Consider the following 144179-nt stretch of genomic DNA (forward strand, 5'->3'; position numbering starts at 1 on the left):
CTAAAAGATGCTACATCCTCCGAGCTCAAATAGTATCACGTGGGAATGCACCGCTAACAAAAATAGGATACATGGCTTTGGTCTGTGCAAAGCGCAAAATACCAGATGTTGTCACCAAGGAGATAAATGTCACACTTCTCTATTCTGTCTGCCCTTTACTCAGTCGAAATTCATTCAAAGTTTGCAGTGAGCAAGACAATCATCAGAGTTGTGTTTCCTGGTCTTTGTACTAACTCCTTCTGGTCTCTCCCACCCCCCACCTTTGCTCCATAAAAGGATAGGCTTTAGGACTTTGCCACCCCCTTTCCTGCCAGCGTGGCCTGGGTGCTGTCTGCAGTGGTGAGAAACCTCACTCTGGGCGTTGCGAGAGACCATTCCGTGCTCCCTCTGCTCCAGCCTCAGGCACGCTCTCTTAGGCACATCCCGGTGATAATAAAACCACTATTTTGTAACCCCAGACTGCCCTACGCACTGGGGGGAAAAATTCCCCAGGAGAGACTCTGCGTTCAGGGAACATTTTGTCTCCCTGCTTTTCCCAAGGGCATTCTGGGAATGGGAAGTTTGGCAAATGTTCTGCTTCCTCCTTCCTTACCCAGAAATTATATATATATATTTGTTTTGTTTTGTTTTGTTTTGTTTTGTTTTGTTAGGTCAAGGACTTACAGCTCATCTGTCAGGTTTCACAGCTTCAGGGTTGGCAGTCCTGAGGATTTGGATGCTGGGGGAGCTTGAAAACTTTCCTAGGCCAACACTTAACCCTTTGCAAGTAATGCTGTTGTTCCAGGCTGAGTCCCTACTTCTGGGTGGGGCCAATGGCTGGAGACCCTCTAGGGAACAGCTTGAAAATGGTTTCTTCCTCAAACACGGTAAGTGGAGGCTTAGGGGAAGGGTCAGTCACTTTGTGCTATCACTGTCAGAGTCCTTAAGTCAGTCCCAACTCATCCTGTGGCCTCTTAGAGGTCAAAGGAAAGGTGTGTGTGTGTGTGTGTGTGTGTGTGTGAGAGAGAGAGAGAGAGAGAGAGAGAGAGAGAGAGAGAATGACTTCTCAACAAAACCCAAGAGCCATACTTTTGAAAAGAGACAAAGGGAGAAGCTCAAAGACACAAAGGAAGGTGCATGCTTCACCCCTCCTTTCTAAGTCCAAACTCCACTCTCTCCTGTCCTGACCACTCACAGTAACAGTGGAAATCAGCCCTTTGCCATCAACCTCTCTGTTTGCGAAGTGGTTGCAGAAAAAGACAGGATGCAGGTGATGTTTGTTTGAGAACCTTTAGGAGTAGAGACCTTAAAGAGAACTAAGTTTATTTCTTCTCTAACAGATATTCTTTCATTTATGTCCAGGAAGAGTAAGCCATAGGCATCCAAATTATGCACTGATTTTAATAAGCTCAATGAAGGATTGTCGTGCAGGCTGTCATGCAGGGTCTCTGGTCCCGTTCCCCACATAAGAACGCAGGACATGGTAAGGCCAAAAAGGAACACCCACGGAGCCATAGATAGGGGAGTCATACCACTATAGTCTTGCTGGCAGCTGGGCTGGAGACACAGGAAGCAGGAGCCACACTGTGCCGTCCTAACTGCAATCCGCGCTTGCCAGCCCCCATTTCCTGCTAGCGTAGCCACAGCAGTTATATTAGTGGCCAATGGCTCACTGGTTACAGCTAACAACCAACTAGCCACAGCTGATGGCCATCCAATCACAGTTGATGGCAGTTTACTACCTGAGCCAGCACCTTTCCACATGAGGCCGAGAGCCTGGAAACTGCACTCCTGGCTCTGTCCCCACAAGGATACTGATCCACTTAGCTTCTTTGGGTGTCACCTACCTCCTAAGAATGATCTGAGGAAAAATAAGGACTGCAGTTTAAGCTAATTTCCATTCACCTTTTATCCATTTGGCAAACTAACAAGTAAGCAGGTGTTGCTTCCTTGAGTAACATCTCCTTCTTACAGGCTTAAGTCCATCTCTCAGGCACATTTTATTGTCTTTTTGTCATTTCATGAATGTTATGCTATTTAGAGAGTGTTGTCATAAAAGAAACAATGTGCAAGAAACATACAAAACAAATGTTAAGGAGTAACCCTGGACAATTATGAATAATGTTATAGAGGAGAGTTTTATATACGCTGGAGGGCTAGAATCAATCTTCTCTGAAATTGCTTATTACTCTGAGCTTTTTTTTTTTTTTAAGAATTGTGCTTACTACAGATGAAAAGGTAAACTGTGCTTTGAAACTAGCAGAGTTGAAAATAGGATTATAAACGAGGAGAAATTACAAAGCACAAAAAATTTAGAGCCATCTATAGCACACATCAAATTTACTACTGCTTATAATTTTTGAAACTGCACAGGAAAGCTATGAAGAGTGATTTTGTGTGTGTGTGTGTGTGTGTGTGTGTGTGAGAGAGAGAGAGAGAGAGAGAGAGAGAGAGAGAGAGAGAGAGAGACTGAAAACACTCCATTAAGAACAGAAAGCTTTATCCCATTTTTTTGTCTTGCCTTTGCAAGGTCCATTTTTTATAGGCTTTCCTATTTTGTCTCCTCTGTGATTATTTGCAATTATTAGGCAAGTCACTTACTTTCTGACCATTTCAGCCCTACTATGGATAACTGAAAAGTTTCATTGATGCAATTTTTCCCCTTTATTAATTAACAAACATTTATTAAGCACTCCCATATATGTTGTTATTGAAGCATTTAAATACAAACTACGTAGACATGAACTAGTCCAACTAAATTATATAACTTAGAAACCTAGAGTTGAAAGTTAGATTCCTCCTTCCAGAAATTTATTGAGCATGAATACTACACATTGGGAATCTTCTTACATGTATCCCTTTTGTTTGGATACAGCAAGATTAGCTGTCAGTAAAACATTATTATTTCTAAAAAACTGCTCATATACTACATGTTAAACAGATAGTAACAGTAATATATGGAAATGTATTGAATCCCATTGCTGGAAGCTGGGCTTTTATATCCAGATAAAAAGATCTAAGTACTGAGTAGCACATTTCTAAAAATTCAAAGATTATCTTCCATTCAGTATGTAATGTCTTCCTGACAAAATTCCAAACTAAACCTAAGCTTTGACTTCAAACACACTGAATTATCTTCAGTAGGATTAAAAATCACTATAAAATAAAATACCCAGTCTAAAATACTACATAATATTTCAGTTCCAAGGTCAAGAAATTGTCTAATTTGCATTTAACATGAAGTAAAGAAACATTTATCAAAATAGTCTCTTTGCAGAGTGTTTGGCCTCTAGAGAAACAACAGGGGGAAAGTCCACTTCCATTTTTACAGTCAGGGCTTGTCAATGGTCCTAGAAAGGCAGGAAGAAAAAGATACAGACATGAAAATCCCGACTTCAAAGCAATGAAACCTCACACACATTCAGACCAAATTGCTCTTTCCACCTAGCTGGCATACTTAGGCAGGTATCATTACACCCTGTTAGTGGATTAGGGACAGCTGTTTAACGTCACATGTTACTATTTGAATTGTATTTCAAGGCTGGAAAGGACCTTGATTCATCCCATTTAATTCCCTCATTGTTAGAGTAAAACTAAGGTCCAAAGAAGGGAAGTGACTTTATGCAAGGTGACATAATTGGCAAGTGGCAGAACCGACACCAGAAGTCAGGTTGTTTCAAACCTAACGTACCTAGTACATTTGGCTGGGCATAAAAACAAATCACCTGGGGTACTTCAAAATTCAGGTGTCTGTGCCCCATCCCCAGATATTCTTGTTGGGCAGAGCTGGGATGGTGCCTAGGATTTACTGACTGTTGATGATGACACAGCTGGTCCAAAGATCACTCTTGAAAAAAATCCTTTAAGATTTTTCTGAAATAAACTGTTAAAGTGGTATGAGAATTATTTCAAAGCATAGCTTGCAAAACATTGTTATTCTCCCCACTGTTTCTCGGATACTCATGTGTTCATATAAAATGCACAACCAACAAAAGTTGAAGTCTGTTGACTATGCAGACATGACTTAGATGATCACAATGAGCTCCTAAAATAGGTGGGAAATCTGAGACTTTGATCATTCTTTCATGACACAAGATTACCCAGCTACCATGTTTCCCCAAAAATAAGACCTAGCCAGAAAATCAGCTCTAATGTGTCTTTTGGAGCGAAAATTAATATAAGACCCGGTCTAATTTTACTATAGTATAAGACTGGGCCATAATATAATATAATAATATAATATAATATAATATAATATAATATAATATAATATAATATAATAAATACCAGGTCTTATATTAATTTTTGCTTCAAAAGACGCATTAGAGCTGATTGTCTGGCTAGGTCTTATTTTGGGGGAAACACAGTAATATGTTTCTAAGGTAATGGGAGAAATATTTCATTCCAAGAAACATTTGAAAGTACAACATTTTGTAAACATTAAAGTTTTTAAACATAATTAAAATTTTTCAGTTTTGTTGAAGATTTGTTATGTAATAATGTATTCCCTTATTCATTCAATGAATATTTACTGACTGTCTACCAGCCAGGCCTTTAATTAACATCTGTTGTTTGGGGATAGAGCCCCAGAGAGCAGTTTCCAGGCTCTCGGCCTCACGTGGAAAGATGCTGGCTCGGGTAGTAGATGACCATCAGCTGTGACTAGTTGGCCATCAGCTGTAACCAGCAAGCCATTAGCCACTGATATACCGTGTTTCCCCGAAAATAAGACCTAGCAGGACAATCAGCTCTAATGCGTCTTTTGGAGCAAAAATTAATATAAGACCTGGTCGTATTTTACTATAATATAAGACTGGGTCTTATATAATATAATATGGGCTTCTATCATATTATATAAGACCCAGTCTTATATTATAGTAAAATACGACCAGGTCTTATATTAATTTTTGCTCCAAAAGACACATTAGAGTTGATTGTCCCGCTAGGTCTTATTTTTGGGGAAACACGGTAACTGCCATGGCTGAGCTAGCAAGCGCGACTGCTGTTAGCACGAGTGTTGGTTGGTTGGCAGAGAAGTGGATGGCAGATTGTGGTTCGTGTGGCTCCTGCTTCCTGTGTCTTCAACCCAGCTGCCAGCGAGAATATAGTGGTATGACTCCCCTATCTATGGCTCCGCTGGTGTTCCTTTTTGGCCTCACCATGTCCTGCGTTCTTGTGTGGAGAGCAGCACCAGAGACCCTGCATGACATATGGCACAGCGAGCAGGGTGCCGGCCAGAATTTTCAAAGGGGTAATGGAGCAGTTTATAGGTATGAAAGCTCAGTTTCACGAGCAGGAGGGTACGGCATTGGCCAATCTCCGAAGGATGGTGGAGCAGTTTGTGAATACGAACACTAGGTCTCAGGAAGCCCATGAGGAGTGGCACCAGGAACAGGAAATGCAATCTGACTGGGAGAAATGTGACCCCTCGGTGAATTGGTGGTCCTCTTAAGCCACCGGATGGCATGCCGCCCTATTGGCCAAAGTAAGTGTCATCTTTCTTTTGGTGGTCTGCTGCTACCGTGGGCTCCTAGAGTTGTGGACATTTTACACTGAGGCCACCACCCACTCGGACACCTGGCACGGCGAGCAGGATTCTGGCCATGTAGGAATGGTGTGTGACTCTGGGCAGGAGGACAGGTGGCCCCCACACAGTGTGCAGTACCTGGTAGCTACTGTTCTTAGGAGTTGGACCCCCAAGGAGGGGTGGGAGGACATGGATGGCTCTCCAGCCAGCGTGGAGAGGGCCCTGCAGGTTCTGGTTGAGCGGTTGCCGGAGGACGCGAGGGGTACAGCCGGCCATGTGGGCTGGATGTTCCTCACTGCATTGCATTGTAGCACGGAAGACTCACTTAAATAGCCCAGGTACAGGACCAGCAGTCCCGGTGGGAGGCGCTGGAAGCTCGGGACTGCCAGTTAGAGGAGATTCTCACCACATTGAGTCATAACTCAGGGGACGCGCTTACTGGAATAGCCCAGGTGCCGGACCAGGTGTCCCGGTTGGAAGCGCTGGAAGCTCGGGTCGCCTGTTAGAAGAGGGGCCCCACAGTGGAGACTCTGAGGCAGAGGCGTACATGAGTGGAGACCATGTAGCTCCCAATCCCCATGCCCAGCCCATCATGAAGCAAAAGGTAAAGCATGAGCAACATTTGGGCCCCGGGGGCATTGATGCCGGCAACCCAGCTGTGACTGAATTCACAGCCTACACCCTTTACACTCCCACTGAGTTGCAGGAGCTGGGGAGGCGGTGCCGACAGGGCCCTGGAGAGCCAGTCTCGGCTTGGCTGTTACATTTATGGGATGAGGGGGCAGACAGCATTCTCTGCCCCCAGGCGAGATGAAAAAGCTAGCCTTCATGATGGTGCATCCATCCTTGCGACAAAGGTTACAGAACTGCCATAGGTTGGCCCCAAACCAGGGCAACCACACTCTCATGGAGTGGCTCACTGCTGCGGTACTCGACAGGCTGGCGAGCTGCCAGACACTGTGAGGCAATGGCAATCGTATACTGAACTTAAATCATCCGTGAAATGGGTATGAGATATGCTATGTTCAACCCTAATAGGTGGGGGCCGGATGATGAGCTGTTTACAACCAGCACGAGAGATCTGGTTTTGGATACTGCACCTGCAAGTGCTTTTGGATCCTTGGGGCAGCAGATCCATGAAGTTACCACCGCCATTGACACCCTAGGGGATGTTGACAGCTGGTGGCAAGGGAAGTTCAGATAGGAGGTCTGAGAAGTCAAGACCTGGAAGTCCAAATCAAAAGTAAGCGGGCGAGGTCACGGGCCTCAGACAGTAACACGCACGCAGATATGTTGTGATCTTGTAGCAGCGGGGGTTGATCAGGAAAAAATAGACTGACAACGCAATGCTCTCTTGTTGGAACTTTGGAAACAGTTGCGTCTGGAACAGTAATTCTGGCGAATCCTAAAGGGGAAGTCTGGGAAAGTGCGACAGGTGTCCCTCCAGGACTTCATGCAGCTTCTTGAGGCCGACTCCTTTCAGCTTGATTGGGAGGGGGGAGGGGCAAGGTACCGGGTCAGAGGGGAGGAGTGGGAACTGGAGACCCCATGTGGAACTATCCATACATTGGTCTCCTTCTAATGTGCAGAGGGTTTTGGCCCTAGTTGATACCGGCACAGACTGCAGTCTTATTTATAAAAACCCTGGCTGTGCCCAGGAGGTCTGGCTGTGCCCAGAAGGACTGGCGGTACCCTGAGAAACTCTGGCTGTGCCCAGAAAGTAGGTGGACATTAAGGGACACCCCCTGGAACATTGCCTGACTGGACTGGAACTAATTTCGTGAACTGGGTTCCTGACACAGAGCCCCTCGTGGAAGACGCTTGTTGCATAGATTGTGAGGCGAGACCCTGGGGGGTGGAGTGTGGGGACAGAGTCCCAGAGAGCAGTTTCCAGACTGTCGGCCTCATGCGGAAAGGTGCTGGCTCAGGTAGTAGGTGGCCATCAGCTGTAACCGGTTAGCCATTGGCCACTGATATAACTGCCGTGGCTGAGCTAGCAAGTGCGATTGCAGTTAGCAAGGGGTTGGTTGGTTGGCAGAGAAGCGATGGCAGGTTGCGGATCGCGTGGCTCCTGCTTCCTGTGTCTCCAACTCAACCGCCAGCGAGAATATAGTGGTATGAACCCCCTATCTATGGCTCCGTGGGTGTTCCTTTTCGGCCTCACCATATCCTGCGTTCTTGTGCAGGGAGTGGGAGCAGAGACCCTGCCTGACAGTTGTATCTTAAGTATCTTCAAAATGTCTCCCGAAACAAACTTGACAGTTAACTGGAAAAGGATACTGCAAGTTGTGGGAGTCAGGCAGGGAGTTCTATTATCTTCCACAGCAGTATTAATGATTATAAAACATAGACAAATGTTCTGATATTATGCTATGAACTTTAATGTTTAAAACTATTTTAATTAAAGAAAACCTGCACAGGCAACATAACAAGGCAGTAGTTAGAATCATAGTTCACTGAGAGAGAAGATCACGCTTCAAAGCTAAGATTTATATTCAATCCAAAAATTCAATTCTGATCATAGGCATGTGTTTTACATTTAGTGATATATACTCCTTTAGGAATGCTCTGTGGCAAGTAACAAAAGCATATATGAAGCTTGAATGAAGCAGGTCACAAATTTTAATTAACTTTGATGAAATGCCACAGATTATTAATTTTAACTCAATTGAGAAGAGGCGGTTACTATCTCTAAATCAAAGATGACCCCAAAAGATCCACCAATGTGCTCGTAGGTATGTATGACTATGCTGTCGTTTTAGATTAGATTTGTTTGTTTATCCTCCATCTTGGTCAAAAAATGATTTAAGGCAGTCATTTCAAATTAAGGTTTGATCTTCAGACTTTTTCAGATAAAATAAAAGAAGTTGTTGGATTTCCATCAACAGATTCTCAGTTGACAGGCCCGATTCTGCCCATGGCTTCACTTTATTTTCTGAAGAGCACTGCAAAGGATTCCAACTTCACCTATGAAGAAAAACAGATGAGCCACTCATATCATCAGCAAACACCTTTCAAGTGTCCACAGTGTGTGAAGCAGTAGGGATCCGTGGGATGTAGACATGCTCTATCTAGACCCCAACCTTCCAGGAGCTTACAGCTTAGCTGTAGTAATAGAATTAGGGCAGTTATAGCACAGGTAATTACAAGTTTTAGGAAGTGGTAAAGCTATTAATTAATTAGCTTCCTCTTTCCATAGGCTATTTCTCAGGGAAGGAGTTAATAGTTTTCTCAGGAAAATCACTAGCTGTTGTTTCTCTCTTACGTGACCATCCATAGATGCTTGTAAGGAGCTAAACCACTGAAGCTAAAAGTTGGTTCATACAAACTTCCTGTGTCAGAATCACCTGGGATCATCTTACATATACAAACTCCCAAGTCTTACCACAAATTTAATGAATTTAGTCTGGGGCTATGACTCAGGACTATTAATTTTTTATTAGTCTTAGATGTACAAAAACAACATAGCGATTAGACAGGGACGATTAATTTTTAGCTAGCTTTCCAAGTGACTGACACACACTGGGTTTGAGAATGCACAGTCTAAGCAGACACCTCAGCCTGCATTGCCAGACCGCTGGACTAGACATGATGGAGCCCCTTTCATTCGTGCCATGTTCTCACATGCCAGGGGGCCACAGGGACACAGTCTCTTCATAGAAGTAGAAGGGACCTTGGAGACAGACAAGCCTCGCTCCCTCCTAGATCCTGAAGACATACAAGTACAGAGAAGTGGAGCTTTACTTAAGGTCACATAACTCCAAGAGCCCTTCAGTTCTTAAATTTGTTACTCTGGGATTTTCAAGATTCCCTTAGAAACAACAGCCTATGGAGTTATTTTTGCCTTTTCAGGGGAAATAAGACAAAGAGAGAAAACAGCTATGGTCTGACCCCTCCTAATCCATCCCTACCGCTGGAGCACTAAGCTGGCCTCTTTGGTGAATAGATCTATTCCAGCTGAGTGTCCAATATAGAGTCTATTGGGGTGAATCAGCTTTGGGCTTTTTCAAATGGCTGATCACTAGTGGCCATAACTATAGGGAGTGATTATAATGGCCAAGGCCAGCTCTATGTATTAGAAGTGGCCTCAGGCAACGTCAGAGGAGTATTAGAGGGATATTTGAAGCCTACCTGCCCTTTTAAGCTTTGTTAACATTACAAAGGAACCCCCATGTGACCTAGAATTCCTCCCTGCTGTCTCTGTCCTTTGGTGTTTTTGTCCATTTACTCAATAGCTCTTAAGTGTGTGTTACAGGCCATTGAGTTAGCCCAGACTTCCGGCTACCTTATGAATGAGTGATGTCCACAGTGCCCCATCCTCAACAGCCCTGCTCAGCTTTGTAGACTCATGCGTATGACTTGGTTCAGTCATCAATTCAAATTGAGACTGCAGCCAGGAAATCAAAAGGAGGCTGAGACTTGGAAGGGCAGCAATGGAAGAATTAGGAATGACCACTAAGAGTGAAGCTGTGTTATTAGAGACCAAGGCTAAGATCATTCATACCCTTGTATTCCCAATTACTATGAATGGAGGCAATAGTGTGACAGTGCAGAAGGCTAATAGAAAATAATTTGATTCATTTGAAATACGGTGTGAAGGAAAGCTCTACAGATACCCTGGACCGCCAGAAAGACAAGCAAGTGTGTCCTAGAGCAAATTAAGCTGCTAAGTACCTAATATAATTTTTAGGAATAGGGCTAAGTCCTGGGGATTTACAGTGAACACAACATGACCTTCTGCTCAGGTCTAGCTGGGGAAATAGACAAGTAGACAATTAAAAAACATATAATGATAAACATTCTGAAAGAGGGATCTGTGGGAATTCCAAGGTGTAGGATGGGCACCCAAATCGGTGTTCCTTCCTACAAGAAGAGAGATCTAGGAAGGACTGAGAGGATAAACTGGAGTGGGGACCTTGAAATGGGAATGGTAAGAAGACTATGTTAAGAACTGTAGGGGCAGAGGCCAGGAGCCAAGAAAGAGCGTGGGAACTCACAGTCGTCAGTGCTGCTAGAGGGGAGTTTAAAGGGCTAGAGAGAGAACTGGGCAACGAACACAATAACACTGTGATTTTTTAAAGAGCCACTGTTATAATATCCTCATTGCCCAGGAAGCGTGGAAGACCAATCGATGAGCTACTAGGTGGCTGATAAAGTAGACAGAACTTTTCTCTTAGGGGGAGATTCCAGGCAAAATAATATCCAATGGACACTTCGAGGAAAGGGGGTGGAGACGCAAAGGAGGAAGAGGAACGTGGCAGTGATGAGCAAGGATAGAAAGATGGTATACTGGTAGGAAGTGGGGTGGCATCTTGGAAGGTCAAAAAAGAAAAAATGCACAAAACAATGCTGAACGTTTTGTCAAGTTTTTCTCCTTAATAAGCCAGCAGCCTACCTGGTGGTGCTTTTCCTCTTAGTTCAATATTTAATATATTTCTTACTGTTCCTATAGTGAAGGTAAGAAAACACAAGCCTCTATTTCCGGAAAAGAGGGTGGTCTCAAAGGGGGTAAGTTACTTACTGTTGATGGAGTCAGCCAAAATCTTAAGCTGCTGGGTATTGTCCAAAACCTCAATCCTTTGGGTGTATGGGTCATAACGAACTGAGAAAGGCCGCGGGATTGTAGCAGCAAAGCTCCTGAAACCAAAACCACAGATCTGAGGAAAGAGCACCATTTTGGGAAAAATCATCCTAAAGGATTTCTCGGTGGCATTTCACTTGGCTATTAGTAGTAGCCCTGAAACCTCGCTAGAACAGGAGGTTTAGAAGCCAGGCTGAGAAGTGAAATGGTGTTTTAGTGAGGTCCTCTTGGGGACGCTTTGTGTTCTGTGTGTGTGTCAATGTGAATATACAAACAAATGTATGCATTAATGTATTTGGTCACCTACCTCCAGAAAGAAAGAGGTAGCTTACAATAAAAACACATAGACCATAAGGTCAAAATTCTCATCATCCATTAAAATAAAAAGAGTAAGTAAAATCCAGCTGAAGAATGTTATAGAAAAAAATAAGCTTTGACAATCAGTGCAGCGGGGGAAACACAACTCTCAAGAGTTGGAGAAAACACATTATTAATGAAATTTAGCATGGCTCGAGTGCTTCCTGTGGGCCAAAAACTATGTTAAGTTCTTCCGTCCTGTAGTCTTCACAATGATCATTCCTATTTTAATCTTCCTAAAAACCTTAGGAGGAAGGTGCTGTTATTATCCCCATTTTACAGATGAGGAAACTGCGGCTTGGGAAGGCTAAGTGACTTCAATACATGCTGAAGCTGGGAAGGGACCCAGGTAGTCTTACCCTGGCCTGTGCTCTTCACCTCCCTGCCTTCCCGATGCATTGCTGCTGGGTCTGGGAGGAATGCACCGTGAGGGCCGTAGGAGGCACATCAAGCAATATAATTAACAAGCTATTCCAAAATGTCCTATAAAAGGCAAAGACATCACAAATGCTATTTCTAAGTTGGCTTCTGGTGACAGTAGAAGCTGCCAGAACTGTGGAGACAGTTATAAGGGAGGTTAGTAGGGCCCGTCAAGTTTGGCAAGAGTGGTGGGGCGTAGTGACTGGCTACCCAAGTTCCAGAGCCAGACTGCCTGGGCTCCTCTCCTGCCTCTGCCGATGACAGCCTGGTGGCCATGGGCACGGGGCTTAATCTTCCATAATACTGGAACAAGAGCACGACCCCCTCAGGGGGTTGTAGCAAGTGCAGTCATGGCTGAGTACTGATTTCAAATAAGTTGGTTGAAGAAAGACACACAAAGGTGAAATGTGGGTGAGGATTTGAAGGAGGGCGGGGAGCGAGTTATACGGGTGTCTGGGAGGATAAAGTGAACAAGCGACTTCCCCAGGGGTTAGAAGATTTCAAGGACTGATTTGGCGGAGGGACCTCTGTGGCCACCCGTACCCAGGAGCATTTAGTGGGGCTGCACAGAGCAAGGATCGGGTGGCAGAGTGCTCTGCAGGGTGGAGCACGTCCAGACAACAAGCTGTGCAACATCATCCCGCTAAGGGGCCCCTCCCAACAGAGGGTGGAACGGGCAAGGCTGGGGAGGCCCTATCTGCTGCTGTGGATATGGAGTGCAGCTCCTGGCCAGCCACCCACAGATCAGGGGCACCAGGTCGAGTCAGGAGGTCCCAAGCGCTGCTGACCCACCTTAGTCACCACCTCACCTCACTTTCTCCTTGGCATCATTAAAACTCTCGGCCACGTAATACAGGGGCTGGAACTCTGTGATTGTATACTCCTGGGTGGCTGTCTTCTCCAGCTCCAGGGGGAGGAGCTTCGGCTTACCAGACAAGCAGTACTACAGGCCCCAAGCAGAAAGTTCACGGTTAAACCAGGGCCGGTGGTCCCTGCTGCATCCTATGGGTCATTTGTGCATCTTCTCCCATCTCACCCTTATTCCTCTCACACCACAGCCCAATTATTTTGCATATGCTGGATCCTACCCTTCATAGCCCATCTAAAACCCCCAGGTAAGATAGAGAGAAGTAATTCACTCCAACCATTTTCAAGTAAGGTGATCAACAATGTGAAAGCCAACCACATTTTCTGGCACGTGTTTGTAAACATCTGTATGCACAGTTCAGCCTTGGAATCTGGAGGCTCCTGTGTCCTGGAGATCTGTGTACTTGCAGTTCAATTTCTACCTTCTTTTTTTTTTTTTTTTCTTTTTTTTTTTTAAGGAGGGCGCAGCTCACCGTGGCCCATGCGGGGATCAAACCAGCAACCTTGGTGTTATCAGCACCACGCTCTAACCTACTGAGCTAACCAGCTGCCATTCCCCCTCCCCCAATTTTTACCTCTAACATCCATAGTCATGATCAAGTCATAGCTGCTGAGAAACCAATCACTTGAAGTTAAGCCCCTGGGTTGAATTTCAAATGGATGTACATGGGGTTTCCACAGCGCCAAGAGAGAAAGGATGGTTGGTTGTACCCACCACTTTAAAATCCACCCTTGGTTCCTGTTAGGGTCGTACCTGTAATTCACCAAAGGATGACAGGAGCCCAGCACCATAGGCCTTTATGGAGTCTCCTTGCTTGCAGAGCCCAAACTCTACAGTAAACCAGTAAATCTGGAATAAAGAGTCAAATTGAGAGCACATCCCAAGGAAGGGGAAAGCAGCAGGTGCCCTAGGGCCAAGGGTAGGACTGCCCAGCTGGGAGTATGTGCAGTTCTGTTCTCTGAATCAGTGTGACCTGGGGTCACTTCTCTGTGTCCTGTGCTTCTCCCTAACTTATCACCTATTGAATCAAGAGTCGGCTGAATGCAGGATGTGATAGGAAGTGTGGGGGATGGGGGGAAAGGTATTGAGGAAGCCCCAAAAGGACACCTCCAACAAGTTCCTCTCTCGTGACAGGAATTCCTCCATTCCCCCATGCTTTCTTCTCTGTGCCATCACCTACAGATGCGAGTCTTCAGCCCAGAGAGGTCAAGCAACACGCATACAGTTATACAGCAAATCAAGATCAGATCAAGAACCCAGGACTGTTCCCAGCCCAGTATATCAATAATAAGATACTTTTTCAAAAAATAAATCAGGTTGGTGATGAGTACTTTTATCATTGTTACAGCAGGTAACATGACACTCTTTCTGAGTTTATTTTCTTCTTATGAGTGAGGGATTCTATCAAGCTCTGCAGCTTCTCTGAAAATTGCTCATTGCATCTCTACAGCATCCGGCATTTAAAAATTCACATTCACACAAATTTTAACTCTTTAGATCATTATGATACACTGAGATGGGTAGGCTAGAAACTAGTATATCCCTTCTTAAAGAGAAGGCAGCAAAAGCCACTCGCTCACGGTCTCAAAGAGAGCTGGTCAGTGAAAAAGAACCTGCTGGGAGTTTTTGCCCTTCTGATAAGTTGAATTCATACACTTCTAAACTGATACATTTTAATGATAGATTTGCATGCATTTGTGATCCCTAATTCCATATAAAGTTTTATTTTTCATCTTCCAGGCTAAGCACACTGTAAGAAATGTGGCTTAGAGGCTGGGGAGGGACCACTCAAGTTGGAAAGGAGTCTGTAGGAAGGAAACGCCCTGCTGCGCAGAGGTGCTAATTCCAGGCTTCAATGGATGAGTGCCATCACCTTCACTGGGGGGAGGGAAGTGTTTGGTAAGAGGGGGAAAGCCCACCCCAATTGCTACCTTATGTATGAAAAGGGAAAGTCCCCAGTGCTGGCTCTGCTGCAAAGGCAGAGAGTATATATTCCTTCTTCAAAGCCATGAATCGAGATTACTCCCCCCACACACTTTATGCCCAGGAGTTCTCAAGGGCTATCGTTACCGCCTGTTGATGCTTTCAAGGCACTCTGTTTAAAATCCCATGTAAACATCTGCATGCCATTGATTTCAAAATCAACCCATTAAGGAGAAATCCAAACGTGAAATTTCACTTATGCAAAGACGACCTAGCGCATTCTGATTTTCTTCCCAAATGGCCTGGCTTTCAGGGGAGCATCAAAGTTTCAAAGACCTGAGGGCGACAGCCTATAACACTCCCACTGTCCACCAAGAAGAGAGGGGACTTACCGTGGCAAGTTTCTCAACGTACTCGTCAGGTGCACCCAGAGAGGCGAGGCCAATTTCCTGTAATTGTGGAGAAACAGAGTCACGGGCAGGCCTGGGGTCTGCCTATCTTCAACCCTTACCCTCAGTCTCTATCTCGTACGTGGCCACAGGGAGGTGAGAGTTGGCCAGATGCCTTCAGAAGGGCCCAGAGTGACCCTGATTGTTCTGTCAAGTCTCCCTAACCACACATCATAGAATCACAGATCTCCTGGGGGAAACCGTTCCCTAAGAGTTTGTCCTTTGTATTCACTTTACAAATGAGAAAGCTGCGGCACAGAAAAGGGAGATGATCTGCTCAAGGTCAGACAGTACTTTGTGTCTAAAGCTTCATCTCTTGATTCCAGCTCGGGAATTATTCTCTCGCAGCAGAAGTGGAACTTTCCTGGAGCACTAGATGGGTCTTAGTCACGTACGCTGAAGACGCCACAGGAGAACTGCAGACATGTGCTTGACATCTATCCAGGTATGTATAGTTGGAGAGTCAGAAATGCCATGGACCACTTCTCAGCACAGCTCCAACTGCAGAATGTCTGGTGGTCTCTTTGTCTCTGTTACAGCAATTCCGGCAGCCTGCCTTGTATCAGGCAGTGTATATATACAAATATATACTTTTGTCTTCCCTGCTATATCCATTCATTCATTCATTGCAAAAATATCTACTGAGTGCCTTGTATGTGGCTGGAGGTATACAAAATTGACAAAGGTCCTTGACCTCGTGGTGTTTACATTTGAGTGGGTGGAGATAGACAATAAATAATAAGCCTGTACACAGGTATGTTGGAAGGCAATAAGTTCTTTGGAAAGAAGAAACAAAAGGATAAAGGGGCAAAAGGGATGGGGAGTGCCAGAAGAGCAGGGTGGGGTGTGGGGTGAGAAATGTGTGAGTTTAAAGAAGGCTCCAGGGTAAGCATCCTTGAGAAGGTGATATTTGAGCAAAGCCTTGATGGAAGTGAGGCTGTTGGCTGTGCTGACATCTGAGGGAAGAGCCTTACACAGGCCGAGTGTACAGTCAATGAAAAGCTCTCTGAGGAGAAGAAATATTAGTTTGTTCAAGAACAGAGAGGGAGGAGTGTGGTTAGAGCAGAGTAAGAGGGTGGGGAGAGTGACAGGTGATATGCTCAATCATGTAGGACCTTTCTGGCTACTTAGGACTTAGGATTTTCCTCTCAGTGAAATGGGGAGCCATTGCAGGACTTTGAGAAGAGAAGTGGCAAGATCTGGTTTATCATCAAAGACTCACTCTGGCTGCTGTGTGAGAGTAGGTTGTAGAGGGGTCAAGGGGAGAGGCAGGGAGACCAGTTGGGAGGCTACTGAAGTCACCAGGTGAGAAATGATGGTGCCTGAGATCAGGTTGGTAGAAGTGGAGGTGATGGGCAATGGCCAGATTCTACACGTATTTTGAAGGAAAAACACACAGAATTTTCTGGAAGGTTGGTTGTATGTATGTGAGAGAAAAAGGAGTCAATGATGTCCCTCAGGTGCTTTTAGTTTGAGCAACTGGAAGGATGGAGTTGCCATGAACTAATATATAGAGGGCTGTGAGTGGAGAAGGTTTGAGCAGAAAGATCAGGAATTCAGTTTTGGACAGGATGAATAGAGATCTGCACTCGACACCCAAATGGGGATATTGAGTAGGTGGTTAGATATGTCAATCTGAGTTTTGAGATTAAAGTCAGTGGTGGAGACTGGGATGTGTTCAACGTCAGGGTAGAGACAGTATTTAAGCCATGAAATTAGGTGAGATGACCAAGGAATTAGTGTAGACACAGAGAAGGACTTAAGAATTGGACCCACTTTGAAGCAAGAGGCCACATGGTCTTCATCCCTGTATTCCTGCCTGGGCCAAACCCAGAGCCTGGCCCAGATTATATGCTGAGAAAATGCTGTCTGAGTTAGAGTAATTCAGATACTGCCTTAGCCCGGCTCTATGCTCCTGCCCCTTCCCCATCTCTGCTCCAGACATGCCACATTCCAAGTCTATCAGAAGCCACTGATACATCCAAGATCACAACAGTACCCTGTTCTAGTTGTCACCATTCTTTGTTAGCCCAGAGCTTGCCTAGAACAAGAGGTCCCGAGATTCCTCTGTGCTCCATCCCCACCCCATCTGTACTCTAGTGCGAAGCAAATACTGACTTTACATCCAACAGGAAGGTGCTCCGGGGACTTTCAAAATGGTTCCCTGCCTTGGGACTGTCCAGGTCAAAGTTGGAACTATGTGACACTTGATGGCCCACAGCTTCTGTCTCTTGACTCAGGTAATTGTCCACTCCTCTGTGGGACTCCCCAAAATGGAAATGGCTTCAGGAGGATTGGGAGTTAGCCTCTGACTGGGTAGAATAGCTTCTGATGGTGAGAACAAGAAGTTCCTATTCTCCAAGGAGAAAACTGATTTTTCTTTGGGCTCAGTAACAAATCCTGGTTTTAAATCTTCCCATGTAATCAATGACATCTTGGCAGCGGGAACCACACTTCTGAAAGCCAGATGGTCAGCAATAGCCTCAGTCCAGTAGTGATACTTCCACAGTCAAAGTTCAACCAATCCCACTTCTGAAAGCCCAACAATCTCTGAATTCCACATTTCCCCACACCCTACATAAAAGCAACAATTTTGTTGGTTTGGCGTGGCTATGTCTTACAAGTACAGTTCTCTCTTACTTAGCAAACAGTTAATTCAGCTTTTTGTTTGTTTGTTTCAGATAGTAAGTGGTAGCCTCTTCCTTCAACAGTGGAAATATTTATTTCTCCCAACTGAGGGAAAATGCTTATAAAGTTCACACAATTCCATTACTCTGAAATTTATACTTGGTCCAGCATTTGCTCATGGGTCATTCCCTGTGGTCCTCATTTATCTTTCTGAGGAAGAAGACTGGCAGGGAGGATTTTTTATTGATCCACTTCTGTGGAGTCTGAGGCACAGGATGATGGCCTGGCAATTTGCCCCAGGTCACACAGCTGGTTGGTGGTGTGGTGGTGTCTTCATGTGCATCTTCAACAATCCTGTGACCCCACCTACCCAACCATGGTCCTAGGCTGCCTCTCAGTGCCCAGAGAACATAAGTAGAATTCTTTCACTGATCCAGAAAGGATTTTTTTTTTTTTTTTTTTTTTTTTTTTGCTTGCTCACCAGTGTGACCAATGAATCAAGGTCTAACCTGCTGCTTTGATGATGGTGGTAAGATGTTTGGCTCTTTATACTTTGCCAACTATGAGTTGGGCTGTTGGCATTGAATTCTTGGCAAATATGATCTTACTTAATGACAGCATATACAAAAATGACTGCCTGACAAGGTAGAAAGTGGCAAAGGCCCTAAAGGTGTTAGGAGAACTTGACAGAGGTACGGTTACTTCTACAGGAGGACCAGGGAGGCTTTCATGATGAAAAGGTTCTTAAACTACAGTGGTAGGACAAGTCACTTTAGCAAATTCAACAGTGTAATTCAGATGATGATTGATTCACCAATCCCGTGCTGTGGTCCCTGGAATGTGTATTTAGCCCTCTGCATGAGACCACACAGCCATCTCATGTGGGAGCACAGAACAGTACCTTGCAGCGGACATGAGGGCCCCTCATTAGGCTCAATTCATTTGAGCAATCCAAGCCTCAACTCTGTAGCTCTAAGGCTGAAGAGATCCATTCCTTACCTGGGAAAACTGGGCAAAGCTGGGATCTGAAAACAAGGGCACGTGTCCCAACAGCTCATGGCAGATGTCGCTGAAAGACAGAAAGAACAGAGCTTGGAGAGGAGGAGGGTTACAAGACAAGCCAAACTCAGGCTTTCTACAAAAGAATGGGCGGGAAGAAATGAAGTGACTTATTCAGGTTTACGACCTCACTCCTAAGAATAAGTGAAATGTGTAAAACTCGGGATCTGATGATGCCAGATATAAGAGAATGGGAAGAAGAGGAAGGAAAAGTAAAGGACAGGGCAGGAGACATCAGCCAGGGGGGTCTTAGGTGTATGTCTAGTGGGTGTAGAACAACAGAAGGACCAATATTCCTATGGGCATCCTCCCATACACCTGAGTGAGCTGTGGGCCATGAATACTTCCCATCCCAAGTTTTCACCCTGGGAGGATACAATGTGCTCAGTTATTTCCTGTGGGAAATTAATATATATATATATATATATATATATATATATATATATATATATTTGTTGTTTTTTAAATAGTGCCATTCCTCCCTTATTCTGGAGTGGGCAGCAGTCAGTCAGGGAAGAAAACATACATTTAATACTTTATGTGCCAGGTCTATTAGGAACAGGTCTTTACTGATTTATAGTAATGAACTTTATGGGCACAGAAAGACCATTTTGGATGTCCCGCTGACTTTCTATATAAATTGCTTAAGTTCTACCTGTTTCCCCAAAAATAAGACCTAGCCAGACAATCAGCTCTAATGCATCTTTTGGAGCAAAAATTAATATAAGAATCGGTATTATATTATATTATTATATTATATCATTATCACATTACACTATACTACATTACATTACATTACATTACATTACATTACATTACATTACATTACATTACATTAGAGACCCAGTCTTATATTATAGTAAAATAAGGCCAGGTCTTATATTAATTTTTGCTCCAAAAGATGCATTAGAGCTAATTGTCCGGCTAGGTCTTATTTTGGGGGAAACACTGTAGCTGACTAAGAAGATAGATAAAGGCAAAAGTAAGCAGCATAGTGGCCAGCCTTATCTACAGCCAGCCAAAACACAATCTAGGCAAAAAAAGCTTAGAATCATCTATGCATGTATTTAGGAGATGTTGAGATAGTTTTGTGCCATTTGTTCCTGTTCCCATTTGGAAATTCACAGTTCTGACTCCTACAATCCCTCTGGAACTTGAATGTGACCTCTCCTTCCCATAGCCAGGAATGGTCTGACTCTTTGGCTCACAGGATGCCCAAATCTCCAATTAGTATGGTCTATTTGAACAGAGAAAATCCCCTGCAGAGATGAACTCTTCTCTTTGTATCAATCAAACAATCTAGGCAACTTGTTCTATGGGTCAGTCCACGATGAACCCAAACCTCATTCCTGGAGCAGGGAAAGGTGGCAGTCACTGCGGCTGGCAACTGGTAGCAAGAGGACGATACTCACGGTTCGGGTGTGTACATGGGTTTGGACCCATGTCTGATGTACTGCGTGCAGTGGAAGACTCGGAAGGCCAGGCCACCCAGGAAATCCCGGGAGGAAAGCAGGCCAGCCACAGGTCGGAGGCGGAAACCAGTGCAAGCTAGGAAGCAAAGGAGAAAGAAAACTCAGAGCCCATCACAGCAGAGCCAGAGGGGCCTGAAGACCTGTAGGTAGGAAAGCAGTACACCCAGCTGTTCAGGAGCGTGGGTGCCGATGCCAAGTGGACTTGGCTTCAAATCTCTGCACCAATTCTTTCTCGTTGGGGGATTCAGGTGAAGTAAGTTCACTTCTCTGAGCCCCCATTTCCTCGTCTGCAAAATGTGGATAAACACTTCCTAGGATTATTCTGAGACTCAAAAGAGCTAATGAATAGAAAGTACTTAGCACAGAGCCTCGACTTTGGAAACCTCCAATAAATTCAGCTTTCAATATTGTCTGTGAAGGTGGAACTTTTATTCCCTACTCCTCAGGTTTCCAGAGTGCAGAGGGAAGTTTCACTCCATTTCCCAGGAAGGAAAAGTATAATAGGAGCCCTTCCCGCTTCTCTCCTGCACCTCACACAGTCCACCCATGGGGAATAATAACTTCTCTGATTGGAGTCTTTGGGAAGAGGGACGAATATTCTCAATTTGACCCTTTCTTCCCTTTCTCTCTTGAGTGTCCACAGAGGAGCCCACCCTGGTCTGCTCTTGACCATGCAATGGGCTATACACTGTGCCAGTGAATTGGCAAGTAGGTTCATCTAATCTAGGGGGGAAATAATGGGATGTGGCTGCACATCTCCACCACATTCTGTAAGTTTATCAGTAAAAAAGCTGACATTTTGTTCACCATCTCTTTGGTTCCTATATCTGACTCTCAATTTATTTTAGACTTAGGAGGAGAAGAATAACTACACTGGCCCTAATATAATAACTAACACTATATGTTACCTATCATGTGTCAGACACTGTTCTAAGCACTTTATATACAGAATGTACCAAAAAAAATGTATACACATTTTAAGAAAGGAACAAACTGTATTAAAATTGTAATACTCAATATATACTGATAACAAAAGATGAATACAAACCAAGTGTATACATTTTTGGAACCCCCAATATACTAATTAATCCTCATAATAACCCGATAAGGTAGCTGCTCTTATTATCCCCACTTTACAGATGGGGAAGCTGAGACCCAGAGACACAGAGAGGTTAACTTTCTCATCCATGGTCACAGGTACAGACAGGCTGTCGTCAGAGGCTGTTCTCTTAATTTCTACTCTAGAACTCTCCAGCTGCTAGTGTTACTGTTTTCTTCTCCTTGTTACTGGCCATGGCAACATGGGTAATTAGCCAAAGAATGTTTTTAGGACCCCTTGTCCCGCCTATGTTCCCTGGACCTTCAGGGTGAAGTTCACTCTGCTTGAGCTCTCATTCCCCTATTTACCTGAGAAGTAAACACTCTCTACATGGAAGGGACCCAAAAGGTCATCTAGCCCCTCCTCAATCTATCCAAGCTGCCACTTCTTTCTCTGCCACGTATTAGGTTGGTGCAAAAGGAATTGCAGTTTTTGCAATGATTTTTAACCTTTTAAACCACAATTACTTTTGCGCCAACCTAATAATTTCCCAGGCCCCTTGCCCCAGAGCTGGCCATATCATCTCCACATAGCTCAGAGGCATAGAAAGTTTTTCATTTCTATAAACCTGTGGCCTGTCCTCTCACTTTCCCTCACTCTAGCTGGCATATCATAGGTGTTTAATATGGGTTAGTTGCTTGTTTTATTTTGGTTGTGCTGAATTGACCCCTCCTGGCTGACAGGAAAATACTTACCTGCCCTGGGAATGATGTGGAGAGGCCGGTCTTCCCAACAATGTATTCCCCCCCTGAGTTATTCAGATTATTCTCGGTGCAATTCAGCCCAAATGCACTGAGCACCTACAGCACTATGCTGGGTATCTTTACATGTAACATTGCTATGAGACGGCTAAAAGGCTGACACAGACTCCATTTGATAGATGACCGAACTGAGGTAGGCTCAGCCAACTAGAGGAGGTCACAGCAAGAGTCATGCCAGATGGATGCATAGATTTAGGGCTGAGGGCTCTTAGCACTGCCTCAGAAAGAGCACACTTCTTACACAAACACACACTACAGACATCTCATAACATAGCACATCTGCAAGGAGTACCCTGACTGTATAGCCTGGGCTTTGAGTATGAAAAAAATACTTCTTGGGGACACGGATAATGGAAAAGCAATGCCTGGTGCCTTTGGGGGGGTTGGGTAAGAGTGAGTTAACGGTGGATGCTAGAAGGAAGGCAGAGCAGAGCGTGAAGTTCCCTTTTCCCTACAAGAATCGACCTGCAGGCATTACCACAAACACACTCACACTGGCCTCCATTTACTTGTCTTCCCCTCTCTCACCTCACTTTTGACCCTGACGTAGACTTACTCTGCAGAAATTGAGAAACATCTTCCAGCTGGGGAATGTTATCTTCACGGAAGCCACAGTACTTTTCCAGAAGTGGGAAGATGTGATTGTGCTCATAGCAGGCGTGGGTTTTATACAAGGACTTCAGGGTCTTCAACACCAACCCCCACGTTTTCTTTTCTTCCTCTGAGTATTCCACTCGAGGGATGGGCTGCCCACTGGAATACAGGCATGAGATATTTGTCTCCAGCAGAGCAGGTACAGAGGGGAAGGAGAAGGAACATTAGCAGAGGGAGAGGGGTCCAGAGTCTGTGAGCAGCCACCACCCAGACTCCAGGGGACTTTGTAAGTTATTTGAAAGAGGAAAATTCCACTTCATGATGTGGGACACATTCAACTGATTTAGTTAAGCAACAATACAAGCTCTCACCTCACCAACTGCACCAAGGATTTGCTCTCACGCTGGGGAATCATTTGGTCTTTCTGCACCCCTATCTCTCCAACTGTTTACCTAAGGTGGGAATTCACTTACCATCAGGAGCCAGGCAGGTAATGTAAATGTGTCAAGTAGCAGGTGTAGACATAGGAGAGTGGGGCTAAGACAACTGAAGAATGCAGCCTCTTTCTAAACAAAGGCATCCAAGTTCAATGAAAGTATCCAAGTTCAATGAAAGTTTTGTATTATGTCAACTAAAGCAATTATATCTTGGGTTAATGCAGATTTAATATGTGCACCAGGAGTCTGAGACCCTTGTTTAGTGGCCGTACACTTGCTGGATTTTATATCTCGGCCCTTGGGAAGTTATAAAGGTGTTTGAATGCACGCGAGGGATAAGATCTGCTCACCTAACATTTTCTGCTATGACCTAACAATTACAGGAAGCTTGTTAAACTACATATGTTGGCCCTGCCCCACAGATCCTGAATCTAGATTTCAATAAGTTCCCACACTATAGTTTGAGAGTCATTAATCTGAAAGGTCCCTTATGAAAAACATCTAAGAATGAGCTGTGTTCTGAGCAGTAAAAACAAATGAAAACCAAAGAAAGCCTGACTTGAAAGCCCAGTGACCGTTCTCTGGGCTGCAGGCCTGTTTCTTAACAGGGTACAGAGTGTCTGGCACAAGATGAGACTGTTACCTGAGAATAATGCATCGTCATCATGCTCCCAACTAGGGCCCTCCTGCCCTTTCAGAACTGTAGCTCATCCAAGGACATGACAACAAAGTCACTGTTACGTTCCACAGAGGTGGGTGGGGATTAGCGGGGAAAGACAGATTGTTGCTTAAGCATTGAAAGCAAGACAAACTCAGAAGGTCCTGCAATGGCCAGCCGGGATTGTAAAAAAAAAAAAAAAATCAGGTAAGCCCCTGCTAAGGATACAGCTTTATTTCAGGGCTAAATGCTGATCAAGGAAAAGAACAGGCTTTGGAGAGGGACTGAGAGGGGTTCAGTGCGTGGCTCTGCCATGTCTTAGCTGAGTGGCCTTGGGCAATGTAGTAAACCTCTCTGAGCCTAGCTTGGGCCAACTATTCAGTGACACATTTGATCAACTGATCAATATCCTGGGAGTCTCTGATTCATGACGCATGGGTTTGATCCCCATGTGGAACAATTATTGGGGAGGGGCCAGAGACCTCAATGTGGTGAGGCTGTTGGTATGGAGGGTGGCTGAAGCCAGGGAAGGCGGCCAAAGTTGAGTCCTGAAAGATGCTACAATTTCTGAGGCCAGAGGAGGCTGAGAAGAAACCTCATAAAGGAAGGAGAGAAACCAGCAGAAAGTAATATATGTGAAGAAGTGTGGTCTCCTGATTCTGAGAACCCACACTCAGGAAAGTGGCTGAGAATGACTTCGGAGTTAAACAACCCTGAGTTCAAAGCCAGATAATGCCACCTACTAGAATGTGACTTTGGCAAGTTACTTAACTCTTTTAAGCTTTAGTTTTCCCATCAGGAAAATGGAGAGTTATTATTACGATTAAATGAAATAATGTAAACAAAGCATTTAGCAAAGCCCCAGACATAGGATGGAGATAATAATTGGGATCTATTATTATTGAGTAGCTAAAGAAGGACTCTTGTCTCTACCTGATTGGATGGTGCCCACCTGACCATGCTAGGGCAAAGATGGGGACAGAGACGAGAAGTCACCATGCTCTGTGATGCCTGCTTGCCACAAGCCAAGTCCCCTAGGGGCCTAGATCTGACCATGGTCAGCACGGTCCTGATCCTTCCGCTACCAGGAGTCATTCAGAGAAGGAAACGTTCTCATTTTCTCTACAAGTCCTTCCATTTGAAAGGTGACTTTGTATGTTGTATACAGAGCCCTGTCTTCTCCTTTATCTCCCTCAGATTCTACCAAAGTGGTGAAAGTACCATTTTCTCAGCATTCTGGTCAACTGTTAAGTTTCTTCCTGGGCTTGTTCATCGTTTCTCATGCCCTTAACTTGGGAGTGGAGCTCGGGCCCCAAACACTGCGGTTCCAATGGCAGCATCTCTGCAGTTCCTGAGGACTCGAAATAGCACAACAGTTCTCTTCCTAGATAATGTATTTGGTATTTGCATTTTCCTTCAGCTAAAATAGGGTAGAGGAGGTGCCTAGAATCCCAGACAGAAAAAAATCAACTCCTCCAAAAATTGCCCTTCACAGCTGGGTCAGATCAGACAAAAGTAGAACACTGAGGCTGGGCTCACCTGAAACCTCATATGATTGATTATTTCAGTAAAGCAGCCGCCTCCTTCTTGAATATAAATGATTCTCTTTTTGCTTCTCCCATGTTTAACATGGAGAATACCAGAGGCGGTTTTATTCAGGACTGAGGCCTTTTAGAATGACTCCAGACATCACTGCGTAATTATGTAACAAAGCTTGGGCGAGAGCTGGGCCCTGGTGCAGTGGGTAATTGTGTTTGGTCTGGCAGCATTTTTTTTTAATACATGTTATTAAAGGGAGGGTTTAAACATACACACACACACACACACACACACACACACACACGGCAGGATTCTCCACGATGGTATTTTCCAACCGTGGGCAAGGGAAGGTAGGCTAGGAATGTGGTCTTCTTCTTCCATCCCAACCATCAAAACAGACTTACTGTCGGTAGTTGTAGGCTATGTCAGCAAAATATTTCCGTCTTTCTCGGTACACAGGATCTTTAAAACCCTAGGAGAAAGCAGACACTTAATATCTCAAGCGGCTTTGGAGGGAGAGGCCTAGCGTACCTATGCATGCTTTGAATGGGGGCTCTTGAGTTTTGACAGTACATCTCTCCTTCTGCTGGTTATACCCTGAAGAGAAAGCCTCAGTTAAATTGTGGGTAAGCTCTCCCACCAACATCATGAGTGACACATTATTAGCAACACCTTCAGTTCAGTATGAGCGTCAGGGCCACAGGATTCCAAAGTGCCAACAGTGTACAGGTTTCATCTCATCCACAGCATTTCTAACTTGTGAACTTCCTGAATTAGGCAAAGCCAGTAGGATAGATGTGTATGATGAAGACATGTAATAGCCACTGAGGGTTTGATCAGTGTGTCCAGCACTGCCTCTTGCTAACTTCTTGCTAGACAAACAGTGCATGCATACTGCCATTGCAACTTTTAAAAATACCATTTATTGAGCGCCTACTATGTGCCCCCCTGTGTGTGCTAGGAGCTTATTCAATTTATAACTCTCACAACAAACTTGTAGACAGTGGCTTTCAAGAATCAACAGTGGCTCAGAGAAATGGCGTCAAAAGGAGTTGAGGCCACGATTTGACTCACCCAGTTCTGTGCTCTTTTCACTACACATCAGTAATCGCCAAACTTTACAACTTGGCAAAGGCTCAAGGAACTGAGAACTCTGTCCCAGTACATAAAGAAGATGATAATTGTTTCTTCTCTGAGGTTGACTTGCAGCCAGCCTTTCCCTGGCAATTCATCAGCTGCACATTTCCAAGTGAAGAGGACACATGTGTCTTTCCATGTTGGGAGGGGGAGGGTTGGGGGAGCATACCTCTGAGTCAGAGGTGATCCCAATTGATTAAATGGGCATTTCCCCTGTTTTTTTCTAGGAGGTTTATAGTTTCAGGTCTTGCATTTAGTCCTTAATCCATTTTGAATTCCTTTTTTGTAAGTGGTGTAAGTGTCCAATTTCATTCTTTTGCATGTGAATATCCAGTTTTCCCAACACTATTTATTGAAGAGACTATCCCCATTGAAAATTCCTGACTCCCTTGTCAAATGTAATTGACGGTGTATGCATGTTTATTTCTGGGCTCCATTTCTCTTCCATTGGCCTATGTGTATGTTTTTATGTCAGTACCATACTGTTTTGATTACTATAACTTTGTTACATAGTTTGAAAGGAAGTGTGATATCTCCAGCTTTGTTCTTTCTCAGGATTGCTTCTTGATATTGGTCTAGGTAACATTTTTTTTTTTGGCGGGGTGGATATGACACCAAAAACACAAGCAGCAAAATGAAAAATAAACTCATGGGAATATATCAAACAAAACAACTTCTGCACAGCAAAAGAAACAATCAAGAAAATGAAAAGGCAATCTGTGGAATGGGAGAAAATATTTGCAAATCATATATCTAATAAGGGGTTAATATCCAAAACATATAAGGGACTCATACAACTCAATAGTCAAAAAGCAAATCTGATTTAAAAATGGGCAGAGGACCTGAAGAGACATTTTTCCAAAAAAGATATATAGATGCTCAACATCACTACTCATCAGAGAAATGCAAAACACAACCACAAAGAAATATCACCCCACACCTGTTAGAATGGCTATGATCAAAAAGATAAGAGATAAGTAATTAGTTAGGATGTAAAGAAAAGGGAGTTTTTGTGCACTGTTGGTAGGAATGGAAATTGGTGCAGCCACTATGGCAAACAGTATGGAAGTTCCTCAAAAAATTAAAACTAGAGCTACCATATGACCCAGCAATCCCACTCCTGGGTATTTATTCAAAGAAAATGAAGTCACCATTTTGAAGAGGTATCTGCACTCCCACGTTCACTGCAGCATTATTCACAATAGCCAAGACATGGAAACTACCTACAGCTTCACTGATGGGTGGATGGATAAAGAAAATGTGATAAATACACACACACACACACACACACACACACACACACGTATATATTATTCAGCCACATGAAAGAAGGACAACTTTTGAGAGCATGGACTTTGATAGCATTATGCTAAATGAAATAAGTCAGACAGCGAAAACAAATACTGTATGATCTCAATTATATGTGGAATCTAAAAAAGCCAAATTCCTAGACACAGAAATGGTCCAAGCATTGCCAGGAGCTGAGGGGTAGGAGAATCAGGGAGATGTTGGTAAAAAGTGTACAACTGTCAGTTATAAGGTGAACGAGTTCTGGGGGATCCAACATATAGCATGGTGACTATAGTTAACACTGTATCACACATTTGAAAGTTGCTGAGAGTAGATCGTAAATGTTCTCACCACATCCACACAAAAAGGTGATTATGTGAGGGGATGTGTTAATTAACCACCATATACATGTGTCTCAAGTCACCACCTTGAATTTACACAATGTTGTATGTCGATTACATATCCAGTAAAGCTGGTGACTCAGATATTAAAAAAGATATTTTTCAAAAATAATTCTTGTAATATAAATTATAATAAGACAAGAGAGAGCCTGGTGTCATCACAGTAGAATTTTGCTTTGGTCCCTCCAAGCATTTCCCAATAAGCTGTGTCATCTACCACGTTAGCTTGCAATTTATCTGTTCCACCATCCTTCCAAACCAAGGCATTATTGAATCAAAAATAAAGGCTCATATCATGGAGCATAATATTTAAAGGAGTCTTTTAAAAGGATAAATATTCCCTGGTTCTCAGATACTGTTTTTTTGTTTTGTTTTGTTTTGTTTGGCTGGTTGGGTTTTTTTGATGTTGTTTTTTCTAAATCAGGCCCTACTAGTAATGTGAAATTAAATTCTATTATATTTCATATACATAATGTCATTTCATCTGAGGATCTGTGGCATAGAGTCTAGCATACGGAAAGAACTACAAGCACTTGTTGAAAGACGAAAGGAAGCAAAGGATGGAGAAATGGAAGGAAGGAGGCGGGAAGAGAGGGAGGCAAGAAAGGAGCTTCTTAGTTTATTTTCTAGGATATATTTTGAAAAATAGAGAAATCCAAATGTTTTACACTGGAAAATAAAAAGTAAAATTACCAGACATTTTTCATTCTAACTGAAGTTCCAGATAAATTAAGGTTTAGAAAAGAGTTAATGACATGATTATTACAAAGTATAACTATTGTTTTCCCTAGCACACTGAATGGTTTTGAATCATTAATTACAGGGGGAAAAGCTTAGGAACCTGAAAACTTAAAACTACCATTGGGTCTGTTCTACTGGGTGAAGATAAATTGCTTTGGGATGATGTGATAAGAAAACTGGGCACTGTGATTGGATTTCCAAGCAGCACTAACACACCCTTTTAGGAACCTGTCTACCTACTGGGCTACAGGAAGGACACATCTCCACACTTAGAACTCAAAATACAAATGTCATGTTTCTCAGTTATGAAGGCTTACTGTTACAGTCATCCCCACCTACCAGTTTTATTAACAGTCAGTAGTAAATAGCTTTCTCCAGCTCCTATGCATGAAGTGTAGACTTTCACACTTGCAGGTGCCCTCGGGAACATCTATTTCTGTATTTTGATCTAGATCTATAGAGGGTGAAGCTCATAGAGCCAGTGGCGCAAGGGCCCTTACCTGCAGAACCAGCACCTCCTCTCAGGTTTTCTGGTCCTACCCAAGCTGATGAGTGGAGGTTTGAGGGTTGAGGCAGGAAACCAAGGAGACAAAGAAGAATTCCCTTAACCAGTGGATTTCCACCTCATCCTGCTACCTCCAGAAATGGGACGTCCATTGTCATTTCTCTTCCCCATTAGACCCTTTATCTTTAATCTATAATGTACTTTGTCTAGGTAGTTTAAATATTTTTCCCAGTGCAAAAAAGCTTAATATAAAATTGTATATCCAGTAGGTAGCAACTACATCAGAGAAAATACATCAATACGTAAGTGAAGTGATAAAAGAAATACACCAAAGTCTAACAAATGTTACAAAAATAAGAAACAGTAACTACTTTAATCTCCTATACTAATCTTCTATACTATGCTTCTGACGTTTTCAACTGCGAATGTGGATTTCTTTTATAATTGAGAAAAAATTAATAGTAAAAAATCCATTTCAGATCATTATGGGAAGTGACAGCATATTCATACATTTAGATATAGCAACACACACATGTATAATATGTCACACAGATTTTCTACATGGGAAGGTTTCTAACCATTGTCCTATCCAGCTAAGAGTTGCTAAGAAGTTCATGATCAGCCTCCAAGGGAACCCCACCAACTAGGCTGCATGGACTTTGGGCTTTTGCTCTCTCTTACCCATGACAGAGAGCTGTAAGCTTGAAGTCCATCTCTCGGGGATTTGGCCTTGCATCCTTCGGGCTGCCAGGTGACCACAGGGCTCCTGCAGCCACGTGAGTACACTCTGAATTAAGCTACAGTTGGTCATGACTAATCATCCTGCCTCAATTTAGACTAATAGCAGCAATTTCAGTAGCACTGCATGTAATTTATTTATAATCACCCTGTCTCAATTAGGCTAATAGCAGCAATTTTGGTTGCACTGCATGTAACTAAGTATATTTTGACAGGAAAATATATTGTTGGTGAAGGAGGGATGAGGGGAAGGGGGAGGAAGGATGGAACAACGTAGAGAGAATTCTACAGAATGCAATGTTATAATATCACTTGCAGTCTACGTGCGATCACTTTTCTTAATTAGAATTTTTGTTACCTGAGAGTGTTGAAGTGTGTGATTTTGTTTTTGTGGGAGTTTGGGGAGAGGATAACTGAGATCTTTACTTCATCATTGCTTGATATCGTGGCTGAGGTCAAACCTTAGAAATGCCATCTTTAGACTAGTGAGAAGAATAGGGTGGTGGTGTTTTTTTAATTGTTTTTTGTTTTGTTTTTTTTTAAGTTTATTGGGGTGACAGTTGTTAGCAAAGTTACATAGACTTAAGGTGTACAATTCTGTAGTATACCATCTATATATCACATTGTGTGTTCACCACCCAGAATCAATGGCTCACACACCTAAACATAAGACCTGACACAATAAACTGCATAGAAGAAAACTTAAGTACCAAACTTATGGACCTTGGGTTCAAAGAAGATTTTATGAATTTGACCTCAAAGGCAAGGGAAGTAAAAGCTAAAATAAATGAATGGGACTATAGCAAACTTAAAAGCTTCTGCACAGCAAAAGAAACCATCGACAAAATAAAGAGGCAACCAACTGAATGGGAGAAGATTTTTGCAAACAGTGCCTCTGATAAGGGGCTCATATCCAAAATATACAAGGAACTCATACAACTCAACAACAAAAAGACAAACAATTCAATTTAAAAATGGGCAGACGACCTGAAGAGACATTGCTCCAAAGAGGACATACAAATGGCCAATGGACATATGAAAAAATGCTCAACATCACTAATCATCAGAGAAATGCAAACAAGAACAGGGGTTTTAAAGTAGGGCAGGCTGGGTTGGATTACTAACCCATTCAGTCGCTAGGAACATGGCCTGAGGTTGGTCAGTTCACCTCTCACAGCCTTAGTTGCTTCATCAGTAAAATGAGACTGTTAATGGCAGCTACCTCACAGAATCGAGAGGAGTAGATTAGGTAATGTAGGCAGGGCATCAAGTAAACTGAGTCTAGAGGACACACTCAAAAAATGATGCACTTGTACAATATGGTGGAAAACCAAAAGCTGAGAAGTCTGGTTCAGAGCATAAAAAGGATATACTCTGAAATGGGTCACTAAGCCCCATCACCCATCCTTGGGGTTTTTAAACAGCATCTGTAGAATTCTTATCTTGCTATTCATATTTCATCTAGGCCAATAATGAGAGCCTTTTTTGCATTCCATCAGTCCCATGCCAACTGGAGGAAAGACAATACACAGGAGAGGTTCAAAGTGGTATTTTTTAAGTATCTACCATTGCCATCCTGTAGACACAATAGCCAAAGATTTGCAACCAACAGACAAAGGCAGTGCTGACCACGCCCCGTTCCCTTGCCCACTCTGCGTTGCTGGCCATGGTCACCACCAATAAGACCAAGAGTCCTGTTCAGGAAAGGATTCGGATACCTGGTTGCCCAAGCCAGTTACCTGGGAGTCATTGTTTTACTACTCTCCCCTCTTCCTTCACATCCAATAATCAATTTATGTCCATTCTTCCTTCCAAAAATCTTGAGTTTGTCCTTTTTATTTTATTCTCTCACTGCTATCCCTTAACTCAGGCCCCCTTCCTTTTTTTGCCTGGACTACTATTAACTGCTTCCCAAGTGGCCTTCCTTTGTCTCTTCTCCACAACTCCCCCGATTCACTCCAGCCTAAGTAAACTTATAAAATGCAAGTCTGGTGGGGCCACTCCCCACCTTAAAAACTTTCAGGGGCTTCTCGTCACTTTTAGGTTAAAGTTCAAAATCTGTAACATAGATTTGGCTCCGCCTACATTTCTCTGTACTGAACTACAATTGCCTACATATCATGTCTCCAAATTTGTCCAGATTGGTCTTATTTTAATTATTTAAACACACTGTGCTTTTTCCCACACTAAGGCCTTCACACATGCTGTTCCCTCTGATTGGAATACTTTTCCCCACTCTCTCAGGCCAATAAGCTACAACCTGGTCTTTCAATAGTGGCTTAAACTGTACTTTTAGAGATCTTTATTGACATTTATTGGTTTTCCTCTAATTTGCTCCCTCAGCAATCTGAGTGTTTCTCCCTCTAGACAATCATACTTGTTAATAATTATTAAACTCAGGAATCTGTCCTATCACTGAATTTTCAGTGCACGGCATACTCAGCACATTCCTGAGTAAGCGCTGTTAGAAAACTACGCAAAACTTAGGCAAAAAAATGACTGTGTCCCTTTTCAATGTCATTAGATCACTGTTTAACAAGTTCACTGGGAACTCTAGGGGCACGTGTATTTGCTTGATATGCAATCGACTACCTAGTAAGGCCCAAACTCTTCAAAGTTAGATGCTGACTTACCAAAGATTGATAAATTGCAACACTTACTTTTTGATCAAACTGCAAATGATTCCTGTCCAGTAGACAAGAGGTCACTCAGAGGAGTTATGTCTTTATTGCATTACAGGACATTAATCATTTGTGTAGCCATCTTTGTGGTCTTATTCTGGTATTCTAGTTCTCAATAACCATATATCCTTTGGTCTCTTATGTCCTCCCTCACACCACCTTTGTCATCCTGCTGGGTCCCTCACCACTCAGTCAATGGATCATTGACAGATGTCCACTATATATACCTATGTGACAGTTGTTTCTTACTTTGTGAAAATTGCGCTTCAACAGAGCAACTTAGTAGAAAAGCAACAATCTTTGATGACTCAACTGTTGCCTCACCCTTAGGATAGATTCTGTCAGGGCCCTACCCTATGCTGGAGAAGGCTAGGGTGCAGAAGAGCAAAGGAGAGAAGTATTGGAAACAGAGTTCTGCTCTTGGGCAAGAGTAAGGTTCTTGTTGGTGAGTAGGACAAGTTAATACCTACACCTGGAAAGATGGAAAAGTAGTAGGAAAGACTTGGATGAAAAGGTAGAAATAAACACAGAGGAGTAGTTGTGTTGGCCGACATTTTCTCCACCAGGAGGTCCCTTTGGGTACAGGTCTTCACCTAGACACAGGTGCAGGTATTAGGGAAACTGAAACAGGGAGCAGTGGGGTTAGGGGCTGTGTGGTAGTGGCTGCTGCTGCTCCCCAAGCTCTGCCCCGCCTCCACCTTTCAGAGAATACTGTTGGACTACTTTTCTCTGTCTCCTTTGCAGTCAGTAGTGGCCCTGAGGGTGGCTGAGCTGTAGTCAATGGAATTTGAGTGGGGGGGATGTGAGTCACCTTCAACCCTGGCGCATAAAACCTCCCGAGAGCAAGTCTCACTCTCTTTTCCATGCACTAGCAGAGTGCAGAGGGCTCCACAGACATGGAGGAGGGTGCAGCCAGGAGGTGGAAGGCCACGTGATCTCTGCAAGACTGTGGGGAGCAATTTCCCTATTGACTACAGGGAAATAACCTTGCCTCGGGTTAAGCCATTGAGATTTAGGGGTTGTGTGATAAGCAGTTAGTCTACCCTGGTCGGTAGAGGGCTTCACTCACATCTCCCTCTTTTCAGGAGCCCCCCCTAAGCGTTCCAGTCCACAGTGACCTTGGAACTGTGCATAGCACATATGATCTGACTCCTTAAACCTGGTGTTTAATCAGGTACCTTTTTTGTGTCATGACTAAACCAAATATTACCCAAATTGTGTTCCATGGAACACTACCCGTCAAGATAATATTGCTAGGGGTTAAAAAGGGGTTCCATGGGTAAATAAGTTTGAGAAACATTAGGTTAAATAGGTCTCATTTTTGGAGGACTTCCCAAAACCTCTAATGAAATAATGGGACTTGTAAATGCTGAAAATTGGGTCCTAGAACACAGGATTTCTCCCTCTGATCACGAAATTTTGTTTCACAGACTATAGTTCGGGAAATATGCATATAACACTTTCCCATATATATATATATATACACACATATATATATATCTTATGCCTCCTATGAAGTTGTCAGTCATAAAGTAGTGAATTTATTTTGAGCTGATACTCTGTGCTCAAAGTATAAATCACAGAGCACAATGTTCTACAGCATCAGCGTGAAAATCACTGGGCCGAGGGAATAGGAAGGCTTTAGGGAGGCCAAGATATATGAGTTGGGCCTTAAAAGGGGAATAGAGGTTTTCCAGCAGGAAAAGAGCAGGTGAGAGGATAAGGAAAAGCATCCCAGGCCCAGGATACAACATGGACCGGAGCTGGGGAACGGTCAGACAAAGGAGTCACTTTCAGAAATGGAAATCAAACAGACCCACCTGGATTCTGCCTGCCAGGCTTATGGTTGTAACCCAGTCCCCTCTGCCATCCCTGCGGGAAAACTGACCCCCTTCCTCCCTGCACCCCACCCCTGGAGGGCAGGGGTCATGTCCTTTTAATCATTTCAACCCCTTAGCCTGCACATGGCCTCGGACACGGGTCACACACGCGTGAGGCCACACAGCCCTCTCTGAGATGTCTCGTCTGAAAATGAGAGATGACAACCCTCCCAGGGGTTATAACACTTAAAAGTTGTAAATGCAGGTATTTAGCAGAGTGCCTGGCATACAGTCGATGCTCAGGAAATGTTAGCTCTGAAAACCATTTGCTTAATAAATGTTTGTGAAAGGAAGAAAGGGAGCAAGGATGGAGGGGTGGGAGGGGGGCAGGGGAAGCTCGCCACAGAGGGAAGAAAGCGGGATGCACAGACAGGAGTACAGCTTTCCTACTTCATTTTCCCACTACAGGAACAGGGAAAGGCAGATGCCCTTCGCCGTCTGTTTCAGGGACAACCCGCCCCTGGCCTCATTTCTCAGAGCAGCTGTTTTGGAGACCCTGAAATGAGATATTAGGTCAAATGTCGGCGCATACTGCCAAGAGCAAGGGGTCAGGGGAAGACAAGCTCATCCTGAGAGCCAGGGGACAGAGTGGAACAGAGGGTTCTTTGAACAAAAACACCCAAGCCTCTCCTCACTCATTGAGGCCAGGGCCTGTGGGGCCTGCAGGGCTGTGGGGAAGCGCCCTGGAGGGTTTACTCTGTCCTTGGCCATCAGTTCCCAGATCTGATGAGAAGCCACAAGAGAGAACACAGAGAGCCTGGCCCCATCTTCAGGGGGACTGTGTACCTGGTAAATTGCATTTTTATGACAAAATTCATGACACTGAGAGGCCAGGAAGCCAAAGATATGGGCTGGGTCTGTAAGGAGAAATTAATTCCAGAGTTTTAAGGTCAGCCCATCTGCCTCTGAGGAGACGCGAGGATAAAGAGATGGAAATGGCCGTGTCTGTGGACTGGTCTCTTCTCCCACCTCCCCAGACGAGTAGGCAGTGCTGTCAATGGAAGGGACGTGGGTCGGGCAGGAGGCCTGCAGTGGGTAAGAGCAGAAAGGTCCCTGAAGGGCCGATCCCATGGACTGGGTCAGAGGCATCCAGACAGCTTTTCCAGAGAAACGACGTCTTTGGAGATGCTTTGCTATCTGGGCCCACAGCTGAGAGGCCCCAAACACAGACCTGTCAAAGGGGATAGTTCACCACTTACTCAGCTGTAAGGACCCCCATAGAAGTGAGGTGAAAACAGATTCCTGAGGAAATGCAGACGCTCCCATTGAGTTATGCTAAACCACTGCAAATGAAAACAGCTTTCAAGTCATTTAAAAAGATTAAGGGATTTCAGGTGTACAATTCTGTATTACATCATCTATACACCTGAAATCTATGTAATTTTACTAACAATTGTCACCTCAATAAATTTAATAATAAAAAAAAACATTTCGGCAAGGACCGCTGAAGTGTCTAAAAATCCTATTCTACTAGGAGAATTTACCAAACACAATGAGCAATAAAATCAAATTTAAAATGAAAAAAAAAAAAGATTAAGGGAGCCATTCACCTGTGTGAGGAATGGAGGACAATCAGCCTGATGGTGGCACGTCTCCCCCACGAAGGCTCTCAGACTGGCATTGAGCCCAGCCCAGGCTGCTCCTCCCCAGGACCCTCCCCCCCAGAGAAAAGGGGGATAAAATCTCCCCACCCTAGTCCTCTACCCAGAAACCATTAAAGGACCCACTCCCTGACCCACAGGACACAGGACAGCCTGCGTTCTCTGTCTGGTACGTCATCAGGCCTTTAAAAATCTGATCTTCATACCTAACGCAACAACCAGCCATTCTAAAATATTCTGGCTCTTTCAGGACTCGGAGCTTCTGCGTATACAGTTTCCTCAGCCTGTCATGCTTCCCATTTCCTTATTTGACTAGCATCTTCCACTCTGTTTGTAAGATCCAGTTCCAATGTCAACCATCCCCACGCCCAACTGGACCTGGCAGAGTTGTTAATACAGTTTACAGTTTCCCAAGCACTTGAATGAAACCTCTGGTATCGTACAAAGTTGGAAATAAAGATGATGTACCCATATGTGTGTGTGTGTGTGTGTATGTGTGTGTGTGTGTGTACACACTTACATACGTCTATTACTACTCTATATAAACAATAGTTTCTGGATGGTAATCCATATTGGCTCCAACAATAAAAAAGACCATGATGGTGAGATGGGTAAGTAGGCGCTCAATAAATGATTGTTGTACAAGCAAATAAATAAAGACACATTGCTCCAAGGGAGGTGGGGGCTAGGGGCAGGATGGGGGAGGGAAGAACGGGGACCATCTCATACGCGGCCCATGGACTCACGGGGTGGTCTGCATCCAGTTCCGCTCCATAGCTGAGGATCTGGTTGGCAAACTTGTCGAGCTCTTGAATGGTTCTGGGGAACCAGGGCACTGCAACACAAAAAGACAAAATCCTGAGCAGCAGGTTGGCAAAATACGGCCAAGGGCCATACCAAGGTCAGAGGTGTGGGGTCAGCCCCAGTTAGTCAAGTCAATGGTGGTAGCAAGTGGGGTTCCAGATAACCCCCACATTACTGTGACTCAAAAGTTAAATCCCATTTTCCTTGGAAACTAATTTTATGACTTTTTAAAATTTCAGCTTTATGGAGGTATAACTGGCAGATAAAACTGTACGATATTTAAAATGGACATGATTGTGATTTGATGTACATAAACACTGTGAAAGCATTCCCCCAGCTAGTTAAGGAACACATCCCTCACCTCACACGTATTTATCTTTTTTGGGGGGTAAGAACATTTAAGTTCTACTTTCAGCAAATTTCAACTATATAACTATGAACCATAGTCACCATGTTTTACATTAGCCCCCCGACCTTTTTCACCTTATGCTTGAAAGTCTGTACCCTGTTACCAGCCTCTCCCTGTTTCCCCCACCACCAGCCCCTGGCAACCACTTATCTACTCTCTATTTCTATGAGTTTAACTTTTTTTCAGGTGTCATATAGACGTGACACCATGCAGCAGTTCTTTCTCTGTCTGGTCAATGTCACTTAGCACCTTGGAATCTAATTTTAAACCCATTCCCAAGCATATTCAATTTCCTGGAGATTTTCTCTGAATTATTTCAAAATTCGTCTCCTGCCCACCTATCGTGATCGAGTAGCTTTTGATGTTTTTCTTTCGTAGCAGAATATTACATGTAACCCCAGAACACACATCCTACAAAGCCAGAACTGTTCTAGCGTAAGCAAGGAGGAGCCCAGGAGACCCACCTTCCTATCACATGTCTCCTTCCCAAAGGCCCCAGGCTTCCTGGCAGAGTCATTGGATGGCAAAGCCAATGTGAAAGCCCCTGGTGAAGGGGAATGAATAGAGTCAGGTAGCCTGGGATTTGATGGTGCCTGGAGGAACCTAAGAACTTGTGGGCTTGCGTTGGGAGCAGCAGAGTGGAGGAGAGGATGGATCCTGAGCTGTGCAGCCTTCAGTGACTGGGTCCTGCAGCGGGAGGAACCCTGGTGTTGGGGGTGGGGGGATAAAGACACCCTGGGGGTGGAAATGTCCCAGGAATGATCAGAGACTAGGACGTTTTAGACTGTGAGTTCCATGGGAGCAGGAAGCCTGCGTGCACTGTAGTTCCAGTGCATAGAGGAAAGGAGGGAAGGATGGACGGAGGGAGGGAGGAAGTCCGATTATGTTAACATGTAAGGCATTAACCACAATAGCCCTCGGAGTGTCAGCTCTGGTCTAGCTGCTGTCCTGAAGTATCTCCAGAATTAGGAAGGTATTAGGACTCCTGTTGTGCAGATGAGAAACTGAGCATCTGATCACCTCAATAACGATTTTAAGATTACACAGGAAGTAAGAAAGTGGCAGATCCAGAAAAAAATCAGAGAGCAAACGACACAGTAGGGAGTTGTGAAATGAGCCCAAGGCACCCCTCATTCTCCTGAAATGAGGTTTAGGTGACAAGATGCTGAACTTGCAGTCCGTCAGGTCTGGCTTAGAATCCAGGCTCCACCTACCTCCTTATCCTCTCTCAGTCCAAATTCTCTACAATTGTGAATAATAGTACCCACAATACGAAGAATAGCAAACATTTTTTGAGGCCTTACCATGTTCCAGGCACTGTGCTAAGCATTTTTGATGGAATGCCTCTTTTAGAATGAGCATCGCTGTGAGGAGTAAATGAGAATGTAGGCAAAGGGCGCATCGCAGCCCAGCGTCTGGCCCATAAAAGGTAGCTTTCCATCTCATGCTCCTTATTTCTGATTCTGGCCCTGCTAGGTAGGGCCGAAAAGAACGTGTGTGCCATCTAGTGGCCAAACTGGGGAACTGTCACTCATGAGCTATACGTAGAAATATCAAGCAAGAATCAGCCACATTCCAACAAAACAAGATGCTTATCTTGACATCATGAATAAAGGATCACATAAAGCCTTGTTTCCACAGGTATGAGGTACTAAGCTCTCTACTGCCTATGTCAGTAATAAAAACTAACACTGAGTACTGTTCTAAATACGTTACCTATGCGGTGGGTACTATCAGTCTCCCCAGAGCACAAATGAGGAAACTGAGGTACAGAGAGGTTAAGGGGCAAACCCAGATAACACTGCCAGGAAGCAGCAGCATCAGGATTCAAACTCAGGCCTGGCTGACTCCGTGGTGTCAGGTTTTGACCGTGAGTCCAACCTGCCCCTCACAGGAGGGTGGCGCGCTCGCTGGTCAGGAGGGCTGGTCAGGGGCCAGGACTGTCTGATTGTCTTTGCAGTTTCCCACCTGGAGGTTTCCATGCCCCCAAAGGCCAGGCCACATCTCAAGATAGGCTCCCTATGATAACGCTGACAGGAACAGACATTTCAGGAGTAGTTCCGGCTAATGCTTAGATGGCCCTTGCTGTGTGCCAGGCACTGTCCTAAACACTTTCATGTACTACCTCACCCATGACAAACAGGGTGTTACTACCTTCAGTTTACAGATGAGGAAACTGAGGACCAGGGAGAGTAAGTCTCTTCACAGACTTCCTTGGTCCCAACTGCCAGACTTTGGAGTCTGGGATAACTCAGAGCCCTGCTCTGCTCACGTCACATGCAACCTGGCTTCCCACTTTGTCACCTGAACTTCTCGCCAAGCTTTCCTTTCTTCATGAGACCAGTGCTTGGACTTGCACAATGGATCTCTGTCATCAGCACTGGAAATGGGGTTTCTCCCCACCCAGGTTTGGAAGAACTTGAGAAAGGACATGCCATTGCAGTCAGAGCCAGGGCTGTGATCTCCTCTGAGACCCTTCCCGTTTCCCCATCACTTTATTTCCAAGGCATCCCTTCACCACTCATTGATCATCTCTCTTTTGCCTGGGAATCACCCATAATTCCGGCAGTAACAGCTTCCCCCAGACACAGGCCAAGCCAGCCCCCCTTTCTTGCTGTACCACCTTCCAACTCGATGGACCCTTAGACTTGCCAAAGGAGATCCCACAAATATGTGCTCAGCAGCTACTACTACCAGGCACTGGACGTCGAAGGGTGAGTATGATGGAGTAGTCACCCCTGTCGTCCTTAAATTCTAGCAGGGGCAACGAAAAATAAGTAAGAAATAAAGGTAAATATATACCAATGCCAGGAAGTTCCTGAAGAAGAAGAAAGCAGTGTAAGGAGATGGAGAAGGATGGGGATACTAGTTTACATGACATCCTAAGGCTCTAGACCCCAAACTAGGGGCTTGGTGACTTGACACTGCCTTGCCATAACTCAAGGGGATCTGGATACCCAGGGTCCAGCACTAGTCCAGAGCTGGTTCCCTGTGTCTCAGCGACAGTCAGTCTGGCAACAGTTAAGGACCTGGGCAACAGAGCCAGACAGCCTAAGCTGGAATGTTGCCTCTGCACTCACTATCTCTGGCACCCAGAACAAATGATTAAAACGTCTCTGTGCCTCAGTCTTCCCAGCTGTCAAATGGGGGTAATTATAGCACTATAAAGTACTACTTTATAGGAACAATATGAGGTTAAATGAGTTACTATATGTGATTTGCTGAGAATAGTACCAGCACATAGTAAATACAGTTGACTCTTGAACTGCACATAGATTTGAGCTGCATGGGTCCACTTATATGTGTGTATTTTTTCCTAATAAATACTGTAATTGTATTTTCCTTATGATTTTCTTAATAACATGTCTAGCTTACTGTATTGTAAGAATACAGTATAATACATATGACATGCAAAATATGTGTTAACTGACTGTTTATGTTATTGGTAAGGCTTCCAGTCAACAGTGGGCTATTAGTAGATAAATTTTGGGGAGTCAAAAGTTATATGCAGATTTTCGACTACATGGGGGAGGTCAATGCCCCCCAACCCCCATGTTTTTCAAGGGTCAACTGTAATCTTACTGTTCAGCTAGAAACTCCAGGGATTTTTTTTTTTACTCTGCCCTTAGCTCAGTATAACACAGAGAACAGAGCAGAGTCTTCCAGCGAAGCTAGGAAGTCTGCCACTTATTTTTTGTGTAATTAAGCAAGTATTGTATTTCTCAGAGGCTTAGTTTTTTAATCCACAAAATGGACACAAATTATCTGTCTGATTTCATTATTGCATGAATTAAATACTGTAACCAATGTGACACATCTTAGCACAGTGACTGGCTCACAGTAAGTGTTCAGTGCTAACCATGAGGGTGACACAAATTATAATGATGATGATAAAAAAAAAAAAGAGGTGGGGGGAAGAGGAGGAGAGGAAAGAGGGGAGACTAAAGTCAGGAAGGTGGTGGTCAGTCCAGCTCAGATTAATATCTAATCTTGGGCCTCAGTTTCTAATCTTGGGCTTTTTAATCTTGGGCCTCAGTTTCCCCTCCACAAAAAGTACGTTGTTGCATTTATTTGTTGCTGCAATTCCTTTTGGGTTTCATATTCCGAGACCTGTAGAATGTCAGTGAAGGGCTGAGGCTGGCCAGAAGACACATGAAAATACACTTCCAGTCCAATCAGTGTGCCAAACTCACTTGTTTCTGGAAGCATAGTTACTACATTTGTTCAGCGCCCAAAACGCATTGCCCCTACCGTTTCGCTTTTTCCTGTCATCAAAGAAACAAGGTTCTACTCCACAGATAGAAGCCTTTGGGGCCCCACCTTGATTCAGAGCTGTGTGCTGGCTGTTCCCTAACTGAACGCCAGAGGGCAGCAGAATCAGCATATTTTTCAGCTCTGGATGATTTTTTCCCCCCTCCTCCAAAAGGAAAACATGCCACATAGCTGGGTTCAGACCCTTTGGGAGGGAAAAAAAAAATCAGAGAACTTGAGACGTTTGCGAAGACTCAAAGGATTCAAGTCTTGGCAAAGAGGAGACAAAGGTCGAAGCAGCTGACAAAGCAACAGGCTGTTGTCACAGAGTCTGGGAGGGACCCCCGACAGTACTAGAGGGGAGCACACCCAAGAGCAGGGACCTCCAGAGGCTTCTGTGCCCCCATCGTCATCCAGGAAAGGCCCAGGACACAGCAGGCTGGAGAAGTGGCAAAGTTGGTGGCTAATCACATAGGCTTTAGAGCCAGACTGCCTGGGTCCAAATCTTGCCTCTGCTGCTTCATAACCTTAGGACTTTGAGCAAATTACTTAACCTCAGTTCCTCAGTGTCCTGCCTATAAAATGGCTGTAATACTCGTATGTGAGGATTTAATCAGCTAATGCATGAATAGTGCATAGAACAATGCTTGGCATAGAGCAAGTGCTTTGTAAGTATTTGGTGGTATTATTATCATTATTATCAAGTGATAATGGGTGACAGGCCAGTACACACTCTCTCCAGGTGGCAACCCAGCCGTCCCTTTGAATGTATCCATCCTTCCTTCCTCAGACCCTCGCTGACCCGAAGGCGTTGTCTCCCTAGGTATGCGTCACCCAGGTAGAAGGAGGACCCGAGCCAGGCCTAATGATTAAGAGTTCACCAGCTGTCACCTTGGAGAGAAGGGAAGAGGCCTAAGGAAATGAGACCCAGGAGAGGCAAGTTCTGGTTGTGGGGGGTGAGGGATCAAGGTCCTGACATGCCTCACTTCCTGGGGAACAGGCGACTTGAGCAGCGCTGTGAAGCAAGCAGTGTGGAGACACCAGGTGCTCAAGGCAGGGAGACTGCAGAGGACCCCCGACAAAATCAGGACAAAGCCTTTACATTTGTGCCTACGCTTGATATTGTGCAGAGGGTGTGCGCATCCTGGATTGGAAGCCAGCAGGTCTATGTTCAAGTTCTCTCCCTCCCACCCACAAACTGACTTTGAGCAAGTCACTTGATGCCCGAGCCTCTAGCTTCTCATCTGTGAAATGGGTGAGGCAGCCAATCCCTTGCCAGCCTCCTGGATAGGGGTAAGAAGCACACCACTCACAGGTCAAGCTGTGTGGTCATTACACTTGAAACACACACTCACACATGCAGAGACACTTGTCTAGTTAGGTAAGTAAGGTCACACAGCCTGCTGGTGGCAATGCTGCATCCCTTCCTTAACAACTGGGCTCTTCCAATTTTCCCAGCCAAAAAAATTATAGCTACCTACCTTTTCTTCCTTTAAAGTTACATTTTTTTGAGAGCGTACAAGCTTACGCTGCACCAGATGCTGTGCTCAGCACTCCATTGTCTGTTTTCATTCTTGAAGCAGTCCTTGGCTGTACCACTATGATTTCTGCTTTACTGATGAGCAAACTGATGGCTCAAAGTGATGGAGGGACTTGCTCAGGATCCCTGAGCCGGAATTAGACCTCTGCAGCATGTTTACTTAACCACCATGCTGAGCTGGCTTAGAATAGGTAGGGAGTGTGGGGGCCCTCGATTTTAGATTCCTGTTCTCCCACCTGGAGAGGGAAAGGAGGTGATGAACTCAAACAGGGATCTAAAGGGATTTGAAGAGAATCCCTAGGACAGCCCTGGGTCCTCCCACCTTTCATCCCAAACCTTTAGGGCATAGTTTTTTAACACCTAAGGTCTTGGCTCCTTAAAGACACCTTCACATTCCCTTTCTCTTCTTCAGTGAAGGTGGCAGGCTTCTCCCCTCACCCCGTCTCACTCACAATGCTGGGAATAGTGACTGACCCCAGTGACCCAGGCCTCTGTTTTGAAAAGTTAAATCAGATTAGTTCATTAATGACCTTTGCAAATACCTCAGTGGTGGGCTGGCCTCTGCGAGCCCTGTCATGGCCTCACGGGCTGCTGGGCTTGGTGGTTAATGAATGACTGGGGCAGGCTGGTGCAACAGAGGCCGTCTGTGAAGCCAGAGGCACCCGGGGCGGGGGGGCAGATCATTAATAAATATTGATTTGGTTCTGAGGGAAGCAGCCCGCGGGAGAACTGGCCCTGGACACCCACGTCGTGGTCTCATTAAGTCGGGGTCAACTGCTCAGCCCGGACGCCAAGGGGTGGCTGGCTCAAGAAGGCTCCCGAACCAAAGACCCCACAGGCCTGGCTGGAGCCTACTTCCTGGCCAGTGAGTCAGAGAAGGGCTCTTAAATTTATAGCAGTTCAAGGTGCAGACCGAGTCCCATCTAACCCCCTCCGTCCACCAGACGTTCACCAGCCCCAGGGCTTAGCCAACAAGGCACCCAGGCTTGCTCCAGACTTCTGCCTCCAGCCTGTCTCAGGGAGAGCAATAAATCCTCCCTTTCTCAGGCCCAAAATAGAAAGATGTTTTCACCCCCTCTTGCCTGGCTCCTGGATGTCTCTCCTCCCCAGGCAATGGCCTCCAGCCCCCAAGAAAAGCAGTGGCTGTGCTAATCACAACACCTCCCCCTAAGAGAAAAGGGATGGCTTGCAGACATCCTGCAGGAAGAAGACTTTTGAAGGTTACATTTTCCTCTTTTAAGGAGCCTCTACTTTCTTTCTAGAGAAGGAGCACCCTTCAGGAAAGTCTAGGCAAGAATGAGTGAGCCAAAAGCTGGCTAATGCTGCCAAGCTCTTTCCCTCCCCCTCCTGGAACGGGCAGGGGCCAGGCATGATGGCTTCAGCACCTACTTCTATTATTGGCAATGGGCAAAGCATTTGACCTCTCTGTTCACATGTTAAAATGAGAGTGAGAACCAGATGAATAAAAGGGATCCAGCTATGAAGTAAAGAGTGAAAATGTCTTAAAATGAATAAATGGATGGAATAAATAAATGGATATGAGTGAAATAATGAATAAATTAAAAATGACCTGCAAGGTCATTTATTCCAATCGCAAATCTAAATTGGAACTGTCTTCCTAATATCCTTTTTAAGATGTCACATATCTCATAAATATATCTTTTGGCAGGTTGCCCACAATATCCCCAAATACAGAATTCTACTTTCTGAGCGCTCACGTTGCACTGAGCTCTCACCACTGGAGTTATGGTCAACCTACATTGGATCAAAGAGAAGACATCTAAAGCCTCTTCCGTAGAATATCCATCACCCCCACCCCCCGCCCCAGGATCCCTTCCTTGGCCCTGCTGACTTCAGAGGGCCCTGGCCAGGCCTAAGATTAAGAGAAAGACTTCACCAGCCATCATCCTGAAGAGCAGGGAAAAGTCAAGGCAACGAGACCCAGGACAGGCTAAGTTCTAGGTGTTGGGGGATATGGGGATCGGTTAAAGCAAAAGTCCCACCGCCAGTGGCCAGGACTTCGACGCATCCAGCAAGCATCCAGGTAGATGCAAAAAGCCATCGATCCTGTGTGTTTTTACAAATAGGTACTTGGTCTCCTGCAGACACAGAGCCACAAGCATCTACAGCCCTGAGAGACACCCATGGGTCCAAGTGAAACGCATGGGAGATGGTTTGGAACTGAGAGGAGGACAGAGGGAAGAAGGAAACAACAGAACAGAGGAGCAGAGAAAGGGAGAAAAGGCAGGCAGGCACAGGTGGTGGGAATGGGGAAACATTTGACCACCTGGACCCACCCTCTCGCCTTAAGCAGCTTTCTCTAAAGGTTCCCACCTCTTTGGGAATCAGAAAATCTTCTCTCTTACATGAAAAAATATTCATGTATACACAGTGTACCATTTTGCCCACAATCCTAGGAGCTTTTTAGACTCCTCCAAGGAATGCTATCCTGCCTCCCCCAGCAATTGATCTGAAACTTCAACCTTACCATGACCCTATTCAGGGCAGCACTAATGAAGCAAAAAAGAGGAAACTCAGGAGGGCTGGGAGAGGCGCAGGGTGTATAAGAGTGGAGGAATATGTATAACAATGTTCCTTTGTCTTCTCACAATAATTTTTTCCCTTAAATCATTTGTCATGCAGGGTCTCAGCTCCCGCTCCCCATCTAAGAACACAGGATATGGTGAGGCCAAAAAAGGAACACCCACGGAGCCATAGATAGGGGAGTCATACCACTATAGTCTCGCTGGCAGCTGGGTCGGAGACACAGGAGGCAGGAGCCACATGGTGCGCAATCCGCCGTCCGCTTCTCTGCCAACCAACCCACAACTTGCTAGCCACAACCCGCGCTTGCTAGTGTAGCCATGGCAGTTATATTAGTGGCCAATGGCTAACTGGTTACAGCTGATGGCCATCTAGTCACAGCTGATGGCCACCTGCTACCCGAGCCAGCACCTTTCCACGTGAGGCCGACAGCCTGGAAACTGCTCTCTGGGGCTCTATCCCCACACCATTGCTTTAGGAATTTATCTAAATAAAAAAGACAGATAAAATCCCAATTGCTTCCAGGCTACGTAGAAAGAAAGATAGATAGATAGATAGATAGATAGATAGATAGATAGATAGATAGATAGATAGATAGACAGACAATAAATACATGGCCCTTCTGCTGCCCACAGAGCAATCTGGACTCTCTTTGCTTCCACATCAGGATGCTTATAATCAACATAACTTAAACAAAACCTACTAAATGTCCATTGACTCTTAGAAAATAACTCCCAACAGTTAATTTTCTCAAAAGGTAATGATCCTATATACCCCTGTCTAGCCAAGATATTGTGTCTGTCTGCTTTTCTTGGCTGCAATCTGTCTCCACGTAGGAATTTTCCCTCCCCCTCTAAATGCAATGTCATGCAGGAGACTCAAAGGGAAAGGTAAAAGGATTAGGAGATAGATCGATGGACGATATTAATGCTCTTTCATGTTGGGTTGAAGGAGGATTTGGGGTCATCAGGAGAGAGAGTAGCGGGAGAATAGCCCTCAAGTATTCAAAAGATTTTCTGGATTAAAATCCTATTAAACGTACATCAGCTTCTCCAGGAGGCATTTTAGAAGTTTGGGGTTTCTTTAACGTGTCACCATAATTAAGCTTCCCTTAAGCTGTTTTGGGTGGAGAACTTTAGCAATTAAGAAACTGAAAAGTTTCATTTTCTATCACCCACATGGCCTTTTGAATGGTTTAAAAACTAAGTGGAAAGTGGTTTAGCCTAATTGATTTGAGGGGTTCACATCTCCCACTTCAACCTGCTGTCAGACTCGCCCCTGAGATCTGAGCCCTTCCCTTAGAAAGGGCATTTTGTCAGTGAAAAGAATCAAAGGTTCAGATCTCCAATGATGCTTTTCTTCCTCTAATCATTCTCCCACTGAGTTCTACAGAAAGAATAATTCTGCAAAGGGATGGTTGTTGCCCCTAAAAAGATCTATTTCTGGGCCCAGATTCCAGTTCACAAAAACTATCCCAGAAACCCACAGGGCCCGTCTCTCTCTGCAGGTGCAAGGCCGTGCTGTTTCAGCATCCCCTGCATCCATAGCCGCTGTTCTAGTACATGGCAATGAAAGTCAGGAAACCGTGTCAGGTAGGGGCAGCCAGTGTGGGATGGGGTAACCAACCATCTGAAGAAATATGGGTCACAAAACACGTGTTGTTTTAAAGGGTTAGTCTTAGCAATTTTTCTTCACTAGGTAGACTGTCAACCCAACTTCAAATATTAATGTCCTCCTATTTTGAGCCCCACCAGGGACTTGCACCTGTGCTAGGTTTAGCCTCTCATAAGCCTCACGCAGACGACATAATACCTCTGCATGAAAATGTGGGCGTTTTCACTTTCACACTTGCTGGGTCCTTAAACAGTGGAAAAGAGGCCAAGTTCCACAGCCTTGTCCCATTACAGCACTTGTCCCTCATACTGTATTTACTTCGGTGTCCCGCTGCCCTCCTCCGCTTGCGAGCTCCTTAAGAAAAGGCAGTGTTGACCCTCTCTCTTTCAGCTCCTAGCACAGCGCCGGACACAAAGCCTCACTCAACACACACCCACAACTGCACAGAATTCACTCTGTGCCTTAAGGCAAGTCACGGCCTCTGTCCTTTCCAATGGAAAATGAAGGAGTCTGTTGGGCTGCGTGACCTCTGAGGTCATTTTCCAGTTTCAGAATCTCTGAAAAAGTAGTTGTGTGCAGGCTGGCTTTTCGTGAGTCCTGTTCTCAATGCTCCACTGGTGTTATTTCATTAATCCTATGAGATAGAGACTCTTGTCACTCCCATCTCATCCCGTGGGAGATTGGGAAGGTCAACAATTTGCCCAAAGTTACACCAAGTGTGGTGCGCCCTGGTCGCAGAGTCTTGGCTCCTTACTATTCTTCCATGGCCCATTAAGTACCTCCTTTCTGAGAATCCAGTTCAGGCTGCCAGCCATTCAGCTGATCTACATACATCCTCCCTTACCCCCAAGGGGCTGCGTGCCTGCCTGTCAATTGCTTTGATTTCCTATCCCAGGGCCCCAGCCCCAGCTGGCCGGGCCTCCACCTGCTCCAAGCAGAGGCAGAGCTTGGCCCCGGGTCCAGCAGGCCCTTTGTCCTGAGAGCCTGCGGCTCCTGTTGGGAGCAGGTGGCCGGAAAAGCAAAAGAAGACGATCATCAGGGAAGCAGCTTGGAAGGTGGAAGGGGGAGGAAGGCAGATAGGGTTGATCGCAGGAGGAATTCCAAGTTCCCACCCACAGTGACCTGAGCCTGTGAGCAGGGCTGTCAACCCTCGGCAAGGACAGGTCCCTGGGACCTCCTCGTCTGGGTGACAGCCACAAGAGGACGAGGGCAGGAGAAGAGAGATCTCCTAGGAAGGCCTTGGAGCTATCTTTTAGAAACTATTTCAATGGCCTATGCAAAGAGGTGAGTCTTGTCTCATTTTAAAGCATTTCTGCCTATTAAAATGCTATTTTCAGCTACAGAGCCTGAAATCCTTTTGATGTGAAGTCTTCAGTGTTTTCACACACACAAAAAAACAAAAAAACAAAAAAGCACTTGATTTTACAATAGAAAAATTATTTTATTATTTAGAAAAACAAATAATTCATCTCAACAATTGCACTCCTAAGTATTTATCCAAATGAGCTAAAAACTCAGCCCACAATAAAACCTGCACATGAATGTTTATAACAGCTTGATTTATAATTGCCAAAATTTGGAAGCAACCAAAATGTCCCTTGGTGGATGAATGGATACACAAAAAGTAGTACATCCATACAATGGAACATTATTCAGTACTAAAAGCAAATGAGCTATTCAGTCACAAAAAGACATCTAGAAACCTTACACACAAGTTCTTAAGTGGAATAAACCAGTCTTAAAAGACTACATACTCTGTAATTTCAACTATATGACATTCTGAGAAAGACAAGTAAAGATAGTAAAAAAAATCAGTGGTTGCCAGAGGGACCGAGTAAGGAAAGGAGGGAACCAGTGGAGCATGGGGCATTTTAGGGGCAGTGAAACCATTCTGCATGAGACAGTTATGCCGGATACATGACATCACCCACTATTGTCAATCATCACGTCATTATCTGCAGTTGTCAAAACCAAGAGAACTGGGGCCGGCCGGGTGGGTCAGGTGGTTAGAGCTCCATGCTCAGAACTCCGAAGGCTGCCGGTTCGATTCCCATATAGGCCAGTGGGCTCTCAACCACAAGGTTGTCAGTTCAACTCCTCGAATCCCGCAAGGGATGGTGGGCTCTGCCCCCTGCAACTAAGATTGAACACGGCACCTTGAGCTGAGCTGCCACTGAGCTCCCAGATAGCTCAGTTGGTTGGAGCGCGTCCTCTCAACCACAAGGTTGCCGGTTCGACTCACACAAGGGATGGTGGGCTGCGCCCCCTGCAACTAGCAATGGCAACTGTACCTGGAGCTGAGCTGCGCCCTCTACAACTGAGACTGAAAGGACAACAACTTGAAGCTGAACGGCACCCTCCACAACTAAGATTGAAAGGACAACAACTTGACTTGGGGGGAAAAAAATCGTCCTGGAAGTACACACTGTTCCCCAATAAAGTCCTGTTCCCCTTCCCCAATAAAATCTTTAAAAAAAAAAAAAAAAAAGAGAACTGAATAAAACAAAACATGATCTCTAATGTCACCTATGGACTTTAGTTAATAATAATATATCACTTTGGCTCATCAATTATAAAAATGGACCACACTAATGCAAGATGGCAATAACGGGGAGCTGGCATATGGGGGGTGGGGAGAAAGAGGGCACATGGGAACTCTGTACTTTCTGGAACTCTGTACAATTTTTCTGTACACTTAAAACCGCTTTAAAAAACTAAAAAGTGTATTAAAAATAGTTCATCTGAATAGGCTTTGTATCCTAAAAAGCAGTCACCTTGCTCCTCTCTATTCTTTTCAGGATAATCTTAATCATAACACAGCCCCTTACGATCATTTATCCAGACAGGTACTATTCTGGGCACTGTTTATAGCTGATCTCATTCAAGCCTCATGAAAGCCCTTAGAGCCGTTTAAGGGACTTGTCAGGGGTCTCAAAGTCAAGAAGTGGAAGAGGCAGGACTTGAACTGAAGTCTGCCCGACCCCAAACCTATACTTGTAATGCCTACACTTGATTGCTCTACTTGACTGCCTTACTGTTCAGGGGACATCAACGCGCAGCATTTCAGCCAGTCGATTCGGAGGTAGACCAAGTCTTGACAACTCCTCAGTTTAATCATTTACTCCCAAAGATTTGCTCAGCACCTGTGTTCTAAGCTCGGGGCTAAACTCCGAGGATGTAAATATAAGCAAGAGACTCCTCTGCCTGTAAGAAGCTCCTAATCTAGTAGAAGAGAAGAGAAAGAGAGGGACAATGACAGTTGAGAGCCTAGGAACATGGAGCCAGCCAGTCCCCAGCCTCAGAATTGGCATATGATGAGGACACGGGGACAACCCTCTGGTTGGAACGGAGATAACTACAGAATTTGTCTTGAAGTTGTATTTACATAGAAAGCACCCTGGATACCCTCATCATTCCACTTCTGCAGATAGGAGATTGAAAGCAGGATCATGCAGGAATGAAAATTGTATAAAAATTATAGCAACAGAAAGAAAGTGACTAATAAAAGAAATAGCTGTCCGGAGGAAGGGGGCAAGAGCTAACATTTATTGAATGTCTAAAATGTGCTAGGCATTGGTCTAGGTCCCTAAACTACACTCTCTTCCCTAATCCCCCAGAGGTATTCCAGGGTACATATTAATGTTGCCATTATTTTAGGACTAGATGGTAGAGTCACTGGTGTTGCAAAATTCCTCTGTTGCTCACCTGTGTCTTTTATCTTGTCTCGGGACAGCTCATGTACGGTGGCACCAATGTCATGTCTCAAGATCTTGATGATTTTGGCCAGAGCAGGCACGCTGCGTTTGTCCAGGTAGGTAAAAAATTCATACTCATCTTTCTTTGAACGTGAAGGTCTGGACTCAATGTGGGTCAGGTTTATATCATTCTCCTAGAAAAGAGAATTGGGCATGTGAAGGGGACAGACACTGGAATTAACACAGACCAAACACGCAACACAGTGAAATGCAGACAGGGGAGGAATGGGATTGTTTTTGTTATTGCAGTAAAAGAAAGTCCTTAAAGTTGCACAAGCTGTTTACTTTTTTTATTTCTTTTTGGAACAAATGGCATGAGGTGGGGGAAAGAAATCCAATGCTGCAAGATTTCATCACATGGCCATCAGCTGAAGGCCTAGAGTTACAACCATAGGATATTGATTTGTTTCTAATGTCTAGGACAATGGTTGCCAAAAATATTCACATAGGAAAAACCCCCTTTCCAAAATTAAATCCCATAGAATCTCAATAATAATATCTCAATAAATCAAGAATATAGATGCAACATCGTTCTGCTTGAAGAAGATCCGCCAGAGTCAGACTTATTGGGTTTCAATCCAAGTTCTGAATTACATTGGCTATGAGACCTGAAACGATTTGTTTTCATGTTTCTAACCCTGTGTCCCCATCTGTACTTTGATGGTTTTAATGGTACCTGCCTTATCAATTGGTTGGGAACATTGGACGAGCTGTGCACGCAGCCAGGGACAGGGTAAATACTCAGTAAAAACGATCCAATATAATTACCACTGATGTTTTTATATAATTACTTTTCATTCAAATATGCAACAAACGCATCTGTAGCACCTACCAGGCACCGATTACTCTTCTACATGGTTGGGATACTTCAATGAACAAAACAAATGTACTTCCCATTATACAGCAGACATTCAAGTTGTGGGGAGACAATAAACATAAAAGATAACTGATTTATTTATTAGTTTATCATGATAAGGGCTAAGGAAAAAATACAAGGCAGAGCAGAGTGGAGGAGACAGGCAGTCCTGGCGGGAGTGGGGCAGATGGCAGTATTTAATAGGGGGCACACATGAGGCGTCACGGAGAAGGGGAGATTCGCATACGCGCTGCTTTTATCAAATGCCTTAAAAATGATCATTACTGATAGTTACTCAAGTTCCATGTCTTTGGTTGGTGATATTTTAGCTTAGGGGTTTTGTCATTAAAAAAGAGTCATTTACTTAAATTGGCCCTCAAATTTAAATGCATGGCAAGTTATCTGCTACTTATTCAGAAAGTCTGTGATTTCATGGATAGTAATGTTCCTTGTGAAAAAAACTAAGGAGTACCCCCTAGACTTTATTAAAATAAACAAATAACACAGGTTACCCCAAAGATAAAAATGGACAAAATGTACCCTGAAAAAAATGTTGAACTTCAATAACTCCACAATTTCTAGAAACAAAATTCATCAACCCTATAGTTCAAGAAGTGTATGGTGTGTTTTTTTTTCCCTGATGGTTAATGGCCTGTGGTTAAAGACAAACAACATGGACAATTACGACAATGGTACCGTGTCACTTTGACTATCACGTTACAGCTTAGAATTCTGTTCTGTGACCTCCCCAACAATCCTTTGAGAAGGTTAAAGGAGATGGAAAAAATGAAATCAGGAATGAAGATGCTTTGCCAAAAGTGGAAGGACAGAGAGGCCCATTTTTTCTAACTTCAGAGTCACCGGTCTTCTGACCACACTGCCTTTCCTGCCAGGGAAATAGTGAGCATTACCCAGATACCACCTTTTGTCATTATTATGACTCTGATGCCAAGCACACAAAAAATGAAAACCTCTGGATGTAGTAAGCACAGTAATAAATAGCCCCCCGCAGGCACCCTTCCTGCTCTTTCTTCTCATAATCCCCAAGGGCACATGACGGAGTCATTATCTGGGAATGCCAGATGCACAGCACAGACCCCTGGCAGTGATGCCAGGTTACCCGACAGGAGGACACCGACTAGAGAGAGAGAGGCCGGGGAGGAGGGAAGGCCAGGGCGATAGCATTGTCTGAAGCTTTCCAGGCAAACACAGGTAACTTCCTAAGCAAAGCAAGGCATAATGTCATCGTTCTTGGCACAGGAAAAAAGAGACTGGGTAAGCTCCACCTGCTGTTTACCTAAATTGAAACTTCAAAAGGAGACATCGCCAATGCCTGCCTTGTGGAGAGCAGAGACTAGAGCAAAGCCAATGGCCAGACTGGCCATAGCTCTACCGAGCTGCCGAGCTGCCGTGCTGACTAAGGGAAGGCAGTGGTGTGTGTGTGAGGGGAGGTGTAGGGTGGAAGAAGGGAGGGAGGCTGACCATAGGCTGTTCCTGTGCACCACCCACACCCCACCCCTGGCAACAGCACTTCCAGAGGGAAGCTTCTGACTTTGGGATTAGCCATAAAACAACGTATGCCCTAAGCCTCAGTTTTTACAATTTTGGAGGTCTAATTTACAGGGACATTTTTTACCAAAATTTGTAAACTAAAGCAATTCCCATAATAGGGGAATGGTTAGGTGGACAATAGTATCATCATTCAGTGGAGATTTTAAAAAGCAAGCAATACCACCCTGCATAAAATAAAGTGGTCTCTAGATAATGGGCCAACAGGGGATTTTGTTTCCTTCTTTCTATTTTTTTTTAAACATAGTTCAGTTTTGCTAAAAACAACATTTATTACTTTTATAGTGAAAAATTCACTTTACCTCTTACATGGTTATAATGACAACCAGTTGGGAAAATACTTAAGACAGATATAGGTGTACGATAATTAAAGCATGGTTTAAAAAACTATGCCCAGTCTCCCCCCAAAAGACTAGAATGAAATACATCAAAATGAGTTATGACAAGATTATATGTAACTTCCATTTATTTGCCAAAAGTCTTATAATATTACCCATACAAGGGAAAGAAAACTATAGCTTTTAAACGTGAGTGAAGTTTCTGGCTAAGCACACCCAGCCAAATTCCTTAAACTGTTTCTTTCCCATTTTAATCAATTTGTCAATAATTAACTCTCTAGTTTGTCATGCAATTTCTCTATTGCAGTTTTTCCAGCTTATCAGTATAGATACTTAGAGACCAATAATTGTGGTTGCTAAGCAAAGCTTTACAAATGAACCTCCAAACCTGATTTTGATTATAGTTACCTTTTAGTAAATCAATTTTTATTTTTAAACAAGGGCTCTGTGTAGGTTTACAGATTGATCCATACACACTCATCACATTTCTGGGGGAAGGATAAAGAAAGAACTCTTTCTGGTGCGGGGTGGCCAGTTAGCTCAGTTGGTTAGAGCACAGAGCTCATAACATCAGGGTTGCCAGTTCGATCCCCACATGGGCCACTGTGAGCTGCGCCCTCCACAACTAGAGCGAAACAACTACTTGACTTGGAGCTGATGGGTCCTGGAAAAACACACTTAAAATAAATAAAAGTTAAAAAAAAAACTCTCTGTTACTCCATGTGGACATCTGGGAGGAGGCAAGGAAGGTTTAGAATTAAATATTTCAAAGACAATCTCGTGATCTAATGGTTAATTTATGCATAAAAGATAGCTGTGTGACACCTTGATAGTGAGAACTCTTGAGCAGAAAGTGTGGAGCCCAGAGAAAAGAAAAGTGAAATAAATAGTCTATTTTAATAAAGATCGATCAGAAACCCCTTTCTTCTCCCATCCTTGAGGAAAATCTTTTGAAAGGGGAATTGGTCACAAGGGAATAAAACTATAAATACACAGAATTCACAATGGTGAAAAATGGATTTGTCCTTCTGGATATTTTCTTGACTTCAAGCCTAGGGCCCTTCCCTCTCCTTCTCTGTTTCATTTCTTGAGGAAAGGAGGATGGTAGAGTGAAACAAGTGTGGGCTTTGGGTGGAACTAATTTGAGTTCAAATTCTGGTTCTGTTACTCACCACCTTTGGATACATTCTGAACTTTTGTTTGTTCGTGTTTAAAGTAAAGATAGTAATATTACCTGGTAGCTTAGTGAGAATTAAAAAGAGAAAAGGCACAATTTTGGCTTCATTCATATGTATTCAGTAAGAACTCATTATACTCTTCTGCCTCTCTCAACTTGGTATAGATACACATTTCCCTGGGAATAGAAATACATTAAGTTTCATGCGTCATTTTACCCTTTAATGTTTACTTTGCCCTAAATTTTTCCCAGCTCCTTTCCTGAGAGCATGTTTCAAAAAGGAGAAGGAAAAGGTGAGCATATTTTCAGCTGAGACTAGACTGGAATGGGAGGACTTCTTGGACCATTGCATGCTGCTGCCTTAGAGGAAGCATCAAAGACATTCACTGAGAATGTCCCAAATCATTGGTCTCAAGTCAACAGACAGGAGCTTCACATGACGCACCCAATCAAGCACGTTCCATGTGCCAAACATCATTCTAGGTGCTGGGATACAACAGTGAACGAAGTAAGAAAATACCCCTAACCTCCTGGAGCTCACAGTCTCAAAGGAGAAAAATATACAGTAACTGTGATAAGTAAAATATAGTCCTCGGATGGAATGGGGAAAAATAAAACAGGAAAGAGGGATCAGTTATTCCAGGTGTGCAATGGAGGTGCTATTTTAAACAGTGTGGGCAGGAAGGACTCAACAAATAAACAGGCGACATTTAAGCATAGACCTGAAGTCAGTGAGGGAGCAAGCCATGAGGGAACAGCAAATGCAAGGGTCCTGGGGTACGATAGTGTACAGTATGACTGAGGACCATCAAAGAGGCCAGAGTGACTGGGGCAGAGTGAGCAAGAGGGAGGGCGATAGGACATGAGGCAGAGAAGGAACTGGCAATGGACCAGAGAAGGCACTGTTGGCCATTACCTGCACTCTGGTTTACACTCCAAGTGACGTAAGACGCTACGGGAGGTGATCAGGCAAGGGAGAGATGTCCTTTGATTCGTGTTTTAAAAGGAACACTCTGGTAGCTGTTGTAAGAATAGATGGTAGTGGAGCAAGGGCAGAAACAGTCTGGATGCTACTACAGTATTGGGGGTAAGAAATGACAGCAGCAAATATTAGAGAACAAGTCTCATGGCGGTGCAGGCAGGGTTTCTGCTACATTTTACTGATCTTCTCTTGTGACAGGGCCAGCAACAGCACCGATTGATCAAGAGTCTGGAAATTAAATCTACTGGGACGAGCAGCCTTTCAGTAGGATTCTCACCCTGGAGACCATCTTTTGGGATCCTGTACTTGCTTGCTCTGGAAGTGTCTCTGTTGTAATCTCTTGGCCTTTTCGTCCTCAGTCTTCTCCGTCTTTGTTATTTGTTCCCCACCCTCCCTTCCATGTAGTTGGGGTTGCACCTAACTCAGAGGAGACCCCTTTCTGGGGAGGGCTGGGGGAGTAGCTTAATCCAGATTCTTTTCAAGTCTTTAGAGAAAAAGGACTATCTTTTTCTTATGTTCCTCATTCTATACCCTGTCTCGCCCCCAGAGTAATAAAATCAAAAAGGCTCTGTGGCCTGTTCCAGCCCAGGCTACCGCAGGACAGTCAGAACACACATGCCATTAATGGGCCACAGCACTGTGTCTAAATGGTCACAAGTGTGAGATCTAACTGCATAAAGCAAGTTTGAAAAGTAAGCTCTGTGTTGCTATTTCTCAAGTGTGCCCAGCTCTGAACTGTTCAGCAGCTAAAAACAGGGCCGGTTGTCCATTTGAGGTTCTTCTGGTCAAAAAATAGGTCATCAGACCTGTGCAAAGTGTTTAGTGCAGCTCCATCTGTATGGACAAACGCTGGGAACCATCTAAGTAACCATCTTACAGCTCATTACTGAGCCACTTGCACCAACAGGAAGTGAGTAAGTTAGAGCTACACAATGGAATAGAGAGAGGGGAAAGTGAGTAAGATCTGTATAGACAAATCTCAAAAATCATGTTCACTACCCTCTCCTCAAGAAAGAAAGCTACCGGGTGGCCAGATGGGTCAGTTAGTTAGAGCGTGAGCTCTTAACAACAAGGTTGCCGGTTCAATTCCCACATGGGATGGTGGGCTGTGCCCCCCCCCCGCCCGCCACTAGATTGAAAACAGCGACTGGACTTGGAGCTGAGCTGCGCCCTCCACAACTAAGTTGAAGGACAATGACTTGGAGCTGATGGAACCTGGAGAAACACATTGTTCCCCAATATTCCCCAATTAAAAAAGCAAAAGAAAGAAAGCTACCAAAGGAGAGTTACAATATGAGTACAATGTTAAGAAGATTAAAACTTGCAAAACTATGCCATGTATCACAAATGGATACCTATATATTACAAAGTACAAAGAGATGCATGGGAATAACATATATTAAATTTAGATTAATAGCCACCTGTGAGGAGGGAGTATATGGGGAGGGGTATCCAGCGACATTAGCTATTTTTACGATATTTTATTTCTTAAGCAGGAAGCTAGCTACATGGTTCTCTATCTATATTTCAGGATTTAAATAAAATGAAAAAGTCATCTGGGTTTTAAGAACGTTTTTGCTCCAGTGGGACTCAAAGCTCTTCTTACTCTGATTAAAGTAGAAATGTTCCCTGTAAACATTTTACTGTGCACCTATGCCCTGGACCTAAGGCCACAAAGGGGTAAAAGCAACCCTCGTGATTCACTGTTGGTCCTGTCCTGCTCACCAGGCCCAGAGGTCACTGGCAAGCCTTAAAATCCAAACTGTAGAGTAATGAACCACGTATCTGCCTGGATGTCCCCTCTGCTACCCAGCCTCTGTCCCCAGGAATGCTGAGATTGGCAGGCGGGAAAGGATTTGAAGATTTTGTGAACTGACCACTTGTTTATTCTCTCACTTCAAGTCATGTGTCTCTTTGTTCTGGAATTTACTTCCCCCTGCCTCTCCCCTGGCTAACCCCTTCAGTTTCCATTTAAACATTGTCTGCAAGAAACCACTCCTGGCCAACTTTATCTCAAGGCTGGGTTAAGAATGCTCACGGAAACCTGAGCCCATCTAAGGCCTGTAGGGCGGACAATGCCTGGCTCACCACAGTCTCCCCAGCACCTACATAGGGTCTGATGACAGTAGATACTCAAAAACTATTAACTGAAGGCATAAATGAGAGAGTCTTAGCTCACTGAATATCTGGTGAGGGGAAGGCATGGGTCATCGGGGCAGAGGTCAAGTGCAGGCAGTGAATGTGACAAACAGACTATGCCTTTTCCGTGTGTTTCCAAAAGACCATTCTACTGTGCAAATGAAGGGGGAATGCTGAAGCAATGTTTATCTCCAAGTGTCTAGCCTTGGGCAGCGTGCTTCATCTAAACCTCAGTGTCTCCATCAATTCAGTGATGCAAAGAGAACATACCCCTGCACTTCAGAGCTCCGTATATCTGCTGATTTGCGTGAACTCACAAATATACCACAGTAAGGTGAATAGTGGAGTGCTGGTGGAGGAAAGGAGACCTCTTCTTTGCACCTTCCCCAAGGAGTCTGCTTCTAATCTTATACCCATTACTAAGCCACTTGCAGTAAAGATTCAAGAGACCTTTTTTTTTCTAAAAGAAAACACGGGACATGAAGTAGTGGAAGCTAAAAACTAGAGAGTTATGGAAAATGTTTCAATAAATCCATAAAGAATTGAGGGTTAGAACAATGTACTGAGGACAGTGGGACATTTGTAGGTAGTAGGTAGAGGTTTCGGTCTGTTCCTAATATAGTTGGAATTTGGTCCCAATTCACTAAAACATCTGCTTCTTTGCCCCCCCCCCAACACATATAAACGTAGCACCTCTGTGTCTCTATTATAAACCTCAGACCCATTGTGTTGTGTTCTGATGTTGTTAGTGGTTGAGGTCTCCAAAGCCACAAGCCCCTGGGCAAAGAAGGTCATGTCTTCATGGAATGGTGACCTGGGAGCTAATCATCTGAGAAACAAGATGGGCTCTCCGGCAGGGCATGAAACCTGGCCATCCTGGGAGAAGCCTGCCCTTACTCTGCAGACCTCTCTTGTTCTCTGAGGAGCCAGGATGCCTTGTATGTGGTGCTCAGGGGCTAAGAAAGCTTCCATCACGTGGAGTACACATTTTCAGAACTACTCTTCAGAATGTAAAGGTTATGAACTTGAACTGCATGTTAACACAACTATATCTCTCAAAAACATTGCGTTCAAAAACTATATGTAGCAATTCTTACTGAACACTTACTACGTAACTCCTCGGAAGGTTTTACATGTATTCTTACGTCATTTACTCCTCAGAACTACCCTTTGAAGCAGACACTATTATTATTCCCTTTTTACAGATAAGAACTGAAAGCACAGAGAAATCAAACAACCCTCCCAAAGCCACAGGCCTGTCTGCCCAGAATCCGTGCCCTTGAACTGACTCTGTGCCCTTGAACTGACTCCAAGAGGTTTCCAGACAATGCGCATAGCATGGTACCTATCAATATCAATACAGCTTTGTAAAGGACTGGAAGGAAATATACTAAACTCATAAGAACGCTGCCTCGACCAGGAAGTTTGTAGAGTGACAGGATTGAGGGGTGATCAGAGAGGACTACAGCTGTATCATAAATGTTCTAAACATTTTTAACAAACAATATGTTAATTTGTAATTTTGGAAACCATAATCATACATGAAAAAAATGAAAGTGAATATGTCACAATGTGGACAGTGGTTGATTGCCAATGGTGGAATTATGGGTAGTTATTTTTCTTGTACTTCGACTCATTGTTCAATTTGAAAAATAGAAAAAATACTTGGTTACAGATTCCCCTCCCCCTAGAGAATGGGAGGATGGGGCCAGAATATTTGCATTTTTAACAATCTGCGGAGGTGTTTCAGATGTGCACAGACAGCTATACTTGGCAGAGGTGTGGGGGTCAGAGGGAGCTCACGGGCTTTAGACCCCGAGAGCCAGAGTTCAACCCCATCTCCACCCACCACACATTAGCCGTGGTCGCCTCTCAGAATGAAAGTTCCCTCATTCATGGAGTAATTAATACCTTCTTCACCGAGTTGAATGAGAATGAAATGAAGCATCATCCGCGCCTGGCTTATCACATAATGTGGCTCCACAAATACTAGAATGAGATTTTTTCTTGCCTTGGTACTTTGAATGATTATAACTTAACTCTGCATTTTGCCAGGCTGGTAATAAGGATAGAAGGTTTGCTGGCCTGTACAATGTCTAGTGCAACTTCTGAAATAGGTCCGGGGAAAAAAAAAATCAATACACACTCATAGCAACCCTTTCTCCAGTCACCCAGTACAGGAACCTCTGTTTCCTCCTCGGTAAATGCATATAATAACACCACTTATTGACCAGGGCAATGGAAATTTTAAATAATGCTTTAAAAAGTTACCCCAGATGGTGAGTACACAATGCAATATACAGATGATGAATTATAGAATCGTACACTTGAAACTTATATAATGTTACCAACAAATGTCTCCTCAGTCAATATTAAAAAGTTCACCCAGAGTTCCGCCCGCCCCCTCTCCTAGGATACATTTCATCCAGTCTGAGTAATTTAGTTACTTGTGGTTTATGTATTAAGTTGAAAACCCTCTCTTAATTTACTATTATTTACTTTATTAACTCTGACTAAGGCCTGACCTCTCATGGGGAAAATGCTGATTAACTGCATAATACAAAGGCTAAAATACTAGAAAGGAACATTTTACAGAAATATTATTTCTCATGAACAGCTTGTCATTCAGAGAACACCCTATTTCTCGTCTCCACTCATTGCTTGCTGTCACTCAAGCTGACATTTCCCCTCCCCACCCCCTTCTGGGATAGCCAAGTTTAAGTTTCCTTAATAGACTTTATTTTTTTAGATCAATTTTAGACTTACAGAAAAATTGAGAGGCTAATACAGAGAATTCCCATATACTCTACACCCAATTTTCCTTATCATTAACGTCTTCTATTGATGGTGAAACATCAATAACCGAATATAGATGCAGTATCATAAACTAAAGGCTATACTGTACTTGAATTTCTTTGTTTATTTATATCTAATGTCTGTTTTTCTGTTCTAGGATCCCATTCAAGATACCATATTACATTTAGTCATTATGTCCCTTAAGGCTCCTCTTGGCTATGACAATTTCTTAGCTATTCCTTGTTTTTGATGGCTTTGACAATTTTAAGGTATACAGGTCAGGTATTTTGTATAATGTCCCTTGATTGGAATTTGTCAGATTTTTTTTTCTCATGGTTGCACTGGGGTTATGGGTTTTAGGGAGGAAGAGCTCAGAGGTAAAGTGCCATTCTTGTCACATCATCTCAAAGGTACATACTATCTACATGACTTATCACTATTGATGGTGACCTTGATCACCGGGCTGAGCTACTGTTTGTTGAGTTCTTCACGGAAAAGTTACCCTTTCCTCCCATTTTCATACTGTTTTCTTTGGGAAAAAAAAATCACTCTATGCTGCCCACACTCAAGGAGTGAGGAGTTTTGCTGTCCTTCTTTGAGTACAGAGTGTCTACTTAAATTATTTGGAATTCTTCTGCAAGGGAGATTTGTCTCTTTTCCACTTACTTATGCATTCAGTCATCAGAGTTAATTTTAATAAAGAACTCGAGGTAAAAATTAATTGGCTCAAAAATATTCCTTCTTAAAATCCAGGGCAAAAGGGTAACAGAAAAGTCTTTCTTTTGCTTATATTTAAATTTAATTTCATTCCTAATTGAATACTCTAATATATAAAAATGTGGGTCTGTAGAGGATATAAGGTGACTCAGCCAAGGTTTCCTGACTGAGGAAACTATCCAGGGCCAGAGAGAAATATATACACTTAGGGAAAATAAGCACTGCAGTTAAAAGTGCTAAATATATATATAAAACAAAGAAGGAAACAAGTGTTTTGGAAAACTGAGAAGGTAGTAATTAATTCAAGAAAAGTTTGAGAAAAGAACTCTGAGGCCTGGGCTGGCTTCCTGGGTGTGCAAGCAGTAATTCTGAATGATTCTGATTAGGAATGCAGAATCTGAAACTCAGAGAAAATGAAAGACAACCACATAGTCACACAGTTGGTTAATGTAAGAGCTAAGCTGAAAATCAAGTCTTCTGATTCCAGATCCTATGTTCACTGCATCCAACCAGAAAATGACACAGAAGTCAACGATGCCATTACCCATGGCAGAAATGAATAAATCTCTTACCTCAAATAAGCGCAACACTTTGGCCAGAGCACCAATTTCTTCTTTGAGTGAGAATATCAGTGATATGGCACCATTTGATCCGGCGTTGTCTTCAATATAGCTTGTTTCCTACAGGATTAAATGCACTTGGTTAAAATGTTTTCTACAGTTTGCTATTCATTCCTGTGAAATGTGCAAGGAAGAGTCCATCATGAACTTCTAGTTTAAGCATTGGAATACAAAGAGCTACATATATTCTATACAGAAGTATACAGTGTGGTGGAAAATAAATAGTCAAGGGCAGTGATATTTTCAATTATGGTCCTAGGTCAGATTTCAACTTTAGGAAGCTTCAATCATTCACTGATGTCGCCCATCACCCTATATTCAACACTTTTAATGAGCACCTACCAAGTGCCAGGGCTCTAAGACATACAAAGATGAAAAAGACAATGCCCCATCCTCCAGGAGCTCAAAATTTGGCTTAATAGACACATAGTAAACCAAATAACAACAACAACAACAAAAATCCTTAGAGGTGGTTCAAAAAGCATCCCAAGAAAACGTTGAACAATATATGAAGGAAAGTCATAAAAATAGAACACATGCAGGCTTTTGAGTCTAAAGACCTGGGTTGGCATCCTCTCTTTTACTTACCAGCTGGACCACTTTAAGCAAATCATTTAGCCTTCTTAGTGTCCTTACCTGTAAAATCATGCTAATTATAAGCTCTGTCTAAATGGTATTCAGATGAGAAAAGAAGATAAAATTGTTTAAATAGAATATTAAGAGAAGTCTATAAAAATGATGGAAATATTATATATATATATATATATATATATATATATGCAGGAATGGCTTCTTAGCCTTTGGCAAAGGTCTCAAGGAAGCAGTAACTTGTTCTTATATACTAGGACCTTAGATATCCAATTGTACAAAAATAGTCACACAATATATAAAAGTACACAAATAACCTATTAGAAGGTAGGTATCTTAAACAAAATAGTGAAGAATATCAAGGATCTAGCACTTTCTACATGCATGTAACAGCAAATTACAGTGGGATTATGGTTGGCATTCCAGAAAGTTTGCTGAAATCTTTTAAAATTTTTATATTAAATTTTGTAATAAGATATAAAGTTCTATGTGTGCCTACAAAGAAGCAGCATGTCCCTAAAACTGGAAAGAAACAAAATGTGCTGAAGAATTGCTTTCTTGTACGCAAGTTAAAGAAATTAGTGGAATGGGTGTTACGTTATCTCAGCGAGAAGGCTGTATTGGTCAGGTTCTGTCAGTGACTTTGCACAATAAACCCTACAGAAATACTGATGGCCCTTAGGACGAAATTTTTTCAATTCAGAAAATTCAGATTTTCCCAAAAGCTCACCCGAAACAGAGGAGTGGGAGAAGAACCAAAATTATCAGTTGGTATGATTAGAACTGGAAGACTGAACTGGAAAATTGAACAGTTGTATATCCCTATATGAACCATGATGTTATCTTTCTAAAAAAATTTTAATACATCATTTATTCAGAATCTATAATATTGCAGGCATTATAATAAGCACTTGATTTGGATGATTCATTTAATTTTTATAACAATCTAGAGAAGGTAGGCTTTATTAATCTCCAAGTGTCTCCTTTCACTGATGACAAAATGAAGCCTTAGAGAAGTCAAATAACTTACCCATAGTTACACAGTTAGCAGTGGACCTAGGATAGGAACCTAGGCCATTTGATCCCAGCGTATTATCTACAAATCACAACTTCTTACAGACCCTACCCTGCCTTCTCCGTCTTTTAAGCCCTGCCAAAGATATGCAGATGAGTTTCTGACGTCAGTCTTCTTCCTACCACTGAGCCCTTAGTCCTTCCTGGTTTCCTTGCAATGACAAAGAATGTCCCTGTTTCTAGTTCCCTTAGCAACATTCTCTTATCCTGTTGGCTTCCAAGAAAAGTAACATATTCCTGAAACGTCTCCACAGATGTCACCGAGGACTGGGGCAATTCAGACTCAAATGCATCATGCTCGAAACTCCATCAGCACCAACTTCCCACTGCTGTGCATGTCCAGCCAATCATCAAGTCCAATCTGACCTTCTGCAGACATGACTCTAGAAGTCAGGTCCTTCTGTTCCCATTGCCACCATACTAATCCCAGCTCTTAGCGATCCACATTGATTCAGCCCTCACAGAATTTGGCTCACATCCTTCTACTCAGAGTTCCTCAGTTTCCCCATGGCCAGCAGGATCAAATACCTCCTGATATTCAAGAGTCTCCTGAGGCCCAGCCATAGGAACCTCCCCCGAGCCCCCACAGCAAACTTGTTTCCTCCTTGCCCTTTCAACTCCTCATTGGGGTAAATGCATGGCTCCCCTCTCTCTCCCCCTTCTAAGGAGCTGACTCAGGCTCTTAAACATCATTCTATACAATTCACTCTGCTATGAACATAAGGTCCATATATTAAGGCCTTAGTTTCTTCCAAAGCAAGGGCTTTACTCTAGTCTACTCCCCAGTTACTCAGTACGACTCCTTACCCATGCCTGCACCCATTCTCCCCAAATACTTCCTAATCAGGGTTTCTCGGTGACTGTTTCTTAGATCGCCACTCTAAAATGACCTGGTGATTCCTTGCTCAAAGACAGATTCCTGGGCTCCTCCCAAACCTATCAAATCAGAATATCTGGGGTAGGATCTTAGAATCTGCATTTTCAAAAGCATCCCAGATGATTCTTAACCATGGCAGATTTTGAAACCACTGACAAATATACATCCTATTTTTTAAATTATGACTTTTCCCAAATGTGTCTGCAAATTCACATTTACTGTACAATAAGTCATTCCTCTTTGATGTTCTTAATAATAGTACTAGGGCCTGCCATTGCCTGAGTACCCATTATGTGCCAGGAGCCATACTTGGTACTTTTCACAGTGAATAAGCCTCATCATTGGCAGCAACTAGCACAGTTCTAAGAGTTTACATGTAACAGCTCACTTAGTCCGCACAATAGCCCCCATGAAGCGGGGGCTTTAATTTTGCAAATGAGGAAATAGACTCAGCAAGTTTAAGTGGCTTTACAAGGACACAATGAGTGGCAGGGCCTGGACTTGAACAACTGAAGTCCTTATTCTGCCTCCCAGTCACAGACGCAAGTGAGACTATAGGACCCCTTTTCAAAGGCCAAGGGACCTTAGGGGAAAGGAAGCTCATGGAAGTTTGTGAAATGATGTGGCCTTGGGTGGATACTAATTCCAACATTGCTATGTTGATCCAGCATTAGACCTTGGGCAATCTCTTCCAGAACATGTTTCTGTTGGCTCATAATCTCTACCTTATTTGTTTCCAACAGACATGTGAGTTGACTTAGAAACACAGGTACATCCAAGATGGGTCAAGGTAGAGCTCAGACACTAATAGGAAGAAATAGGGCAGAGAGAAAGAAGCTTACTAGGAACCAGGAAGGAAAGAATTTTAATGATTGAGCAATACATTTAACAATAGAAATATATTCTCTTTGGTTGTGCCTAACAAATACATGTATTATCTTTGGGAAAGAACACTTTTCAAATTTACAAGCAATAATACTCTTGGGCAAGGATATTCCAGGGGCACTGCCTTTCAATCTTAGTGCTTTTGGGGGGCATAATAGAAGGTGTATATTTGCCTGTGTGATTTTACACACACCGATCTACAGTGTAAGACAACTGAAAACAAGATACAAACATCTTGCCATGAACACACTCTCTCTCTACATTCTAGCATTTAGCTACAGGGGGAAGCTGTGGGGTAGAGAACTGTGCCAGGTGTCCCAGTCAGATCTGGGTTAGAACACCGGCTTTGCCATTCAGAGCTGTGATTTCTGAGTCTCCTTATCTTTTATTCCATTGCTCTACTCTACGTTTCTTCACGGCACTATCTCCGCATGAGATTATATGTTCATTTGGTTGACTTTTTTATTGTCTGTCTCCTCCACCAGAATTTTAAGTCTCAGCAGGGCAGAAACTCTACTGTGCTTGGCACATAGTAGGTAGGTGCTCAATAAGTCTTCATCAGGTGAATGAATGAGCCAACGTCTCTTGCAGGATTGTTGTGCTTGTCGCATATATAGAGTGCTTGACATATCATATGCCCTCCAGCCTTCTATCAGAATTGCACTCACTGTGTACCCTTCATCTAAGTTAGGAGCTTCACAAAGGCATCAACTGTCTTTTTTTGCAGACTGTCAGAGCCGAAAGGAGTCCTAAAGACTATTCTGGTCCAAACCCTCCCCCAGTTTTACAGATACCGAACAGAGCCTCCTTGCCCCAGTTAGGTTGCTTTCCCAATGCATTGCTGAGGAAAACCAAAGATGAGAGCCCAGCTCTACTGACTTTATGTCCCGTGACGAAGCTATACCGGTCACTGTGCCCGACTCACTGCTTGTCCCTCCTGCCAGTGTTCCAGACACATTTTGTTGAACAAATGAATCAGTTCCCGCTAGGCACCAGTGGCACTTTCATATGCTTCCAGGAACTGTGCTAAGAGCTTTATAGGCATTATTTCATCTAATTCTCATATCAACCCTAGGATGTGGGTATTTTTATCCCAATTTTTCAAATGAATAAACCTGAGCCTCTGCAAAGTTAAATAGCCTACTTTCCACGCAGAGGGGGTACCCTCCTGTTTACCCGTAGTCACGGAGAGTGACAATTTGGGGTTCTCAATCTTCTAAGTGCTTTGTACATAAAACTTTAAGTTCTGGTGGCTCCCTAACCCTACTGTTACCTCTACCCTCCCCCCACGTTTGTGGGAACCCTGCTGCCAGCAACACAGAAACTCAATGAGGACAGAGCCAGGATCTGTGCTGGGACCCATCTGGCCCCCATGCTATCCCTCTTCAACACAAGTCATGCCATCTCCCAAGCTCCACAGATCATTTTCAAAGGAAGTCTTTCTCTTGGGATGCAAAAAAAAAGTCAGTCCATAGTTCTGCAGTTTCTCTGGTTATACTAAAGCATCAATCACCCTCTCCTCCCCAACCTTCCTGTTCTCTAGACAATTTTCACTGGCCCTCCAGACACTAGGTGCCTGCAGAGTCACTCAGAGCTGGGGGTGATGTCTGAACTCTAACGCCCAAGAGTGTGATAAATCAGTTAAAGAATGTATTCTGCCATCATTCACCTCAAGAGAAAAGCAACAAATCCCAGAGACTGGGACACACCCTGAGCATTATCCCCAAGTCACATTGAGGGCTCTCTCCCCTTCCAAGTCCAAGGCTAACTCTTGTTCACGTTCCTCTCTGTGTAATTTTCTCCTTCCCCGGTCTAAGAAAGTCTAAGACTTTCTTCATGCCCCGCTTTCTTCATCATGCCTCATATTCTCTCAAAGGTGAAAAGAGGCTACAATTTTGCCACTTAACCCCCTGGCTGAGAGCACTGTATGAGCATCATAGAAGAGCAGAGCAGAACAATCCCATCTCCCATTCCAGATCGTTGAGGACCAGCCCCCGTACAGAAGAGAAAGCAGGTGACAGGGAAGAAAGGGGACCTGCCCAAAGACACACAGCGAGTTGGCGGCAGCTCTGGAAGCCAGATAGCAACTCCTACAGTGTCTCTCCTTCTTTCCCCTGAGAGCCACGCAGGACAGAAGTCCTCCTTGAGGAAACAATTGTTGAGGACCTATGGTATCTGTTGACTTCCTGCACATTTCATCTTTTTCAAATGGATTCAGACTTTGCGGTGTGCTTACAGAAGTAGGAAACACCAACGTCCCTCGGACCTCTTTGAACCCGGGGCCAAACTCCCCTCCCTGCGCAGCTGAGGGCCGCCCTGGCTCACCAGGCCGAAGTCAGACAGCTTCCTGCCCATGCGCTGGCTCTCCACGACCACCGCCGACATGCTGGCTCCAGGTGAGTGAGGTCTCTAGCGCGACACTGTCAGTCGCCGGCAGGTGTGTCAACAGCACGTGGTGCGGAGGTTTTTAAGCTGAGGTGAGGGAGGAGAGGACGGGTTCCAAAGGTGTCTCCTGCCGAGCACCCCTCCACAGTTCCGCCCCCAGTGGGCGTCGTCCTGACGCAGGCAGCTCCAGGTCACCGCCTGGGGCCGGGAGGGTGGGGCGGAGATCTGACTTTTGGCTGCCAGCCCAGGATGGAGGAAGAAGCTCTGCAAGCGCCGGGTCACCTGTGAGCAGGTGATTCGACAGATGTGGCCCTTCCGGGACTCTCAGAAGCATGGGAAGCGTGTTTTCTGCGTTGGACTAAACCTGCGACCACCTGATGATAACAATGATAAGAAATAATCCTTTCTCGCCCGGCCTCCACCCATAGATGCAGAGCCAGGATCCCGAATTTTTTTGTTGTTTATTTATGTTTTGGTCCTTTCGATTAACCACTAGGCAAACTTACCTTTCTGGGCTTTAACTATATACAAGGTGATGTTGTGAACGCTGAGCACAGCTGCAAAAGAGCAAAGGTAAGAAAGAGAGAAAACTTGGTGGGAATCCAGCCATGAGTCCTCTAGCTAGTTACCTAACTGCTGGGAGCTCCCTAAAGAGGACGGCAGAGCCACCTTGCCAGGGTGTTTTAAGAATATGAATAAACATGCCTTAAACATTCAGTACAGTTCTTACCACAGAGTTAAACGCTCAGTAAATAGAAGCTATTGTTTAAAAGCATATGGACCACAAATAATTATTGAGGACCTCTATTGTGTGTGTGGAAGTATTGTAGGCTTTGGGGATACCGCAGGGAGTGAAATAGAGGACCCTGCCTCCCCCACCACGCTGTCATTCTGGGAGGACGACAGAAAATAAACAAACATAAGTTTAGGCAGAGCTAAACTTTCTGAAGAAAATAAAATAAGAGGATGGGCTAGGAGTGAGCTGGTGGGTGTTGGAGAGTAGACTTCTTCAAGAAGGCAGGAAGATGTCATTCACTGTGTTTTTTTCAAATTAGGAAACTCAAATGAAGCATTCTTGGCCAGCGACGGAAAAAAACAAAATATAAAAGAATGACGCGAAGTCAGAGGTTCAGAAAGGATGTGAAAAATCAGGGGCATCAAGGCCTTGAGTGGCTGCCTAATATTTACTCAGGAGAGGGTAATGGACTGAGAGAAAACAAGCCAATAATACAGGTAGCTAGAAATCCACCCCTTCCCCTCCCACAATTCTTTGATGGAATGACTAAACGTCTGCCAAAAGAGAGAAAAACAAAAAATCTCACATTTGTAATTCAAAACAAATGGATTCCAGGACTGATTGACTGTGGAGCTTTAGTCAGGTCTCAAGTCCATGCCTCAGTTTCTTTGTCTTTAAAATTGGGGTTTTAAAGGTTGTTATTTAAGATTCCTTGAGCCTCTTTCATATGCCAGGCTTTCTACTGACTCCTAAGAATATAGACAGAATTGAGTATAATTTCTATCCAAGAGCCGTTGGGTGTCTGATCAGTATTTCCTATGGTAGACTGGCAGCTCAGTGTTGTTGAACATAAAAGGCAAAACATTGACTTCCACCCTCAAGGGACGCTGTATCCTTTACCTGACTCCAGTGTTTTTCTAGTATGGTAGACATAAGATGAAGAGCTTTCCTCTGCCCCAGGACTGCCTTGCAACCATCACTTCTTCCCTGGAGGCTGCTGGGCATTGAATGTGACAGCACCCGTGATATTACAGGCACACAATAAATAAGAACAAGCAAAAACAGCTACTTATTTCCATGCACACTACACGTTAGACACTGAGCCAAGTTCTCCACATGGATGGTTTCACAACCCTGTGAACTATGCATCCTCTCCTTATAGACAAGGAAACTGAGGCCCATAAAGCTTAAACGAATAGTCAGTCCAAAGCCACACTACATTTCACCCAGTTCCAAGGTGCCGGGTCTTAAACACTCTTTCCTTTTTGAACTAGTGATTTTTTAGGACAACGAAATAATAACACTTCTCTTTTCTCCTCACACCAGCTGAAAATGGAATTCTTAATCCTATCTCCCATAAAAAATGCCCCAGATCTGGGATGGGAGGAGAACACACTTAATTGTCTGCTACTCCTGAGAAAAACACTAATAGCCTCTTTAAAAAAAAAAAAAAAAAACTATTTCTGGCAAAAAAGGTAAAACGTATCCATGTACTAAAATAAAAACCCACTTAAGATGAGATTGCTGGTGACATGAATTTTGTAAATGATTTTTAAGCTACCGTCTTATCTAATGTGGGTAAAATGCACTGTGCTGCGGTTACTAAAAAGGACAATGCTGGGTCCTAAGAAAATTGCACTTGACAATGTCAATCTAGAAGGAGCATCCAAGAATCCAGCCTGTAAACCACTGAGATGTTGCCAATGGCCATGAAGAGGTGGGCACCCTGTCACAAGATGTGCGGTTGTGAACCTGGTAAACTTAGAGCTGACCTTCACTGAATCAGAAGTTGAAGATTTCCCAACCACTATGGGTTATTGATCCCTTTTCATTTAACCTCATGTGTAGAAGGTTGAGTTAATCATAATCTATGAGTTCCTGGCACATAGAACCCCCTCTCTTGTTTTATTTATTCATTCTCTTTTATCTTCATTCCCCATGCCAATTCCCCTCCTTCAGAGACAACGTCCCTAATATGTTGACTAATGAGCCTTGGATTTTTTAAATGCGTGGAACCCTGGAGCATGTATGTCTTGTTCAAGGGTATGAGTGATGTTGTAGTACAAGTTCATTATAGTACATGGACGTACTATAGATTTGGTAGTTTCTTTTTTTCTTTCAACCATGTTCTTAGGATCTTGCCATGCTGATACATGTACATCTAGTGGTTTGCTTTTTTAGAAACTAGTGTAGAGTATTCTATAGTGTGTATCCACCACATTTGATGTCTCCATTCCCCAGTGAGGGGCACCTAGGCTGCCTCTAACTTTTCACCACCCCCAGAGAGTGCTGAGATCAACATCCCCAGCCTTGTCCCCTTATAGCTCTGTGTGAGAATTTAATACACTATTAGAATAGTAACTAAATCTATGGGTTTCGAAAAACATGAGTTATTCCCTTAAATATTTAACTAGGTCTAAACATTTAAGCAGAATTTAGAAAGGGGGAATGTTGGGAGGTAATTTCTCTGGCATTTCCACATCTTGGACTATCTTTTCAAGGTTAACAGCCTTGGAAGAGGGAGGTACCGTGTTTCCCCGAAAATAAGACCGGGTCTTGTACTAAGGTTTGCTCCAAAAGATGCATCAGGGCTTATGTTCAGGGGATGTCCTTCTAGGGTTTATCTTCCAGTTAGGTTTTATTTTCAGGGAGACATGGTAGTATTTTGCTCGGGACCAAAGGCAGATTTGTTTCCTGACAGTATGACAGAGAGCATCTTTATCCCTGAGGACACTCTGTGACAATAAGTTCTTTCCCTATCCCAGAGAATATTTGCTTACATTCCAAGGTTCAGGTAATGCCTCTCTTTGGAGAGCAGGAGAGTTTCCTAAGCTCAGCGCTCCTCAGCTGTGACATAGGTCCAATGTTGCTCAGCATCCACATGAATTCACTCTGCACTGACACCCACGGGACTTGGGGGACAAGGGGGACCAATGTAAACATGAAACTCATGTTGCCCATTGTGCTCTGAGTAATAGACTGTCTGAATCCATATGAGCTTGATTTTTCCTTACTGGCCAATTTCGTGGAAGTGTGGCAAATCAGCATAGCAGTTACATTGATGTTTAGAAACTGCTCGACCAACTTGACAAAGAAGAAATTGATGTGGCGTATATGCCTAGTCACCCTGTTTGCCTTCCTTCTCTCTCATGGAAATAGAAGCTCTGAATGTTAGCTAGCCAGCTTTATAGCTCCCAGAATAAAAACTACATTTCCCAGCCTTCCTTGCAGCTAGCTGTAACTACAGGCCTAATATTTGACCAAAGAAATTCAAGGAGAAGTAGTCTGTGCAACATCGAAGGTGTGTCCCTAAAGGAAGCATGGACTTGTCCTTCTACTCCTTTTTGCAGATCAGTTTTCGCAATGAGATATAGACAACAATGCAATATCTCATTGCAAAACCTTGGGAAAGTCCCACCCTGCCAAGTCAGCTGGCTGAGAGCTTCTGCAGAACCTCATTTCTGTTATTCTTCTTTTTGGTCGAACTTTCCCCACACAGACAACCCAGAAATCTGAAGGCCACTATCAACCAATGCCCACACAAGATAAGTGCAATTAATGTATGAAGTCATGCTTTTCATCAGAATAGGATTTATAGTGGGCTGTTCCAGGAGTTCTTAGCAGCACTTAGACATTTCTTAATAATAACATCAGTTGGTAAATCAAGTACATTTGATCAGTGGTTTATTAAATGAAATATACATAAACTCTCAAGACTCTGGAGCCATTACATTATGATCTTTGCTTGGCAACCTCAGAGTGAGGTCCCTGAGTGTTGTCATTCATATACCCATTCATTCAACAGGTATTTGTTGGATACCTACTATGTGTTAGGCATGGTTCTAGACACTGATGAGCAACGCAGCCCATGTTCTCATATCCTCACACTCTGTGAGAGACGGGACCAGTAAACAAGAAGACCAAAAACATAAAAAATAAAAAAAATAAGAAAGAGAAAATCAAGACCTACACTTAGTCATGGTAATAGCCAAGGAATAAAGTTTTAAAAAGAAATGTTATAAAAATGATAAGCTGTTTTAAAGAGGCTGATTTAAGTTGGATGTGTAGGGAAGACCTAGAGCTGATTTTTTTAAGGAGTTCTGTGAACCTGTTGCTAAACACATCCATGATTAAAAATTAAATTTGTAAGCTTACAACTAAATACATTATATTAGAAATAAAGGTAATACTCAAAATTCATTATTCCATAATTACTTTATCATCCATGCTCTTGGAGTTATTTGTGCCCATTACACCTGTGTGGTGTGGTAGAAATAGCACATAATAATGAGCTACTGCACATCTCAACTCCATGTTCACATTGGTAGCTTGAATTCTGCCATACTAGGAACATTTACACCATGAAAATCAGCAGACACTACAAATAAGGGGTGAAGTCAGTGGGGTGCTAAACAATTACCATCATCCCACCATCTATAACCATGACAGCAAAGCCACAAGTAGCACTGGATGGAAGCCATGTGCCTCAGAGGGCAGGAAAATAGTGTCACTCAGGGATTGAAGACACTTTGGGCATAGTAGGCTCAGCTACTAGTCAACAGAGCATCAAATCCAAGCAGATCAGGGTAAGAGGTGGTCTGAAGGAACTTCCAAGGACAAAGCCAAGGGAGGCTGCCACCATGGTGAGGCTTAGGAGTTAGGGCTGGCACTCAATCGGTCAGCCCAAGTACCACATCTTCCAAAAACACTTCTGTGACTCACTACCCCCAGTCAAGGGTGGTCACTCGTCTTTGGATCACATAGCATCTTGAACTTTCTTCTATAGCTAAACTCATCAACTCTTGCTTTTGCTCTTCTGTCTCCTCCTGGATTAAGAGCTTTCAGACCAGAGACTAAATCTTAGTCTTTCTAAATTCCAGGACTAAGCCTAGTGTCTGATACATAGTAAGTACTCAATTCGTATTACTTTAATCAGAAGTGTAGAAAAATATGCAGAAAAGTGTTCAACGCAACATTATTCAAAAAAGTTTAGAGAAAAAGCAATGAGGGAATAATTAAATCAATTACAGTTCATTCACATAATAGATGCAGACATAAAGATTATTTTTAAATCATAAAAATTTTATCGTATCTTAAATGCACACAATTAAACTAGTTATTGACAAAGTAATATGTAAAATTTTGTATTCTCCATGTGTAGATATGTCAAGAGGCATACAATAACGTCATCAAAGAATGAGAAAGAAGTGTTTCCTCTGGATAGTGGGATTAGAAAAGAGATTACTTTTTGTCGTCTTTTACTTTTCCATTTAAATGTATGTAAAGAAGTAAAGTTGCAAAGAAAAATAACTTGCTTGCCTAGAGAATTTGCCCATAGTCATACTGGATTTCTATTAGACATATATGAGCTGTTCCTCAGCTTTATTTTTTCCATGTCATCCTCTCTGGGGGTAGAAAGAGACAAATATGTATCCAGCACTTAAATATATATTAAGTACTAGGCATATTGCAGAGCTCATTTTATTTAATCACCTCTATATCTAATGAGATAATTATACCCATTGTATGGATGAGGAATCAGAAGTACTATGGTCTTGTGGGATAGGAGGCAAATGACTTGGGATAGTGATGTTAGGGTTAGGAAAAGCACCCATCACATTTTCCCTTGGGTTCTCCAATAAGAGCAGAGCCCTTGGTAGAAGGAGAGGGTGGTATAAACACCTCTGTCCACTCAGAGCCTCCAGCCCCTTGCAGAGCCTTGGTAAGTTTGAGCATTTGAATGCTGGGTTCTTGGTGACTGTAGTCATTATTGAGTGAGTAATAATTTGTGGAAGCACATCTACGAGGCACACAGCCCAGCAGACCATGGGGTACTCAGTTTCGTGGCAAGACATGTACGTGATCTTAAGCATGGATTATATCTCTAATTCCTCTGCCTCTGTCTCACTGTTGGGGAAGCTAGCTGATCTCTAAGGAGAAGGAGGGGATACTTGTGGGACTAGCAGTGAGTGAGATTCATCCATCCAACATAAAAATATTCAGTTTTTGCTGCAAGACAGGCATTCTTCTAAGTTCAAGGATACGACTGCCTCCATACATTTATGTTCTTTTTAGGAGATGGACATTAATCAAATCACAGGAATGAACTCAAATCCACAATTTCAACAAATGAAGAAGATATATTTCACGGTATAAGAATATTTCTCCAGGAAGTGTTCTTGATCTAAGGATAAGAAGTAGAAAACACCTAAATGAAAGGGAAAGGGAAGAACCTAGAACCACCTGGAGTCTTTCAGTCAAAAGGAGCAGCATACACAAAAGTCATGTGGTGGAAACAATGGGGAACGTGGCTGAAGATGCAGCTGGAGAGCTAGGGAGTGCCAGACCAGGCAGAGACATGTAGACCATGTTTAGAGTCTACAGTGGAACACTCCAGTAGAGATGCTGGTCACACAGTTTGAGATCCTCAGGAGAGGTCCAGACTATCTATCTATCTATCTATCTATCTATCTATCTATCTATCTGCTAGCTAGCTAGCTAGCTATCGAGGAAGAGAGAGAGATTTATTATAAGGAATTGGCTCTAGTGGTTATAACAGCTGAGAAGTTCCAAAATCTTCAGTGAGCAAACTAGAGACCCAGGAGAGAAGACGGTGTAGTTTCACTCTGAGTTCAAGTCTGAAGGCAGAAGACCAATGCCAATGACCCAGCTTGAAGACAATCAGGCAGAGAGAATGCGTGTATGAGTTCTCCCTTACTCATCTTTCTGTTCTATTCTGGCCTTCCATGGATTGAATGAGGCCCCCCACACTGGGGAGTTCCATCTGCTCTACATGGTCTACAGTTCAGATGCAAACTCATCCAGAATACCCTCAGGGACACACTCAGAATAATGTTTAACCAAATAAACATTATGTGCCCAGTCAAGTTGGCGCATAAAATTAACCATCACAGGGAGGAACTCCAGTAGTGATGAACCTCAGAGGGGTGGGTAGGAGATAAACAAATGGAACCATGGGTGTAGACTACTGTTCTAAGAAATTTGACTGAGGAATAAAGGTGGTCATAAGATCAAGGAATGAGTTGACTGTTTTTTAAGATGGGAAGGTAAACATTTTATAAGTTATAGGTTCATTGAGGAGAGACCAAGTTGGGAAGAAATGGAGCTTGGGAAGGGAGGCTAGCGGGAGATATAATAGCAGAAATGAGGATGAGAAGTAATCACAGTGAAGGGTGGAAAATTAAGATTTCAAAGGGGGAGTTGTTCTGAGTACAGACAAAGCCCAAGATGTAGCCTTGAATGGGGTGGCCAAAGTGGAGTGAGGTGAAGGCTGCTGGAGTCTCAAAGTTAAGGAAGTGAAAGGCTCCGTGTGGAGTAAGTTGTTCCCATGGTCCTTTTTTCCCACTGCAAATTTCTAACCATTCTTCTGGGCCAGCATCAGAGACCATCTTTGTAATAACTTACCAATCCTCTTCACCCCCTTCAGAAGTCACCAGGGGCATCCCTTTACCCAAACAAAGTATATTTATGGGACTAGTATAATTTCTGTATCAGGAGAGAATTGTTCTTCACTGGTCTCAGTAATAGAGACTGTGTCTCAACCACCTCAAATACCTTTAGATTATTCATTCTCCATCTTCAGTGTGCAAAAGGACTATAGCTATCCTGATACCAAAACCTGGTAAGGATAACACAAAAAAAGAAAATTACAGACCAGTATCTCTGATGAATACAGATGTAAATATCCTGAACAAAATTCTAACAAATCTAATGCAACAATGCATTAAAAAGATTATTCATCACGACCAAGTGGGGTTCATCCCAGGGGCACAAGGATGGTTCAACATATGCAAATCCATCAATGTGATACATCACATAAACAAAATAAAGGACAAAAATCATGTTATATCAATAGACATAGAAAAAGCATTTGACAAGATACAACATCCATTTATGATTAAAACACTTAATGAAATGGGTATATAAGGAAAATACCTTAACATAATAAAGGCCATATGTGACAAACCCTCAGTTAGTATCATAATTAACAGTGAAAAACTGAAGCCCTTCACTCTACATTCAGGAACACAACAGGGCTGTCCCCTGTCACCTCTGCTTTTCAACATAGTATTGGAAGTCCTAGCCAGAGCAATCAGGCAAGAGAAAGAAATAAAAGGCATCCAAATTGGGAATGAAGAAGTTAAATCATCATTTTTTGCAGATGAAATGATGCTATATATATATAGAAATCCCTAAAGACTCCACCAAAAAGCTATTAGAAACAATAAATGAATACTGTAAAGTTGCCAGCTAAAAATCAATGTACAAAAGTCCATTGCATTCCTATATATTAACTGTGAAATCTCAGAAAAAGAAACAAAAAAACCAATTAGTTTTGCAATTGCAACAAAAAGAATAAAATTCCTAGGCATAAACTTAACCACGGATGTAAAAGACCTATACAATGAAAACTATAAGACATTTTTAAAAGAAATTGAAAAAGACACAAAGAAATGGAAAGACATTCTATGCTCATGGATTGGAAGAATCAACATAGTTAAAATGGCCATATTACCCAAAGCTATGTATAGATTTAATGCAATCCCCATCAAAATCCCAATGGTATTTTTTAAAGAAATAGAACAAAAAAATCATCAGATTTGTATGAAACCACAAAAGACCCTGAATAGCCAAAGTAATCCTAAGAAAAAGAACGATGCTGGAGGTATCACACTCCTTGATTTCAGCTTGTACTACAGGGCAACAATAATCAAACAGAATGGTATTGGCAGAAAAACAGACACACAGACCAATGGAATAAAACTGAGAACCCAGAAATAAACCCACATAACTATGGACAGATAATTTTTGACAAAGAAGCAAAAAACATACAATGGAGAAAAGATACCCTCTTCAATAAATGGTGAAGGGAGAATTGGAAAGCCACATTCAAAAGAATGAAACTAGACTGCTATCTGTCACCATGTACCAAAATTAACTCAAAATGGATCAAAGACCTAAACATAAGGCCTGAAACAATAAACTGCATAGAAGAAAACATAGGTACTAAACTTACGGACTTTGGGTTCAAAGAGCATTTTATGAATTTGACTCCAAAGACAAGGGAAGTAAAAGCTAAAATAAATGAATGGGACTATATCAAACTAAAAATCTTCTGCACAGCAAAAGAAACCATCGACAAAATAAAGAGGCTACCAACTGAATGAGAAAAGATCTTTGAAAAACAACGCCTCTGATAAGGGGCTAATACCCAAAATTATAAGTAACTCATACAACTCAACAACAACAAAACAACAAACGAATTGAAAAATAGGCAGAGGACTTGAAGAGACATTTCTCCAAAGAGGACATACAAATGGCCAATAGACATATGAAAAGATGCTCAACATCACTAATGATCAGAGAAATGCAAATAAAAACTATAATGAGATACCACCTCACACCAGTTAGAATGGCTATCATCAACAAGACAAATAGTAACAAGTGTTGGAGAGACTGTGGAGAAAAAGGAATCTTCATATGCTGTTGGTGGGAATGCAGATTGGTGCAGCCGCTATGGAAGGCAGTGTAGAGGTTCCTCAAAAAATTAAGAATAGAATTACCAAATCTATCTATCTATCTATCTATCTATCTATCTATCTATCTATCTATCTATCTATCTATCTATCCATCTATCTATCTAACTATCTAGAGAGGAAGAGAGAGAGATTTATTATAAGGAATTGGTTCAGCAATCCCTCTCCTGGGTATCTACCCAAAAAAATCTGAAAACATTTATCCATAAAGACATATGTGCTCCAATGTTCATTGCAGCTGTATTTATGGTGGCCAAGACATAGAAACAACCAAAGTGTCCTTTGATAGGTGAATGGATAAAGAAGTTGTGGTATATATACACAATGGAATACTATTCAGCCATAAGAAAAGATGAAATAGTACCATTTCGACAACATAGATGGATTTTGAGATTATTATGCTGAGCGAAATAAGTCAGACAGAAAAAGTCGAGAACCACATGATTTCACTGATATGTGGTATACAAAACTGAAAACAACAAAAGAAAAAGACAAACAAATGAAGAAACAAAAACTTATATACAGAGACAATAGTTTAGTGGTTACCAGAGTGTAAGGGGGGGAGGGGGTGGTAGACGAGGGTAAAGGGGATCAAATATATGGTGATAGAAGGAGAACTGACTCTGGATGTTGAACGCACAATGGTGATATATAGATGATGTATTACAGAATTGTACACTGTAAATCTATGTAACTTTACTAACAATTGTCATCCCAATAAACTTTAATTGAAAAAAAAAAAGACTATAGCTTGTTAAAAAAGGACGATTGGCTAGATTTGTTTGGTGGGTCTGAGTTGAAGTTTCAGAATCTGAATATTAACAGGCACCTCATATATTTCTAACGTAGGTATATGGAGGGGGGACGTGATACAGGCAACACGGTGCTTTACGGTTGAACTGAATTGTGTGGAGTGAAATTTATAAGATTGGCTCCTGACAGCGGTATTCAATGAATCAAATTGCAAGACTTTCACACAATCCTCGCTGCAGTTCGAGGAACGACCGGGAGGTGGCGAGCGACTCACACAACCCGCCTAGAAAAACTTCGCGTACCCCCAGCACCAAATCTCAAATTAAAAACTGCTCAGGCAAGTGGTGAGGAATCCTGTTTCCCAAGCAATGCCATTAACAAGAGTAGTGAGTTTCTTCTCTTTCCCCGGGAGTTCCGATGAGCCAATGGCCCACATTTTACCCTGGTCCCCAGGGCTCAAGTCCTACCAAATCCACGAAGCCGCCTTCCCGCCATCCATACTCCTGGCACCAGCAAGGACTGGTCTACGTCGAGAAGCTGTGGATGAGGTCATTTACCCTCTAAAGGTTCTTGCAGAAAAGAACAGCTAATGATGTTTGCCTGCTCAAAGAGGAAAGCCTGTTGCCACTAGAAGATATATGGTCGTGCCTATATTGTCTATGATTGGAGCTGGAGAGAAGGCATCTTACTCAGCCTCCCCATTTTGTAGAGGGTGATCACTTTCCCTGAGGACATAGAGCTAGAAAGTTCCAGAACCTGGAGTCTGTCTCAACTTCAAGCGACTTGACCGACATGTGTCAAAGGTGTTTAAAGGCGTGTGTTTAGTTCACTCGTGTCTGCTCATGAATTGTCCTATAGAAGCAAGGGGTGACTATTCTGGTTGGGGAAGAGCGGCTGGGTGACTTTACGATGTGTTTGCATAACAAATCTACCTTTAAAGAAACACCTAGATGGTGTGTTTACTTGGGGGTAATCGGGCAGATGAGGTAGAATGGGAGCCCGGGCTAGTGGAGAAGAGGGAAGCCAGCTCTCCATCTGATTGCCCCGCTGTGTGTTTGATTGGACCTTCTTTTCTGCCAATTAAACTACAAGTTTATCAAAGGCAATGATTGTCTTATTTATCCCTGATTATGTTCAATGGTGTTTGATGAATCAGTGAGCCTATCAAAGTTGATCGTTTTACATCTAAATGGTGTTTTCTAACAACTTGGATGACCAGCTCTTACCTCCCTCCTTTCGTGTATCCAGTGTGCGTGTACTTATTTAGTAATGCATATACAGGGTTCACTGTGTGCCAGGCACTGTTCTCAGCATTTTACAAAATATTAACTCATTTCATTTTGGTTTTGTTGCTGTTTCTTTAAAAGTCCATGCCCATGAATATTTATGTATTAGAAATCGCCTTCATCCTCCCCATCCTTCATCTCCTCTTAAAAAAAAAAAAAAAAGACCCCGCCAGTGATGCAAATACCACCTGGGGAAGAGAGGTTGGAGGGAGGAAAGAGTTAATTGGACGACCTGGGGGCGCACAGTGTCCCAGGTCGCCGTCGTGCTGTGGCAGGCTGCTTCCTTCCTAACCGTGATGAGCAAACTTTCGCCTTGGCCCGGCGGGGCGGTTGTCCAGGTCTGCCCCGAGGCGGAGACGGCTCGCAGCCTCCCGGCTGATTTGCCGGCCAGGGCATTCCCCGGCCGCGCCGCAAGGAGTCGGGCTGCGCTCGGACTTTGGGGAGGTGATGATGGACATAGGACACGTGGCCACACAATGGGGACACACGACTGACCTCAGTCACTTCGGCAAACTGCCCCTGCTTTAAGGAGGCGGCAGGATTGTTTCAGGAGCTCCAGTGCTCTGGCGCCCGTGTTCAGCGCTCCCGCCGGTAGCTCCCATAGCTGCGTTGCGCACAGAGAACACCCAAGGGAGTGCGAGGGCCCCGGAGCGCCCTGAGGTCCCTGACCTTCAGCTTCAAAGTCCTCTCCCTAGGATGGGAGCCTTGGTGCGTTCCACACTGTGTAAAGAAAGGCACACGAACAATCTCCGTTTGGGCACTGAGACTGGCCAGGATGCGCTGGCAGTGAACTTTCCCCGGAGGTCACATGTAGGCACCCGGGGGCTTTGTGACATCATAATGCGGGGGATGGGGGGCAAGGGACAGACGGAGGAAGGTCAAAAAGGTGTGGATTGTGTGTGTGTGTGTGTGTGTGTGTGTGGCGGGATGGGGAGATACGAAGAGAGGGAAATCAGAGGACTGGCGTAAGGGAATTGGGCGCATATGAATTTGAGACGGAGCAATCAAGTCGGGGAAAAACAGCAGGGCTTTTTTTTCTTCCCTCCTATATGCAAACTGTCACTTCGGGTTAGCGTGGGCCCTTATCTGACTCATTAGCATGAGCTGTGGCTAACGCGCTTAAACCCTCTAATTATTTATTATGCCGTCACGGAGCAGGTCGCAACCCCGGGGCGCACTCGCCGGGACTGGCAGAGGCGGGCACCGCGCGGGGGCTGGGGCGCAGCGCCCAGTCTGGCTGCGCGCAGCCAGCGAGAGACCTTTCCGCCCGGAACCCCACAGGCCTCTGTTACTAGAGGCAACGTTGCACCGTTGTTGGGGTGTATCAGAAATGCCCTCTCCCCAAAATTCACCCCCAGGGTGGTGGCGCAGCACCCATCTCTCTCGTCTACACTGGCGCCGGATCTTCTCTATTGCTAGCTCCCAAGCTGGAGCGAAGGAGCACAGGATTTTTGCAAAAATGCAAAAACGGAAGCCAAACAAGGAGCTGGGAACTTGGGCTGGGTGGCGTGCTTAGTGCACCACCCCAGACCCTGGGGTGAACCCAAATGTTGCCTGCCTTCTCTCGCACCCAGCCTCATACCACGTTCCAAGAGAGTTCATAAAGTTGGGGGGTGGGGCGCGTCCGCTCACGTCCACGGTTCTATTCAGAAAACAGTTTCAAAATAAGTTAACCTCTGTCGGGTGTTTTCCCCCCTCCCTTTCTAATTGTCCCCCTCCCCCCCTCCTTCTCCCCATTCGAGTCTGTTTTATGTTTCCCTGCGTTGTGCCAACTATTTTATCTTTATTCCTTCTCTTTCTCTCTGGCCATTCAGTCCCTTTTTTTGTGTGTGTGGCTTCTCGGGCTGATGTACGGCTCGTTACCACCCACTGCACGCTCGCTCCTGTAGCTGAGGTGTTTCTATACAAACTCGAGCGTCCAGTTGTCATATTAATTATTACACTGAGTAATGACTGAAATGGTCAAAATAAGGGGAGACTCGAGAGCGCTCTTTCTTGCTGCTCAAAGATTCAGCAAAGAAGCCGTGCAACAAAGCACTAATTGGTCCCCAGAAACACTCCGACAAGGCATGGAAGATAGGTTTCATAGAACCCTGCGATTGTGAAGGGGGGAGAGCGCTGAATGGACCCCACGCTTCTTTTCTAAACTCTCTTGCTGAGCAAAAAATGGACCTCTGTTTGAATACTGCCCCATCCTTGAATACTATACCCAGCAGAGAAAAAAATGCACCATTTATTGTAAGTTTTTTTTCTTCTCCTGCTATTCATGGGTTCTCTGTGAAGAATCAGCTGGTTTTGTTTACCGTGAAAGACCTTTACTTTATTTTCATTCTTGGAGGAGGTGGGGAGGGGGACGGTAGGAAAGCCATGTGCCTAGACAGAGAGGAGCTGGCCTACTGTAACAAAATAGAGTGTAACAAATCTTACAAAAGTTTAGAATGTATTGATTCTTTGGAGAGCTATATAGATTAACGACTTTCTTTATGCTTATTCGAGGAAGGTATTTAATCATAATGTAAATGGGGCTTTACAAAAAAATAAAGACTTAGCGTTACTTCTCCTTATTTGGAGAACTTCAAAAGGACTTGTGAGGGTGGCTGCAAATTACCCCCTCCCTCCACCCCAACCTCCCCTCCCTCACCAAAAAGCCGTCGTAAAATAATAGTTTGTGCTTTTCTTGTTTTGTTTTCCAGCTTTTTTTTTTTTCTTTTTCAGGCGTATTGAAAAAGCAAATAGATTTGTTAGAAGCCTGGATTCCTTAATGCAGGTGCAGGCCTGGCTGCTGTGACCAAGAAGCCCAGCCAAATCCGTGGTTTGTGCTAGTCTGCCCCCCTGAACAGGCCATCCCAGGCTGCTCAGACTTAACTCAGCCTGGGCAGCAGCCATTTCTGAAGTTACCTTGGGAAGAATGTGCTGAAGACAGTAGATTGTGCCATAATGTACTTTTCCATTTCCCTGGGAAAGACAGTGTCTAGGTTAGACACTGCTCTGTGGCTTAGAGCAGCAGACACCCCAGGAGAGAGGCCCTGTAATAGCTACTGTAATAGCTACTGGAACCTGAGTATCTGCTATACACACCCAGCACACTCACTTTTCTCGAAGCACCCATGGCTTCTCCGGCTTAGTGCTCACCAAAATTGAGGGCTGCATGAAAACTCTTACACCCAATCAAACATCTAAGGCTGGTGCTCATCTTTGTCCTCTCTTTGTCTCTTATTCAGGACCCACTATAAGTATAACTTTATTAAATGATTTGTTCAATGGAAACCCTAATTTTACTTTTAATATTAACTTTCCTTCCCCACCTCCATCCCCAAAGGAAAAGCACAGAGTGAACTTTTTTAAAGAGACGAGGCATATCTCCTTTCCACAGAGAGAAAGGGCACAATCCTGGAGCATGAGGATAGTGTGTGAGCAGAGATGGCACTGGCCTGGCCTTCAACTATTAGTGGAAAGTAAGGTGGCAGGAGACTCAGCACCAGAGTTTCAGATATTCAGGGCAGCAATCTTGTGCATCATTAGAAAAGCTGTCTCTCCATGTAGTTCCTGGTGTTGAATGTAGATAAAGTTTAATCTATTGTAGGATGTGGGCCAACTCCAGGAATCCCTAACATAGAGAAAGGGCCTGAAGGTGCAGAAATTAAGACCCTTATTGTATGGCAGAAGACAGAGAAATCTTCCCATTTTTCTGGAATGTCTATATTCTGAGGTGAGTTTCTTGCCTCCCCATCACAAGAATGGCAATCTCTGATAAGTGGGGAGGGAGTTACAAAATTAATTCACAAACAATGTCAGATGTGATTCTCCTGACAGCCTTGACAGGTGAGCAGAGGGAGCCACCACTACTGCATTTGGGGATGAAGACATCCAACACTCCTTTTGTGAGTTGCTACTTTCCCCTTCACATTTAGATAAATGGAACCTTGAGTGTCCTGGTCAAGTAAAGCCTGGGGTCTTGTTCAGAGTTAGGTCCACTGGGTGGCGAGGAAGGGCAGGGCCAGTGGCTCTGTGGAAGCCCCTTCCATATACCCACCATGAAGCATGTCTGCATTTGATCTCACTTTCCACTGTTTATGTTTAAAAACTTGGTTCCTATCTCCATGACCTTGATTTGCAAGCATCACCACCATCCCTCAAATATGACAGAAATTACCCACTCCCAGGTGCTGAAACCATGGGTCAGGGTGGCATTAGATTTCCAATGGCTCTAGCAATTATTCAAGTGTGGTTTCAGGCAACCAAGAAGTGGGCATCCTCCTCCTATAAACGCCTTCCTGGCTGGTCTGTTTGAGAAGCAGCAGGACTTTCTCCTTGTTTTAGAAAGGCTATTTTTAGTAATCTCTCCCTATTTAGACCTGCCTCAGAGTGCTCCACATACAGCTCCTTGAAATCTCACGACTCTTGGAGGTAGATACTATAGGGCCATGGTAGATGAGGAAAGCAAGACTCCCAGTGCAGGCTATCTGCTCCAGGTCACACCGTTTTTCAGTAACAGCATGGATACCAAATCAAGTCTATCTGCATCATTCCCCACTGCAAGATCTAGAGTTCCCTGGGCCTAAGACAGTATATGGCAATTGTCTCAGGCATGTGTGTGGGGTTGGGGTGGGGAGTTGCCATATTCTAGGTTGCAGGATCTGAGGCAGGATTCTAATTGGCTCTAGAGTCTCAGTCCTTTGCTCCAAACTGGTGAAAACCACCAGAAAGCCAATTCCCATGGGATACTCCCATTAGTGGTGCACAATCCCCAAAGGCAGTGCAGCAAATCCCTAAAAAGAGATTCTAGACTGCTCTCCCTTAGGGTTGGAGGAGAAGGTGGAGACGACAGTGTTGGTCTGGGGTTGTGATTGGGAATGTTCTTTGTATTTACTCCAGTTGGAGGAAGAGAATTTCTGGGTTCTTGGAGAGCTTTGCAAAGCATATGAGGAAGTAGGCTTAGGATGCAGGAGTGGGGAGAGTGAGGGCAGACTTTTGGCTCGGGGCTGGAGCGGGGAGAATAGGGACAAATGTTCCAGTGGCTTTGGCCGGAAGGATCCCAGCGCCCGCTGTCTTTTCTCCTGGGCAGAGGCCAACGCGTAGGGCCGCTACAATGCAGGGCTTCATTGGTTGGCGCTGGCTTCTATTTGGGCGCGTTTCATGGTGTGTGTGTGTGTGTGTGTGTGTGTGTGTGTGTGTGTGTGTGTGTGTGTGTGTGTTTAGGCTTTAGGCTTTATGTCCCTGATAGTTAGGGTCTCCGTGCACGCGTGAAACCTGCACCGGCAAAGGAAACCAAGAACATGTGCTGGCTTCCTCAAACGTTCTGCGCTCCTAGGTACATTCGAAATTAGTTGGTGTCCGCCCCCCCTGTACAGATCGGGAAACTGAGGGCAGTAAAGGAAGCGGGACTTATTCAAGGTTACAAAGCAAAATAGTGGTAGAGCCAGGACTATGGACCTTTAAGTTGAAATGATTAGAATCTGAGTTGAAAGAGAACTCAGCACGCATTGTTCAGACTAATGTGAAAGGAACTGCACTTAGATACTCGATGTTGGTGACCCTCCTCTATCCGCCCCCCACCCCCGCCCCTCCACACACACATTTTTTTCTGGAGAGGGATGGAAAGGACCCAGGAGGCTTTTCCTCGACGCCTCCTAGCGGCCTGTACCCAAAGCTCACAGCTGGGGCAAGTGAGTGGCAGGAAGGGCCCGAATAACCTATTTGGCCAGGTGGTTGAGGCTTCCTGGAAAGCAGGTGGTGTGGCTCTCTGCTATAGGCCTCATCGCCTCCGACACTTCCCGGGGGTGGAAACAAATGTGATTTGGGAGACCTCCGGGCTCCTTTCCTGGGGTGGGGTGTAGGGATAGGAGGAGAGGCCAGGGGTGTAAACCCGGTAAGGTTCAGCGAAGTCCTGTGGGGTCAGCCATACGTTAATAGGGGAACGGGGGAGGTGTGGGTCGGGATGTTTTACGGAACCGATCTCTGTTGGGACGATTCGGTGATATACTTCCCAAACCCACTCGTTTTAAAAGAGGAAACTGAGGCAGAGAATAGATTTGATTCGCTTGGGGAGCCACCGGCCCTTACTGACCACCACCAACACGATTGTTCGCAAAACTCAGAGCCGGCCGCGCACACCAAGGGCGGCTCCCTGGGTCACCCCCACGGATCCTTTAGAAAGACCCATCTCCACAAAGAGAAGTTCAATGAGAAGCCATTACCTGGATAATTCACCAGGACCGTCCCTCCCTGCACGCAGGTCTCTCATCAAAACTGCCTATTGCTACTGGACAAACCAACCGGATGATTACCCTCTGCTTTCTTCTGCCTGTGTAGACGCGGGTTGAGACGCGCCCCATCCTCCTTCCCTTGCGTCCACCAAAGAGGTACAGAGATGGGGCCCGGTTGCTCGGTCAGCTTTCCCCGCAACGCTGCGTCCCAAGGCGCCCCGAAGCTGGACCGGGCTCAGGCCAGAGAGCGCCAGGGCCAAGGGCCCAGAAAGGGCTCCTGGGCGGGCGCTGTCCAAGAAGCGGAGCGACCGCTGCAAGCGCCTCCCCCTCCCTCGCAGCGCCAGCACGCGGCCCCGCCGGGCTCGGCTCCCAGTCGCCTGCCACCGGCCCGCCGGGCACACGCCTGGGGCGGGGTGGAGGCTGCGCCAAGGCCGCCGAGGTGCACGCGGCGGCGCGGAACGACCAGAGAACCTCCTCCGGCCCTCAAGCTCCATCACCCTCCCCCAGTCGGTGCCCCGTGTCTTTTTTCTGAGACCCCACCCAGAATAGCCCAGATCACTCCCTTCTTTATGCACCCCCACCCCCAGCCAGTCTGGAAATTAGCCTGGGGGGGGGCAATACTACAGGCAGCCGGAGGTCATCCTGGGGGGCACCCCTGACGTGCGTATCTACCTAAGGGCGAGGATCAGAACCGTCCCTCGATGCGATCACTTCCCTTCTCCTCGGCCCGCCACACTTGCTTAGTTGTGATGAGCACATCCGAGTTTTTAGACCTGGATGGGACATTGGAGACCATCTAATCCAACCTCTATTGTTACAGACAAGGAAACTGAGGCTCAGAGAGGATGCCACTTACCATGAGCCACAGAGCTAATGAGATGACGCGCTGGGACGAGAACCCGTCTTAGCAGTGCTTTTACTTTAATAGTCAAGTACTTCTGACACAGTCGCCCCCCTTCTTTCTAAACTTCCATCACAAATTTGCTTCAGCTCCCAAGGACAGCGAAGACCCCCAAGAGAATGGCAGTGAGTAGGAGAAGAAAACGGGAAACAAGGAGCTCCTCTCCCCGCTAACCTCCACAACGCCCGGTGCCACTTTTTCTGCCCAAATCCTTTCCTGTACTTTGCTCCAAGTTCTCGGGAGAATCCAGAGGGGATTCACCCTACACCTTTCCACTCATACACCCCAATTCCCAAAGCCATTCACCCCTCCTGCAACGCCGGCCCCCCTCTTTCCAGAGCCACCCCCGCTGCAGTCCACCCCGAGCGCGCCGCCTGTTTATTCAGCCGAGAGTCCGGCACGCGCCAGGCGCACGCACTGCAACAACAAACCCGGCTGAATGGGGAGTTTGCAAGGAGCGGGCGCAGGGAACGGGCGGGGGGAAGGGGAGAGGAGGGGGAGTTTAGGGAATGGGTGGGAGGAGGAGGTAAGAGGAGGGGGAAGTGGGGGCTGCAGCCGCTCGCTGCAGCAGCGGGGAGTGGGGGGCGAGGCGGGGCCAGGGCTGCGCGTGGGGCTGGGTGTCCCATTGAAAAGGCAGCCGCTCTCCGGCCGCCCAGCACTCTCTCACTTCTGGCCAGGGAACGTGGAAGGCGCACCGACAGGGAGCCGGCCAGGGAGGGCGAGTGAAAGAAGGAAATTAGAAAAGAGGTTAACAAAATAATAAAAACAGCCTGAGCCACGCTGGAGAGACCAAGACCCGGAGCAAGAGAGCGCAGCCCTAGTGGGAGAGGAACGGGAGACTCAGCAGAGCGCGCTCATCACTGACTTTTGCTTCTTCTGCTGCTTTTTCTTTTTCTTCTTTTTTTTTTAAACAAGAAGGCGCTAGCGGCAGCCTCACACGCGAGCGCCACGCGAGGCTCCCGAAGCCAACCCGCGAAGGGAGGAGGGGTGGGAGGAAGAGGAAAAGTGGAGGGAGGAGGAAAAGCATTTGCACCTTCTTTGCTCCCACCCTAAGAAGTCTCCCGGGGATTTTGTATTTTTTGTTAACTTCCCTCCGGGCTCCCTCTTCATCTCTCTCCTTCTTTCCCTCTCTGTTCGTGCACCCGAGTCCTTGTGTCTTCCCTCGCGCGCCCCACACCTCGCGTCCCCTCTCGCTCGGATCCCGCGACTCCTTGGCAGCCGCTGCGCATGGAGAGCTCTGCCAAGATGGAGAGCGGCGGCGCGGGCCAGCCGCCCCAGGCGCAGCCCCAGCAGCCCTTCCTGCCGCCGGCAGCCTGCTTCTTTGCCACGGCGGCAGCCGCGGCGGCGGCAGCCGCGCAGAGCGCACAGCAGCAGCAGGCGCCGCAACTGAGTCCGGCGACCGACGGACAGCCCTCAGGGGGCGGTCACAAATCAGCGCCCAAGCAAGTCAAGCGACAGCGCTCGTCCTCGCCTGAACTAATGCGCTGCAAACGCCGGCTCAACTTCAGCGGCTTCGGCTACAGCCTGCCGCAGCAGCAGCCGGCTGCCGTGGCGCGCCGCAACGAGCGCGAGCGCAACCGCGTCAAGCTGGTCAATCTGGGCTTTGCCACCCTTCGGGAGCACGTCCCCAACGGCGCCGCCAACAAGAAGATGAGCAAGGTGGAGACACTGCGCTCCGCGGTCGAGTACATCCGCGCGCTGCAGCAGCTGCTGGATGAGCACGACGCGGTGAGCGCTGCCTTCCAAGCGGGCGTCCTGTCTCCCACCATCTCCCCCAACTACTCCAACGACATGAACTCCATGGCCGGCTCGCCGGTCTCATCCTACTCTTCGGACGAGGGTTCTTATGACCCGCTCAGCCCCGAGGAGCAAGAGCTGCTCGACTTCACCAACTGGTTCTGAGGGGCTTGGCCTGCTCAGGCCCTGGTGCGAATGGACTTTTGAAGCAGGTAGGTTGCATTTCGGAATGAACGAGCGGGTTTACTTGTCGTCATCCTTGCCCCCCACCCACGCACCCCAGATCACTAGGAAGGGTGCTGTCTCCATGGAGATGGGGTGGGGGGAGTTGATTTCAAGGATTTGTGAGTCGATTTGAAATCTTGGTTTGTTAGTTTCAGCACCGGCCTCTGAGGGTGCCTTTGCCCAGGTCTCCAAGGACTGGAGGATAGGGGTGAGATGGAGAGATGCTGGAGAACCGAGCACTAGGACCTGCCAAAAGAGGCGCTCTACCTGACAGATCCTCCCCTAAATAGAGGTTTAGAGCTACTAAACCTCTATTCCCCACCCCCACCTCCCACCACCACTTGCTTCCAAGTTCGAATTAACCTCTCTTGTTCTTCTCCTTCTGTTATAGGGTGACCGCACAACCTGCATCTTTAGTGCGTTCTCGTCATTGATGTTGGAAGGGAGAAAAAAAGAAGGAAAAAAAAACCCAGGCCACCAACCCCAAGCCAACTAAGCAACACAGGCCTGCGAAGCAAGGCTCTCAGAAAACAGGGATGCGCTCGGAACCGTGTCTTTGCACTCCAACCATTCACAGAGATATGAAGAGTGACTAGACCTGAGCCAATGCGCAAAATGCAGCTTGTGTGCAAACGCATTTGGGCTCCTGGCGGAAGGGAGCTGCACAAGCCCTGTAGAAACTCCCACCCACCACTAACCCACAGAGCTGAAAGCGCTTGCTCGGGTGCCTTCACCTCCCCGCCCTCTTTGAAAGCGCAGTTCTTAAGCCTCCAGCAATGGGTTGGTGTCTTTCCTCTCAGTATCCTCCATCCCAATAAGCTGTGGACATTGTCTGCAGTGGAATTATGCTATACTCAGTCTTTTGAAACCAGATCCTCTGGGTCCCCTCCCGGAGCCCCACTCCCTCACGCCGTCTTTTCTACCGTTTTCATCATAGAATGCTTCCAATCTTTTGTGAATTTTTTTATTATAAGAAAAATCTATTTCTATCTATCCTAACCAGTTTGGGGATATATTAAGATATTTTTGTACATAAGAGAGAAAGAGAAAAAAAATTTATAGAGTTTTGTACAAATGGTTTAAAATGTGTATATCTTGATACTTTAACATGTAATGCTATTACCTCTGCATATTTTAGATGTGTAGTTCTCTTATAATTGCCATTTTCCCTATGTGGTTTTGTAAAGAACTCTCCTCATAGGTGAGATCAAAAGGCCACCAGATGTACTTAAGCACCAATGTGTCTTACTTTATAGAAACTTTGTTAATGTATTAATGATGTTATTAAATACTGTTCCAGAACAAAATTTATGCAGCTACTGTCCAAACGCAAAGGGGCAGCCAGTGCTTATGACAGGTTGCCTTTTGGGAAATTTCTATCACTGCCTTTTTTTTTCTTACTGTTTTATTACAAACTTACAAAAAATGTATAACCCTGTTTTATACAAACTAGTTTCGTAATAAAACTTTTTTTTTTACAAGTGAAAATAATCAGCTGCCTCTAAGTCTTTGACTCCAGTGCCCTGTCCTAGTTATCTAAACACCCAAAGGAAGGGGTGGGTGAGAGGGAAGAGGGTGGGGAAACCCATGCTACGTGGCAGAAATGACAAAGATAAGTGCTATGACCCGTCCTACCTGAGTTGGTTCTATGCTGAATGTAGAGGAAAAAGACATACAGGTAAAAACGGGTTTATTCCCGTTTTATGCTGCAAATGTACACCTACACCTAGAGATAGGTGGCAATTAATGGCTGCGTCATCTTTGAATAAAATGATTGCACGTTTTTTTTTAAATGCCCCCAAAAGTGAACTGGAAAGAGAGGGTCCTCACCCTGCTTTCTAACTCTAACCCCCATTCCGCATTTCTCATTGTGAAACAGTGGAAGGGCTGGGTGAGATAATAGGCACTAGGGTTAGGTGGACGAATGGTGGTACCAGAGTTTGGGCCTGGTGGAGGTCGCCGTCTCCACGCTTGCAGTGGTGGGTGTGTTCTTCCTTCCCTTCGAGGCACACATTTTCTACTCCTTTTCCCCAGGACACACACTTTTCGTATTGATTTTAAGTAAAGAGCACGTATGATATGAATTCCTTGTGAAAGGAGTTAGATTTAAAGAAATAAAAGCCTTAGAAATGTGTGGTCGCTTTGAGACGCTGGCCTATCTAAGCTTGTGACTCTATCCGAATAGCGTGAGCTGCGTGTAAAAGTACCCAATTACCAAGATTCAAAAAGAAATTGGTGGGTTTTTGGCTGGCTTGCTTCTTGTCAGTTAGCAAGGACGTGATCAGAATTCCACTCCGCTTCTCGCCAGCTCCTCGCTCGCCGACTGCGTTACTTGCACATTCAGTTTGCGTGTCTCCACCCAAGCGGAAAGCCGAGCGCAAAATGCATCTTACAAAACCCAACAAAGAACGGGGAGCCAGCACGTCTTCCAGAGTTAAAAATCTAGTCTGTGTTGGTACATCTATACCATTTAGTGGCACAGAATAATCATTTTTTAAAGCTGCGATGCGCGGAGCACGCCACAGCGTCTGATGTCATTTTGCTAAATGACCCTCTATAGAATGCACATTGAGGCTTCAGTCGCTTTCAAAGAGATGAGCGTAATTAAGGGGAAAAAAATCAGTAAATTCCTCATCGCCATAAATAATCGGACTTTCTGCCAGCAGTGGGCCAATTTAGAGCTTACTTGAGGGAAGTAATGCTTTTGTGACGCCTGCTTTTATTTTTACCTTCTCTTTTGGAGGACCAGGGCTGGGTTCCCCTCCCCCTCCATTTCTTTTTCTTTTAATTTAGCTCCTTTGCAAGTTTTCAGATAAGGTATGCAAAGAAAGTGTAGCAAGTCATTTATGGCTATGAATATAACATTAGGATAACGTTTCAGCCCCCACAAAGGGGTTTTTCCCCCTCCCTTCCCCTTGTGAAGACAGGTGTTCTTTTACTCACTTCTGAATGGGAAATATCCAGTCTCGTTAAACTCGAGGCAAAGTTAGTCGTTGTTTGCCACAATGCGAAGGCAAACTCTAAAAATTCACAAACACACACACAATTTTGCCGAAGCTAGGAAAGGGCAAAGCGAGGATTGGGCAAAATCTCATTACATCTGCTCTAATCGCTTAGCAACACAAAGCCGGGACTTGTGCGGGGAAGGGAAGCCATTCACAGAGCTGTGACAGGCCGCATTCAGCCAGCATTAGTCAGCTCCATAAATCACCGCTGCCCATTGGCTGCGCAGCGGGCTTTGGAGCGGCTCTGGGCTGTCAGCGAAATACAAAATGTAGACCCCAGCGGCCAGCAATCGCGGCCTCTCCCCGTCCTAGCCCCCACCGCTCTTTACTTTGCGGGGTTGGGGGTGGGTAGGGGGTGGTGTTGGGGAAGAAAACTTCCTTGACTTTATTGACTGAGAAATCTCACCTATTCAAAACCATGGCCTGGAGACCACTGAGTTAAGCCTGGAGACTCGCCTGAAATTGACGAGGAGGAGCGGGGAGTGCGGGGGAAAGAAATAACAGACCTGTGGCTGCCCACAAAACTGTGGAAGACGAGTCTTAGCAGAGGCTGGGTTAGAGCTATTGGGACACACGTTTCACCTCTCTGACACAGCCTGCAAAAAAATTTTAAACTGGGAATAGGAGCGTATCTATGGACAAGAATCTACCTCAAGTTCACATCAGGTGGGCCCACCCAGGAAGACAGAATAAAAACCTGGTCTGTTCCCTGCATAGTGCATTAAAGGCATAGGACTGAGACGCAGTAAGAAAGAGGGAGTCGAATGTGTATTTCCACTTCCCCGCTCTTGCAGTGCTGGGGATCTTAGAACACAGAATCGACAGCCCAGTGACTTCTGAGCTTAAGCATTCTTGTCTGTAACATGGGGTTGACTGGACCCACAGAGGCAAGAGGAGGCAATGTGAGGAGGTTAGCACAGGGCCTTGTGGGGGAGGTCGCAAGCTATCTGTAACTGTGAGTACCTGTTGTTATTCTTATCTTCCAGTCCTGTCTCTGGTTTTCATGGGGACTGGTCAGTGACGCCTCTAAATCACAGCTTCGCTTGGAGGCTCATGCACAACCACAGAGAAGGAAGTCTGAGAATAGATGTGGAGTGAAGGTAGGTTTTCCTGGGAACTCTATCTAAAGCAGCATTCTACGGGCCACATTCACTGTCCATCTGTTAGGCTGTTTCTACTTTCTGCCATTTACCAGTATCTGAGAAAACTCCATTTGCGTTTGCTTATACGATGGCTGTCAGTGGCCCCCTAGTAGACGGTAAACTTCATGAGGTTCGGGACCCTGCCTGTGTTGCTCACTGGTATCTCCCCAGCCCCTGGGGAGACAGGTACTTGTTGACTGAGTGATGGTCTGCTGTGCTGCATTGACAGCTGGGTTACCTGTTCTTCCTTTCCCTCTCCAGACCTACTCTCTGCCCTCTCTGCCCTCTGTGCCCTGTCCTGTGTCTGAGTGGGCTGATCTCAATGTACGTCATCACTAGAGGTCCCTCGCCCTCGGGCTTCCTGTTAGATTTGACCACTAGGAGGCACCAGTAGGAGACTGGGACCTGGGAGAGGAGGTAGGTAGGACCTTTAGATCCCTGTCGCTTACTGCTCACGGCTTTGGCTCAATTGTTTTGGCAGTGGCTTTGCTGTTTGGTCAGGAGGCTTCTCTCCCACAGCAACAGCTCTTGCTGAGCTGTGGCAACAGCTTCCTCTTGCTCGTTTAGGCCCAGAGGTGGTAGCAGCTCCCTTCATTAGCAGTCTCTGGGTGCTGCATCATTCTGGTTCTATTAGCCCCACGCTTATCTCTGTCTCTCTATTAAACTATTCTCATGGAACCTTCCAAGTGTGCTATCTGCTCCTGCTGACTCTGGCTACGCAGGCTATTCTCGCACAGGTGCTCAGGGATGTACTAGTTTTGTGTAAGATTCTCTGGGACTCACAGGGTCATCAGTAAGAAACTTCCTCGGGCAGAGGTGAACCTAGCTCTATTCAAAACCTAACTCTGGAAAAATCACTTCATATTTTTTGAGCTGGGAATGTCTCACCCAAAGTTTTGCAAAAGAAGTCAATTACAGGTTACTCTTCTGGAAAATGAGGATAATTCTTCCCTTTTATAGATCACCTGAAGAGGCCAAAATGAAAGGGCTTTAGAGTTGTCAATGACTATATCAGTGAAAGAGATAACCACTTCTCACAACCTTCCTGGACCAGGTAGGAGCTGGTGCTGGGCCCGTGCCACTAAGATGAACAAAGACCACGCTGGCGTTGAGAAGCTATTCCTGCTTTCATTCACTAGCCATTTATGCACTCATTTAAAAAGGGAGGGACACATGATTAAATTTAGTCAACATTTCTAGGACCTAATTATCTTAATTTGTATCTTCTAGAGCTAGCTCCGAGAAGCTTGTTTTATTGCAACCCCTTTTAAACATACTACGGATGCTTGCTTCTTTGATGCACTAATGCCTTCATCAACCCTATTTCCCTTTTCCTGCTGTTGAGAAGTCTCTGAACATTTTTCTACCTCTCTCCATTCCTGGGCCAAGAAATGATCCATTTTCGGATTTCCCCAGAAACTCCAGGTTATGGGAGTCAAAGGTAGGCAGGGAAGTGGATTCGCCTACACTAACGTTCTTTTCCAGCTGCGAACGCCAAGGCCTGCGCTCTAGCGCAGGTCGAAGTTATATTCCTTCTTCCTTTGTATGCAAGATTAGGTTGTTACAAAAGAGGGTGTGTAGGTTAATGGCAGGAAGCAAGTTGCAGCGCCGACGCGGGCCGGGAGCGCGTGTCAGGTTTAATGATTTATTCAAGCTGCCGCGCATCCCGGCGTTGATTGGCTGCAGGCATGCGTCCGCTGTCAGCTGCGCGCGCCAGGGCCTCGCCTGGCTACCTGACCACAGGGGTGGTGCGGGGCGGGGGGAGGTGGCCGGGAGCTGAGGTGTGGGCCTCCGCCCGGAAGGGAAAGGTGTGAAGAGACTGAAGAGGTGTGTGTGTGTGTGTGGGGGGGGGGGGGGGGTGAAGAGAGATGGAGGTAGGGAGAGAGGAGTGGGAGAGGAAAAGGAGAAAGTGAAAGATTGGGAGAGAGGGAGAGGGAGACAGGAGAGGAGGGAAGGACAGAGGAAGGAAGTAGAGGAGGAAGAAAAAATAAAGGATAAGGTAGGGAAGAAGAAAGGGGACGAGAGAGCGAGAGATGGAGCGAGAAAGAAGAGAAGAAAGAGACAAAGAAGGAGAGGAGAGGAGAAGAATGAATGAGACTAGAGAGAGAGGTTGGAGAGAGGAGTGGGACGCGCTCCCAGAACGTCCCACGTGCGCCCCCCTCCAGGCAGCCTGCAGGCGGCTGCTCACAAAGCCGCCTTTGAGGCGCTGGCTACCAGGGCTATTTTGGGGACGAAATGGGGGAAAGGCGCCAACTCACACTCCTTGAAGGGAGTCACTTCTGCAAAGTACGTTTGAGAGGACTGGCCCTGGTCCGGCGATCCGGGCAGGAAGTGGATGCAGGGGACAAAAGCTCGGCACCTGCCAAAAGCGAGAGCACTTGGAGAGTACCTCCCCCCTCACCCCCTCTCTGCTCCCCTGAGGGCGGGCGGGGGCAAGCTGCAGCGCTGGGCTCGGGCGCTGCCCGGCACCGCCTCTGGTGCCCACCGCAGCTGAATCCCACCTCCTGAATCCTCTCTGGACCAAAGCACTTCTGCCTGCCTTTCTTTGGGTCTTGCTCTAACAACACTCCTCTGAGTCACTTTCTCCCTCTCCCCTCTCATTGCCCTTTCTCCCTTTACTTCTTCCTTCCCCTCTTCTTTCTTCACTCATTTTCTCTTTTCCCGTGTTGACATCATTTTTGACAATAAAAAAATCAACAACCATACCCAAATACTTCTAGGTTGGAGCTCCACTCCAGCTAACGCCCTTTGGGAGGAGGGAGTGGGGTGGGGAGAAAGAGCAGAAGAAAGATATTGGAGGGGGAAGGGTATGTGGCATTTGAAAATCACATGGGGAAACCAGTCCACTGCATTTTCCTGGATAAAGTTGTTGAGCTTAGAGAGTCAGCAGTCAGAGTCAGCTGCTTGTGTTTGGGGAGCTGGAAATTCTATCAATAACAACCCCTGTCCCCAAGACCAAGACAGAAGTAAAGCTGTCCCCCAGCCCTCCCCTCCCACCTCCAGAACACACAGCCCTCGGCCTCCCCCAGCTATCTTCTGTACTAGGAAAAACAGTCTGTCTCCATTGTCCAGGTGCCAGCAGGGCCTTGGGCGAAAGGGAGGCCGGCCAGCCCTCAGATCAAACTCAAAGGTTAGTTAAAAGACAAAAACAGCTGAAAGTCTTCATGAATAATGCTGCCCCCTCCCCAAGTCCCCGCACCGCTCCCCGCTCAGTGTAGTGCAAGCCCAGATCAATGCCCTACCACTTTGTTATGCTGCTCGCCTAAGTCAGAATTTCACAGAAAGGCCAAGAAGAAAAGCTCCCACAATTAGGGGTCGCCTGTCAGAAAACATTAACGCCTTCCTCTCCCAGCCTGTCAGGCCTGCTGCAGATACAAACCGCCATGGCGAATTGGCCCTCCACCCTGTGAAGCACCGGCCAGCCAAAGGAGCAGGGGATTTGAAAGCCAAAGGAGATGGAGCCTGCCTAAGTGTGGTGTCTGCAGTGTCGGGATGTGTGGAGATACCCCCAGTGTTTTCTTTTTGAGTCAGTACAAGATGCCTGGGAGAGGTCATCGAGATAGCCCTACCGATGGGCAGATGCACAGACCTCCCAGACCAGCGCAGTCTAGTAGGACCTTGGCCTGCAATGGACCTGGTTAAAATATATGCACATGGCTACATCCTCTCATCTCCTGTTTACTGAACATTTTCCAAATGCCAGGCATCTTACTTTGTTTTTAATCAGAGCAATCCTATAAGGTGGTGTATTATTATATTTACTTTATAGATGAAGAATCTGAGGGGCTCAGAGAAGCTATATGACTTGTCCATGATCACGTAGCTACATAGTGGCAGAGGCAGGATTTGAAGTCAGCTCTGCCTGACTCCAAATTCCTGTTTCTTTCACCATCATCTAGCCGATAGTTTCTCCAATGAGATCCAGAGACCAACTCTGTGCTTGTCTGCTTCTGAAAACATTACCAACATGCGAGCATGTCCTTTGCCATCTTCCTTGTATTATAAAGACCATCCCCTGCTTCTAGAACGGTATCTGGCCTATGCTTGACACTCAAAAATTCATAGAAGGAAGGAAAGAGGGAAGAAAAGGAGAAACAGAAGGAAGGAGGAAAGGAGGGATTCCTTATAGAGAAAGGTTATTTGATTTTCTCTGAATATAATTTTATTCTGAAAGGTATTTGATTTTGGGGTCAAGCGATCTGTTTGGAATTCTCCATGCACCATCAAGTAGGTAGGGAGTTAAATCCCTGTTTTCTCGTCTGTATAAGTAGAGATAACACCTAACTGCGAGGGGAATTATGAAGACAGAATAAGATCAACTATGCAAAAGTGCCTAGCATGGTATCCAGCACATAGTAGGTGCTAAAGAAAATTTAGTTGAAAATGAAATAAGATTTAGTCTTTTATTTTTGTGTATCAGGAAAATATATGCCACACACGTGATTATATCCACGAGATAAAAATGCTGTACTATAGCTAAGGCATCAGGAAATGTTGTTTTCTGTTGTTCTATGTTGTTCATGCCACCAGGGCGGTGTGAGATAAAGCAGAGTCCATGTTCATGGGTTATAGGGAGACAGCACAGTTGTGTGGAAGAGTTTCAGGGCTTCCAAGGAGTGAGTAGTCATCCTCCAGTGAAAGCAGGTAAAGCAGGTAGGAAACCTCAGGCCATTTTGTGGAAGACAACAATGAAGCATCAAGAAGTGATTGCTTTGCTAGGAGATAGTAAGCACTAGACGTTAGCACTGGCCTCTGTGCTCCCCTCCAGGAGCCGTATCCTCTCAGCATTCTGCAGTGATTCCAAACTTTGGCCTCTTCCCCAGGCCTTAGAGGAAAAAATTTTAGAAAACTATTTGTAGAAATTCAAGGGATGGCCACCACTTCCATTACATCTGTCACTGGTGAGATTATTTAAATTTGCATGACCTCCCAAACCTCCAGGATTGCTGTTCCCACCTCATTCTGACTCCACTTCCTAGTGCTAAAACAACAATTAAAGAGAGAAAGAAAGAAAGAAGGAAGGAAGGAAGGAAGGAAGGAAGGAAGGAAGGAAGGAAGGAAGGAAGGAAGGAAGGAAGGAAGGAAGGAAGGAAGGAAGGAAAGCGCTAATTTATAATCCCAGAAATATTTAATAATTCTACAACAGTTGGTCAGCTTCTCAGTCACTGTTTTCCCACTGATTTCCTTGTGTGAATGTTTTGGTTTCCATACAACAGGGATGAGTCCCTCTTTGTCTTTCCCACATTTTTTCCTTTTTCCTCCTTCTCTGAGCACCTCTCTTGTTTTCCAAAAGACAGATTATGTCCTTGATAGATATTGATTACCTCAGACTACTGGCCAAAAATAAAGGAGTGTAAACCCAGGTCTACTTTGGGGATATTTTGTGAAAATATTACATTGTCTGAAGACGTGCAGAATGCAGTCATGTTTGAAATGCAGGCCCGCCCCCACCCCAATCACATGGTAATAAGACGGCTGAAGTGAAATCTGTGTTTGTATAACTGCTGTGATGTAGCCAATGGTGGTTTATATAAAGTAATGCTGAGATCTTGTCCATGATAAAACAGAATGAGCAAACATGCAGCCTGGGGAAAGAGCGTTCAGACAGCCATAGTGGAAACCAAGCTTGGGAGAGAATGCAGCACCCCCTTGGTCTTTTCCTGTTGGAGCAGCCAAGAAGAGGTCTGTTCTACATCCATCTCCCCACTCTCTAGAATATTATTACCCTGTTTCACTGGGATACACAAATAAATGGGATTAATTTTGTGGCATCTAAATAGGGTGCACATTTCAGTAAACAGCTAATTGAGAGAGAGACTAACAGTTAGTTGCTAGAGAGAATCTACAGATGGGATTAGACATGCGAATTCTAATTTCAGGTACTTTTTCTAAGGAAAAAAGTCAGACATGCTCAAAAGACCCCCAGCAAAGAGTAGTTGTTCTATTATTTTTTTTTTAAATAATGTTGAAAAGTATAAAACAACCTGAAATTTGAGTGCTGGTGTATTGGTCCAAATAAATATTGGCAGGCTCATATAATGGTATATATTGTGAAGAATGTTAAATGGTGGTGTGGATTTATAGTTACTCTCATGGAATATATCTGTAATATATTATACATAAGTGAAAAGAAGAGAATAGCCATCACCTATAATTCTACTAACCAGAGAAAACCAGTCAACCTCTAATCTATATGTTTTTTTAACAAAATGACATCACGTAATTCACGTTTCTACTAAAATACGAACATTAATCAGTTGAGTTACTAATTCAACAAATATTTTCCCAAACCCTATTCTAGGCCTTCAGGATACAGTAATGAAAAAGACCAACATGATCCCAGACCTTAAAGTTTATGAGGTAAGAAAGACATTACAAAATCTAGTAGCTGCATGTTTCTGAGTCACCAAATAGTCTTCTACAACATAATTTTAAATGTTGATTGAAAGTACAATAACATCTTAACCAATCTGTGTATTTTTACACAGAGGTTTCTTTCTCCTTATTTTTATTTTGTGATATTTGTAAATAGATCCTGTGATGAAAAACCTTATAGTCAAATAATAATACACGATTATGTCCTCTGAAGAGCTGCTTTGTCAAAGGATGTGTTTTTTGAAGTTGTTTGAATTCATGTTACCTAACTGCCTTCAGAAAGTTTGAATCAGTTATGGTTTCATCAGTGGTGATATGAGTACTAAAATACAGTGCTACGATATATCCAACACTGGGTATTATTACACAAATAACTTTACCAATTGGTACATTTAAAAAGAAGTGATCTCATGCGTTTGTACTGCTTGTTCTATAGCACTGGTGACATTCAATTTTTTTTTCATATTTATTTACATTGGTGATCAGCATACACTGGACTGAGATGAACTACATTATAATAAATGGGGGAATGTTTGCTTAAAATACATATTCCTGGAGATTCTGACGAACTAAGTGGCTCTAATAAAAGGCCAGTTTGTGGAGAATGATTTTAATTTTAGCTCATCTGGGGAGATAAGCCAGATGACTAACTGAGAAATGGCAAGTGTGGGTAAGATAAACCTCCAGTAGTATAAAGGTGACATGTCCCCTATTTACTTTGCCAAAGTTCCAGGGGTTAAATGTCCCCAGCGTGAACCATAGGACGGGAATGTGGAGGCTTACTCTGGACTCTGATTCCCCAAGCGCTGCAGCCTCTTCCCATTCATGCTGACCTGCCAGCCCTGCCCCCCACCTGCTGCTGGCCCAGAGAAGAAAGCCACTCCCATTGCCCTAGGCTGCCTGGGGAGATCTATATTACTCTGGGGAAGACAAGAGCTGTCCCCATCTTGGTAAAGTGTGAAATTCGGTTTTGATTGCAAAGGGAAGCCATTTCAATGGGATTACACCGTGACTGTAGATTAAGTTTAGCCATATGGCCTGGGGACGCTTCTTCCTACTGTCAGGTAGCAGCACATTGCTAATGACGTGGTGATGACATTTTTCAAATGAAAAATAAAGCCACCTGGACTGGAATAAAGGAGGTGAAAAATGACAAGATGCTGGGAAGCATTAACAGGGCTTTAAAGAAGAGGTAGGGGTGGTTTAATTTATAATGAAAACCCATGAGCATGTGCCTCATGTTCCAGGAGAGTTCTGCTGCTTGGCACAGTGGAAAGAGATTCCGTGTGGAAAGAGATTCTCCACAGTGGAAAGAGATTCATCAAGAGGGATTCCAGTGTTGGCTCAAAGAGATCCCTTAACCTCGCTTAGCCTCAGTTTCTTCATCTGGTAAGTGGGCATAAAAACACACTTCACAGGGTTGTCATAAGAACAAAACAGGTTAAGTGATGGTGATTTGTAACCTGCTAGCTGCTCTACAAATGCAAATAAATAAATAAATAAATAAATAAATGGGTTTTTTGGTCAGAGCCCTCAGTTGCAAGCAACAGAAACAAACTGGCTGATTTAAACAGAAAAGAAACTTATTGAAAGGTTTTGAGTCATTTATTACATTACTGGAAAGGCTGATTGCAGAATCAGAAAATGGGCTAGGAAAGGGGAGGTGGAACAGCAGCCAAAATCACAGCTAAAACCGTACCCCAGCATAGGTGGTGAGGCTGCAGCCACTGCAGCCTCCAAACGGGTACCACCGTTTGTACTGACACCATCTCCAGCACTAGACACTAGATGTCCTGCTGGCACTGATGGTGCCACTTCCTGGAAACTGGTTAGCTGCAGCCATAGCTCCAGCTGCCATTGTGACAAAGATGGATTCTCTGCCGTCCTTGCTTCTTTGTACCACTTGTTATGGAGTCCACATCCAGGGGTAGAAGCTTCTGATTGGTTGAGACGTAGATGCTAGGGAGGCCAGGAAAGTGGTGTCTCGTCTTGTTCCCTTATATTCTAGGAGATGGGCTCTGCTTTCTACCAAAATGCATAAGAACACCCAAAGAAAGTGTGCTCAGACACTGGATAGCCCAAAACGAAACAAAACAACAAACGACAAAAAAAAAAAAAAAGGCAAAAAGCTTTCCGACTTGGGGTCAGCAAACTATTTCTGTAAAGGGTGACAAGTAAATATTTTCTGTGATTATAGTGTAAGAGCAGCAGGAACAATACGGAAATGAAAGTGTGTCTGTGTTTCAATAAAACTTTATTTACAAAAATAGGATTTGGCTTGCAGGTTATAGCTTGCAGGTCTTTGCTCTAGAGTGATGACGATGGTGACAACTTGGGCAACTTTAGAAACTGTTCTTTGAGTCCTGACTGGAAATGGAGGCAGTGGAGAAGTAACAATTCTTTAAATTGTGCTCTAGCAAGATGTCTGCCCTCATTCAGATATCTTGCCCCTGGTAACTGCTGGTTTCACTGTGAAAACTGTTTCCTAGTCAGGGGGTTAATGACATGTAAATTATTTGCATTCAAATAGAATTGCAGTTAAGATCTCAGCATTCACTGGGGTGAGGAGTGTGGGAGAGTAGAGGGAACAGGAGAGGAAGCTTCTTCCAGCTTCTGTCCTCTTGCATAATCATTCCTGGTCTCTCCTGAGTCTCCTGGGTGCTTCTCTCCTCAGCTCTGCCTCATTATTACACCTTTTAGGGGAAGTATCATCCTTGCCTGCTGGGATGGTATCAGAAGGGCACTGAGTCTACTCCAGGAGCCTGGAGTTTCTTTCTAAGGGCATGTCAGCCACATAGGTGAAATGATCGGTACTTTCTTAAGTTTTCTATGTGGTGTTCCTATAAATGGTTTATGTGACTTGGGGAAGGAGGAAAGCCAATCCAATGGACTTAATAACAAATCATCACATGTGAATGTTAGCAATGATATAGTGAATATAGCTCATGGATGGAAAACGATTGTTTCCTTCTGTCCATCATTCATTTAACTCATAGGAATTGTGATCCTTAAGTACGCATGTCAGCAATGGGCAGTGGGGCTATAAAGATGAACAAAGTATGGTCTCTGTCCCGAAGGATGTTCAACTAGTTTTGTCTTCCTAAGCAAGCTTTTTATTATATCTGTATCTCCCACGCTTGCTAAATATTGCAGGAAAATGGGCTCATTCATCACTACGTGAGGGAGGTCAGTCATCATTTTTATCAGAAATAGGTCTGATGGCTTGTGCAGAAAACCCAACCTGTGATGTTGAAGCCAAATATGAGGGATTTGTTCCTTCCTTCCTCCCTCCTTCCCTTCCTTACTGTCTGAGCAAGAAGTCTGGATGTGGGACTTGGGGTTGGTATGATGGCTCCCAATGCTTATAAGCCACAGGTGCTGACCAGCAGTCTATCCTTATTCATTGGCTTGGTGCCCTGTGGTCCCAGGATGACTGTTCCATCTCCGGACCATGTGTGCTTTCTAGGCAACAAGAGGAAGGATAAAGAGCAGAAGGGCCGTGTCAGCTGAAGCTGTTCTCCTCTACAATGCCTTCCTGTGAGTCCCCTACGTAAGTCCCACTTATATCTCTTTAGTTAGAACTATATTGAATGGCTAACAGAAAGAGCATAAAAGGCCAGAAATGGACTTTAGACACCAGAAATATCATTGCTTCAAACACAAGTGGGATTCAGTTAGAAAGGAAGAAGACAATGAATACTGGGTCTCAAAGAGAATCAAGGTCCCTTTACAATAGCTTTTACCCTAGCAGTTGCTTTGCATCAATTCTTGGGCCCCACCAACAAGCTGGTGTCTGCTCCCAGGCGGTTCAGTCTTCTTTATTTGTCTGCACTTCTAAGGTGGAAAGTAGGTCAGTTTTCTCAACACAGTGTCATCAATTTCATTCATGGAGTCACTAAATATTTAAAGGCTTCTGCCTACGAAGTCTCCTCTTTCAACCCCCTGTATACATATGATGAAATGGAGGCCCAGATATATTAAATGACTTGCCCAACATCACATAGCTAGTAAGGGATATATCCAAGGTTAGACCATGGAAAGAATGCCGGATATATTCTTTCAAAAGATTATGTTATCAATCAGATTTCAAGATTGCAAGAATTGCAAACCATTAAGAGTAGGTTGAATCTTCTCTGACTAGTTCCTTTCATTATTGGAATCAGCATTTTAAGCCCAAAGAACTGACACTGGTGTTTGAACTACATTTTCAGTCCTTCCTATTTTTTTCCCATTCCTAGAGCCTCTAAAGATCTTAATCCAACCCTCATTAGGTGTTTAGTAGGCTCTGAATATGTTGGTTGAAAAAAACATGCCAAACATGTTTTCAAATCTTTGTTTCTGATATTACCGTCCCCCCAATATATTTAAGCAGAAACCCAAGAGTCATGTCTGATCCTCTCTCTCATTCTCTCCAACTGGCACCAACGAGCATCATTAAGTCCAAAAGATTCTATACAATGTCTGAAAAATTTATAAAAACAGGAAAATATTCAAATTATTGAACTCTTTCATCAGATTAATTATTAGACCCATTAGGCTTTAAATTTAGAGATATTTTGCCTGTAAAGGTGTCTAGAGGTTGAAGGAAGCATATGGAGCATAGTGTTTGAAAATGTAACTACAGGGTTATTTAAACAAAATTTTTCTCAGTTTCCAGACTTTTTAGATACTCTGTTTTTATCTCTTGGATTCAGCTCCTGCTTGCTCAACCCCATTGTCTCTGCCTTTGTGCAGGCTCTTATCATTTCTCCCTGGAGTTCTGCTTCTTACATAGTCTCCTCGTTCGTATCACTCCAATCCATCCTCCACATTGTGGCCACCTGAGTACCTTAAAATAATATGCAGACCATACCACTGCCACCAAAGTGATCTTTCTGAAGTGTGATCATACATCTCTCTTGTTTAAAACATTTCTATGTTTTCCCCACTGCCCATGATAGTAGTCACTTTATTCACTCTACATATATTTATGGAGCTCCTACTATGTGCCAGTACTAGGCTCGGCAATGCTTTGCTGAATAAGGCAAACATGGTGGCTACTCTCCTGGACCTTCTGCTCTAATGAATAAGGATACTGATTGACCTAACTTTTGTTTGCAGCCCCATCCAGATCTCCGTCCATCCCTGTTGACCTTTATATCCCAGCAATACCAAACGTTGCATAGTCCCCTGTGCCCACCTTGCGTTTTTCTCCTCTCACTACCTTGGCACATCTTCTCTTTGTTGGTCGGGTGTATTCATTTACCTTTAAGTTCCAGCTTGGACATTGCTTCCTCCAGGAAGCTTTCCTTGACCTCACTTTACACAGATTACTTTTTCTCCGAAACTTTTACATATTCTGTTGTTTTTCAGTTGTCCTTATCACAATGTGATTTATTTGATGTACATTTATTTTATTACAGCCCTTCCTTTTATCCTAGGGTGGAGAAATGATCAAAACCCAAGGACTTTGAATGGTGTTTAAAATTCAGAAAAACTGCCAGAATCATGTTTGTTAAATAGACCCTGCTGCATCAAGAAGAGAAATGGTGACAATTTTCACATTGACCACCAGGAGTTACAATGAGCATTTTGTAGCTCTGAGAACAATAGCTCTTAAGAAAAGCATCTAGGAAACTCCATGATGCTTCATCTTACTCAACTGTAACAATTTGTGAATCCTCATTAATTGTCCAACAATGTTTCACAAGTCTTAAAAGTAACTGCAATAAGAGCGGTCATTAGTGTGTGCTTCATAATATGGAAAAACCCTCAGTTTTCAGAACACAAGAATAGAACTATTTTTGTTTCTTATACTTTAGGTGTCAGAAGATTCTAGGAAACAGAAAGAACAGGCTATAGCAAAATGCAAACTGACTTGGGTCTTTTCTTCTCAGCCTAAAAAATGGGAGTGTGGAGAGAAAAAGCTAAGAAAAACTGATTCACGTGTTAAAGGAGAAACTCATGTTTCTAGTCTCATATTATTTTTGTCCTGTAAGAGGTGGCTTTTATATTTTGTTTCCACACTAGCTTGTTAGGTACTTGGAAACGGGACTGTGTGCTTTATATCCTCAGTGCCCAGGGCAGAAACACAGTAAGTGCTCAATAAATGCAGATTTTAGTTAAATACCATTATATAGGTGATGACTGCTTTTGATAGGAAAAGATCTAAAATCCAAGAGACATGGTAGGCATGGCATTAAAAACAAAAAAACAAAAAAACAACAAAAAACAACTAGCTGTGTTAAAGCGCAGGTCACAGGGGATTGTCTAGTTCGGTATTTGGGGAGGACCCGCACCAGTGTTATGTGCACACATATAGCTGCAGATGGGCTGTGTGTACATCCCAGTTTTCATGCCTAACAACTCATAGTCTCCATAACCTAAGTCCTGTTTTTCTGGCAGTCTCCCCACCCCCTTCTCTTTTGTTGCCTCTGCCAGTGACATGGAATTTTATTCCTGCATTTCAGTTTCAACTTTTCAAACAACCTCCAGGAGTCCAGGTGTAAAAGAAGAGGGTGGGCCCTCAGCGCTGTCCTGGCCCACTGGGAACAGGGTTTCGACTTCCGTTCTTTCTGGCTCCAATTCATAATTTTTTTTTTTTTATTTTGTTCTTGGAATCCTCTTCTTTATAAATCCATTCAGCAAATTTTTTTTTTTTTTTTTAAATTTATACACATTCAATGTATGTGTGGGTTTTGGGTGGGCTGTGGAAATTGATTTACGAGTCAACCACTTTTCTCTTTTCTTGCCATCTCCCGCTTGAGTGGTTTGTCGGCCCCGGGCCTTTTCTTTCACTGGAGGGGAATAAGGTTGTCTATGGAAGAGGTCAGCATTTCAAATTGGTGGAGTTCAACTGCACAAATGACATAGAACTGACAAGAAAAGACAGGGGGTTTGGAGGTCACAGACTGCATAGGTCTCGCTTAGGGTTTTTGCTTTGTGATGAACCCTGGCACCAAAATGAATTAAATAACAGGCTTAAGGACTATTGAGGGAGGACTGAATGCAAATCAAAGATAAGTAGAAGTTTTCTTTCCTAAAAGGGGAACGATGTTTTCCCTACCCTCTCCCCCTTCCATATCTATGCCGGCAAGAGCTGCATGTTAAACATGATTTCGCTGGTATTATGCGGGGTGCTTTCACTCCACTGCTGCGGCGATGGCCTATCTTGGCCTGTGATTAATGACCTGCTAGGCAATTTGGACGCCGTAATAACTCCGCGCTCCCCACACAAACTATATAGTAGCATTCCTTTTGCGGATTTGCCAAGCTGTTACCAAGGGGCCCGAACAGGAGCCGGATTGCTTGAGAGATAGTGAAGCATTTCTGCAGATGCCATTTGGGCCTTATCTTGCTGAAAAGTGTGATGAGCAGCGGGCTCATTTACAAAATCCAAAGCGCAGATCTCACAGCTTCTTTATTTCAGCCCAGATTACGGGAAAAAACAAAAGAAAAAAAAAACAAAAAACAAACCACACACAAAAAAACAAAAACAAACATCGCTCCAAAAAAAAAAAAAAAAAAAAAAAGAAAGAAAGAAAGAAAGAAAGAAAGAAAGAAAGAAAGAAAGAAAGAAAGAAAGAAAGAAAGAAAAGCCTGGTAAAAACCCATCTCTCCATATGGTCTCTAGGTTCTGAGTGATTACACAAACAGCACACAGTGACGTTCCCAAATTTTGAATCAGCTTCATCAAGGCCTAACGCTGATAATGTCCTCCAAAAGCAAAGAGTAGGTTTTGGAAAACGCTAGGCAGAAACAAAGGCTGCTGTTCAAGTTTTGCTGTTTAGAACTATTTGCGTGTATACTTCTAACCAGGAATCTTGCATATTGGAATGAAAAGGTATTGAGCTGGGAGTCAGGGGCCTGGGGTCTAATCCCAGCTAGGCCCCTGCCTTGCTCTGTGGCCCGGGATGCATTTCTTCTCTAATCTGGGCTGCAATGTTCAAATCCGTTGAATGAGAAGGTTGAGGTTAGCACAGAATCTAGCAGGCCTTTTGCAGCTCTAATTTTTATTCATTTAGCAGATATTTATTGAGTGCCCACCATGTACTCTGGCACTTTTCCAGGCTTTCGAGACATTTAGGGAAGAAAGCAGACAAAGATCCCTGTGCCCAAGAAGCTTACAGTCTAGCGGGGTGAGACAGTCATGCACAATAAAGATAATTAATCTGTAAATTGTGTATGTTAGAGGCTAATCAGTACTCTGGAAAAGGAAAAAGTAGAGCAGAGTCAGGAGGAACAGGAGAGCCACAAGGTGGGGCGTTGGAGGCAGACTGCAACATGAAATGTGGTGGTCAGGGCAGGCCTGGGAGAGCAAGTGGGCCTTGGCAGTGATCTTCAGGAGATGAGAAAGTCAGCCAAGCATATATCCCAGGGGAAGCATCCTGGCAGAGAGAGCATCTCTCGAGCAAAGCCTATGAGTCTACTGATGCTGTCATTTTCTTTGAGACTGACTGGTTTTCAGTCACTTAGCTTGCTCGTGGCAACTTGATCACCCAGGTCCATGGTTTCAACTTTGGCCGCATGTTGAATGTGCCCTGGAGACTACAAAAATACAGACACCTGGGTCCTAATTCCAGAGATTCTGACTTAATTGGTCTAGATTCCAGTTTGGGCATTGAGAGTTGACAAAGCTTCCCAGGTATGTCTTATACGCAGTCAAGTTGAGAACCACTGATCTAGAGCAACCAGTTCAACTCCATCATACCCTTTCCAGGGGATGCTTGGCATTGAAAAGCCATCTCACACTTTACAATGTCAAACAAAGTATACGTATCCCTCACTTTTCAAAAGTTTGCATTAACTCCACTTCACTTTTATAAAAGGCCCAAGTAATACCTGTTGTCACTAACTGAAAGAAATCCAAAGAGGATTTTTGCTTTTATGAAAAAAGGCAGAAAGCAAAATTAGCATTCAGGGTTTATTTTGCCATGAGCTGTCATACACGCAATGCCCACCCTGAGCAACAAGCAAAGCAGAGCGGCGCCCCCCAAGCTCTGTCACCGGGAGCTACACTTGGCATCTCAGCATCAAACCACCAAAGCTTTGAACTGTGTCTGTGAGCCTCTGTGTTTTATCTCAATTTATTTTGTGCATGCATTAGCAGGAAGTGTCCTTAGGTATCAGAAATGCTTAAGAGAGCTTGTAAGGGTGCTACGTGTGGCGTAAAACTAGACGTAATTAAGTGTTTTGTTTGTGGTGAGCAAAATATTGTATGTACATTGAAAATTGGGTCTGGGAATACTCAATTTTTTTCCATATAAATTAATGACAATTGCTTTTTCAATTTGGGCCAATTCAACCCAGAGAAGTTTGTTAGAGGTGGTTGGAAACAGTGTGGAATTATCTGGACCCGGTAGGGATGATTCTCCTTGTTTGAGCACTGAGCTTTGGCCAACTGAGCTAAGCAGTGGTCCAGCATCTTAGAGTAAGGGGCTGAACATCACAGCAGCCACAAAGCCTTCTTGGCACATCCATGTTGCATTATTTAGGATGTAGGTTTTTAGGGCATAGAACCGAGACCCAAAATAACAGTGGCTAAAGTAAGTTTAGAATGCAATTTTTCTCACATAACTTGCAAGTGTAATAAGTTCAGGGATAGTATTGAAGATCTGTGGTGGTAGAAAACCAGACCTTCTTGTATCATTTCACTTTTCTTACGTGTTGTCCTGTTCCATCTGGTCCAGAATGGTGCATGGCCACATCCACATTCCAGCCAGAGGGAAGAGGAAGACACAGCCAGAAATCACATTCAATCTGCTCATACACAAAATTTAGTCACATGGCCACATCTATTTGCAAAGAGGTCTGAAAATGTTGGTTGTTGTTGTTTTCAAATAGCCATGCACCCAGCTGAAAAAAATCAGTGGTTCTATTACAATGAAAGAGAAAATGAGAACAGATATTGGCAGACAACAACAATCTTACTACATATGTCAAAAGGGCCATTACAACAGGGACAATGGCACACTCCATACCTATAGAGTCATTTACATTTTACAAAGCATTTCTATATACAAGGTCAGACAATTAAGTTCGTGAACTCATCCTAGAAAAAGTGTTGCATACCTCATCGCTGAATATCACTATGGTCACCTTCAAAGTACTCCACTTGGGAAGCTATGCACCGATGCCAGCGCCTAGTCTATCCTTCAAAGCAATTTTGGAACTCTTCTTTTGGAATGGCCATCAGAGCTGTCATCCTGAATGTCATCAAAATGTCTTCCTTTCAACATTTCCTTTATATTCAGGTAAAGAAAGAAGTTATTCGGGGACAGATCAGGTGAGTGGGGGTGGGGGGCTGTTCCACTACAGTTACTTGTTTACTGGCTACAAACTCCCTCACAGACAGTGCCATGTGAGCTGGTGCATTGTCATGATGCAAGAGCCATGAATTGTTGGCGAAAATTTCACACAGCCTTTTCAGCACTTCCAAACAGTAAACTTGGTTAACTGTTTGTCCAGTTGGCACAAATCCATAATGAATAATCCCTCTGATATCAAAAAAGATTAGCAACATCGTTGCAACAAGTTCGTGAACTTAATTGTCAGACCTCCTATGTTGTCTCATTTTGTCTTCACATAATCCTGTGAGTTACAAAAACGAGGAGGGAAGAACCCAAGAACCTACAGAATGGACCATTCAGAAAATCATGCTACGAACAGCCATGGTGAGCTGCCATCTACTTAGTTTAAAAGCCCCATTTGTTCATGAATGGAGCACACTCCTATTATCCCCAAACTTGATTCTGTGGAAGATACTCTTTCTGAGAGAAGTAGAGATCCTTCTTTTTAGGATACAGAAGTGACAGCTAGTTAAAAATAACTATGTAGAGAGGAAAGGTGGAGGGTGTGCGGAGGCAGTTCGGAGGAGCTCAGCAGACACACAGGACCACAGGGGTAAATGGCATTTTGAAGGGACACACTCTACCTCAGATGACCACTAACATGATGAACACATGTAATCGGAATTTATTTTGAAAGTAGAGTCAATAGTAGAGCTAGGTAGAGGATTGGCTGGGTGGGACTGGGATGGGGGGAGCCAAAGAAAAATTCTCCGAAGATACTATTGTTTTTGTGCTTTGTGCTTTTGTTCATTCCGTAGCGCAGGCAGAATGCTCTTCCTCTCATTTCTATTTTCTCCAACTTGACCCACCTTTCAAGCATCAGCTCAGAGGTCACCCCTGGCTGGAAACCTCCAACCTCTGTTTGGAATGAATCTCTCCCTGCCTCTCTCCTCTTTATTTGACACTTCCTACACCTGATACTTTATTGAAGCAATTTGTAGCACATTAGTGCCCCCACTGTCAGGGACCATGTTATATCGCCTGCTGGTTGAACAGGATGCTTGCGTCATAGTTGATGCTCACTCCTTGCTGAACTGAGACCACAAATGCTGCATGTTCTTGAGATCCAGTAAAAGGAAAACATTGTACGATGTGGTGGAAGGTGCTCTAAACTGGGGGTAGAGGCCTGGGTTCAAGTTCTAGCCCTGTTTCTAGTGAGCTGAGAAATCTTGGGCAAATCACTTCAGCTTTTTTGACATGAATAAACTTGTCTGTTCCATGCAATACAAGATACAAGGGCTCTTAGACCTCAAATGTTTAATGGTTACTGATTTTTTTAATGTGTAACCAGCATGTGTAGAAGTCCTAACAGAGTAAGGACCCAGTAAAGTCTGGGTGCAACCTCCAGAAGTTAAAGGTTCCTAGAAACATACAACAATTAAAGCAGTATGGTTTTGTTTTCAAATGAATTCACAAATGAATACATGAATCAATGGAAGAGAATACAACATCTTGAAACAATATTTACCAAAAAGTAGTATAAGATAATGGAAGTATTATAAACCAATCAGGAATGAATGATTTATTCAACAAATGATGTTGGAAAAATTGGCTATCTGAGGAGAAAAGAGTAAGTTCGTTTCTGACCTTACTCTATAATACAAAATAAAATCTGGCTTGAGTGAGGGACTGAGTATACATAATAAAACCATGAACAATTAGAAGGTAACACAGGTCTTTATTTAACTATTCTGAGGGATGTGAAAACATCTTTAAGCATAAAAACAATGGAAGAAACCACACAAGAGAAAAAATAGATTAGACTGTAAAGACAATTTAAAATTTAATACTTTAAATTGTTATAATCAAATTAAAAAGTGAAGGACAAACTGGAAAAATATGTGCTACATGTATTACAAATATTTAGTATTTTCAATCAGAAAAGAGTTTTTTATAAATCAATAGACTATACCAAAAATTTATAAATAGATGATTTATAAAATATGAGAATGGTCAATAAAGATTAGAAAAACATTTAATGTCACCAATAATTAATTAAATGAAATTTTAAATGAGGTACTTAGATATTGTACATACATATGTGTATATATATAATGGAATATATATTACTCAGCAATAAAAAAGAATGAAATGTTGTCATTTACGACAACATGGATGGACCTAGGGTTTCCGGGTGGGAATTCCTTCCTGCCTCTTCTCAGGAATTTTTTCTGCTTTCCCCTTTCTGAATCCCAAGAAAAGTTGGTCGGAAAATCGGCTCATTGAACCCAGTAATACCTACAATGGGAAATAAACATTCTACTCACAATGTATCTCTTAGACATTTTTCCTATTTATCACTATCTAAAATTACGTTGTGTTACAATGTTACATGCCATTAAGCATGCACTTGCCACAACAGAATCAGATATCACATGACGAGCTAATTTTAGCTCTTGTAAATCGAGCACATTTGATCATGGAGAACAGAAAACAGTTTGTATTTACACAGAGAAATATTTATTTTCACAACCCAGGATTTGACTACAAAGTCATCTTCAGGTGAACTAACTAAGGAAATCTAAGGTAGTTTACCTGAAGATGACTTTGTAGTCAAATCCTGGGTTGTGAAAATAAATATTTCTCTGTGTAAATACAAACTGTTTTCTATTCTCCACAACGAATCATTTCCACAAAGTGACGACCCATACCACCAACCACATTCAATCAGTTTGTTTGAGGCTGACGATTGTGATGTATGTGAGTGTTCTTGCCTTTCTCAGCTGCTGTGGGTAAGTCAGTCTATTTAAAAACAACTTGCACTGCTAATGTTTTATTCCGATGTTACAATAATTTCCAATCTCATATCATAATGTTTTGTGGCACTTTTTAGCTATAAATATTTGCTGCACAATATAGGTCTCTCTTAATTTTTTTCTTAATGCTTTTAAATGAAATAAAATTTGAATTGGTTAAATGTAGAAATAGAGGTCTTGTGTCTCTCACAAAGTACTTGAGCAAAGTTCGTTGTCTATGTGAGATGGAAGAGGATGAATTTTTTGCCTTGTCAAGTAAGAACGAAATTGCATGATTGGTGAAGTCATTAATGGAAAGACTTTTTAAAGGAACATTTACAGCAGAAGAAGTTCCAAGAGAAGAAACAAAGGATGTCCTTACAGAGAGTTCTGACATTAAGTCAGAATCTGATCTAAAGTGTGAATTGACTAAAGCAATATCAGTTTCGACATCAAAGCCTAGCCCTATGCATGCAGACAAAATATTTGCTTCTCTAAGGAAGGAAATGAGCTTATAAGAAGAAACGCATTCTCTCACTCCCAACTTGAAGCTGCTTTTAGAGGCACTCATAACAATTTGACCAGCATCTACAGAAAATGAAAGAAATTTTCCCACATCAAGTATATTTGTTACAAAGCGAAGATCACGATTGTCTGATCGGGCAATTAATGCTCTATGTTTCTTAAAGTTTCATTTAAAAAATTACAAATAGGGGGTTTGAAAATTAATTTGGGGAACGTACAGAGGGATAGTGGATGGGGGGAGGGGGGTTCACACAGTGTGAGGGATATAAATGATAAACGTCTAAGTTTTGCTTTGTCTTGTGCACCTGAAACTAATTAAAAAAATAAATAAATAAATTTGGAAAAAAATTACAAATAAAAACTATTTGAAGTATTTTTCAAATTTTCAAACAAATAATAGTTGCATTTGTTTTCTATTAATGTTTACTTTAATAAATAAAGTATTTAAATGAGATTGGGAATGTTAATACATTGTGTGATATATGTAAAACCTCACTGTACACTATAAGGTTTGGTTAAATAAAGTTTGTGTTAATTACATTGTTTATATTTTGAGAAAACCTGAAATATAACAGAAACCTAGCCAAAATGATACTGTAGTGACACCTGTTTAGCGCTCAGGGCAAGAGATGCACTAGTCATGAAATTCTGGTCGACCTCCATTTAGGAAATTCTATTTACTCAAGTTTTGCTTTGACTTTTTACATATAAGAGTGTCTCAAAACCTCTGAAAGGCTGCGCTGGAGCCATGAGCCCCAGTTGCCCCACCTTCTCTACAGCTATTCTGTTTATTAATAGTTACTGTTATAGCCATTATTACAGATGACCAATGAAAATTAAATAAAAAAGATTATTTCGGGAATTCTTTAGAATTCTTGGGAAATACAATTTCCCGTTCTTGATTCCCGAAGGTTCCAAAATGTCGGGAATTTGGAAATCTTAGATGGACCTAGAGGGTATTATGTTAAATGAAATGTCAGACCGAGAAAGACAAATACATTATGATTTCACTTGTATGTGGAAGCTAGAAAAACAAAGCGAATGAACAAACAAAACAACACAGAAACAGACACATAGATACAGAGAATAAAATGATGGTTGCCAAAGGGGGGGGGATGGAGAGGATGGATGAAAAGGGCAGAGGGGAATAAGAAGGACAAGCTTCTAGTTATCAAATAAGTAGGCCACGCGAATGTAGTGTACAGTACAGGGAATGTAGTCGGTAACATCGTAATAAATTTGCACCGTGATAGATGGTTAATAGACTTATCATAGTGATCACATTATAAGGTATATAAATGTGGAATTTCTATGTTGTATACCTGAAACTATACAATATTGTATACCAGCTATATTTTAACATATTTAAAAAACATATCTAAAAAATTGGTAATACTCAAGTTAGGCCATGGAAATAAATATTTCACAGTGGCTGGTGGAAATCCAAATCTATATAGTCTTTTAATAAGCAATGTTACACCACATATAAAGCATTTTGACAATCTCATATCCTTTTAATCAGAAATACCATTCACTGGGATTAACATCCAGGAAAATAATCATAAAGAAACAATCAGATACAGACAACGCTTTATCTATAACTGAAGTACTACTTGTAATAGCAAAATCTTGGGAATAACCAAAATGACGAAAAACAGAGGAATAATAAATGATGGTAGAGCCATAATGGGAACTATTAGCATCTTCATTAAAAAGCATTTTTATGAAGTCTATGCATTGATACGAAAGTGATCGTAATAAAACGTTAAGTACAAATTTTAAAGCAGAATATATAAACTGCATATTCAGTGTGTACCCAAACCCAATTGTGTCAATATAATATACACGCCCACTTAGAAAGAGTATGAAAGAAAAGAAACAGCATGCCACCATTCTTGAGTAGGAGGATTTCAAATGGTTTTAATTATCTTTTTTCATACTTCCTGTACGGAAGCATGTTTTATTTACATAAGAAGACAAATGCAAATGTTATAAAATCTAGGAATAATCAGACAAGCCAGCAACCTCTCTCTCCTTCCCTCTCCTTCCTTCCCTACTCCCCAATATGTGTCAGCTATGCTCTAGGGAAAAAGTATCTTTTTAGAGCCTGGGTTTTTTTGACTCAGAAAGCCCAGAATAAGGCTGGATATGATTCATTGATTCATTTATAGGAAGCTTCTGAGAGAGGACATGTGATAAGTTAATGATGTGATATAAAGATGCCATTTAGAGAGCAGCCCTTCTGTGCCCTGCAGGATGCCAGACACTCGGCATATGTTATGTCATGTGATTTGCTGAAGCTCCACACGGTCCTGCTTCAAGGAGCCCCTCTGATGGACACTTTCTCATGAGACCTGTTGCTGCTACAGAGAGAGAGTGGAGAGGAAAGAGATGTATCCCTTTGTTCAGCCACTATTCAGAAATTATCTTCCACAGAAACATTGGTAATGGAGGGTGGTTAGGGTCTCACATTAGTGCTTTATATGTAGGTCTAGAAACCCAAGCCTTGTTTGTGTAAGGTGATTGGGTGCTTGGTGTGCGCAGGCATTGTGCTAAGGGTTTTATACTTGCCACTCATTTCATCTTTATGTATCCTATGAATCTGTTATTGTTATATCCATTTTATGGATAGAAGCCTCACTTAGATGTGTTTATTAGTACTTCTCAAACTGTAATGTGCATAAGAATCGAAGATTTTTGTTAAAATGTTGGTTCTGACTCTGTAAACCTATGGTGGGGCTTGAGATTCTGGGTTTCTAAGGAGTTCCCAGGTAGTGCTAATTCTACTGGTCTCTGCACTGCACTTTGATTAACAAGAGATCGATCAACATGCCAGACCCCAGGCCTCAACTATGGCAGGGCCATGTCACAAACCCAGGCAGGCTGGCTTCACACTGGGCTGTACCCCTAATAACTTCATATGCTTGGTCCTCAGGGTCCACACCTTTCCAGCATCTTACCTGTCTTCCCTCCCCCACCAGGACTTATGTCAAGAAGATAGTCACTTCTGTACTCAGTGCCTCAAGGGAAAGATTAAGAGGACAGGAAATAGAAATAAAGGAATATTCCTTCCTCTCCAAAATTTCACAGTCTCATGCCCCTCTGGCCAAATCTAGCCTAATGATATGTTCCAATGAACACCTTTTAAAACTGTATATTCGTACATGCTTAGATTTTTAATTGCCAATATTTAAAAATCCTTGGATTTCACATAAAAATTTAGATTGCTGGCTTCTTTTAAAAATTTGCAAAGTCTGGGAACAAGGACCTACTCTCCCACATGGCAGCAGTTAGCTGGTCATGCCAGTTCCTTTCCAAAGGGACAGGATCCCCAGAGGACTTGGTCCAATGGACTCATTTTGATTACCTATCTATTTAGTAATGGAGGGAATTCTGGGTAAAATGGAATGGTTAGGAGAAAGACTGAAGAGGTCAGGGGGCCGTAAGACTATGCATTCAGAATTAGGGATGCAGGACCTTTTTAGAGTGCCTAGAAATGGAATCGTCTGTAAGGCTGCCAAGCCCTCACTTCAGTGAGCATGATTCCCCACTCTTGGTGTCCCAAGACTGTGAGAGCTGATTGATTGTATGGCCAGCATCTGACAAAGACTTTCTATAGCCCCAGCACCTTGCCTTGTACAGGAGTGAGGCAATGGGGAGAAGGGTGCACCCCAAGACTTTGCTTCATCCCATCTGATACACTTATAAGGACATCTCTCCTGAAATATCCCAGGACACTTGTAAATCCAAGAGAAGGAGGGTGGGGCCCCAGATACCCAACAGAGCTGTGCTGGGAGCAAAGGTAAAACTCCTTGTTCTGTAATTTGTTGGAGCAAAGGGACTGAACAGAACCCACTGCAGATCTCTCTTAAGCAGGATAGTGGCTTCCTGTACCTCTTGAGGTGGATTGTTGGCCACCGTTATTCCCTTCCCTGTATCCAAGCCCTGTTGCCACATGACATTGCAGATCTTCCCATCAAGGGATGGAATTTATTGCCCCATTTTGAATCTGGACTGGCCTTCTGACTTGTTTGGCCAATAGAGTATGGCAAAAATGCCATGCCAGTTCCAAATCTAGACGGCAAAAGGCTTTGTGTGTTTCTGCTCTGTGTGCCTTGGACCTCTGCCTTGCTGCCATCAGAAATAGACCAGCCAACCCTGCTGGAAGATAAAAGACCCAGTGGTACAGAGACCAGCCATTCCAGCTGTGGCCTCCAGAGACCAGCCACTCTCTAGCTGACTCAGCAGCTGATGGCAGATGCATGAGTGAACCCTGCCAGGACCAGCGGAACTGCTCAGCTGAGCCCAGGCCGAACTGCCGACCCACATAATCATTAGTTAAATAAATCGTTGTTGTCTTAAGCCACTGAGCTTTGTGCTGGTTTTATTTTGTAGGCAGCAAAAGCTGGATGGCTTCAAACAACAGAAACTTATTCTCTCACAGTTCTGGAGGCTCGAAGTCTGACATCAAGGTGTGAGCAGGATTACTTTCTTCTGAAGGCCGAGGAAGAGCCTGCTTCATGCCTTTCTTCCTAACTTCTCGTAGTTGCCAGCAATCCTTGCCATTCCTTGCCTATAGATGCATTACTCCAATGCCTGTCTCTGTGTTCTCTTTTCTGTGCATCTGTGTCCAAATGTCCCTCATCTTATAAGAACACCAGGCATTGGATCAGGACCCACCCTAATCCACTATGACTTCAACTTGGTTACATTTTCAAAAAGTCTATTTCCAAACGTCATACTCACAGGTTCCAGGGGTTAGAATTTCAACATCTTTTTGGGGAGACACAATTCAACCCAAAACATACATTGTTTAATTACTTGTATTGGAAAGACAGTATTGAATATTCGGGGTTCCAAATAACACCTGGTAAAGGAATCCTTTGAACACTACCCATTGTAAGTTGGACTTCTTATCTTTATGTGTATATTTGTGGGTTCGAGCTGGGAGTGTGCCATTTTGTCTAGCTTGGTGGAAAGAGCAGAGACTTTGGAGAGGAAGAAGGAAGCAAACGTGGATGATACTAGGTTGTCTCATTGAATCATTACCATTCCTCTTTTGTGTAGGTATAAAAATCCCATTTTACAACTCAGAGATATTGAGAAATTGACCTAAGTCACACAGTATATACATTCTGCAACAGGCATTTGTATGTAAGTCTGTCTGATTTCAAAGATGTTATCTTTCTACTATACTCTGGTGCATCACCTTTGGTGTCAGGAGATCTGGATTCTAGTTCTGGTCCACAGAGTGGTGTGGCCAGGAGTGTCTCTCAATCTCTTTTAATTTTGCTGAAATCCTGCCTCTGTAAAATTGAGCTAATAAATGTCATCCTCATGGGTTTTTATGAGGATCTAGAAAGATGAAGTAGAATGTGGTGGAAGGGCTGGATTTTGGGTTCAAACAGCCTAAAGTTGGGGTCTTGGCTCCATGGGACACTGGGCATGTCACATAAGCTTTCTAAGCCTTAACTTCTTTATCTGTAAAAAGGAGATACTATCCTCTACTTTAAAGGTTTATTGCAAAGATCCAGTAGGATCATATATTTAACACATTTAGCTTACTATCTAGCCATAGCAAGCCCTCAAAGACAACTTATAGTTAGGTATTTAAAGGCATTTTCTAAAGAGCAAAGTTCTAATTAATGCCAGTGATTAAAATTACATTTTAGTTTGGTTTTCATGGAATCATATGCTCTTAGAAGCCAGGGCAATTTCTCTGTTTTGTTTTGTTTGTTTGTTTTTTCCCACTGAAAACCACCCAGGTTTGATCATTCACTATAACTTTAACTTCTGCACAACTCTAAAAGGCAGAGCTACTCCCTTGGCCGGAGATTTGCCACATAGGAGGACAAAAGCACTTGCCACAGACTTCCCGAATGCTCTACTGCTGGCCTGGGGTGGGGGGAGCATCAGCAGGTTTTAGGCGTTTTGAGGGCTCAGGGTTTCTGACAAGTCCCTCATTAGCTCACCCTTGTTTGCACACTCCATGACCTGTGCAGCCTGCACCGGTCTGTGGTTGCTCCAAGTTCACACATGGCTGGCTGCTCTAGACCCATTTCAACTTGAGTAACTCCAGGCAAGACAAATGTCTGTTAAGATATTCACCGAGGTACTTTAATCAGTCTTGAAAACATCTGCTTGACTCCCTCTGCTGAAACCCTTGGAAGTCCCTCATTTGTAAACTTAGCCTTTTAACTTCCATTCCCACCCCTTCCCTGTATCTCATCCTCACTTCTTTCTCACCTACATGAAGGCTGATACACGGGCAGTGTTCAGGGAGCCTGCCGTACCTACAGCCCTTTCTGAGGGAAGTCACTTTATGCATACATGATGTTTTCTGTCCCCATAAATTTGACTATAGGTATCAGTGCTGCCCCAAAGGGAGCTATTTGCAGGCAGTCTAAGAAGTAGACTAGGTAGCGTAAGATTTCTGGCCAGCAAGGGAGCTCTATGCTGTATGATGACCACAGAAGCCATACAACTCTTCTCTCTTGAGAGGATTGGGCTGGAGACACGCAAAAAGAAATATGGACGATGAAGTGGCATCAGCTGAGGGAAAGCAGTAAACAGAAGCCACTAGGAAGCAGAAGCTGAGAGGCAGAAGAAAAGACTGTCTAGAGAGAAGTGGACAGAAAGGGAGTCCTGACTATGGAGAAGTTATAACAGGGCCTTCTGAGGGGACTGCTAATAATGTGGCTATTGAGTCACCAGAGACTTCATCCAGACAACTGGGTTTTTGAAGCATCTCAAATAGTCATCCCCAAATTAGTTTGCTCTTAGACTGCACACTATAAAAATGAGCTCTGGTAACTTGAGGAAAAAAGAAGTGTGTTGGAAAGATGTGGGAAGGCTCTCAGAACTAATTGTAGAAACAGGTTTGGCAACGAGCAGAAGACAGACATCTCTGGGAATCCAGGAAGCAAGGCCCTCCCCGGTTCTGCCTCTGCAATGAGTCAAGTTCAACTCCAACTTCACTCCAAGAGTTAAAATCGCTGAGATAGCCTGAGTGCCTCATCTGGACTGGCTGGTAGGTAGAGACTTGTAGGAAATCTTGCTTGACAGAAATTAGGCTTCTTTACTAAAATATGGGGGCCTGGATGATGGGTGGGGGGGAGTCAAAGAAGTAGTCATTTTGTCCTTTGAGCGCTGGCTGTGCGGCTGCTTCCTGTGCTTTCATCTCTCCCTCCGCAGTCTCCCATCACCTGAGGTTACCTGAGCCTGCATCACAGAAGGAGTCCTCCTTTATCGTCTCCAACTTCACAAATATTATCTATTTTGAAAAGGTATTCATTTTCTCTTTCTTTTATCTGGCACTTGTTGGAAGACTGGGTAATTGTTCCCATTTCCTCACTCCTTTTTGTATTTACTACTATTGCCATGTGACTTTCCAGTTCCTCCCACTAGAGGCTGAATATACGAGGTTGGACAAGGATGAGTTTGCGAACTTAATTGTCAGACCTCGTACAGTCACTGATACATTAGATGTAAACAACCTCAAGAGCATAAGACGTAGTAAAATAGCAAGTAATTACTTTGGGACTTTATTACCTTGGTTTTTTAACATAATTTATTGTAAGTTAATTTAATTTTTTAATAATAGTTATATTTAAAAACTGACTCACAAAATTGAGGGAAATTCAGCAATTGGCTTTTGTAAGTCGGTAGCAGCCGACTGATACTCCAGCGTGTTTCATCTCCCACTTCCCCAATCTGCCTTTCTAGGGCTTTCTTCCTGGAGTGTATGGTTGGAAAAGTAGGAGTTTTTCTCTATGTTTCCTTGGAACTGAGCTTTGGAATCTGCTTCTCAGTGTCCTGTATTCTCTGTCACTCTCTGTGCTACCTTGGGTCACTGCTTGATTTCCTGCAGGACAGCAGAGAAATGGGTGAGGGTGGACCACTGTCCTCTCTAACTGTTCTGCCCCTTTAACCTCCTAGCACCACTCCACACAAAGCTGCTGGAGTGATTATGGCTTCCCTTAACGAACAGTTGACGAGTAATTAGAGAAAATTATAATGTTGGAAGGGAAAAATCGAAAAGCTGTATGATAATTATGACTTTTCCAGAATCAAAGGGAAAGCATATAAAACACTAAATTCTATACTTTTTAAATTCAAGAACTATTGATTTGACATTTACTATGTGCTAGGCACGGTGTTAGATCTATTTTAAAAAGAGGACACATTTCAAGATGTCCGTGTGGTTATCCTACTGAGTTTTTACGTGCCCCCAAACGCCCTGTTTTCTCTAACTTCCCTAATGTGAACGTCTCCCCTTTCCTGTCCAGGAAGAATCCTATTCCCTGACATCCCCACCTTCTGTGGTTCTTCCTTACAATTTGTTATCATTTTTTCTCAGGCTCACTATAGATGAGACATGGGGGAGGTGGCGGAACATATATTGATGACCTTTCACACCTTGGATTCCGCCAAAGAGGCCGGGCTAAGGTATGTTTGGGGTTCCAGGTTTTATAGAAAATGGCAGAAACTTTCCAGGTATAGCCTCCTTTGAGGTTCCCCCCATTGGTGCAAATTAGTCACACCTATTCATTCTGTTTAATATTTTGCAGGTTAAAAAAACATTAACCTATTTCATTATGCACATAAACATATTTCTGAAGGACAAACATGAATTCTCAGTGCCAGTAAACCCCAAACCCCTGAGAAGGAACACAATCCTTACCAAATGGTCTTATAACTTGCAAGGCACCTCTTGCCATGGAGCCAGAAAGTCTTACTGTCACTCAGAGAAGTTGAATTTCACCCCCCTATTTCTAAATTATAGCCCCTGATGCCTTCTGGGAATAGGAAACAAGCACTTTGCTGGTCTATTTTTCCCCTTTGGCCTCTCAAAGGAGCCGGTCCGGGTAATGCAGCATATTGGGATTCAGGTATTAAGACTAGAAAGATGAAATGAGAATCTCTGTTGTCAAGGAGGTCACCTTTTATTGGGGGGAAATGTAGACATACAAATGAAAGACCATGATGCAATGTGATAAACACTATAACAGAGCATGAACTAAATGGTGTCGGGTAAAAGACTGGATTCTTCATTCCAGCTGGAAAGATGGAGGGGCTGGAGCAGACTTCCCATTGGCCTTGACGGTGAAATATTAGAAGAGATTTGGTGTCAGAGAAGTGTGATGGTAAAAGGCACGTGAAGTACAGAACACTGCATGTATGAAGATATAGAAGCCTTTGAGTGGGAGAATTGTATGTAGTCTATATGATTATACTCTGTGTGTGTGTGTGTGTGTGTGTGTGTGTGTGTGTGTGTGTGCATTTGCTGGGAAAGGAGTGGTAAAGGATGAGACTAAAAAGGGAAAAGCGAGATGTCAAAGAGAGTTGAATACATTGAGTTTGGGCTTTATTTTGCAGGTATGTTGGCCCTAGGTGATGTAGCCCGTTAATATTTTCAAGTGGCAGAATGATATGCTCAGTTATCAGAGCTAGTCTTGTTGGCATTATTGAGTATGACTTGTTGGGGGAGAGACTGGAGGTAGGGAGGCAGTTAAAAGGCTGTCAGGATAGCCTACTTTTCAGAGATCTGAACGAGGGTAGCTGGAGTGATAGGTAAGCATAGAGAATATGATGGAGCGATATTTCATAGAAAAGGGAGAATAAAGGAAGAACCAAAGGATGCTTTAGGTTTCCTGAATGGGCCTCTTTCAGGTAGGTGGTGATGCTGTTACTGACGTGAGAGAGTGCACAAGTAGAAGAGCAAAATGGGGGAAGACACTCAGGTGTTGAGTTTAAAATACCTGGAAAACCCCAAGGTGGAGATGTCCAAGCCATCAATTACAAATGACTCCTGGACCTCAGGAGAGAGGTCAGAATGGGAGGTTAACGAATTTGTGAATCATTAGAAAATAGGGATTGTATTAGCTTCCTACTGCTGTTGTAAGAAATTACCACAAATTTAGGGTCTTAAAACAACACACATTTATTATCTTTCAGAAGTCTGACATGAGTCTTTCAGGACTGAAATCAAAATGTTAGTAGGGCTGTGTTCCTTCTGGAGATTCTAGGGTGGAGATTTTGTTCCCTTGCCCTTTCCAGGTTCCAGAAGCTGCCTTGATTCCTTGGCTCATGGCCCCTTCTTCCATTTTCAAAGTGCATCACCCAAACTCTGCATCTGTCGTCACACCCCCTTCTCTGATTCTGACCCCACTCCCAATCTAGATAATCCAGGAGAATCCTCTCATCTCAAGATATTTAACTTAATCACACCTGCAAAATTCCTTTTTGCCAAATAGTAACATATTCCCAACTTCTGGAGATTAGGATGTGGATATCTTTGGGGAGGAACATTATTCATCCTACCACAGGGGTAGATGAGAAAAGTATGGTAGAATGAGTAAATAGAAGGACTAAATGTGAAACTCCGGGTCACATCAATGGGCAGAAAGAGGAAGGAAGGTAACTGCACAATAAATGTGTCTCAGAAGTCAATGGATCAAGAACTTTCTAAAAGAAGGGATTAAAACCTTCTAAGAGTCTTCCTTGCTTTGGGCCTATAAGCCTGCCAGTCACTAAGTTTACCTTATTGCTGGCTTATGAAGTCAACAAAAATACCAAATGGCATATGATACAATTGTCCAGGACCTATTTACCTAGAGATTTGCTCTCTAGGACTTCCCCGAGCAACTCAAACTCCTGGATTGACTCCTCGGTCTAAATCCAGACTTGATATTCAGGAATATGGCCTCTGATCTTCCTTTTTGGAATTTGGGTTTGTTCCATTCTTTTTCAATGTGGTAGCAGACACAGCAGCCTTCAAGAACCCCAGGGACCATCAACTTCTAGAATTGATCTCTTCCTTCCATCAGGCCCCTTGAGCAGAAGGTTCTGGAGGTGTCACCTGGATCTTTAAAAGACAGAAGCACCCAGAGAAAGGCTCTTCTCTGTCACTTTGGGGCCATGTGCTCCATGTCTTATGCAATCAATTGGCCAAGGATTGTCTGTGCCTGGGTTATCTATCCTCTGTCCATGTGAAGAGTAAGGTACTCGGAATTGCAATAATTCCAGAACCATGTAGAATGGGGAGCTTAGTTCCCCTAAAAAGAGAGGATTGTTATAACTATAAGAAGGAAAGGAAGGATGCTGGCAGAGGTAAACTACACTGCTGATACACCTCCCACTTTTCTACTAAGAAGATAATGAAATTTGTGTAGCATCATCAAAAACTATGCATGGAACACAGCATAACTGAGTGGGCCCTTGCACAGTGCCTGGCACGTAGGAGGGACTCAATAAACACTTGCTGAATTAAAGAATGCATAAAGGAATATACTGAATACAGATTTATCAGCCTTTAATCTACAGGTACTTTCAGGAGGCAGTGCTGTCGTTTGTTTTCGTTTTTAATGAAGAATTTATTTTGTGGACCTATATGCAGCAGTACAAGTTTAAAAGTTAGAGTTCTAAGCCAGCATTTTAGAAACTCCATCTCACCCTCACACACTGGCCTTGGAAACCAAGAACTTCTGAAAGGTTTTGTATAATCTGATTAAGAGCTGAATAAGGAGAGGCAAGGGGTTAACGATTAGTGGTTTAACACCACATTTACCTAAGCTGAAAGGATTTTTCTAAAGATCTTAAAAAAACACAAAAAAACACCTTTGTGAAGTATGTAATATGAGGGCTGGGCTTGAAGCCCAAAGTTAACACATCCACCATCCTTTCTGCCCATTCTTGTCACTTTCTATGGTTAAAATTCTTCCATACCTAAGCTCCGAGACAACTCGCCTTCATTTTCATCTGGGACAGAATTAATTCCCTGGTTTTGTAGCACCATCAGAAATCTGTATGCTTCCCCTGTGAATGACTGTGTTGGTTATAACATACATTCTCAAGAGAGGAGATAACACTCTCAAGAAGGCAAAAATTGGTTTTTGGGGTGGGGGGATTTTAGACATTACAATGGTTTGCTGTTCTTCAGAGGACCACAGTACGTAAATATACAGAGGGTGCCAAAAAACTGTATACACATTTTATTTTATTTTATTTTTTAAATTTTATTAGTTTCAGGTGCACAAGACAAAGCAAAACTTAGACGTTTATCATTTATATCCCTTGTATACACATTTTAAAAAAGGAAAACTGTATTAAAATGTAATACTCAATATATACCAATAACAAAAGATGAATACAAGTCACGTTTGACTTCTGCAATTACAGGAGGTGCTCAGAGTGGTTACCATCAGCGTCCAGACACTTCTGATTATGGCAAACTACTCCTTGAGCATAGATAACATCTCTTAAAATGTATACACACTTTTTTTGGCACCCCTGGTATATACATTCTATCTTTGATAATTTCATACAGGCCAACAAGACAAAAACTGTCTAAAAAATCTCCTTAGAGGAATAATAATAATTACAACCATAATAGTAATAATTCTTTTTTTTAAGTTTGGGAAACACTGGTTTTAAGAAAATACTTGAACACACACGAATGCGGTTCTTTTTCTCATCCTCACGGTGCCCTCAAGAAAAAGGGCATCATATTGAGAGTTAGGAGACCCGAGTTCTCATTTTCATATCTCCCACCAGTGAACACAGTCCTTCGTATATTTATTCATCAAGTAGTTATGAATACCTTCTATATTCCAGGCACCGCAGACTCTGGAGGTACAATGATAAACAAGGTGTAACGTTCTCGTGACGTTTACGTCTGGGAATGAAGCAAATAATAATTAAGCTCCAAATGTTTATCAATAATGATGATGATGAGAAATACAATTACAAAATATGTCTATAGTACATAATAATTAACTAAAAATTTGTAATAATACATGCTATAAGGACACTTTAAAAGGACAACAGGAAAAGCTGATAGAGCATGAAACGAGATGGTATCCCTGAGACAGTGACACATGACCTGAGTCTCGATGGTAAGAAGGATTCAGACCCACAAAGATCTGGGGCAGAGCTTTCCAGGCAGAGAGAAGAGCAAGGATGGAAGTCCTGAGACAGGAGTGAGCTTATCGTGTGCAAGGAACAGAAAGATGTGGCTGGAATGAATTGAGTCAGGGGAGAGAGGTGGAAGATGAAGCAGGAGATGGGCCCGGCCATTGGGAAGAGCTTGATTTCATTCTAAGTGCTCTGTGACGTTGGGCAAGTCATTCAATTTCTGTCTAATGGTGAGTATAGGGTGGTGGGGGTAAAGCAGCTGAATAGTTCTAGAATGCTAAAGTGAGCCTCATCTAATTCAGGACCTGGGAGAGATGCCTGGAATCTTTACAGTGAGGAAAATAAGGTAGAAAATAAAACTCATACATCTCCTGGGGCTGCTGGATGGCTCCATTGGTTAGAGCCCAGGCTCTTAACAATAAGGTTGCTGGTTCAATTCCCGCAGGAGATGGTGGGCTGTGCCCCCTGCAACTAAAGACTGAAAATGGCCACTGGACTTGGAGCTGAGCTGCGCCTTCCACAACTAGAATGAAGGACAATGACTTGGAGCTGATGGGTCCTGGAAAAAGACACTGTTCCCCAATATTCCCCAATGGAAAAAAATTTATAAAAAGAACACACACACAAAATCATACGTATGCATGTCAATTACATTTCTTGGGAAAGAAAGGAGTGGAAAGAACTCAGGGCTGGGATACCATATTCCTTTGCAATCAGAACTGGCCCTCTTTCCACTTTCAATTTTTGAGGAGCACACGTTGTGTTTTTCTTTCTCTGCCAGTCTGCTACTCATGTTACTCTGGGGCTGTGTTGTGGGGAAAAGCACAGGATTGGGGGCCAGGGGCCTTGGGCTCTGGAGCCCCATTGGTTATTAAATAAATCTGTGACATGAGCAAGTCCATTGCCGGATCTTGGCCTCCAGACCCTCATTGGGGACCATCATTAAGATTCCTTCTAGAACACAGACCCTATGATTCTATTATTCTCCTTTTCACCAGAGATAGGGCGGAGCATAACACCCTGCCTGCAAGGGCACCAAAACTCCCCTAAAATAATAAAGCAATTTCCTTTGAAATGGTTGAGAAGGAAAGTCAGGAGGCTCTTGCAGAAGATGATGAAATCCAGTCATAGCTGAATATTAAGTTAGAGGGAGGTCTGCAACTGAGGTGGGGGGTGGGTGGAAAGAGAGGGAGATGCCGGGGTTGGGGAGAGAGAAATTTTAATTGCAATTGTTTGGCCTGCTGATCCTGGGCAAATGACAAGAAGCCCCCAAGCAGCCTCAAACACAGATATTTGAAAGGCAGAGACGCTGGGGGGATGGTTTAGCTTCTCCCTCCCCTCTGAGGCTGTTTGAGGAGCGGTCTGCAGTGCTGACAAGCACGGGTTTTGGAGGCCATTGAAAAGTTTTGGGCCTAAATAGGGTAGGCAGCTTGGCTTAAGTGTTGCTAAGGAATACCTGGCAACCGGCAACAATAGGCCTTTTAGAGAATCCAGGGCAAACAGTGACCGTGGTAATGGGGTGGGCTTAAGGGTCTCCCTGCCCGGCTGGGCCCCTCCTCTCCTCACACAGAGGCCTGGGCACTGGGCTATGTTCCGGAAATTCTCTGCACAAAGGCCCATTCAGTGGGAGGAGGGTCAATGCGTGTGCTTTGGGGGGGTGGTGGTGGTGGTGGAGACAGGGGGTGGAGAAAGGGCGGGGGAGGGGGTACAGGAGAAGGAGCTTTCCTGCCAAAAAAAAAAAAAAAAAACCCTCTCAAGTCTCTTTCTTTTTGCAAAGACTAAAAGAGGCACAGAAAGTGCTAAGTTTGTAAAAGAGGCTGAAAAGGTTCAGAAAAGTAGCATAAAAGGGGCTGGGGAACGCCCCGTGAATTTTGAACAGAGAGCAGAGAAGGGACCCTAAAAAGCAATTAGTGATGCTGCTTGTAAATGAAGAGGCAGCTCCCTCAGGGTGGGGAGCTGAGGGCTGGAGGTAGGTGTGGGGGTTGGGGGTTGGAAGCAGGTGAAAAGTAGGGGCAGGTGATGAGTGGCTGAGGGGAAGGGGAGGTGAGGTGTAGAGGGATGGAAAGTGGAGGAACCTCGGCCTCAATCAATCCCTGCTCTAACTACATGCCTTTAGGCTGCTCTGTACTTGGGCTGTGCAGCTGCCCCCTCAGTCAGATGTTGTACTCCAGCTCAGGCCGCCCCCAAAAGGCAGTGGAGCCTGAGACAGTGACTGGCACCCTGGGTCCATCCCTCCAGCCTCTTGGTCCCTGATAACCACGAAGGAAAGCCCAAGCTTTGGAGTGAGTGGAGACGGCACTCTCCTCACAGCTGAGTAAAGGGCAGAATGCTGGGGAGCTGGGTGTCTGCCCGAGTCCCCAGGGGAGTCTCAGATGACAGCCCTGGAGGATCGCAAAGGAGCCAACAAATTAGCACTCTAGAAATTCCACGTGCCCACGCTGCATAACATCCAAGCTCAAATACCCTACTCAACTGCTCTAAAGATAATAATTTTATATTTCCAGCAGAATGTGCACAGTGACAATTATCTGTGTCCCTACTGTGTCACAGCATCAACCGATAATCAAGAGAATTATGTTCCAGTTGATTCAGTTGAAAGCAGATTTAAATAAACAGACACTAAATGGGAGCCCGTAATAGATGTACCAAAATAGTTCAGGCAAGGAACCAGCCATTTAAATACAGAGCTGTTTAGTAGAGAAGGTAGGAGGGTTGCAGACCCCAGGCTTTACAGCTCCCTGTCTGTTGCTCAGCCGGGGTGATTCTAGCTGTCCCCGGGGTCCTGACCAGAGTGCTATCCGAAATTGCTTCTCCCCTCCCTCCCTATCCCGTCCCCCTTCCTTTCTCCTTCCTACTTCCCTCATTTTGTCTCTTCTTTCCTTCAACAAACCTGCATCATTCATTATCAGCTAGGTGCATTTGGGCACCATTATCAAAAGTAATAAACACGGCCCTTCTTAATTTGTGTGATCCTCTGCTCAGATTCAACTTGGATCTTGTTTTGGTCACGTATGGGGCAGGGGAAAAGGCTGTTAGCTCTCCAAAGGAAAATCAAGCTGCTGTTTCTGTAAGAAGGGAGAATGGGATGCTGAAGAGGCAAAATAATGGAGGTCCCGTATTCAATCATTCAATCATCACATACTTATGAGAGGTTATTCTGTGTGCCAAGCACTATCCTAGGTCCTGGAAATTTAATGACCAACGTGCAAGTTCCTATCCTCAAAAAGCTTCCAACCTTCTGGTTGGGCACGTGTGCAACATACAATGGCAGCACCAGATCAGGCTCTGCCAGAGTGAAGTGGAGATTCAGGAGGAGGCAGCTGTGATTTGAAGGATGAGGAGCAGAGAAAATTTTACTGGGCAGAGAGCTATATGGGGAGCATTCCAGGCAGAGGGAAGTGTGTTCATGCCCCTGAAAGCCCTTTAGCAAGAATGGCTTCAGAGTATGGAAGTCAGAGAGATGAGGGCTGAGAGGGAATGTACTGGAGAAATAATTAGTGACAACAACATAAAAGACTTCGTTGATACGTCTGCTCTTGAGGATGGGGTGATGAGCAGCAACCTCCTTTCTGCTGGCTTCATGCTTACCTGCATGGGGACCTCTATTAGCATTACTTTCCGGGTTTCTCCTTACTTGCTCCTTCTATCCTATACAGAGGAAGCTTTCTGATCTGCTCTTGACCATGCTGTAAAAGGAGCCTGTCCTTACAGGGTGAGACCTAACTGTGGGTGTCCAGATCTAATTCTAGAGCATAGGAGGAGGAAGCTATTGTTTCCCCAAACCTAAGCCTTGTTCTTTGACTGTATTTTCATTAATAGAGCTGACATTTTGATGTTTGTCTCAAGTGAGTAGAGTGAAGTGGTATTATTTTTTAATCCCTTGAAATGCCAAGGCAAACTAAAGATGGTATCCTGGAGAAAGAGGGCAATCAGAAGGATGTGAGCACATAAGGTTTTTAACATAAGGTTTTTATGTTAAAAAGGTCACTTTGACACTTGGGCGGAACACAGATTAGAGATAGTAGGAAGAGTTAGGAGGAAAGAGAGAGTGAACATTTTACCTGGGGAAATATCAGCAGTGGAGAATTTGAGTGGAGAAAGAGAAAGAATGTGGAAGGAGAAATATTTTAGAGGTAGCATTAACAGAAGTTGGGGGCTGATTGGATGTAAGGGTAAGGAAGAATCTGGGTTTCTCATAAGTCAACTGGAGTCTCATTTACTGGGGTAAGTAATGAGGATAAAGTGCAAGGGGTGGGGGAAGGATAGCAATGAGCTCATTTTATGACGAGCTGACCTCAAGGGCACAGAAAAGCCTATTAGGTAGTTAGATATACAGGCACAGAGCTCTAAGGAAAATAACCCAGCTGGATTTATACACATAACTAGAAATAATTGTTGAAGTGAAGGAATAAGAGAAATTGCCAAGAGAGAAGGTGTAGAATGAGGCAAAAAGAATTATGTGGATGCAAATCAACATTTAAGTCAAGTTCAAGGAAAACATATTGAGTCCCTACTGAGAACTAGGGAGACTCTTATGCTTTCTTTTATTGGCATTTGATATTGATTGAGTACCTAAATTAGCATATAAAATACCTTCCACAATGCTCCCAAATTACTTCTTTTGGTTTACTAAGAATTCAGCTATGTATTAGGTATTCATCACTGCATCCTTCCGTCTATTTATCTTACACATATATACAAGTTAACATTTATTGAACATTATTATACATCAGATACTTTGATAAACTCTTTACACACAATCGTACAAGGCAGGTACTATTAATTCCATTTTATAAATGAGGAAATTGAGGCTCAGAGCAGTCCAAGCTTTGAAACCAGGCCTGTCCCACTGCAAAGCCCATTCTGTAAACCATAGGTCATATGGCTTCTCTTTATCAAAGAAGATGCAACTTGAGTTGAAGTCTTTAGAAGCTTACCACCTGGCAGCGGAGATAAAACGTCCCCTTACAAAGATTGAAAAGACCCACAAAGTGCAAAATAAGCAAGAGCATGCTATATTGGTAAGTTACCAGGAAGACTGCTTGAGGAAGGCAAACACTACACATAATATTAGACAGTCTTAAGTTTGGATATTTCAACTTATTTATTGTACAATGTCAGGTGCTATGAATCTCAGTTTTTCTCATTGATAATATGAGTGGGTAATACCTTCTACACAGTCACACTTCTGCTTTGCACCCCATGGGAAGCCATATTATATAAAACTCAGTGACTAAGTTGGACACCTGCATTGCAGAAATGTTTCTTTTCCATTGAACTTTAACAGTAAAAAACCAAACACAACAAGGCAAACTCTAAAATGTGTTGAAAAACAAAACAAAAAAAACCCCATCAAGAATATAGAACTATACTTACTTGTTCAAGTAGTCATAATAAAAAGAAATGACATAATTGTGAAAATGCTTTTGTTTTATATATGTTGGAAAGAAAAATTTAACAAAGAAGATTATGTGATAATATTTAAGCCTTGACAAGAGAGTTAAATGTTTTCTTTGTAAGAAAACTATAATTAAGACCAAGAAGATTAGACATTCTAGTTCCTGTTAAGTGAATTTTTTCTGTTTTTATTTATTATTACTTTGTTGCTGTACATTGTTGTAATTTAAAGCCATCTGCCACAATAAGAAAAACTATCTGCTCTACTGCTTAGGAGTAAAGTAAAAAACGATGTGATTAAATTCTCTGCTTGTATTCAGAATTCTTTAAGGATCATTCTGTCTTTATGGAAAAAATATCTCATTAGTACTTGTAATAAAAGTAAATAATAAAAAGTATTTCTGTTTTTAATAATTGGATTTTCAGGACCATAGACAGCTCAGCATAGTTTAGTTCCACCTACTCCTCAATATATTTCATTTCATGGTCAAAAGCAAAATTACATATGCATTCTATTTATGTAATCTTTATTTTAAAATTTATATTTTTACTCTAAAAGAAGACATGTTTGGGAACACTACGTCTTTAGTTAATTTTGCCCACTTTTGTTCATTTTCGGTATTCCGTTCTCAATTTTAATTACTCACTCGCTGTTACTTAGCAATGAGTGATAAAACCAAGATCTAGATTTTTCTCAATCAAAATGTCCTTGAAACTTTAAAGCAAAACTTTTTCTACCTGAGATTGAATGTGTGCTTAAAAAGAAGACTTGGGAAAGAGAGGAGTCTGCAAAAGAGTAGATTAGGAATACCTTTTCTTTTAAGCTTCATGTAGATTAATGAAGGTAAAAAGTGTATAATTGCTACTTAACTCCCACCTTTGCACTAGAGTTTCTCCATAGGTACAAAAGGGAAAATGGAGAACTCAGGATGGGTTTAGGAAGCAGAGAGAAATATGGCTGGAGAAAATCAAGAGGCAATTAGATGCAGGTAGAAATAGCTAGCTGTGTAATTTAATCACAACTCTTTCAGTTGCTAGTGAAAGAAACAAAATCCAAATAAAAGAGAAATTTTTGCTCATATATGGAAAAATGGAATAATATGCAGCTTCAGGAACAGTTGTATCCAGGTGCTCAAATGATATATTAATATTACCAGAACTTGTTGTCTCCTCATCTATTAGATTGGTTTTTCTCTGCATTGATTTCAGTCTCAGGAAAGTTATCCCCTCGTGTTAGCATGTTGGCCACCATTAGCTCCAGGTTTATATTTTATCAGCTTAGCAACTCCTGAGAAAGATTTCAGCAAAAATCCTGACCTGTTTTCACTGACTAATCAGTGTGGTCCCAGGATGGGACACACTGATTGGTTAGGCCTGGGTCATGTGCTAATTCCTGGGGCTACAGATTGGATCAGATCCAGAAGAACCACATGGACTGAGAAGGGCAGGGGAGAGGTTTCCCAAAAGAACAATAGGAGGGAGAGATGATAGGCAGGCAAAACCACAGAGGCCCTGTGTTTGTTTTCTAAGGCTGCCATACAAAGTACCACAAACTGAGTGGCTTGAATAACAAAAAATTATTGTCTCAGTTCTGGAGGCTAGAGGTCTGAAATCACCTTGGCTGGCTGTCAAAGTGTCAGCAGTGTTGGTTCCTTCTGAGGGATGTGAGAGAAGGAGCAGTCCCAGGCCTCTCTCTTTGGCTTGTAGATGGCTGTCATCATGTTCACCTGATATTCTCCCTATATATCTGATAAGGACACCACATTGGATGAGAGCTCACTCAAGTGACTTCATTTTAGCTTGGTTACCTCTGTGAAGACTCCATCTCCCAATACAGTCACATTTTGAGGTATTGGGGGTTAGTACTCCAACATGTTTTTCTGGGGAGACACAATTCAACCCATAACATGCCTGTCTGTAAATAGTCTCTGCTCTTTTGATTTAACCCTTTGTTATAGGCAATTACTTTTACCTAGAAAGTCTGCTACCTGTTGGTGACAGATAGGGTGAATCCCCTGCACTATATCCTCCAACCCCCAATAATATCATGTAAAGTATTTAAGGGAAACAGTTTTCCTTGTTTTTCTGAAAATGCAGATATGTGTTTGGGGAAAGGGATATGACATATATATATATATAAATGCGTACAAGTTAAATTTGCAATAATCTTGTTTTTTCAAAACTGGAGTCCCCAGGAGATTCTCCATAAAAGAGTATTCCTTAGTCAAATAAGTTTGGAAAATACTTCATATAGTCTCTCTCTCGAATAATTATAATGCAGATTAGCATATTGTGGTAGAGTGATTGCATTAATGTCCCCAATTATTCAGCTCTCTCTACACCTATGTCCTTCACAATGGAACTTTGCAGGTCTTTTTATAAAAAGGTGAGGGTATAGTCCCTTGGCCATTGATCAAGCCTTTGTTTCGCTATGTGACTCACGCTGGGTAGCAGGATGCTAGCAGACTTGATGTGCTGTGCTTTTCCACTCCCTGTCCAGCTCCTTGACTTTCTTTCCATCTGTGCTGCTGGAAGATACAACACATGGAGTAGAACCAAGTTGATGTTATTATTGTGGGAGAAACCACGCGAGAACAGTCAACAGCCAGCCAGTTCCCGGACATGTGAACACGCTCAGCCAAGATCTGCAGCGTCATCTAGCCAATCAGTGAGCAATGATGAATGGTTTTAAGCCATCAAGTTATAAGGCAAGTTACTTAGCATGATGGCGGCAATAGATAAACTATATACATAGCAAAGATTCCAAGAAGTCCTAAAGAGACATGTTTTACCTGGGAAAAACTAGAGCTTCCCAGATATACATTTTATGGCATAACTATTAAAATCAGGCAGAACTCTGTTGTACAACTCCAGACTGGGAAATTCTGCCATAGACTTACCTAGGGACAACATGAAAGTAGTAGAAAGATTTTGCTTTAATTCTAGATTATTGATAATCATCCCTGATGTTCGTGATGAATTGGCCCTCAGCATTCATTTCAACTCCATGCTGTGCACTTCCTGCTACTAGAGAGGTTGAAAAGCTAAACACCACTATATTTATGACTCCCTCAGAAGCTCCTTTTTTGGGATGCAAATTAAATTCCACCAGTTAGGTAAACGCATGTGAAATTTAGAATGTGAAAGTGAGGCAGGGCTAGTATTCTGTTTTAGACTTTTTTTTGTTCACAAGCAAAGTCATGGGTACCTTCCATTTATTCCCTGAAGCAACTTTCTAATGTCTAGTTTAGTTTCTGGATGCTAAGTGGCAGAGGCAATGGTGACCTCTTGCTTTCTCCATTACAACCACCATTGTATGTTCTTGAATCAACAGCATCAGGGGATGTGGCAAAGGTAGTCACTTCTTTGGCACCAGTTTTCTGGAAGTCAATCTTAGAGGCCCGGCCTGAAATTCTCTTTTTCAACTTTTACAGTGATTTACTAAGTAATCAGGTCCCTGAATAAAATCTCCTTCTGCTTAAAATGCAACCACTAGAGAAGGTTCTCTTTCCTGTACTGATTAATAACTGATCCCGTATTTAACTCTCTGAGCCTAAGTTCCCTCATCTATAAAAGTTAGTTAATAATATCCTTGTTGTGGAATTATTGGGAGGGTCCATGAAATAATACTTAGCTCTGTAGCTTGCCTCCAGCAGATGCTCAGTAAAGTGGATTCTTCTAAGATGACATGATATCTTTAAGAAGTACGAGTTTGACTTTCCTGTTTGTTCCATATTTTAGCAAGAGGAGGAGCCAGTTACAAGTGTGTTGTTTATATTTGTAAGGTGAAAATGACCGTTATTTTCATCCTTCCCTTACCCGACAGAGAAGATATTGTGGACTCTGTGCCCAGAACTGCAAGGAAAATGCATGTAAAAGAAAACAAGGGTACGAATGAGAATGAGAACAAGAGTGAATGAGTGAGATGTCTCCTATTCTGTAAGACTGTTGCTGCGTTTTTTCAGGGTTCTTACACCATCTGTTATTCACTCTTTCTGCTAAATTATGAAAGTCTTCGTCTCTGTGACTCCCCATCAATATTTACACACACTTGGGTCTTTTCAATTAAAAACACAGTTAACATCCTCATCTACCCTTACTCCATGTTTTCAAGTGTTTTATGTCACACCGAGTTGACTACTTGTGCTGTCTGCATTGCTTCAACTCCCACCCGTCTCTCAACCTCGGGCAAAATGACTTGCCTCTTGTTAATTCGATAGAAACTCATTAAAATCACCAACTATCCAAGTCACTTAATTATGTATCAGCTCTCAACTTATTTGGTCCCTAAGCTTCAACTGGCAGAGTTAAACACTCCCTTCCTGTAGATAAATTTTTTTTCTTTACTTATCATGACAGAGACTCCTTGTTGTTTATCAATAAGGTTTCCTTTTCCTCCTGGACATATAGTTAGACAACATTTCCCAGTCTCTCTTACAGCTGAGTGAGTCCTAGTAAATTTAAGTGGAAATGATGTATGCCATTTCTGAACCAAAGCGTTTAAGAAATTGTATGTCCTTCTATGATCTCACCCCTTTCCCCCCAAATTCTATTGACTGATGAAGGTGGTAACAAAGCTTTAAGGGAGGGTGGATCCTTGAGATGAAAATAATCTAAACACCCTTTATCCCTGAATGACCACATGGAAGAGAGCTATCCAAGAACTATGAACATTGATCCCAGGCTGATATATACATGAGCAATAAACCTCTATAGTTGTTGAGCCATATTTGCTTTCAGATGTATTTTCACAGCAGTGTAGCTTACCCTACTAATAATTAAAGTGGTGTAATGTTGTAATGGATATCTAATACTGTGTTTCCCTGAAAATAAGACCTAGCCGGACCATCAGCTCTAATGCATCTTTAGGAGCAAAAATTAATATAAGACCCGGTCTTATATTATATAAGACCCTTTATTATTATATTATATTATATTATATTATATTATATTGTATTGTATTGTATTGTATTATATTATATTATATTATATTATATTATATTATATTATATTATATTATATTATATTATATTATATTATATTATATTATATAGACTCGGTCTTACATTATATTAAAATAAGACCAGATCTTATATTAATTTTTGCTCTAAAAGACGCATTAGAGCTGACGGTCTGGCTAGGTCTTATTTTCAGGGAAACTTGGTATGTATGGCAATGGCTTGGCACTCTGTCATCAGGTGGTAAGGAAATAAAGCTGCCAGAGACCAAAGATCCCTAGTGCTAAAAGAAAATGCTTGATAAAAGTGTGGCCTGCAGAAATTGCAAGGCAGAAAAAATACGTTTGGAGCCTATACATCTAGGTGAAAAACTTAAAAGAGCTAGATGTTAGTGTGTGTGTTAGTTGATTCTCGGTATATTCCAAGAACTCTAAGAAAGAGATTGACTCAGGCAAGAATTGCAAAGAAAAGATAGGGAACAGAGAGAAGGTCCAGAAATAGGGAACCTCATAGAGATAAGTTATTTACTTCTGACCACTAAATGGCAGAAAATTACAGAAAGATGTTAAATGGCAATAGACCCCAGAGATTTCTCAGTTCACCAGAAGGACTAGGATTTGCAGCAGAATTCAGATGGTGTTGCCTTCTAGCCATGGCTTGAGATGGCGCCAGTTAGCCAACAGTAAGTTGGGAGGAAGAGAGATGTAGAAGGTGAAAAAATGAATCATTAAAGCAGGCTAAAGCTTTACTAACATATCTAGGAAAGACATGTCTAGGTTTGGTTACTGGCTCTTAGAACTGGCTGAAAGCAAACAGATCCTAAATCGTCTGTCTAGTAGCAGATCAAGGAACCTCCTCCACTTCCAGGTCATGGTTTCTTCATTGCTAAAGACTAGAGGCTGCTCGTTTACCATTCTTCTCTGCCTTGAATGGAGGGCTTTTTTGCTTTTAATTTTATTATTATTATTCTTATTATTACTGCAAATAGCTTGTCTTTGTTTCAGTATTGTATACTGAGTATTTTGTGTGTGGGGGGGATGGGGGGCGAGGGAGATATATGGGATTAAATAACTTACTTTTAGTTATTTAGTTAACTTGCTGGATCACAAGAAACCTCATCTGGACCTCACGAAGAGGACAGCATATGACCCAGAAGTTTGGGACTTTCAGCTGGATGTGGCAAGGAGATGAGGCTTGGGATTGCCTATCCTGGGGAGAGGCACGCATATGCTTCATATTTGGACGAACTTTGGGGGTTGATGCGTAGAGTTGTTACGTTTACTTGCCCAGCATCTTTTTTATTTTTATTGCAGGAATAAAGGTCTCCCACTGAGGTGATGAATAATCACTTAGTCTGGCATTCCCCACTGCAGAGGTGCACCTGTGACCATTTTTGTAGAACCAATGACTGATTCATGGGCAAACATCTGTCCCAAACACGACCAATCAAGTCATTATTTGGGGATTTATACAGATAATGAAAGAGAGAGTTCCTTTTCCTTTGTGATCTCAAGTGATAAGGAAATGCCATCTTTAATGTCAAATCAACTGAACCTATCAAGAATAAAGCCCAAATGGTGACAGACATAGCTGATAGATGCAGTGAGAAAGAGTCCTAATGCTGTTATTTGAATCCCTCAGCTTAATCGTATCTGAAATTAAAGCCACCCATTAAAATTCCCAGTTTGAACAGCAAATAAATTCCCTCCTTGCCTTGGCTAGTTCAGATGGAGCTGTGTGACTTGCAATGGAAAACATTTTGAACTGCCTTAGTGTTGGAGCTGGGACTAGAAATTGTGTCTTTTGACTTCAATTCGGTGGGTTCTTTTCTTTATTCCATGATAGTTTTTGGAATAGTTGTCACTTAAAATTAAAGAAGACTAATGATGAAAAGTGGTAACAGAGACACGAGCCAGGCATCAGACCAATATTTGCAGAGAAATGGGAGACGTTCTCTTCTAGAGAGGTAGAATTGTACGAGCCTCGAACTACAGGGAGCTACTAGGGTACTGAGGTGCTAGCTTCTTGCCGAGCCTCCAAAATATGTTTGGTCAAAATCTTATGATGATATTTGGAAACACATCAAATCACCAAGAAGCATGAAGCCAAGGCAGTAGGAAAATCCTATCCTGAGATTGATACAGCAGCAAGAGTTTAGATTCTATACCCACATTACCCAAGTTCTATGGCAACTCCTTCATTTACCAGCTGTTCGAATTTGAATTAACCTTTCAGTTTCCTCATACAGAAAATAGTACATTCCTCATTGGGTTGTAGTAAAGATTAAAGAGATATGTTCCGTGTACATCACTTAGCCCAGTTTTTGGCACATAGTAATAGTTCAGTTTATATTTATTAGAAGTAGTATCATTTCTGCTATTGGCTAGAGCAAACAATTGGTGATGCCAATTGGAGTTCCACAAACCTCAATAGAGAGAAAGATAGTATCATGGAAGCCTAAGGCTGATGAGAGAGGCCAAGTGTGTCAGTTTGGGTCCTTTGAGTAGCAGGTGCCAAAATGGAATGTGAAGTGTAAGAGATTTATTAGGGAGGGATCTATGAAGTGCATAAAGGGGAGCGGGAACAGGGATAGTGGGAAGACCTTCACACCACAGTGCAGATGTGAAGAGAGAGAGGGGATAAAGAAGGACAGGGCAGGAAGCCTCAGACTGCAGGGCAGCCCTGAGGAAGGCACATCTCAAGAGACTGCCTGTCAGAGGAGCCCTGTGTGAGGCAGGAAACTGGCTCCATGGCCTCTGCTGGGCCCTGTCACTGGCTGGCAGCGGGCTGTGTGGCCACAGCGAGAACACTGCTGATGGAGGCCGTCAGCTACTGTATTGCCCTGAAAATGAGACCTAACCGGAAAATAAGCCCTAGCATGATTTTTCGGGATGCTTGTAATATAAGCCCTACCCAAAAACAAGCCCCAGTTAAGATCGTCAGTCAGACGGACACATCTGTACAGTTAGCACACCTGTTGCAACACACGACGGACGTATTGAATTATAAAATAATAATATTCATATGTAATTAAATATAAATAAATAATATTATTGACATGACTACTTAAAATAAATGATGATATAAATTATAATTAAGTATTTGTAAATACCCAAGCAGGCGCCTTTGGACAAGAGGTAAACGCCTATGTAAACAGATGAACTCGAGACTATTGCCGAATGACCAGTGGGAGCACAGACACAACGCATGAATAACGTGTGCACTTGATAACGAACAGATGTGGTTGTGTCTAATATGAATCTTCATAATTCAATACGTCATGTGTTGTAACGGACGTACTTAATGCACTCGTGTGAAATAAAGAAACATTTTGTGTATTTTGGTGCCTGCAATTTTTCGTCACTTTTGTGTGGACCATCATTCTTAACTATGATCATTTTTGTTGCCACTCCTGTCTTGTAAGTCTTCAATTAACACTTGATTTAATGGTAGACTTAAAGGGAGTAATATTTTGACCCCCAGACAAGATGATTGCAAAAAACAGAGTTATTCCATCGAGCATAAGAAAGGAATCGTGGAGGAATTTCGGGGCAAGACTCTTATGGCTTTCTGCAAAGAGAAGATGTTAAATCTCCAAATGTTCTGAAAATGGTGAACAGAGTACGATAACTTCAGTCAACAGGTGGACAAGGAAAATGCTAAGAAGTGCAAGTGTGGGTCAGGTCAGCAACCATTATTTCCTGAGCTGGAAGACATCATCTGTGAATGGATTGCTGACAGGAGAGCAAAGGCTTTGGTTGTGCACAGGGCTGATATTCAAGCATTTGCCCTTGCAATGGCACCACAGTTAGAAATATCCCCAGAAGAATTCAAAGCATCACAACACTGGCTGGATGGCTTCCTTCAGCGATATGAACTGTCTCTAAGAACAACATTGTTCAAGCTGGAAGATGCTGAAGTTATGAAACGTGCACTTGCGTTCAAGTCCTTTGTTGATGGCATCGACTTTTCTAAATACCAAGTCTCCAACATGACTGCTATGGATGAAACTGCAGTGTTTATGACAATTGATCAGCGGGGTGCATCGTCAATCTACATTTCCTCCATTGGTTATGAAAGCGCACGTGTTACCTGTATTTTGGCAATTCATCTGGATGGAAAGAAAGCCCCACCTCTAATCATCACTCAGGGCAAAAAAGATAAGGTTGAACGTGTTTCAGGCACTTATGTTCTTGAAACCGAAAAAGCCTGGTGCACACAAGCAGTTATAAGGAAGTGGGTCGATTTAATGCTGCCACTTGTTTTGCAAGGTGGCCAAAGAGGTCTGCTAGTCTGGGATTCAGCCAGCCCTCACCACGCTAAAGACATGAAGAACTTCCTTGCAGAGAGAAGAATAGATCAAATAATGATTCTCCACCCGCAGGAATGACTGCCTATCTCCAGATTCTTGATATTGCAATAAACAAGCCATTCAAGGACCATTTGCACATGGAAATCAATGACTACAATTGAAAATAGAATGGAGAAAAATCAGCGTAGAAACTTTGTGAAGCCTAGCCTGCAAGAGGTCATGACTTGGGTGAAGAATTCATGGGATAAAATCACTGACAGCTGTGTTGCCAATGCACTACGAGCAGGCTACATGGACAAGAAGTGCTCATTTAAGGAGAGCTCTATTGCTGGACATGAGAGATTGGGGCCAATAGTTCTACAGGAAATGGAGTCGCAAGAAATTCAAGCCGGAACTCGGGGTTTGGAGAGTTATGACGATGTTCCAGAAGAAGATGACATGACTGTATTTGAATAAATGTAGATTGTTGTACATGAAACAATAAGACATCCCCTGAAAATAAGCCCTAATGCGTCTTTTGGAACAAAAATTAATATAAGACCTGGTGTTATTTTCGGGGAAATACGGTAACTCCACTCCTTACAGCAGGCTCTCTCTGAGCAAGGAACTCCCATGGCTGCCTGCCACCCCCAGGACCATTTTTCTGCGAGGGCTCTTTCCCTTTCAGTTACCAGCAAGTACTTTGCAACCAAGACAAATATCAGCAACAGGGTTAGACTTAGAGCCAGGCCTATTTCTCATTTTTCTGACAATTTCTCACCATCTCCCTAAATGAAGCCAGTATCATCTTTTGCCTGTTATTATTATTATTATTATTATTTGATTGATTTTCCTGCTTCTGTCCTCAACCCTTGTTCATTCTATTCTCAGCACTCTAGAGCTATCCTTTTGACATAAGTCAGAGGATATTCTTTACTCAAAACCCTCCAAAACCTCCCAGTTCACTCAGAAAAGTCCTCATACTGCCCTAAAGCCTGGCTCTGTCTGCCCTCCCATTATCCTGGGACCTCCTTCCCATTTCTTCACCTAACTTGCCCACCAAACTCCAATCACAGTAGCTTTGGTGTTGTTCCTGGAACAAGGCAGACAAGCCCTGAGCTCCGGACTGCTTGCTCCTCCCCCTGCCTGAAATGCAGATACCTGTAGGCTCATGCCCTCACCTCCTTCAGGCCTTTGCTCAAATGCTACCTCTCAGTGATGCCTCCACAGGTGACCCAATCTAAAATTGCAATCTCTCTGTCCCCAGCAAATCCTTTCTAGCCTTATTTTTCTTTATAGCAATTACCACCATCAACCCACACTATTGTTTCACTTATTTTGTGTGTTGTCTGTCTCTCCCACTAGAATGTAAGCTCTATGGGGGCAGGGATTTGGGTCTGTTTTATCCACTGCAATGATTTTTGTTGAATGAATGATTAAATTCTGTCAACAGCAGCAGAAGGGATGGAAGTGAAAACCTGGGACTGCCCTGGTGAAGTAAAAAAATAAAATAAAAGCACAGATTCTGGAGTCAGCGAGTCTGGGTTTGGGTCTAGCTCCAGCATTTTTAACTGCCTGTGTGACTAGAAAAGTCACTTATCCTTTATGTGCCCCACTTTCCATATCTGTACAAGGAGGATAGCAATAGATATCTTGCTAATTGTGAAAGCTACTGACTGTAAGGAAATATCCAGTACAGGCGTTTTTATGGTTGTTTCTATGGCCTGATAAACAGTGGCGTATTATGGTCCTCACCCTGAGGTGAAGTCATTTACAAGTCCTCCAGTGAAGCATTGTTACACATTGGGTTAGTTACCATTGATGCAAGACTGGGTCCTCATCTCAGCTCTGCACTCGTCTGCTCTGTCACCCTAAGCAAGGATCTGGGCCTCAGTTTCTTCTTTTGTAAAAAGATATGATAATATCCCACACCCAGCTTGGAGGGATGAGGATCAAATGAAATACAGTTTATGAAATCCCTTTGAAAACTGGGAAGTTCTACGCATACGCGAATGATGCGTGCTGGCTGGTGATGTGGCTTCAGGTGAGTCTAGAGGCCCTGCGGACGGGATTGAATGAAGAACCTGAGAAAAGGAAATGGGACTAACAAGATTTCTATATCGTCGTCTCTTCTAACCCAACATCACCTCCAAGTGAAGCACCCAGCAGACACCCTTGTAGTACTTGCTAGTTGTTTGAGAAGCACAGACTTTGTGTTCTCTTTGTATTTGTCTTTTTTCAATCATCTTTTCTTAATCTGTTAGACCTTCTCTAATTCATGGCTGTGCTGCCCTCTGACAGTTTTTAAGTGGATATGATATGAAAAAATAATCAAGACAAAGAAAAAAGTCTTGCTTGAACTAACACTACTTTGAGTTAAGTTTTGATGTTAGTCTATTATTTAACACATAGCTATAATAAAGAATCTACTCTTTGATTCTTTTATTTAAAAGTGATACACTTTAATGGCTCTAATTAACTCCCAGATGCTATTACCTTTGTTTGAGAAAAGGCTGTCCCTCTTACCATTACAGCTTGCTGTCCCAAATGGACATAAACAGGGCACTATCATGTATATATGAAAAAAGATGACCTACATATACAATGTTACTGTAGGATATTAAAAGTACAATTTCAGCTATTTCTTCCAATTAAGGCTAACTCATCTGTGATTTCAGCCTCTCATTTGAAATAAAAAGTCTGACGATAATTGGAGCACAGAGCTATTCACCACTGTACTTCAATCTGGAAATAATTGTCTTTGTTCAATTAGGAATCTGCATTTTCATGCCAGTCTTCACAGATTATTTTGAATGGAGAATGCACTCTGATTAAGAGCTATCCCTCTTGCAAGGAAGAAAA

The 144179-nt window shown here is 43.4% G+C and overlaps 2 protein-coding genes across 2 annotated transcripts; one reads left to right on the forward strand and one right to left on the reverse strand.

Annotated features, from left to right (window-relative positions):
* Positions 1 to 7863: 7863 nt before the first annotated feature.
* Positions 7864 to 68345, reverse strand: PAH (phenylalanine hydroxylase). Its single transcript, XM_019732085.2, has 13 exons — positions 68186 to 68345; positions 62389 to 62496; positions 51193 to 51376; positions 37072 to 37160; positions 25756 to 25823; positions 22680 to 22876; positions 20204 to 20339; positions 18732 to 18801; positions 15048 to 15104; positions 13486 to 13581; positions 12674 to 12807; positions 11028 to 11143; positions 7864 to 8473 (listed from the first exon to the last, which is right to left on the reverse strand). Exons 1-13 carry the CDS (start codon positions 68243 to 68245, stop codon positions 8430 to 8432), a joined length of 1359 nt encoding a protein of 452 aa, XP_019587644.1. The 5' UTR covers positions 68246 to 68345; the 3' UTR covers positions 7864 to 8429.
* Positions 68346 to 88772: 20427 nt separating this feature from the next.
* Positions 88773 to 90701, forward strand: ASCL1 (achaete-scute family bHLH transcription factor 1). The gene is made up of 2 exons (XM_019732071.2): positions 88773 to 89633; positions 90038 to 90701. Exon 1 carries the CDS (start codon positions 88912 to 88914, stop codon positions 89584 to 89586), a length of 675 nt encoding a protein of 224 aa, XP_019587630.1. The 5' UTR covers positions 88773 to 88911; the 3' UTR covers positions 89587 to 89633; positions 90038 to 90701.
* Positions 90702 to 144179: the final 53478 nt, after the last annotated feature.

The sequence above is a fragment of the Rhinolophus sinicus genome, linkage group LG02 (assembly GCF_036562045.2).
Source record: "Rhinolophus sinicus isolate RSC01 linkage group LG02, ASM3656204v1, whole genome shotgun sequence".
NCBI lineage: Eukaryota > Metazoa > Chordata > Mammalia > Chiroptera > Rhinolophidae > Rhinolophus > Rhinolophus sinicus.

Bases quoted from the DNA above. Each gene is read 5' to 3' on its own strand.
- ASCL1 (XM_019732071.2), top strand. From the start codon at position 88,912: ATGGAGAGCTCTGCCAAGATGGAGAGCGGCGGCGCGGGCCAGCCGCCC.
- PAH (XM_019732085.2), bottom strand. From the start codon at position 68,245: ATGTCGGCGGTGGTCGTGGAGAGCCAGCGCATGGGCAGGAAGCTGTCT. The intron at 22,877-25,755 runs GTAAGTCTGTTT...CCTGTATTCCAG, and splicing joins ATAGCCTACAACTACCGACA to TGGGCAGCCCATCCCTCGAG. The intron at 11,144-12,673 runs GTGAGGTGGTGA...TTTTGGTTTCAG, and splicing joins GATGCCAAGGAGAAAGTGAG to GAGCTTTGCTGCTACAATCC.